This window comes from Emydura macquarii, unplaced genomic scaffold (genome assembly GCF_026122565.2).
Source record: "Emydura macquarii macquarii isolate MOO-44397 ecotype Brisbane River unplaced genomic scaffold, CSIRO-AGI_Emac_v2 contig_1451, whole genome shotgun sequence".
NCBI classification, from domain to species: domain Eukaryota; kingdom Metazoa; phylum Chordata; order Testudines; family Chelidae; genus Emydura; species Emydura macquarii.
The window spans coordinates 25169414-25292281 of NW_027131588.1; the positions used below are offsets into that span (position 1 = coordinate 25169414).

Here is a 122868-nt window from a genome sequence, read left to right on the forward strand (position 1 = left end):
CAATGTGGTTTCGGACCATTTCGAGGTACCACCAGCATGACTTTTGTTGCACGATAGATCCAAGAGAAGTGTCGAGAACAACACCAGCTATGGTTTATGGCATTTGTTGAGCTAACTAAGGACTTTGGTTCCATCAGTTGTGAAGCTATATGGAAGGTGCTGTCTAGGTTTGGTTGTCCATGGAAGTTCATTCATGTTCTCAGGCTACTTCATGATGGAATGACCTCCCCTGTCCTCTGTCCTTGAATCCAAAGTGTGTTCGCTGCAGGTATGTGGCCCACCCCCATTCTTCTGCAACCTGACCAGGAAACACCTTGCCTGCACTGGCTGTTTAAGTCTGTGTCTAAGAGACAGTGCATTAGGCCATGGTCAACACTGTCAAAATCAGAAATCCTAGTAACACTTACAGGGGGTTCCTCTTCCCCTGAAAGTCTCAACCTTCTTACCCGTGTCCAGTAATAGCCCTTCATTGAATCGTCAGCTGCAGCAGATCCAGGCGTTGGAGCACGGTATCCTTCTGCTCCTATGCAAGCACTGCTCAGCCTGGAGAAGAAATCTGCCTGCCATGACCATCTTTGCCAGAGCCAGTCGGAAATATCATTATATTTAAAAGCCTATTAAAGCCTTACATGCGTGAGGCGCCCCAGTGCTACTGAAATCAATAGACTACCCATGTGAGTAAGGGTTCAGTGCCTTTAAGCTCACAAAACGCCCCAGTCGATGTCAAGGAGAGTAAACTCGCTTAAAGTTAGGCATGTGTTTAGGTACCTTGCTTAACTGGGACCTAAAAGAAAAGTAAAGCCAAAATTTTCATTGCACTAAACGCTGATGGCTGAGGAGTCCCTACCACTCTGCATCACAAATCTATCCACTTCAGAGTCCAACTCTTGCTAGAAAGCCCAACACGGACAGCGTGCAGGCTTTGAAAACTCATCTGACATGTAGCACTGGTCCACCTTGGGGGTAGGCAACTCTCTGAGACTCCCCCTGGTGCTTTTTTAAATGTCCATGGGACTAGTACAAGCAATGTCTAGCTGTTCCCCATCTGTATGGCTTTGGGTTGAAGCATTCCTAAAGATATTATTGATTGATTTGGATTTTTGTGAACCACAGTAAAGCAGCAGCCCCTCCAGTGCTCTGGGTACCCTTGATGAGCTGAAATACGCTAATAAACAGGCTCCCCAGTTATTCCTGCTCGAATCAAATAGCCAAGCGACACATACTGGATGTCTGCACCAAGGTGTCTCTGCCAAGCACCCAGCTCCTCGTGGAAAAAGGAGCCCAGCTGAGCACCCGGAAGGCTGCTAAACTTGGGCAGTTACGAACCTGGGAAGGAATCAAGTTCCAACATCCCAAAGCCCCAACTAAAAATATCCTGCCGGCTACCGTCTCTCATATATACCATAGCACCTCAGCTGTGTGTCATGTGGGGAGAGCCCAATCCTGCCAGGTGCTGAGCCCTCTCAGTGGCCATTTAAGTCAATAGGAGTGGGAGATGCTCAGCAACTCACAGGATCCTAGCTAGGTTGGTCCCAGGACATGTAGGACTTTATAAATAAAAACTGACCTCCTGAGAGAGTACATGCATCCCAGTTAGCAAATGCCAGCGCAGGTGCCCTGGGGAGAGCCCTGAAACCAGAGTGGCTATTAGAATGTGCCTGGAATCCAGGAGCCTGTCCATGCCGTGCTGCCTCTTGGTTTCATTGCTGTCTTTGCTGACTGAGATCTGAGCTCGCCTTTGCTGTCCTCTGTCTTGTAACCTGCTGTCTCTGTGATGTAACAGGCCAGATTGTCAGAGGGGTTCCCAGGGGGTGAAGGGGGATCTGGGAATGGAATTACAGGGATTTTTTTGTTTTTCCCCCCAAAGAGGCAGTATACATCCCAATAGATACCCATGTCTGGAAAGTAAAGGCTTTCAGAGGCACCTTTGTGCGAAATGCTGGGCCGGATCCTCAGCTGGGTAAGCTGGCATAGCTCCCTTGAGTTCAAGAGGGTGACACTGATTTACACCAGCTGAGAATCTGGCCCATCTTTCTCAGGAACTAGGAAACGCTTGTCACAGGTGTCATGAAGCCAAGTGGGGAAAAACAGCAACAGCTGTTCAGAGTAGAGAGAAGTGAGTAGGAAGGGAACAGCTTAAACGTGTAATCACTTCCTCCCATCAGTGCCAACAATAAGTAAATCATAGCGATATGCACCAAAGTACTAGGGACCTGACCTGGCTCCCTGCGTCACACCGAACACGAGAGCCCTGTGGAACATCAGCCACCCACGGGGCAAAGGGGACAATCGCCCAGGGCCCGGCCATTTTAAAAGGGCCCGGGCCATGGGTGGCGGGTGAAGCTTCCCCTCGGGGAGCCTAGATCCCCATGCCACCCCTCCCATCTGTGACTCCCCCACACTCCACCCCCAGCCCCACCCCCGCCCCGATCGGCCCCCTTCCTCGACTGGTCTCCCTGCCGCCACGTCCCTCCTCTCCGCTGAGCCCCCCGTCACTCGCTGTGTCCCTCCCTCCTCCCCGCTGAGCCCCCCCCCCCGCCGTGTCCCTCCCTCCTACCTGCTGAGCCCCCCCTTCCACCCTGCGGTCACTCGCCACCTGGGGGAAGGGGTGTGTGGAAGAGAGGAGGGGGCGACGGGGAGGGGCGGGGGGGTGGAAGGAAGCCGTGGCAAGCAGGCCATGCAGGGAAGGGGGCCGGGCCTGGGGCGAGGGGATGGAATGAGGGCAGGGGTGCAGGCCTGGACTCTCAGTGACACTAAGGCCGTTTGCTATGTGCTGGCGGTCCAAAAGGAGCATTGCAATGAGTGGCTACGCAGTGTCAAGGAGCTTTAGCAAACATGAGATTCAGCCCCTGGTATCTGCAAGAACTGGACTGTCCGAGCGCTATCCGGACGGGCACTTCCTGGATGCATGGCCGCGCACGGAAGGACCTCAGCGTGACTGCTCTGCTCACCACAGAGGGATGGCTGGCTTTTCTCTTTCCAATGAGTCTCTCTTCCCTCTTGCTCCATGGAAAAACCGATCGAACCAACGGGACATTGACGAAGGCCCAGATCCTGCAAACACATCCCAAGGGGCTCTGTAAAGGGGCAAGGATGCAGCTCGGCCAGTCTGATTACATGTTTGGGGCCTGATTACACACAAACGGCTGCTGAAGGCATGAAGTAAAGCTGCTGAAATTTAAAAAAAGAAAAGAGGATTTTCCCTCTAATCTGTTCCTGCGCTATCGACTGGTTAGTCCTAGGAACAATTTCTGGAACAGAAGGCTGTGCCCCTTTAAACACCAGCAGCAGAATTTTGTTTTTCTTCCAGACTGGAACACGTACAGTTAGTTACAACTGCTAACAAAATCTGTGATCACGCACCAATTAACCTGAAGACTTCCTGCTCATTTAAATGCACAACAGGAAGCGGTGTCTGTGCTGTATTCCACTCAGGGGTGGACATTTATTAGCATTTCTTACTAGAGGTCAACAGATTTAGACTGACACCAGGACCCCGGGGACTTGTGTGCAGCACGCACAAGCTAGGTACTGAGCGGAATGGCTGACCTTCGGCGAGGTGACACTCTGGAGGATTTCCAGAAAACTCCCGTCAGTCACTTGCTGCCGCCTGATGAAAGGTGGAGCTCATAGGAGCTGTGTGTTAGGAGCTATTATTACTGACAGCTCCTGGGAGCAGCCTTAAGAGCAGTCATTACAATTAAACGAGCCCAGCAAGCCTGGCTGTTCCTCTTTAGACCGCTGCAGATGCCTTGATTGGCCCTCTGTGACTCAGCATTCTGCTAAGCTGTTCCTTTCCCTGGCAGATGTTTTTAGGGTCTCCCTATGGAGCAAACCCTGAGAGCTGCTGAGTACTGAAGTGATGGGGCTGCAATTGCTCTGTACATCTCAGGATTCAGCCTCACGTACTGTCGCTGCATAAATAATGACAGATGAAAAACGTCCCCCTTCCTCCTTTCCACTCCTCTGTCCCCTTCCCCCCTTTGTGGTGCGACGTCCGAAGCCAGAGACTATGGGCCTCATCTACAGCCCGTTGAAATCAATGGGAAGACCCCACTGGATGCTGGTAGGCCGAGAATCTTTCTCTGGGGCCTGCAAACCCTATACCCAGGAACATGCACGTAGCCCAGTGTGGGTCGCTGGCCCCCTCTAGCGGCTAGACTGTGTTAGAGATTTGAGCCCCCTGCGGCCGTCAAGCCAACCACGGCTGGATCTTCGCATCCCGCAGCAGACTCGCGCTTTCAGACCCAGAGTCTCCCTCGACAGCCTCTCCAGAGGTGTCATTTCAAGCTGTGGGGACTCGAGCTGCTGTGGATATCAGAGTCACAGAAGGAGGTTCCACAGCCAGGGAGTACGTGTAATCCACATTGACTCCGTATCAATTTCTGTCCTCGAGGTTATCCAGGAGTATTTCTGAAAGATAAAGCTGGGGGTGGGACAGCTGCCATCGTGGCCAGGGGACAGAACCCACCCGTGAAATGATCTGGAGAAAACCTGGTCAGAGGAAACTCCTGGTGGTTTCCTCTCTGCATGTTTGGGTGTTTGGGATCCGTGTGAAGCCTGACTGAGCAGAGCTATGCTGCAGCTGTGTGGAAGAACAGCAGCTGGAGGAGCTGTGGCGTTTCCCTGATGTCCAATAACCCGCGAGGCTGTTCTGAGTTGGCTGCCACTGGAATTGAAAGCCGTTGCTGGATGGAGGTGAGGCCTTCAGGGAAGAGGATCCAGATCTAGTGTATCTGGTGACTTCAACCAACTGAGCCTGGTCTGCAGTGCTCCAGCCTCAGCGGCCCCTGCCAGCCTGCTCTGCCCCGCCTGCTCCAGCTGCAGCCCTGATTCTAACTAGAGCAGGGAATGCCTGTGTGTTCCCAGCAGCCCTCAGTGGAATACCCGCAGCACAAGAGGTGGGGTGAGGCGGGCGGAGCAGCGCCTGCTTCACTCCTTGCAGCCCCGGTGCCAGGGAGGCGGGGAGTGCGGCGGGAGCTCAGCACACTCTGGCTATTCTTAAGGGCTGAAACCGCCTGGCTGCTGGCAGCTCATGTGGCTACCAAGAAATCCTCCCCAAACAGCCGTTTCAGGGACAGGCTAACCAGTGGTACGGCTTGGCTACCAATACCTTCAGTGCCAGGCCTCAGGAAGAGTTCCGCATCAGCTCGACAGGTTGGCTCTCTCACCAGCAGAAGTTAGCCCAATAAAAGGTGTTACCTCGCTTCACCACCTTCATTAGCAATAACTGTACTGCTGCGTTAAAACCCCTGAATCTGCCTGGATGCCTTGCAGATTAAAAACATCCACTTTCCCTCTGCCCCCTTGTAGGTGGTATGAACAGCGTCTTCCTTACAGGCTGTTCAGTAAAGTGTCCTGTACCTTTTACAATTCTTTGCACTCGACATTGGGTTAAGTTCTTGGGCTCAGATTCTCTTTTGGGGTTTTTTTTTTAAAAGCAGTTCATCCTGTTCTTAAAGTTTCAAAAGGAATAATGGGGCTTGCAGGGAGACCTCTATGAGAGAGAGATCTGCGTATGTGCATGTGGAGAGAGAACCGTCTACTAGCACATACAAATATGTCAGCATTGTTCACAAGTTCAATAAAGGTCTTGCTAGGCCATGCATGTAGCTTCCTGTCTCTAGCTCTTAACATGCTGCTGTGTTGCCAACTCTTATGATTTCATTGCAAGTCTCACAATATTTCGTGTTTTCAGCCAGTCCCCAGCTCCTGGAGCCCCGTGATCCTGTGAGAATCTTCGTTCTTGTTTTTAAAAAGGCAAAGGAAGTTTCTAGCCCTTGCCTTTGCAGAGGAAAAGCTTGGAAACATAGCCCCCAAAGGCTCAAGTACCAGAAGGTGAATAAAATGAACCTCGCATTTCTTATTTCTGAAAATCTCATTGTTTTTCAGGCAGGCTCATGATTTTGGGGGACCTGCCTTGTGACACTCAGAGAAGGCGACACAAGTGGCATCAGAATCAAAAGAATTTGTCCTGCTTTAATTTTTCCGTGCAGCTGGCCAGAGGCATTCGGCAGCGGCTGCTTGCAACACTCCACTTCCTTCTGCAGTCAGTTTAACGGCGGCCACTTGCGCCCCAGCGCCCGGTCTGATGCTCATCACCTGAAGAGGGATGACTCGGCACAGCCATTTTTGAAGCCATGGCTTAGATTTCAAAAGCCTCTTTGAGCCCCGGCAGTATTCAAAGGTACGTTTGAAAAACTAGAACAAAAGCTTTCCATGCTTCAGAAATGGCTTCAAGGGATTTTTGGTTCAGAGGAGTGACAGCCACAATAAAGGCAACTGCAAAATCCCTGCCATCCTACCCCAGGGAGAGTGCACTTTTCATGGGATATCGCTGCTGCTGAGGCTGACCAAAAGCAAAGGAGTATATTTATTTGCAGTGGATGGACCAATCTCTTTCTGTGTGCAACATCTGGAAATGATCAACATCAGAATTCTGTCTGATTGCTGGATAGCTAACAAATCCAAGTTGAAACATCTGTGTGTCAGACATGCATTGCTGCTGATCCATCTACAAAACACATCATATGCCAGTTGATTGTCTAGGTTGTGTTGTGTGGGATATCCAGTAGTAAAAGAGAAATTCCTTAGCACAGTTACGGAGGGAAGTTTTCCCCCCTCCTCCTCCTTGGCTCTCCTTTTATTTCTCTTCACATTTCTGCTGCTTGTTTGTCTTACATGCTATTGTGCTGAACATGGATAAGAGAATAAGGACCTGATTTTCACAAAGGCATACAGTTGTGCGGGGGGGAATTTCACATGCCCAATTTGTGTGTGCAATTACTGTGATTGGGACTGCAAATTGAATAGTTGGTGAAATGACACCAGGAATGGATTTGGCCCATCGGCAGGAATATTGTAAAATATAAGAGACTAAGGATCTGTCTGCATTCGAGCTGGGAGGTGTGATTCCTAGTTCAGGTAGATGTACCCACGCTAGCTCTGCGGTTTCCCTCACATTATATTTCATTTGAAGGTGAAATAGCATGGTATTAAGCACAGCTGAGAGACTATAATCATTTATTAAAAGCACATCATTGTAAAATAGCATCATGGGATTCAATATTCATTGTAGTTCCTTGATTCTTGCTCACATTTGCTCTGCTTTCAGATGGAAGGTTGTTTTCCCCCCTATCTACAGTGTTGCTAACTCTCATAATTTTATTGCAAATCTTGAGATTCTTTAAATTCTTTAAAGCCCAGGTTCCTGGAGTCACATGAATAAGAAAAATCACAGCTTTCATCTTTAAAAAAAGTAAGTTTCTAGCTCTCCTGACTGTGGATATAACTATAAATAATAATCCACATGCACCCCAAAGGTTCAAAAGACAGAAGGTAGACCAAAAGAACTCAATGTGGGTTTTTTTAATTTTCTGATTTTTCACTTTTTTTAAGCCAATCTCATGAATTGGGGGCGCCTGACTCATGATTTTGAACACCTGGAATGGGCAATCCTGTAACTGCCAGTGTTGCAAATTCAGCCTGGACTCTGAGTTGGGCTCAGTTCTGTCTAGCTGGCATTTCGCCACCAGTCAGAAGGATTCTGCCATTAGAACTTGGTTAACGGGTCTGTTGATGATATGCGAGCTCCCTCTCTGAGCTGATTGCATTTGCACTGCTATGGGGAGTAGTAGAAATGTGGTTTTTGTCAGTGCGAGAGGCAGATGTGACTCAGAACACACACAGAGAGCAGGTGGGCTGAATAAGCAGGTGAAATTTTGCATAGTCACTTTTCTGACCATAACTACTGTTGCTGGCTATGGCTTGCTCAGAATCTTGCTGAGCTGATCATGTGGTACACCCACTCTTCTCAGTACCTGGAATTCAAAGGGGGGCTTTCTGGCAGTGAAGAGTACATCTACTACTAGGAGTCCTCCGTTTCCAAGAGAGTGAGAGGAAACAGTGGGGAATAAAGGGCCAATGGACGGCTGGGGCCATGTTAGAGAGTGAATGGAATCCCTGTTCAGAATATAACAACGAACCCCCCTCCTCTTGAAGAACATAAGAACGGCCATGCTGGGTCAGACCAATGATCCATCCGGCCCATTATCCTGTCTTCCGACAGTGGCCAATGCCAGGTGCTTCAGAGGGAATGACCAGAACAGGAAACCATCCATCCCCTGTCATCCACTCCCAGCTTCTAGCAAACAGAGGCTAGGGAGACTTCAGAAAATGGTTTTGCTTCCCTGCCCATCCTGGCTAATAGCCACTGAGGGACCTAAACTAATCCTCCATGAATGTATGTAGTTCTTTTTTCAACCCTGTTCTAGTCTCGTCCTTCACAAGATCCTCTGGCAAAGATTCCTCAGTTTGATTGTGCGTTGTGTGAAGAAATACTTCCTTGTGTTTGTTTTAAACCTGCTGCCTAGTAATTTCATTGGGTGACCCCTAGTTCTTGTGTTATGAGAAGTAGTAAATAACACGTCCTGATTTACTTTCTCCATGCCAGTCATGATTTTATAGACCTGAAAAGTGCCAGTCTTATTAATCTCTTCTCATATGGAAACTGTTCCATGCCCCTAATAATTTTTGTTGCCCTTTTCTGTACCTTTTCCAATTCTAATGTATCTTTTTTGAGCTGGGGTGACCAGATCTGCACACGGTATTCAAGATATGGGCGTACCATGGATTTCTATAGAGGCAATATGATATTTCCTGTCTTATCTATCCCTTTCCTAATGATTCCCAACATTCGGTTAGCTTTTTTGACTGTTGCTGCACATCGAGTGGATGTTTTCAGAGAACTAGCCACAATGACTCCAAGATCTTTCTTGAGTGGTAACAGCTAATTTAGACCCCATCATTTTATGCATATAGTTTGGATTATGTTTTCCAATGTGCATGGCTTTGCATTTATCAATGCTGAATTTCATCTGCCATTTTGTTGCCCAGTCACCCAGTTTTGTGAGATCCTTTTGTAACTCTTCTCATTCTGCTTTGGACTTAACTATCTTGAGTAGTTTTGTATCATCTGCAAATTTTGCCACCTCCCTGTTTACCCCTTTTTCCAGATCATTTATGAGCATGTTGAATGGTACTTTACCACTGTTTCCCTTTGTGAATCCATCCGATGGCTTGCTGACATAAAAATGGAGGAATCCAATGTAAGTCCTGGTTTCTGTGAGAATCAAAATCGTTTTGTGGACCCTCCTCTAAGGCACACAGCCTCATCTTTGGCATGAGCAGAGCAGTCGCTCAGCACCGAGGCAGACTGGTACGTTTTCTGTAGGTGCTGTCTTGTGAGATCAGTATCACTTGCAGTTAAGAAGACTTTAATCTCAAAGGATTGTGGCTTCCTAAAAGAAGATAGTAAATGGGCTCCTATTTATTATATTATAGAGGCTGGAAAAAGATTTGTTTTTTCAGATAAATAATAATAATAGTAGTAAAAACTGAAGCGAGAAGCGGGGAAATCAAAGTACAGGAGAAGCAGGACTGATTCTTAACAGGGTGCTTCTTAAAGGATTCCCATGTGTCAGCCCTAACTTTGGGCCAATTCCATGATAAGATTAGCAAATCTGTAGAACCCCATAAAGGCAAGAGTAGAAGTGAAGATGTCCTTTCTCTGTGGTACTATTATAATACCTAGCTCTGATAGTATTTTCATTCATAGATCTCAAAGCACTTTACAAATGACACCCATTTTTACAGATGGGAAACTGAGGCACAGAGCTAAAGTACCTTGCCCAGGGTCACCTAGGAGGCCAGTGGCAGATTTGGGATTAGAACCAAGGTTTCCTAAATCCCAGGTCTGTAGTCTGTCTACTAACCCACACAGCCTCATAATAAGCATGCACTGAAGGTTGTTTCAGTGACCTTTGCAGAACAAGGAGGTAATTTGAGCGTTTTCTGACAAGGAAGCATGCCCCCAAAACATCTTCCTTTATTTTGTTTTACTTCCTCCCCCCTTCCTGCAGAGTTTGGTTGCTGTGTGTAGGAAGGTGCAGTGGCCTTCCTCCGAGCCGGGGCCCGAAGAAGGGCTACAACCGCGGGGTTGGACAGAAAAAGGGCCGGCCGCCCAGTCTGCCTGGCAACCAGGAGGCCGGCTAGGGATAGGTCCTGCCGGCCGACCAGTCCAGCACCAGAGAGGCGGAGCCTCGGCCAAGGCTGAGACTATAAGAAGCAGGCCACACAGCTCAGAGAGAAGCTGCCGCCAGAGGCAGATGTGCGGCATCACTGGCTACAGCCAAGGCCTGGGCCGGGCCGGGCCGCTGCCGCGAGTGAGCAAGCGAGCGTGCGTGCACGCACCCCCTGGGGTGAGGACCCCGGGAGCAGCCCCAGTGACCACCCACTAAGGGTTGGATAGGGCCCCCGGACACCCTAGACTGGCCAAGGCCTACAGGCCCCCAAGATTGGGCCGAGCCCGTAGGCCCTAGTGACTGGACAGAGCCCCCTGAGCCGGAGGGCTGGGAGATTCCCCCCAAGGCCGGGCCTGACCTGGAGGAGCTGCCGGAGGCTGAGCCAGCCCCCGAGACGGGACAGGACCTGGAGTTGCTGCCAGAGGCCGAGCCAGCCCCTGAGCCCTGGGACCTGGAGGAGCTGCCCCTCGCAGAGGAGCTTGTCGCCGGTGGACGCTGCGGGACTGGCGAGCCTGCCGCGGGTGGTCTACCCCAGCGACACTGAGGATCCCACAGACACAGGTACCTGGAGATACGGGGAGGAAGTAGCCCAGGGGTAGCCATGGCCGTGGCTGAGACGGGGATGGTTGGTCTCTGTGCAGCGGAGTGAAAACGCTGCCTGCTGCTCAGTGACTGTAGCACGAGAAGGCGACGGGCAGCGTTGCTACTGCGGCAGCGTGGTGGTTGTGGGCAGCCAGCTGTACCCGAGTTACAGCTTTCCAGCAGTGATGCAGGCAGGGCGTTGCAGTGTGGCTGCTCGCGGCAGGCAGTGCTAGTGGTGCTGTTTGGAGGCGCATGTGTCACGTGAGTGTCATTTCAGAAAGGCCCAGTGACTAGCTGGGCCATGCTCTCACCGCAGCAATAGCCCTGCTGCTCAGTGCCCACGTCTGAGCGGCCGGGCTGGCCTAGTCCCGGTGTGCATCACTGCATCACTGTGTCCTTCCTGAGGCTGTGCTCCCTGGGGGCAGTGGTGGGGGCACGGTGGTGCTGCAGTAACCTGAGAGGCTCCACCATTCTTTCCCAGTGTCTGTTCTTCTGGGCACACGAGGGGAATTGGGGGAAGGCTCTGGAGGACGAGCAGCCCTTGCGTGGTGTGACGCTGCAGAGTGACGACCAGCCTGAGTGGGAAGCAGCCCTGAGCTCCGGTAGGAGGTTTTGTGTGTGGAGGGGAGCGGGCTTTGCGCTGACACCCAGTTAAGAGCTGAGAGAACTCTGCAGTGAGGCATAGCCCCAGAGCCACGACGGGGCATGTTAAAAGCACTCCTTGCTCCAGGCCACAGGTGCGCGGCAGGGCCCAGGCCAACCCCCACGGGATAGGGAGGGAGTGCCCCCCCACTCTGCTCTGGCCCTGTCCCACCAGCCGTGGCTCTGGTCTCAGCTCCGCGCCCTGCTCCTGGCTGCCGGCCCCACTCCCGGCCTTGGCCCCCGGCTCCCAGCCACTATCTCCAACTCGACCCCTGGCCACCACGGCCCCGCCCCCAGCCGCAGCCCTTGGCCTCGAGGGTGCTCCCACTCCCAGCCCCAGCTGTGAGGGAAGGGGCACAGACAAGGGTAAGAGGGTGCAAACTAAAAAGCTTGGGGACCACTCAGCTAGCCCATCACAGATGTGCTGACTGTGCAAAGGTACTGGCCGTGTTTGCACTGGGTTTCAGATATGCACAGCCCAGGCGGAGCTGGACTATTGCTAGGGAAGCTGCTCTGTCATCGCAGAAAGACTTTACAAGCTACAGTTTTCTTAGACTACGGCTACACTGACGGCAGCAAAGTCGCCGCTGTCAGATTGATCTCTCTGGATCAACTGAGCGGTCAGGGCAGACCCGCTCAGTCGATCCAGAAATCAACGTACTAAGACCACCTTTGCAAGTGGCGCAGCGCTGCGTCGGCGGGAACGCGGTTCCCGTCGGCGCAGTGCAGTGAGGACGGCACGCAGAAGAGGAGCAGAGGAGTTGATGGGAGTTACGCAAGTTTTTTGCGTTGCTTGCATAACTCCCGTCGACTGCCGCCAAATCTCGGAGGTAAGTGTAGACAGGGCCTTAAATTCCTATGGGAAGAGCTACAAGAAAACAGAAAACATACACAAGGCTGTGCCTGCCATGAGACCAATGCACAGCGTGTTGTGAAAAGCAAGGGGAGCTGCTGCTGCCATTAGATGTAGCTACAGGCAGTAGGCTATCTCCTTGCGGGAGAAATAGGTTGCAAAAGTTGCAATAAATTCAGCAGGCAAAATAGCCTTAACATGGGCAGACTATTGAATGAAGTACTGGAACTATTTTATGGGAAGTAAAGTAGAGCTGTTTGAGTCAAGCCAGATTGATATAAGTCAATGCTTTACTAAATATTTTCCTTTTTGACTTAAGCTAAACCAAAATAACCCATTTTCAAATTGAAATAATAGTTGCACTGTTTTATCGGAATCCACAACTTTACTTGAACTGGTGTGAGACAAGATTTCATTGTGGAATTGATCAGGCAGTAATTTAGCAATGTCCACTTTACACGGATAAGATGTATTGGCTGTGTACTGAACTTTAATATGAGGTCACTGATGAGGACTCCTGGATATTTATTTCTATTATATCTAATTAGAGTTTTCTTTAACTTTATAACACTACCACGATTATTACAGGAATGGCTGGGTATTAAAGATATGGAGAAAATGTTTTTGGGTAAAATACTAAGTTGCTAAATACATTTTCCTGTCCCCATTTCCAACTCCTGTGCTGCAACATTTTGTTCCTCCTAAGCTTTCTTTGGGGAAGGCACCTTGTCTGTCTTTGTGTTTGTAAGCCAAAAAGCAGATTGGGATCCCAGTCCTGAAATCTTGGCTCTATCATAATAAATAGTTAATAATAGCAATGGCTTGTTCTGATGAACCGCGCCATCCTCTTTGGTTTTAATGTTTGAGATATACATCTGTTTATAGATGGATAGGGTAAAATTATCAAAAGCACCTGAGTCCCATTTTCAAAAGTGAACTAGGCACCAGAAGCCCAAGTTTTGTTGGAAGTCTGTGGGACTTAGGCTCTTATGTCACTTGTGAAGAGGTTACCCGTAATGGTGTAATGGAATTGCAGACGTGGTGGATTCTCTGGGGGTTAGAGCAGAGGACTGGGAATCTGGAGTTCTGGGTGTACTCCTGGCTCTGCCATGGTGAGGTATTGCAGTTCACAACCATTCCTTGCTTCAGCTTTTCCCTCTCTGCAAAATACTACCCACCTCCTAGGGTTCTGGAAGGATCGATTGATCGATGTTTGCAAAGTGCTTTGAGATCATTGGACCAAAGGGACTGTTTCAGGATGTGGAGGCGCTGTCTGATCACTGGCAAATGAGGGTCATTTCATAAAATCATAGGGTGAGAAGGGCCCGCAAGGGTCATCTAGTCTAACTCCCTGCCAAGATTCAGGATTTGTTGTGTCTAAACCATCCCAGACAGGTGGCTATCCAGCCTTCTTTTGAAAACCTCCAGTGAAGGAGCTTCCACAACCTCCCAAGGCCATCTGTTCCTAACTGTAAGCGCAGTGGGACAAGGGAAGTGTTTCCTGAGATTTAATCTAAACCTGCTATGCTGTAGTTTGAACCCATTGCCCCTTGTCCTGCCCTCTGGGGCAAGAGAGAACAACTTTTCTCCATATTTTTTATGGCAGTCTTTCAAATATTTGAAAACCGCTATCATGTCCCTCCTTAATCCTATTTTTTCCAAAATAAACACACCCAGTTCCTTCAGCCTTTACTCATGTGGCTTGCATTCCACCCCTCTGATCATCTTTCTTCAGTCCTTCCCTCCCTTTGCATAGGTTCTCAGGGGAGGATCATGAGGCAGGGGTGGAGAATGCAGGCCAGCCAGGCTCCGCAGGAGGAATAAGAGCAGTTGGTTGGGACAGAGAAGGGATAGGGTGCGTTAGAGCCAGGAGGACGTCACGCTTTATGGCAGAACATCACAACGTATAATTGCACTGAATTGGAACTGCAGGAGGAATTTCAGGAGGCAGGCTGGAATTACCATGAACGCCTGCCCTTCAGGACAGGTTCCGTGCTGACTGCAATGACCACAAGTGACTGTGCGCTGTTACTATCTAAGCCAAACACCCACTACAAAATAAAAGAAAGCAAGAGATGTGTATTTGCACTGGTCCAGGCTCTTTAGGAAAAAATCCACAATTACCTCAACTTTATGGAGGTATTTGATTTGTAATTTCTGGGGAGTCACTTCCATGCCCGTGCGGAAGTGAAATATCCTCCTCGCGTTTTGGGTTACAGCCGTTCAGCCGGCAGGCCGTTTTTAGAACTGGCAGGAAACTTGTTCGGTGCCAGCAGAGGAAGAATGTGTCCCCGCTAAGATGAGCCATGCCACTGTCTCCAATACAGACACGTTAGCTGACTGTGATGAGTGAGCTGGAAGTTTTTCTTCTAGCTGGTTTAACACAGACTAGAATCATCACCATTAAATTAACCCTTATGTTTCTTGTGTTACCATCCCAGAGATGAGGGTTATATCATCCTCAGTTCCCTCTAAGTCAACATCTTCCATATTGTGATCCCCAGGATACAGCAGAAAAATGTTCTGGGGACACAGGTTGCTTCACCCTGACTCCACATCTAGCCATAAAGAAAGGGAAATTTGTCCTGATCCCCTCAGACCTTTTTGTGATCCCCAGGCTGAGAACCCAGGCTTTAGGGCATTTAGTGATGTGTCTTCAAAGTGGTCGTGTTAGATTTAAATTTTCTACTGTGGCTGAGATTCAAGTAGCAAGCACCAGGTAGAGGGGAAAGTAAGAGATGTACAAGCTCATGTATATAAACTACTTATTTACAGGCCTAAAAACAGTTGTAAAAGTATGACTAAAATATGGTTCAATAGAAATGTTTTTTCTTGGCTTAACTAAATACAGGAAAAATAAAAATGGCAAAAATCTTCATAATCCCGGACAAACGCTTATTTCCTGAACTAGAATCTTATGAGATATTCTTACCTCGGTCCCTTCTAGACAGAATCGATTCGTTTTGGAGCTAAGACGCACAGCCTTTGAGTGCAATTCACTCGAAGTGAGGGCAGGCAGCTCTTCCACTGCACCCTTCTGTTCAGCCCTTAATCCCTGGTCTGGGCAACCCGGCTCCACCCAGAGCAGATTTCAGCCCTCGAGGGAGAATCCCAATCCAAGGCTGCATTCCGTGCCTGCAGAGTTGCCATGATGAGGCTGTGCTATCAACCAGACATCTGAGTGCCGCTGCCAGCATTAACCTTCACCCGTCCTGCCACCCTGCAGGTGCAGCCGAATTGGGCCGGGACTGGTAGAACTTCCCAGCGATTCTAAGTGCAGGTAATAAGCACTGAGCTGTGACACGTGACTCAGATGATGATACCCCATGGTCAGGCAATGCTGAATCCCCATGACAAGCGCTGTCAGCATCATGTCCCGGACAACGTACAACACCCTCCACAGCTTCACTGGGGTGGAAGCATTTCTCAGCCCACCAGCAAACAGGACGTCACTAGAAAGTCCTCTGTCTCACTAAGGACTCTGCAGAGGAAACTTGCGCTGGGCTCTCGGCCGTTGTCATGGGGCAATATCTAGGACTCATCGATCGTGGGCCACTTTTCCATGGCAAATAAAGGCAGCCTCTCAGAGGAGTTCTGAGCATTCATTCCCTACTGCAGCCAATGGAAGTTGCAGCGGCTCAGGACCACTCAGGTAACATGTCCGAACAGACGAGTCCCCCATAAACAAAAAGGTTCCTCTGCCCTGCAGGAGCTTCTCTTCCACCCACCCTCCGGTAGTTGCATTGACTTCAGTGGCATTAGTCACGGGCCCCCAGCTGATGTCAATGGCCAAACTCCCCGTGGCAGCGCTTGGTGAAGAGCTGTTGCCTTTGCTGGCTGGGAAGCAGCCTGCATGCATGTGGGAGCTGTGTAAGTAGTCGTTACTACTACTCGTAATGTTAATGAAAGAGCCACTTTCGCAACACGCCTCCATTTTCAGGGGCTGATAATATTGCAGAATAATCCCCTTTTGGTCCGTAATTTCTCCAGCATGTTCTCAGCCTAAAAGTGAGTGGGTCTGGGAAACGTGGTAAAATTCTACTGGGTCCTTTTAAAGCATGGGTTTTTATCCCAGGAGTTAAACCGGTCCAGAGTATTTCCCTTGGGTAACGCAAACCCGTAGTTTGAAACCTCGCAGCGTTCCTGCGTAGCGAAGGCTTTCAGTAGGTCTGAATAAGCGAGGTGTACAAGTGGCATTTGGTGATGGTTCCCTGGTTATCGTCACAACGCAGAAGCTGGATGGAACTGCCAGTGCTGGAGAGTTGGTCATTTGGGAGCAGACAAGGAAAAGGCAGATAAGCTTGCTGATAAATAGAGCAATGCGAGTGTGAATTGGGTGCCAGATCACCCACATTTACACGCTTGAAGAACAATCACAGGACGGCTCCTTGGGGAATAAATGGCTCCCCAAGAATGTCTCACTAAATCCTTTTGCAGCAGTTCAGCATTAATTACCCAGGGCTCTGGCTGGTTCAGCTTCCTTCTGTTTTGTTCTTTTTCTCATAGTTCTTGTTGTGAACCACAGAGTATCCAACTAAGCCGCAGAGTGGGGTGGGATTGATTTCAGTGGCACTGCTGCCCTGCTTAAAGCTAAGGATGTGCTTAAATTCTTTGCTGGATCGGAGCCTAAAATGACCCTGGATACTTTTCCATCCCTGGGATCTTGTTTATTTTAAAGCTATCACTGATGATATAATAACTAGGTTCATGTCATCAACTCATGCTGCTTAGCAACGCCACTGCATTCTAGATCCATGAGCCCCAGGAGCATTGGGGAGACCCGGTCTAAAGTCCATTCCTGCGATACGTTTTGGAGTTGGATGATCTGATCCTTAGCCTGTTGATGTCAATAGCAACGCTTTTATTGACTTTTCATCAGGCCTGAATGAAATGCCAGGAACAAAGGAAAACGATGAGTCTCAGTGGTGCATGCACTGCAGCTGTTGATCAGCTCAGTAAGAAAGTTTTGCAGTAACAGTCAAATGCCCCTCAGGCTTCTGAACTGTTGCGCTTGACATCAGTGACGACCTATTTTTTCTGTTTTATTTTCTGTAAAATTACATGTAGTAATCTGATTTTTAAAAAAACCCGAACTTCAGCATTTGAAATGCAGGAGCTGTTATGCCAAAGTGGATTTGTATAGTTTCTCTGAACAAGTGGAAAGTAAATTATTGGTCAATTTTATCCTGATGACAAACTGAAAAATTTCCACCCGTTTTCAAGAGTCTTTGGTGGAGAGAAAAAAAAAATCCCCTGTGTGACTGAAAGCAAAGCAGGTGCTGATTGAGTCCAAAGGAACATTTTAAAGAAAATCAGAGTCGATGCTGAAAATACAGGATTAGAATGGAAGCTTTTCTGTACTGTTGTTGCCACCAGTATGCTGTAGTAAAAAGCCTCTATCATGGCACATGCAGACTATTGAAAGGCTCAAACCCAAATCCAAATACCTTGAACCTTTGGAAAGCTCAGATCCTGATCCCAGCCTGGATGGAAACTGCGCAGCAGGCTCCTTTCTGCCTTCAGTGGGACAACTCACAGCGCATCAAGATAAGCACGTGCGTGAATCTTCGCAGGAGCTGGGCATTAGATGGTACAGTCATTTTGTTCTATGTGTACAGCACCTAGCACAATGGGGCCCAATCCCTGTGTGGGACCCCTAGATGCTTCGACAATACAAACAGATAATAATGGAATGGGCTGCACCAAAATTCCAGATTTGCATTGTCCCCAGTCTTTGTTTGGATCCAGATCTAAATCCGGCCTGAAACTTGCCGCGCAGGCCTGCCTCTAGCTGAAAGTGGTCGATATCCCTGTTTTAAAGGAAATCAGATGGGATACTCTGTGCCTGCAATGCAATCAAATAGGGAACCCCAGGAATTTAAAAACCACAGGGAAGGTCACCTGTTAATTCAGATATAAAATAGGGGGATTGGAATGAGTTCTGACATTCAAAGTGGTTTTGAATGTACTGGGGGGGGGGGGGGGGGGGAGGGGGAGAGAAGCTCCTTTACTAATCCTGTGGGTCCTGTGATGACTCAGTAGTGGGTGAAAGCCTGAAATCAGTAGCAAAATTACCATTGACGTTGCTGGATCCAGGACTTCACCCAGTGTATTCGAAGATGCTGCCCGTGCTGTAATAATGTACACAGGGGAGGGGTCAAGTGTAACTTGTTTGTATTTACCATTCACCGAAAGGAGACGTTGCTGGGATTACATCTGTACCATTTAATTACAATACACATACAAATGATACCATTGTGTGTTCAAGATCTTGGGCCAAGTCCTGAGCTCCTTGCTCAGTTTTTCCTACAGTTGGTCAAAAAAATAGAAAAACTTCATGCAAACGTTGTTAACAACAAACTCATTCCTTCTCTATCGACATTCTGAATTTCAAACCTGTCCTCACTGTATGGTTGGTCAAAAAATCAGGATTAATTTTTTGGTGAAATTTACTAAAATTTGTCTTGCTTTTCTCACTGAAAAATTGAAATTTAGGAAAATTTCCTGCTGCTTTAGTTTTTTCCCATCAATTCTTTCTCAGGCAAACACTCCTGGAATTTCTTAGAGGTCTTCAGGAATTTGCCTGAGTGAAAACTGAGTAAGGAACTCAGAATCTGGCCTATTGTGATTACATTATTTGTAATTACTCACCATGTTGTTTCCTTCTTGGGCTACTGCCATCTAGGAGACAGGAAAATCCTTGGCTTTCCACTCTGAGTTTCCTACACATTCTTCCAGTGTGGCAGAGAGTTCAGGGAGGAAGTGCAGAGAAGAGGGTGTGCAGACATCCCTCCCGTTGCAGAAAGGGTATTCATCTTCCAAAACCAGTGGATCCTCAGAGCTCTTCACAGAAGATAATAATGTAACTATCCTCTGTGAATAGTGTACTGGACTGGGACGTGGGAGACCTCCATTCTATACCCATAGACCTGCTGGGTGACCTTGGGCAAATCATTTTGCCTCAGTTTCCTCATCTGTACAATGGGGATAATGATACCACACTCCTTTGTAAAGTTATTTGAGATCTACAGATGAAAAGTGAAGAACTCACTATTTATTATTCATAAAATAATACATTAGTAACAAAGCTAAGCCTTTGGGATGGTTGTTTTTGACAGTGCCCCTTTAATTAATTAATTAATTGATTTTTTAATATCAAAATTAATAGCTAAATATTTCACTCCATTTTTATCAGTCTTGGCATTTCAATTGTTTCTTGCTCTCATTTTGTAAACAATTGTTGTTTAATTAAATCCCTTTTGTATTTTCAAAATGGGGGGGGAGGGTGTAAAACTTTAACTCTTTGCGGCCTGAACTTCCAAATGCTCCTGTCTTTTTTTGTTATTTCTAGAGAGCCAGGGGTTAATGCAATTCAGTGCTCCCTGTTCTGGTCATGTACTCGCTCTTCATGTCCTTTCAGTGCCTAAGAGATTTATTTTTGTTTAGCTTTCCTTCTCCATTCAAATTGAGATTACTATTATTAAGATGTGTTTAGAGTACAGCATTCCACTCTTTCCTCTTTATTTTGAGCTTCTGGCTGACTACGCGTGATAATTACATGTAACCACTTCACTTTGTAATATATTCCCCATATTTCCCTTCCAGCTGACCGAACACTTTCATACAGTAACATACTACAAAGTTCACTAACCCTTTTTATCTGGAGGCATAATTGAGGCTGTGTGTTTCTGAGTCTCTGAAGTCCACATCAATCCTTCTAAGCAAACTTCCTTTCAAATGCAGATAGAGTGGAGTACTTTTTCTCAACCCAATGAGAACAGCTCTTTTGCCTCTTTTAATACCTGTTTTATGATATCTGTTTCATGATTTTCATAGAAAAATCAGCAAATTTAGCTGTCCATGCCATGCAAACAGCACTGGGAATCTAGTTATGCTTGATTTTGACTGTCATAATTTAGCCTGTGGCACCTGATAACTGTGATTTGAATATAATGTCTAGGAACCAGCGCAGATCTTCTTTGCCACAGCTCTCCATGTCAGTGCACTCAGGGTTTGTGTATGTGAGAGGGGTTTTTAACATGACTTAATTGATAGCCAAATAACGCAAGTTAGCCAAGATGTTTGTACATGATAGACCGGGTACCTCATGAATGTCTATTCCAGGACACACACATTTGTGATTTCCAGACTACCTCGAGTTACCTGACCATCAGTCAGTTCAAGTTAAAAACACTAGTGTAGACATAGTCTCAGTTTGCAGTAAGGGGGAAGTTAAGGCCCCAATTCAGGAAGTATTTAAGCACGTGCTTAAGTCCTAGTGAAGTCATGGAAGTAGCTATACAGGGGCAAAAAGAATAAACAAACCCTGTATAGACAGGACCTTAGTAACTCTGGTTTTCCCTCTGTTTCCTTTGAAGACAGTAAACTCTGGCTTTTAATTGAAATGCTCCACAGTTGTACAGTTTGAAAGTCTCTTTCAAACATTTCCTTGTCCACCTCTTGTCCTATTTTCCATCAGGCAATTCGCCTCAGATCAGTTGCTTTAGAATGTACATCCGTTCAGATGATGTGGCAAGTGGCATTTTGATCTGCTTTGTCTGTGCTCCAGTGAGTCGCACGTGCTCCAGTAAGTACTGCTGGTTATTTTATCTTGCCACAGTAGAGCCACAATTGACTGAAAATGTCTCCCGTGGAAGAAGCTAGCTAACCAATTTGGTAGGAAGAATGTACCATACAAGACACAATCTTGCAATGTGTGGGTTGGCATGTGAACTTCATGTTGCTCCCACACTCAGTCATGTAAGATCAATGTTTTTCAATTACCCTGTTTCAGTCCAGCCGCAGACTAAGGCAGATATCACTGTGTTAGTCACACTCTGTTCACATTTTTAAGTTTATCTGCACAACAGTAAGAGTACTTCACGGGTCCCTGAGATCTCCCGGACACAGTATAAGAAGCCGGTCCCTGGTATAAGAAAGGTTGAGAAACACTGATATTGTAGATGATCAGATGCAGAACTGGCTTACTGGACACTTGACTTTCCACCCATCCTCTATGAGGGCATTGTGAATGACGACACTTCCATGGTAGATGAGTGTTGTCACAGTGATTAGCACCTGGCAGCTAATGCCGATGATCAGGCTGAAAACACTGTTTACTTAGCAGTGATTGGTTTACAGCCACAGTATTTGAAACCTTAATTGCCTAACCCAAGATTTTCTGAGCAATTTACAAAATGCGATGTCACATCTCTGGTTCTTCTTCATGTGTCTATGAATGCACAGTCATCTTCCAAAGAGGAGTTCTCTAAAACTAAGATCTGTTGAAGAGATTACTTTACATATTGCATGTAAATTACATCCCTAATCAAAACCAAGAGCTCTTTGCCAGAAGAACCTTGATTTTTTAAAAAAAATGATTAGCATGATCTATTGAAAGCGTAATACGCATTTTATATATTGCCTACACACACCGTTATTTTTACCACGTGCAGACTTCCACAAAGCTCAGAAGGCATTTACAACTGAAAAAGCTAATACATGTGTCACTTGAGGACTGGATTGGGCAAGCTTGTGGCAGCTTGTTGAGCTGATACTTTTTTTTTTTTTGAGGCCTCCTCCTTGTACTCCAAGCGCTAAGCATTCATTACAAAAATAAAGGATGAAATCCTAGCCACGTTGAAGTCAGTGGGAGTTTTGCCTGTGAGTTCAGCTGGGGCCAGGATTTCACCCCAAATCTCTGTCTCTTACTGTTGTGCAGATAAAAATGTGAGCAGAGTGTGACTAATACAGTGATATCGGCCAGACTGAAACAATGAGCCTGATTCTCCATTGCTCTGCGCACCTTATAGTCATATTGATCAAGGGGAAGTGGGTTTAAAATGCTGCCAAATCAGCATGGCAGTAGTTTATACCCACTCTTGAATTGTGGCAGGCACAGGACAACACAGAGTAAGGCCCGGTAGCAATGAGAGAAGTGTGGCTGCCCCTATTCATCACAAGGGGGTGTTAACTTTAAAGCCTAATAATAACTTCAAATGTCAAAACGTTAACTCATTACTGATCAATGCATGCAAAAATGAAGTGAGAGATTATGAAGATATATGGAGGTCTGTGTCATCTGCTAAGAATGGCACTGCATTTTAATGTCTCGGTGGGTGGAGTTCAGTTTGTGGAAGCAGCTCTGGGGAGTGCCAAACTTTTCCCCTCAATATGACCCCTCTCATTTCATGTCAGCTTACTTATTCCTGCAAGAGACTTCACTTTCTTTTGCTTTTCTGGTCTCTAATGAAACAAGAAAAAACAACCATCACTTCTAACCTACAATAATTTCACATACTAAGGCAGGGTGTGAAGTGAGCAGGTGTTGAAACTTTAAATATATTTATCTTGTATAAGAATGATAGCAGCTCCATTAGCACAGTATAATTAGCAAAAAGTGCCTATTATTAAGCTTGTTGAGGGCTATGAAACTTGGCCATTTTAATTCACAGCTGGCTGGAGCCTAGCACACAGGCTGTTGGCTTTAGTGCACCATTTTTACCTGGAGATTACTAACAATGTAACAGTCTGAGATTTTAAACACTTTGGATCGGTGTCATTAGAGCAAACAGGGTTGATCATTGACAACTCAAACATTACAATAGGTTCTTCCATGTAAAGTTTTTTGTAAGGATCACATTATTCATCTGAAGATTGTTGGCATGTCAGGGCCAATGGAACAGGGTATCCCTGCATAGTGTTTCTAAATCACAGAATGATGACAAGGGCTGGTTTCATACCACAATAATCTGGAGTCTGTAGGACAAGGGTGAGTTCAATGTAATGGTTCGCTTTATTCTGTATTCCATGCCAAAATTGGTTGAGTGGAGAAAAGACAATGGAAGAATCATAGTTCCATTTATATGGAAACCGCTTCAGACAATCTGCAAACTCAATATTATGTCAGTGAATGAGGGGCTTCAGTTTGTCCTTGACTCCTACCAGCAACAATGAACATAATTGTATATTGAATCTCTTAACATTCCCGGAGGAACAAATTGATAAGAAGGATTACAGCTGAGAAAGTATCCTACTTTTTAAAGGAAAAAGCTGGAAGTACACTTCAGTTTAAAAACTCTCACATTAGAAAACAGGCCATTCTATGTTGAATTTAAAATAAAATCCCACCACCCTGTGAACGGAGGGAAATTCTGAGTCACCTCATGCCACCCCTAACTGAATCTCCAGTCCAGTGACAGGAACGGCCCGTGGCGGATAAGTTGGCAGTAATAATACCTAGTGCGTTTCATTAGTAGATCTCAAAGCACTTTACAAAGGAGGTCAGTATCATTAGCTCCATTTTATAGATGGGGAAACTGAAGCCAAGGGAGGCGAAGTGAGGTGCCCGAGGTCACCCAGTAGGCCAGCAGCAGAGCCAGGAGTAAAAACAAGGTCTGTTGAGTCACAGTCCCGTGCACTAACTATGCCAGGTTGCACCCTTTTTAGGTGGTCCTTGTATCTGGAAGTTGGCTGGTACCTATATTGGTATATCAGCCGTGGCATGGTCTGTAGATGTGGTAAATTGCAAAACACCATTTGCATATTCATACTCCCCAAAGCAGGGGAAGCACATTTCGCACCATGGGTAGCTGTGGGCCTCAGCACTGTGAGCTGACGGCTGGGGTTTTAAGATGCCGGCCTGTACCCCCACAACATTGGGTGGGTGTTCACCTGCGGGTGGTAACCCGCACACGGCTAGTGTCAGCATCTCGTGCGTTGCACCCTACAGGTGGGTGTGGTGAATAGCTCCGCCTGTGCTGGGCAATGAAGTGTGCTGTTAACCGGTCCTTGGTCTACCCCGCACACGTGTCAGCGGCTGGCGTGTCTCGGTCCCAGCCCTGCAGGGACAGACCCGGCCGCAGAAGTGTTAGGTGCTGTGTTCTGCAGCCGGCAGCACCGGCCGGTTTAACCCGAACCCAGCCCGGCTTGTCTCTGCTGGCAGCGCTGGTCTCAGTCCCACACCCCCGCCCCGCCCCGCCCGACGGACTGGCGGAAAGGGCCGCGCTGCGCGGGTCGCAGACGGGCTGAGCCGGGTCCCGGCTGTAGAAGCCCTTCACTCGCCCGGCCGCCCGCTGCTCGCTCCGCGCCGGCCCCGGCCCCGGCCCCGGCCGCAGACCCAGCCCGGGGCGCGGCGGGGGAGGGACTCGCGGGGTCCCGGCAGCTGGGGCCGGGCGGGGCCGGGGCGGGGCCGGGCGAAGTTTAGGGTCAGGCTCCGCCGGCGCGTGGCCAATCGCGCCTCCTCGCTGCGGCCGGCAGAAGAGCCTGGCTCGGCCGGTCCCCGCTCCGCACCGAGCCCGTCCCGCTCCGCTCCGCTCCGCTCCGTCCCCCGGCATGGCGCGCCGGGCCGGGGCCGCGGGCAGGGCCGGGGGGCAGCGGGCGGGCGGCGGCGGCTGGGCGGCGGGGTGACTCGCGCCGTCTCTCGCCCAGCCCTGGCCGGGGCTGCGGGTCCCGCCGGGCTCGGAGCCGCGATGGTGCCGCTGGCCGGGGCGTGCCTGGTGCAGGGCTGCCTCCTGCTGCTGGCCGGGGCCGGGGCCGGGGCCGCCCAGAGCCGGGACCGGGAGCGGGACCCCGCCGGCTGCGAGCTGCGCAGGAAGGTGAGGCGGGGCCGGGGCGGGGGGTCCGCGGGGAGCCGGGCGGGAGGCTGCCGGGTGCCGCCCCTCCCTCTGCCCGCCGGGCACAGCGCCCCGCTGCGAACCCGGATCCCCGCCGCCCTGCGGCGTCTGCAAAGCAACTTCCCCCCGGCCCGGCCCGGCCCGGCCCGGCCGGCGGGAGCAGCGTCCGGGAGAAGCGTCCGGGGGCCGGGCGGGGCGGGGGGTGCGGAGCGGTGCGGGGCTGAGCGCGGGGCGAACCCGCTGCCGCTCGGCGCGCAGGCTGCTGCCGCCTCGGCCGGGTCACTTCTGCGGCGCTGATCGCTCGGCTCGGCCCGTGCACGCTGCCCGGGGAGCCGGCGGGCCCGGGGCAGGCGGGCGGTGTCACTCCGAGCCAGGTCTGAACGGCTGGCGCCTGGCCGCTCTGCTCCGCCGGGAGCCGCACCCAACCGAGCGACACACGCTGCTCCGGCGCCGTTTGCTGGCGGGGCCTTCGGGGCTGAACTGCCCGGCGCGATCCAGGTTCCCATCGGTTCTCGGACGGGAGGGAAAGGTGCAGAAGAGGGGGTGGTTGTTCCTGTGCTCCCCTGTCCGTCCGTCCCCATCGCTCGGGCCCGGCATGCCGAGGGACCGCAGGCTGCCCTCAGCCCAACTCCTGCTGTGCGGGCTGCCCGGCCTGTGTCGCTCAAACCACTTTCTCACAAGGAGCCCGCGGCAGGTTTTTCTTGGCGCTCGGAGCAGCTCTGGCCGAGCCGCCCCCGGTGCCGAGGAGGGCGGATCCCAGCGCAGAAGGTGACAGGCCCCTGCCAGCCCTGTGCAGGCCGAGCGATGGCAATTGGCAGAGCGCCCTTTTCGGTTTAAGGGAGGATGGCCTCAGCCTGTGGGCCTGTGTTCTGCTGCCGCCCTGCTCTGACGGGTGCAGGGGACAGGGGCAGGACAGCCTGGCACTGCCGTAGTGTGCGGCGTGTTCACGGAGCTGCACAGACATCCACTGACCCACCCACACCATGCCCCGCGGGGCAGGCAGCTGTGGCATGTTGTGCCCATCCTACGGATGGAGAGACTGAGAGACTACAGTCACTTGCTCAAAGCCACCGAGCGGCCCAAACTTCTGCCAGGGTGTGCGCCCCCTGCGTGCAGTGCCTGATGTGTGTGCAAATCGGGGACGTGCCCCTAGGAATGGGCGTGCACAAATCCCCAACTTCAAACCCACAGCACTGTCCGCACACCCAAGTCAGGCACAGAAAAGGGTGAGTGCAGGTTTCCAAGGGCGGACAGCGATCTCCTGGAGAGATGGGGCTGACCTGTCCCAGGCTGCGCCTGAGCCCGGGGAAGTCGACGGGGAGTTGTTAGCTGAGCTACGCTGGTCCCAGGATGTTAGCGAGACAAGGGAATATCTTTGATTGGACCAACTTCTGTTGGTGAGGGAGACCTGCTGCCAAGCTCCCCAGAGCTGCTCTTCACCTCTGGAGTTTAGTGTCCTACAGGGTGAGAACGGGGCTCCAGGGCAGCTTAGCTCCAAGCCAGGGCGTAGGTTGGGGGAGGGGGATGTTGCTGCCCCAAACTGCAAGTCTTGGGCAGGTGTGGAATTCCCCCTCCCTCCTCCCGGCATGGCCTGACTGGGGTTGCCCACCCCCAATGCAGAGCTCAAACTGCGCCCGTGCTGCAAGCCACACCTGAGCCTGAATCTACTGTCACAGTTTGCTTTGCCGGTAGAAAAGAACGTCTCAGAGTCGTGGCTTTCACCGAGTCTCGGCAGTTCTGCCACAGCAGTCCATGACTTTGACGTGCTGTTTGCCGGAATTGCTACCTGGTTGTGTTTCTGTGACTCTTTATTTGGATAGATTTCTGGCCTGTCGCTCAACCCCCAACCTGGACACCCAGGCTCAGTCCCAAGGAGAACAATTCCTCTTAATGAGCTAGCGGCGTAAACGTAAATGTCTCTTGTTACGGACCTGGTTTTCAGGCCATCGCTCCATGGTTGAATTTGACAGTCTGAATGGGATCCTTCGCTGTGGTGTTCGCTGACCCAGGCTGAGCATGGTTACGAAGCAAGTGTAAATGAGGACAAAACATGCTAAACACAAGTTAAGACCAAGATTTTCAGAAGCAACTAGTGATTTTTGGGAGCCTCAGTTTTTGGGTGCCCAACTTGAAACACTTCAAAGGGGCCAGATTTTCAGGAAGTTCTGGGTACCCCCCTTCCGGAAACCAGATGCTTATCAGGTGCCTCAAGTTAAGCATCCAAAAATCGAGGCACCCAAAATCACTTGTCGCTTTCGGAAACCTTCGTCAGTCTTTCTCTAGTTAGTTAGGTGCTGCAGTGTGTCAGAATCAGCTCCTGGCTCAGAGGCACCTGGCCTGTTCTCATGGACCGGAGGAGACACTCAGCGTGGCTTGCCCCTGTCTACTTGCACTCCTTGTGTTTAGCTCTGGGCTAGCTAACGGGATTTCAGCCAGCCATGATCAGACCTAGCAAGTTTCATGGTGCAGAGCAGACCTTAAAGGCGCTAGGCTCCATCAGAGTGCAGGGAGGTGACCAATCCACAATTGGCTCATCTTTGCACACAGCACACCCTTGGTTTCACACTGATGTAGGGATCCTGTGGGAGGGTTTAGCAGCTGACTGGGGGGAGGAGAGGGGTCAGTTTGGAGACCCTTGTCATCAGGGAGCCACGTGAAGGTTTGGCAGCTGGGACAACCAGGGATACCTTTTTATTGCGCTATCCACTTGTGACCTTCTCTCCCACAACCAGCTTCCCACTTCCCTGCAGAAACAACTGCCTGCAGCCCCCTTTCTCATCCTGGCTCCTGCAGCCTCCTACTGAACTGTCCCTACACCAGGCAGCAGTGGAGTCTGGGACTTGCCCACTTGGATTCAGTCAGGAATCGGGGCTTTGGAGCACCATAGACTCAACTGTGTATCACGCTTAGTTCATCAGAGGTGCCTGAGTGGGCCTAGCACAGATGGCCTTCAACTCCAGCCAGCCACTCTATTACTGGAGCCAGAACGTGAACCAGATTTCAGTGTAATCAGTGGCGGCACCCTCATAAAAATGGGCCATGTCTGGAGACCAGGTGCCAGACCAGGCTCATCTCCCTTCAGAGTGTGGGGCAGAGAAGCCATGGGCTTGTGTGAATTTGTAGCAAGACTTTAAAGAACAAAAAAGTTTTGGGGCATCTGTAAATTTTTGGCAGAAAAAAATAGTATTTCTGGAAAATTGCAAACTTCCCGTTGAAAACACCAACATGTTTTCCTCAGCAGTGGTTGCAACCAGACTTTTACCCTTTGTCAGGAAAACCTGAGGTGAAATGTGTTAATGATGAATCATTATCTCCTGATTACTATGCCATTAAAATGTGAGACTGCCTGGAGTTTTCCATATTGGCAGTCTGCTTCCTCAGGTCGTTAGGAGAGTGGGAGAAATGACACTATTTAATGATAGATTTTATTTTCAGGTTGTATAAATAGGAGTAGCCCTTACTTTCAAGGGGGTGTTGGGTATAAGGGAAACAAACTCTTGAAATGCTACATGAACACTTCTAACTCATCTCTTTTTAAACAACAGTCACCATTCTGCATGCAGTGGATAAAGCTCTTTTAAATACCAGTTCCTCAAATTAAGGGATGTGCTTTTTCTTCCCTCCCTAAATTGCTTTTACACCTTTCCTCCTCCTCTGTGATCTCAGACCTTCCGTCCTGATGCAAGTGTGTGTATTCAGTGTCTTGAAAGAGAAAAGTTGCTATTTTAAGGCACTGGCAAACAATAATTCTTCAGAGAGCATTCTTGTCAAAGCTCCATATTATGGCTAAAGCTGCAGCCAATAATTCTCCCCAAATCCTGAATTTTTGGCACAGTAGAAAACATTCTATGTTTCCCTGCAGGGAAAAAAGCTTTTAAAAGAATTAATTTGCAAGGGAGTCTTTTGTGAACATTTAGGATTTTCCCCATTCATGAACTAACTCTTTTGATCTGGTAGTGTATTTTGCTAAATGTTGATGCATATTTATGTGTTTAATGCCAGCACCCAGGGATTAGCAGTTGTAACTGTTTACTAGTGTATGGAGTATTGTTCATGATAAACGGGCCAATTAATCTAAATGGCTAACTTTTCCTCATTATATTTGCTTCAACAGAGCATACACAGTTTGTCCTTTGACGTTATCTCACCCGTCTGCTGTAAATTCTGGCTTTTAGTTTGAAAACTGAGTTTTATTTTTCATCTCTGGTGAAAAAGGTACTGAATTTGGATTCTTTTAAAGGTTGTATGCAGTGCACTACTTATCCCCAGGCAAACTCCATTAAACTAGATTTAGGGTATTAAGTATGTGTCAGTAATTTAAAGGGGAAAAATGAAGAGAATGTTACTAATAATGTATTTACCATTTGCATATAGGTGCATGGGGGCATTTCATGCACTGTATAAAAACATAGGCCCCGATCTCCAAAAGAAGTTAGGTGCCTAAATAGCTTTGAGGCTCAGGGCCACAGTCCCTGCTTTGAATAAGCTAAGTAGAAGGTGACAAGATGGGACCCCAAAACAGATAAGCAGACAAAGGGGATAGATTAGAAGAAGTGCAAAAAGCACATGCAGAGTAAGATTTCAGGGCTGCTTGAAGGATGTATTCCTAGTTTTGTATTACTTTAAACAAAAAGAGAGGGAAAGAATATGGTAGTAAATTCAAAGAGGCAGGGTGGACTGAGATGCAGGTGATCTGGGTTCTATTTCTGGCTGTGAATTATTACAGAAATAGCTAGAGTTCCCAAATGAGACTGGAGCCACTGTGTGTTCCCCGAGTAAGAGACATTCCCTACCCTGAAGAATTGACAGTCTAAATACACGAGACAGACACAGGGTGGGAAGGTGATGTGACTTGCCAAAGGTCACACAGCACGTCAGAACCCAACTGTGACTAGAATCCAGGACTCGTGATTCCCAGTCCAGCTCTGTACCCACTGCACCACATTGCATGAAGAGTCCTTTCCTCCTTGATTGTCTAGATTCCTGCTCATTTGTCACTAGCTTTCTAGTTACCAGGGCCCCGTGCTATCCCACTGGAGATCTTTGTTTCTTCACCTTGCTTAGTCGTATTACTTATTTTCTGTCTCTTTGAAGTGTTTTACTGCAGCCAATACAAGGCTTCAACGGTTTTGAAATAACTGTTGGGGAGGAAAATTACAGTATCCCTGATGGATGTGTTACAATACAACACTTGGCGCGGCTGTCATATAAAGCTTCCTGTTTGGCAGGTTTTATCTCTAATCTGCTAACAGATCTGTGTCAGCTTATGAAACCATATATGTCAACTGGCAACTGAAGTAGCAGGTGTATATTTGAGGGCTGTTACGGTCCCGTGAGTGCTGCTTGTGTCCTCCTGGTAAAGCAAGCCGTCACTTGCAACAAAACCTTTTGCTGTTGGTTTAAAATAACGCGAATCTCAGGGTTGGTTTCTATTTCATGATTTCTTAAAAGCAAATCCATGAAAAAGCTGATGGAAATACCCCTTAGCAAGAGCATCTGGCACCTCTGCTCCGTTAAAACCAATAAAAGGGAGTCAAGGTGCACACAAAACGGTCAAAGTCTCTACTGGACGCTGGATTGCAGACCAGGAGACCTGGATGCTGTTCCTAGATGTGCTAGTGACTCTGACTTGGTCTTAGGCGAGTCACTTTGCCTCTCCATTTCCCTCAAACTCTTTTAAGCTCTTCAAGGCAGAAACCATCTCCTCCTGTGTGTTTGTACAGTGCCTCTCACAATGGAACTGTGATCTCTGGCTATCGTATTTGTCTGGCCCTCATCACTGTAGTATCCGAGCACCTCACAATCTTTAAAGTAGTATCCACAACAACCTTGTGAGGCCGGGAGATGCTGTTATCCCCATTTTATTGATGGAAGCTGAGGCCCATGGGGATTAAGAGACTTGTACAGGGGCATGCAGGCAGCCTGTAGCAGAGCAGGGAATTTAACCTAAGTCTCCCAAGTCCTAAGAGAGCGTCCTGAACACAGGCCCATCCTTCCTCTCCTCCTCCTGGTATCTAGGCGCTGTCCTAATACAAATGATCAAGTGACTGGTGCCTAAAATTGCGGGTGGTGTGAGCCCTCTCTGAATCCTGAGAGTCTGGTTTTCCTCTTACGCTGGTGTAAATCAGGACTCAGCCATTGAAATTCGTAGCGTTACACGGCCCCTTTGCATTCCTCTGGCAGTGTAAAAGGGCCTTCACATATAGAGTGTGCGGCCCACTGTCCGGCCCCTTTCTACTGTTGGACCAGTGTAAAATGGCCTCGGTGTAAAGGGAAATCGGACCCAGTGACTTTGTGCTAAATGTTCTCCTTGAAATGAGGTGAGAGCGCGTGGCTGCCAGTTGTTACACAGCGCCACGAGGGTGAGCAGGCTTCACCACCCTTCCTGTGTTATCTCCCAGCCACTTCGCTCTGGGCTGAGCTGCTCCCAGTTTACGGGGCAGGGGAAAGCGGCTGCCTTGCTTTTATCTCTAAGCTACGTGAGAAAACACCCAACTATAGAAGAGGTGCACAGGGGCAAGTTGGGATCAGCACGTGGTGACACTCCCCGGATGGGGTTTTCAAAGGCGCTCGGCCTGGCTGTGGTCTCACCAGAGTCCAGCCAGTAGAACTAGGCCAGTGCAAAAGCTTTGAAAGTCTCACCCGCAATTGGCATCTGAGTTACTTCGGTGGCTTTCTGTCCCTGAGTCTCTGAGCACCTCACATGCTGTGATGTATTTATTCCCCCAACATCCTGGCAAGGCAGGGCAGGCTGAGATCCCCACTGTACAGATGGGGAGCTGAGGTGCATGGGGACTAAGTGACCTGCCCAAGGTCACACAGGAAGCCTGTGGCAGAGCAGGGAACTGAGCTCAGGTCTCCCCATCCTAGGCTAGTGCTTTAACCACTAGTTCCTCCTTCCTCTCCATGCATCTCATTCTCTGTGTGCTGAGCAGAGCGCTGACACAGCGAAGGAACTGGCCTTACTTTGAAAACATACTAGATCCCCTCTAGCCTGAGGCCTATAACAAAGCTATGGATTTGGGAGGAAGAGATGGAGGAAGAAACATGAGGGAGCTCCAGAGGCAGCCCCTTTGGTTAACTGCCCATCCTCCCCTGAGCACGTTTGCTGGGGAAATGGGCATAACAGCACCTGCTTTCCTGGGAGAGTGGGGATGGAAAATGCTCTGAACACCTGCCCTGTCTTCTGGCTGGAGATCTGACTTCATCCAACAATGTCTACAGCTCTGCCTTGGCCAACAGCACTGCTTGTGTTCAAGCACCGGGCTCCCGTCAGAGCGGACTCTGCGGTGCAGCACAGCGGGTGAGCTTTCCCGTCAGAGCTGCTGCCTTCCAAAGAGACGGTAAATTGAGGCCCATTCTGCCATCTGATGCCTCTTGGTGTGGGAATGAAAGATCTCGTAACGGTTTTCAGAGAGAAGTGAGGAGGCCCCAGGTGCCCTCATTAGTAATAATTGTTGCTGCTGTTAGTGCACAGAAATGTCTGTAATAATATCCAAGTGCTCTTTATGCACAGAGATCTCATGTAAGGCTGGGTGAGAGCCGTTGCTGAGTGCATAACTGGGCTGGCTTCTCCAGCACCGTACACGGTCCTTGCAGATCTCACGCTCTTTGGTAGGTCCTGTTGTTCACTCTGTCTGTATAGATCCTAGCACTGTAGGGCCCTGATCCAGTTGGTCTGTAGATGTACTGCAATAATAATGTACTTTCAATATCTAACTGATTGCTTTATAAAGCGGCCACTGGGTTTCTCAGAGTGAGTAAGTATTATGGCAATTATTGTGCCAGTGGGTTTGTTTATGGTCCTGGCTGAACCTCACCGACACCCTTTGTGTTCCAGCCAGACACAGGTCTGTTCTCTTCATGTCGGCTTTCGCCTTCCAGCAGCTTTTGTTTGGTAAATCAGTTGCGCCAATGACATTTTAAGCTAGCCAGGGGCATCTCTTTCCCTACGATTCCTTTTAGCCTGGGCTCGTCACGTGCCCTGCCTGTCACATACAAGATCAGACCTGTTTAAAGGAAAGGATGCCCTTTCAACCCCCTTCACGCCTGTGGCTGCTTTCCTGTCTTTTTGTTGGCTTGCAGCTAGTAAGTGACACCACTTGCCACTCCTCCTCTCTGGCTTCCATTTATCTCCATTTGTTTTCTTGCCACATTAACGTCTCCCTATTAACTAATACATGGTTTAATCACCTCTAAAATTAAAAGGCTGGGGAATGAAAGGATCTTACACTTTCTAAAGGGACGTCATCACTTTGAAAATCACACTGATTTTAATGAGAGTGGCTGGGTGTTCTGCACTTTTGAAGATCAGGCCATTTATTTAATGCCTAAATGTAGGCACCCATTTAAAAAAAATAATCTTGGCCTTGAAATTGAGGCCAGCGCTGAATGCCGGCTAAAGTCAGGGCAAGTGCAGAAGTGTTTTGATCAATTGGGCTTTGCTTCATGTCTCTTTTATTAGTTATTACTTTACATATTTCTGTCCCTTCCCTTTGTCAAACCTCTCCCACCTCTGTTAAAGCTCTCTCTCCAGCCTTCCCCCTCTACTTTCTCTGCTTGCTTTTTCCTCTTTCATGCTCCTCTCCTCTTTCTTTTCTGTATTCACTTCTTCATGTTCTTTTCATGTCCCTGTCATGTCCTCCTCCTTCCCCGTCTAGCATCTCATGGTCTGTTATGTTTTCCTAGCCTCTTCCTTCAGGCCAGCAGGACCCCTTTGCTCTTGTTTAGCTTCCTGCAGGATGAGGGAGTAGAGGACCGAGAACTCCATTAGAGGAATTCCAACATGCTAGAAAATGCTTTTTCAGCAACAGAGCGCGGTTTTTGTGGAATGTGTGTCAGTAACATATTCCAATTGTGCCTTGTCTAACGCAGCTAGGGCATGGCACGATCTTACTGAGATGTGCTAGCCACAAAGCAACTGTGCGATGTGTCTTTCAGTTCTTCAGCATGTGTGTCATTTTCCCTCAGAACACTGCAATCCTTCCTTGATTTGGAGACCTGCAGCCTTGGTGACAGTAAAGTGGACTTGCTGGAGTTTTCAGCTGTGGAGTGCTGTGATCTGTGGCTGTGTTTGATGTAGAACGCTCTCAGAAAACATTGTCTGGGATGATCCACTGTGGAATTAGCTTTCAGATTAACCCTTCTGGCCCTCGGTTTCCACTAGTAACGTATAGGCAATGTGTTTCCAATAAACTCTCTAAAGGAGCCTGTTCTGCATTTACCAGTCAGAGCAGGCATCAAAGCTCAACATACTCTCACACTTCAATCTAGCCCCAGCTCTGGGGCTATCTTTTGGCTGAAAACTGACCATATGTTTGAGCTGAGTGTGTCTGGATGCCCCTCCTGGAGCCAGACATTCGATAGCCAGATCTTCCGGCAGTGCAGGGATGGGGCGGAGATGCCAGATGTTTTGTGCTTCCTTGCTTGTGCACAGACAGTCAGGAGCTCTGCCTGCAGATTGCCTCTTAGGGCAGCACTGAACCCATTGCAGACTCTGATGGTAGATTACACAGTTCATCCGCTGGTGTGAAGTGGCCCAGCTCCATTGACTGAAGTCACTGAAGATCTGGCCCTGTGTATATTAACTGTCCTGCCATGGGCCATTCAAAGGCCTGATGCAACATTGCCCTCTAGAATTCTTTGAGCTGTTATGATCAGTTCTAAGGGAACTCTTTAAATCATTCTCTATTAAAACAAACACCGCGAAGTCTGAGAACCAGACACTGAAATTTAATCCGCCACAGAGCAGGGTTGTTTTTGGAACTAGCTGTACGGTTTGTTGCAACTAAGGTAGCTACGCTGTATGTTCCTTACCCAGCATGTCCGTGTGCCGGTTATTTGTCATGTTACTTGTTTACTCGGAATCTCTCCAAGGATGTGAAGTTTTTCAGGGGCAGTCCTTCTCCAAACATATTTGCATCACTAAGAGCTGTGTCAAGGCAGTTTCCTTGATGAAAGTTTTCTGTCTCCATGCATGTGTTTCCATTTTCCTGTAGGGCCCGAGAAACAATCCATGGATGCTAAAACATGGGCTTGGACTGGTGGAGAGATGGAAGGGTGGAGGTGATGGTGGGATAGTGGCAGCAAATCTATTTCACCAAAACAATAGCAGCATTTGACACACTCCATGGCTGGGGTGCAAATGCCTTCAAGGGAGGCTGTCTAAGTCACACTCCGCTCCTTCACGGGTATCTTCGCGTAGAGATGTCATCAAGGGCAGGGCTGAAGTCTCTTTCACTTGGGTTTTTCTGTGAGATGGAAAGGCCAGAACCTCTGTGTTTTTATTATTAAAAAATAATGAAAATGGGGTTTTAGTGTTAAAAAAACACAACAAAAAACCCAAGTAAGACAGAGGGCATTTTACTACCAAAGGAGTCTCACAAGCTGAAAAAACAACCACACTCCCGAAAGCTTAGCAGGGCCCCCTTTGATGATCACCGTGCCTAGCTCTGATTAGCAGTAGGTCTCAAAGCACTTTGCGAAGGAGCTCAGTTTCATTATCCCCATTTAACAGACAGGGAAACTGAGGCATGGAGCGGTGAAGTGACCCCCCCCACACCCAGCTGGCCAGTGGCAGAGCCAGGAATAGAACCCAAGTACCCGCCCAGTGCCCTATCCACTTGGTAGCACTGCCTTCCTTTAAAAAGAAGGGCTGTTCCTGCGGGCACAGAGAGTAACTCCACCAGCCAGCTATGGCGTGGGGTCCTCCCTTGTATCTGGGGTGCCGACTTGCCTGCCTCAAGGAGACCCTGTGAAAACAGTGTAACTATGGACAGCTGGGTTTCCCAGCAGACTCCTGCTCATACATCACTTGCCATGGGTATTTCTCTCCTCTCCCCTCTGTGTGGTTTGCTCCCCCTGCCTCGCCCCTCCAGCCTGGTGCCATTTGTTTACTCTGCTGTGTTTCTCTCCTCTTCAGCAGAGGGAGCTGAACTCCTTCCTGTGGACTATAAAAAGAGACCCTCCATCTTACTTTTTTGGCACCATCCATGTCCCGTATACCCGGGTCTGGGATTTCATCCCGGAGAACTCCAAGAAGGCCTTCCAGCACAGCCACATCATTTACTTTGAGCTGGACCTCACGGACCCCTACACCATCTCCGCTCTCACCAGCTGCCAGCTGCTGCCGCAGGGCGAGAACCTCCAGGACGTGCTGCCCCGAGACATCTACCGCCGGCTCAAGCGCCACCTGGAGTACGTCAAGCTCATGATGCCTTCTTGGATGACGCCGGACCAGCGGGGCAAAGGGCTGTACGCTGACTACCTCTTCAACGCCATCGCTGGGAACTGGGAGCGGAAGAGACCCGTGTGGGTGATGCTGATGGTGAACTCTCTGACCGAGGTGGACGTTAAGTCGCGCGGCGTGCCTGTCCTGGATCTCTACCTGGCCCAGGAAGCCGAGCGCCTGAGGAAGCAGACTGGGGCTGTAGAGAAAGTGGAGGAGCAGTGCCATCCGCTGAATGGGCTGAATTTTTCCCAGGTAAGAGGAAAACGGGTTTGACGTGGCGTGACCAAGTCTGAGTAACAGTGAGTCTGTCTAACAAGAACCGATGTTTGAATTCAGGGACTCTGACCTGGAGAACCTCTGAATGCAGATCTGGGGGGATGCACCCTCGATGGGGGCCATTGTAAAGGGGAGGGAGTGGGCATTAAGGAGTGCACTTACTGTGATACGCCTTGCCTTCTCTCCACGAGGTTCATGTGCAGGACACACCCTGTCCCTTCCCTGTACATTTCAGGGAGCCTAGTACCGATGTGGGTGACCCTCAGTCCTGTCCCTGCTTGGAGCATGGAGGGGAGGGCTCCTGGCAACTCTTCCCCCCTCCCCCCTTTTCCCTGTCCAGGGCTTGGCACAGTCAGGCTCCAAATCTCCTGATGCATATACCCCATAGACACCCACTATTGACCCCTTCCGGGCTGAGAATTAATTGGCCGGGTAGTTTAACTTCTAAGTAATTTTTAATTCCCGAAAGGACTTTGCCTCTGGCCCCGGAGATGGGGACTTTTGTCAGTCTGATTGCATCCTTTGCCTTTCCTGCATGCACTGTGCCGATCAAGATGACCTGCGGTGGGGAAAAATCAGTTTGTGCCCTTGCTTTGCTTCTTTATGGTGAATAAAGAAGGCTAAAAAGTTTGGGAGTGAAATGTTGGCCCTAGTGAAGTGAATGAGAGTTCTGCCATCAACTTCAGTGGGGCCAGGATTTCACCATGAGTATATTTACCCTCCAAAGACAGTATGTTTTTGCTTGTTTTTTGTTTGTTCCTTTTAGTCTCAAATATCAAAAACACGAAGTCTTTCCTGTTTTGTGGGAGGTTTTTTTAGAGGGTTTAGACATGTCGATTGGAAACTCGCTCAGAACAGAGGTGCCAAGTCTCCTGATTGTATCATGCTCTCAAGATTTCTTAAAGCCCCAGCTGCTAGAATCAAGTGATTACATGAGAACCTGTTTTCATTAGAAAAATTCAAGTATATTTCTAGCCTCGCGGCTGCAGAGAAAAGCTTGAAAATGTGACCTGAATGAGCCCTAGAGACTTAGACACCAGAAGGCAAGGGAAAAGAAGCCCAAATGTATTATTATTATTTTAAATCTCATGTTTTTTAAGCCAGTCTCTTGATAGATATATATATATATATATATATATATATTTTTTTTTTTTGGAGGGGTCTGATTTTTGGATCCTTGGGTTTAGCGATACTGTAAATCTTTAATACAAGAGCTTTGTTCTGCCTGTTTGTTCAGGGAGCTATGTTAATTATGTGTTAATTACAAATCTTGGTTTTAACAGGCTGACTAGAAATCACTCCTCCTCTCATTTGACTACTAGTGGTAGATATGCCTAATGGCCTGTGATGTAGTTCTGAGAATTCTTTCCTGGGTGTCTGGCTGGTGAGTTTTGCCCACATGCTCAGGGTTTAGCTGATCGCCATATTTGGGGTGGGGAAGGAATTTTCCCCCAGGGCAGATTGGCGGAGGCCCTGGGGGTTTTTCACCTTCCTCTGCAGCATGGGGCACAGGTCATTTGCTGGTGGATTCTCTGTACCTTGAAGTCTTTAAACCATGATTTGAGGCCTTCAGAAATGCAGTCCTAGGTTAGGGTCTATTACAGGAGTGGGTGGGCGAGGTTCTGTGACCTGTATTGTGCAGGAGGTCAGACTAGATCATAGTTTCTCAACCTGTGGTACGTGTACCCCTGGGGGTATGTGAGACACAGGCAGGAGGTACCCAGGAAAAAATAGAGTGAAGGGGAGGCAGGCGGCAGCTGTTGACTTCTGGGGAATGCAGGCAGCAGCAGCCCGCTTCCCACCCGGTTCCAGCTCCCAGCTGGGAGGGGGGCGGCAGCTGCCACAGTCCCGGGAAGCCAAGCTGCAGCCGCCCGCTTCCCACCCTGTCCCAGCTCCCAGCTGGGAGGCAGGCAGCAGCCCCCAGCTTCTGGGGAAGGCAGGTGACAGCTCCCAGCTGAGAGGCAGGCAGTGGCCTCCAGCTCTTGGGGGAGGCGGGCGGCAGCTGCACACTTCCTGCCAGGTCCCAGCTCCCAGGTGGGAGCCGCTGGCAGCCTCCTGCATCTTGTGAGCTGGGTTTGCAGCTGGGTGACAGCCACCTGTGCCCCGGCTTGAGACGGGCAGCAACCGCCTGCCCACATCCCTGGGTCCAGCCGGCGTGGAAGCCTCCTCTGCCCCAGCTCGGATTGGGGGGGCAGTCGCCCACCTCCCGGGCTGGCAGCCAGGCAGCAGCCGCCTGCAGCTTGCCCAGGTGGCAGCTCCTCTCCCTGGATCAAAGCCCAGTGCCCAGAAAACGTGTCAATGTCACTGCTGTAGCTGAGCAGTGACATTGCCAACTCTGACAGCCCCAGATTTCACCAGGTACCCTCTTTGTCCTGTCTGTCTCTCTCTCCCTCTCTCTCACCCCTTCCTCCTCTCAAATCTATGGCAAAAAATCTGGCGCGGCGTTTTATATTCCCCAGCATCAGCATGCCGCTCAAAGCCTCTTCGCTTCGGCCAACATCACCTCTAGCCCAGGTACACACTTGAGCTGTGCACCCCGGTGTAAAGGTGGTAACCCTCCCACACTAGATCTGACATCTGTCCTATCACGGCCTTGTATACTCAGCCCTTCCTCCAACACAGGGCTCACGTTAGTCTGTAAATATAAAATCCCCTGGAAAATGGAGTGTTGGGTCCTTATTCCAATTTTCAGAGGTTAGAGGGTACTTGCTGCTTAAAAGGTTGAGAAACACTGGACTCGATGACCATATTGGTTCCTGCTAATGAATTACACGTTCCTAGTAGCTGGGTCCTCTGCTCTTCAGATTCACAGAAGTTGCAGATGAACTTCCCTTAGGTACTGGCTTGATATTGGAATGGAATGTCTGGAGTTCTTCTCTTTTGAGACCTCTATCTTTGACATTGCACCACCGTCATTGGCTGCAAAGAGAGAACCTTGGGCAGGTATTCTCTGGCATCTTCCGGGGTGCAAAGAAATCACTTCCCATTCACTCTCCGAGAGGTTTTGCTCTTTGGCTGGGGCTGTTCTTCTAACTTCCTCCTGGTTGTTGTTTATATGGCTCTGTCCTACTGCACTGGCCAAAGGTTTCTGATCTTTACTAACTTGGGCTGCCTTCCCTGCTTTGACATGATCCCTGTTCAGCGTGAACACACTCTGTATGATGCTTTTAACCATGCTGCATTTTTCTATGGCTTTTTAAATTCCCTTTGCTTGTCCTCAGCTCTGTGTAAGGTCTGTGAGTGTGGAAAGGCTGGGACTGTCTCCACCCTTGGTCTGTCTCTTTGTTTTGTTTTCCTGCCTTCACCTTTCATACTCTTTCAAACCTCATTTGTTAAAAGTTCCCCCTTCGTGGTGCTTCGTGTCTCTCTTAGTGCAATCCCCTATAAGGGTGCAAACGGCATCATTGCAGAATCAGGGCCTGCATGCGGTTGAGACGTGACTCTAGTTAGTGGTGCGCAGGCTGAACTTGAAGTTCATAGCTGGTCCCACGGACTCGAATGGCATGACTTGCCCTCACGGGGATGTAAATACCTGTGTAAATGTTTGCTGGACTGAGAGCCCAACCTGCTCCCGTTGAAATCATGGAGAGATTTGCCATTGGCTCCAGCTGTAGCAGCATCACGCCCATTGTCCTGACCCTCAAAACCGACTGTATCACGCCAGGAGTTTAAAACTGAAGGCACGATATGCCTGCTGAGGGGGGCTGAACTCCAAGCCATGTCACTGGGAACTGGGAGTGCTTCCCTTCTCTCAGGGGCAGACCCTTAGGGAAGGAGAGCCTGACTTCTGCCCTGCAGGCTGAGCAATCATCCTTGGTTTGAGAGATTTTCTCCAAACCGTGTCCCTGTGGCCAGAACTTTCCAAAGAGCCCAGCTCCCACCTCGGCCCCACGAGGAGTGGTCAGAAGCACTCGGCATGTTTGATGCTTTGATTTCCTTTGGAAATCTGGCCATAGAAATCCCAATGCCAGCAGCTGGGGGCTGCAGCACACTTGACAGCCTGGCCTTTTGTAACTTTCAACCAGTTTACTGTACATTTGGTTAATGAAGTAATTTGCAGATGGGGAAATAGAGGAAGGATTTATGGGAGCATTCACTTTCCATAAACTGATTCATGTTTCTCACACTCGCCAGTGAAATGCGTAATTTGCTGCAGACACTCGAGCACAGAAGAGTTCTTACCAGTTTTTTTTGCTAAGCATTCCTTCCCATCTCATCCTCCTCCCGACACGCCGGGTGGTCCTTTTAAATCTTCTAGTCTGTTTTACTTTGTAAAAAAACTATTGTTAGGCGCAATCCACGTCTGTGGAAGAAGGGGGATAGACCAGTGGAAGTAGTGCCCCGTTTTCTGCTGAGGAAATGCTTTTTGTAATTTCTCAATACAGACAGAAAAATTGGAGAAATGACTTGGATCCAGACCGTTCAACTTTGAGGTGTCAATGAGTGATTGGGCTTCAGATTTTTTGTTTTGTATCCATCCAAAATCTATAATGCCAAGTGAGAAGAAAATGCTTTTTATCCACTAATTCCAAAGTGGTTTTTTATTAATAAAATGTTTGCCTTTAATTTCCAAGGTGGCAAGTTTAAATCTTGTGTCAGTTCCACTGTACAAGACCACAATGCAAAATTACATTTGGAGATAGCCGTTCAAACGAAGGATCTTTCAGAAGGATTGATCTAGGAGCCATGCATGGCCTGAAGCGAAGGAAGGAATAGTTTAGCTTAGATGTGAAGGGAATGGTCTTGACATTAAGAGAAGTTGGCTGGTGGAACAGTCTACCAAGGCTGCTGATAGAGGCCCCGTCACTGTGGAGACCTCAGAACAGGTTAAGCAGGGCGCTCTTTGGAATGGGATGTTGTCGTGAGTAGCTGTAGTGCTCTGCACCTAGGGTGTGGCTTTGAGGTGCATGCATTTTAACGATTCCCCTGGAGTTGATTGGAACGTCAGGAAGGAGGGCTTCTCTGCACACAAACTGGAACTGACGTAACTGAACTGGTTTAATTTACACCTGTAGTTATTTCAGGGCATGTCTTTGACACAGATTCTGTTACTTTGATTCCAGTTGGCTTGTAGATAAGCCTGTAGCCTGTGTGTCTAGACGCAGCAGACAGGGCATTATCTGAGTCTCAGCAGGGAAATGGTTAAGTGTTTGCATTTACCTTGCCATACTTAGACTTCAATTAAGACTTTATTAACTAACTTTGGGAGTTTGCACCTCTGTCTCAGTGTAAGAGGAATGCAGTCACTGATTTGCAGTCTCTGCATTTAGAAGGGCTAGACGCTTCGTTTGTTTTAAATGAGAGCTTAGATTCTGTGGCAAGACTTTAAAATGACCAACTCTGCATATTTTACTCCTGTGCAAATTTGAGCTGTCCACATCTACAGCTGCAGTGAGATCCTGCCGGGATGACATCTGGACTTGTTCAGTTAAGAAACTAGTTTTTGATGAAGTGTATTTCCTGATTAAAGTTAATAATTAACTTGGCATAGCAAACAATCGCATAGTGGAAGCAGAGTCGTCATAACATGTGAGACAGTGATTGTTTCTATCTCTCTCCATCTAGCTCCTACATTCCCCCAGAGCACCCATCGCTGTGTCAGCTGACCAACTCCCAACAATACTGTGTGAGCAGATCAAGATAGGTTTTTCTCTTCTTCCCAGTCATCAGGGCTGGCTTTGCTTTAGGGGTTTTGTTAGTGGAGGCACCACAGGAATGTCCAGTCAGAGACGACATGGTTATGCATGTTGCTCCGGAGGAACTGACTCTGGGGTTGTTCTGATCTCTTCTGGCAATGAGTTCCAGGCTGATGGGCCAGCCGGTGGGAAAGCTCTGTCTGCTTCCTTGACGAGCCTGGCCTCGGGATTGATGGTACCTTTGTTCCAGGGAATGTAGAGAGCACCAGGCTGGTGGGAGCTGGGCCATGATGGTGCAAGGTGACATGGTCCCTGGGTAATTCAGGCCTGTTCCACAGAGGGTGAGGGCTAAAACCTCAAATGTCACCTGTTCATTAAAGAGGAGCAGAGCATAGAGGCAAAGTGCTTTTGGCAGCCTGCAGCACTGGGCAGTAGGCGTGTCCTGAACCAAGCTCAGGGCTTTTTAAGATCAGTGCGCTCGTACCTAGGTGCAGTAACCAGTCCTGGAGGTCATGATAGCACGGCTCCCTCTGCTGTGACTGAATCCTACCGACAGAGCCTCCCACGGATGGGGACTAGCAGCCGTGTTTGAGGTGTGGCTGTTGAATGCAGCCTTGGTGCGGGACAAATGGACTGCCCTAAGAACCGGGCAGAGGGTGGCGTTCTATATACAGTGAGCGCTTTACAGCGCTTTCCTCTCAGCATCCCCTCCCCCTTCCCAGCATGCAGCCTCAGCCAGGTGCGGATCTCCGCCAAGCCCTCCCAGAGCCGGGAGGCGGTGCTGTTTGTGTTCTGTGATGTGACCTAGACCCGGGGATTGTCTGCGTGCTGCTGAGATTTTATTTCATGCTGGTGCATAGCCAGGTGCACCCCGCTCCATGCCCTGATCTGCCGCCGGGTGCAGGAGTTGCTGGTCCTGGGCCGTTGTGTGCAGAGCAAGCCGCCTTGGAGTCCAGCCCGAGGTACCACCTGTCGGATCACGTGTGGGTTGGTGGGGGAGGGGGCAGGGCCCACGGCTTGATCATGGCTGCTGGTATTGAGAGGTTTGGGGATCCTTTTGGAATCCATGTCAGCGGAGGCCGTTAGTTCTGTGCCCGTGGGGGCAGGAGGAAGGTGGGTTGTGACTGACCACCCTGCTCCACTGTTCGGAGTGGAAACGGCCTTTCCCAGCAGTGCAGTGTCCGTTGGATCCGTGGCTTCCACTAACCTCACCCCTGCCTGTCGCAAGGACCTCGCGGTACAGCCACCTTCCCTTCTGGAGCCTCCCTACGCACTCCGTGTCAGCACCAGAGGGTGTCGTGAGGGTGGCATATGGGCCTTTCTTCCCCCTGAGATGTGATAGTGCTCCCAGCTCCCGCTAGCTCCGGGAATCCGCGTGGGCTCCAGATGCCCGTGGCAGCATCGCCCTGGCTCGCAGATGATTTTCAATAGAATTTTAAGCATTGTGCCCCTGTGTGCTGCCTCTGAGTGTGTCACCTCTGCCCTCTCTCCTGGCTCTTGCACTCAGACGTGATGTGCTTAGTGGGAAAGCAGTTGGCTGCTCTGGGGCTTCCCTTAATTCAGCTCAGAGCTGGGTTAACTCTGGTGCCACTTTCAAAAGAATAACTTTTGAGTGGCAGACAAAATGCTGCAAGCAAAAGTCTGCAGCTGACACACAGGCCACATAAAACTAGGACTATAAACACTGAGACATCAGGTAGCTTTCTGACTCAGTTTACCCACTGGGTAAATGAGTGGAGCTTAAACTCGAAAGAGGAGCCTGTCAGTTGATCTAAGCCTGTGCTAGACAATATCCCAATTAGAGCTCTCCGAAGCCCCCCTCTCTTTGCGTGAGGCTTAGCGCTATCTTTGCTGAGCGTACAAAGGTCAAATGTGAACAGACAAGTATTTGGGAGCAGCTTTCCCCAGCTGACAATGCAATTTGAAACCAGCGAGAGGTTGGCGGAGGCAATCCACGCCACTTAAATCCAGTCCCCTCAACCAAAGCCAAGGGTATAACGATGTTTAGGTTTGAGATTTATTGTAATCACAATCCTGTCATATAACCCTGTTAGGGCAGATTTATGTAGCCGGCCTTGTACATTTTCTCACAATCTGGTTACACCGTTCTAATAGGATTATCAAGATTGCTACATTTGGCCACAACTTGAATGAATTCTTGGCTGAAAATGTACTGCCACAGGGTTGGCTTATGTAGGGCATCTGCTAAAGGCATTAAGGGAACATTTTGTGTATTTCTCTGTTGTGTATTTTGTGTATTTCTCTGTTAACCTGGGCTGGTTTTTCTGAGAGTTCCCCATGTCTGTTTTCCACAGAATCTGCACTTTCTGTGCACTCACTGTTACAAGGCTGATTTTCATCCTGTTTAATCCTCATATATGTCACTTACACTTCTTTCTTCAAAGGCCATAAAAGAATGAATGAGAAAAATGTTAGCACATCTTTGCATGCCATAAGATCTGTAGAAGTTTAAACCTGCTGCTGCCCCAACTGCAGAAATTTTACATCAAATCAGACTGATTTTGTTAATTTTTTTTTTTTTAATTTCCCACCATCAAGTTTTCTCACCTTAACCCGTCCTGGGCACAACCACGCACCATTCTGTTCTTGCCGAGATGATTGCTGTCCTTGTCAGCTGGGGTGAGCTTTCATAACTCAGGGAGTTAGTGGATTAGCAGGATCATTCAGAATTGCTGTAGAGACCGAGAACCTGTGGGTGGTGGTGGTTCATGGTGGGAGCAATGTATCATTATTCCCCGTTGAGGACAGCCCAGAGTTCTTCAAAGTCCATGCATTGCTTTGTAGCTGGCCCATGCACCTGCTGGAATGAGGAGTCCAGTGTTCTGCACTGCGAGATCTTCTAAACTCCTTTTAAGCGGACACGTTTCAAAGCCTGGTTGGTTCAGCATGTGATACAAATCTTGGGGGGCTGGTTAGCGTGTGCTCAAGGGAATGCAACACCTGGTGTCAGTTCTGTTCCACGCTCTTCCCCTGCGCCCCACACGTGTCTTTCTGCAAGTTTGGTCTAGGCATCAAGGAATCAGTCCCATCTGGACTTTGTGAGGACTGATGGTATTTTACTGGTTTCCCTTGTTGCTTACGTGAGCAGCTCTATGAATTAACAGGACAACACTAAATGCAGCACGTTGGTGAAACCCTTTTTACGGATGTCAGGGCCCAATCCTGCATCTTTAATTCAGGCAAAACTACCGCTGACTTGAGGGGTATCTGGCCTTAGGTTCTCAAGCTACGTCTTCACTGCGGAGTGAACTGAGGGTCTAACCTGTGTGTTGCCTTTCACCTCCTTCCCACACGATCTCCCACGATTCACAGGGAAAGAATCCGCTAGGATGGGATGTGCCCCCAGCAGTCCTAGCAACACACACAGGGAGCCCAGCGCCAGTGGGGACAGTCATGTGGGCAGGGCTTTGCAGGACTCACGGCTAGGCTAGGCTAGAGCTGGGTGCCAATCACTCGAGTTTTCCCTGCAGTGAAAACATGCCCTTAGTTCAGGATTTGGGAGGCTCACGGTGGGTACTAAGCACCCTGAACTCACGTGTAACGGCACTGTTACCTTGTTCTGGTCCAAGCACGTTCCAGGAGGAGTTTGCCCACCGGTGCATTTCTGCTAACAGCAGAGCTCCCCGCAGACACAAATAAAACCTGAGTCAGGTGTTCAGGGCTAGTTTCACAGAGGAAAATATAGTGTGTGTGGGGGGGAAGGGGCACTCTTAGATCATGTTTTTACTACACAGTTAACCCGGGTGATTGGCACTGGGTCTGAGCACCTAGGTTCACCTACCTCGGGGGCAAGCATCCCCACAGCAAAGCCCTACGCACCTTACTGTGTCCTCACTGTTCCTCGGCTCACCTGTGTGTGTCTGCGGGCATAGCTCATGGCTCTGTGTGCTGAGATGCACCAGAATTCTTTCCTAGTCAATTGCAGGAGAACTTGCCTGTGCTTCCGGGGGAATTGTGGGAGATTGTTGCCAAGTCTCTCTCTCGAAAACTCAGTTGTCATTAAGGCCAGTCCAGCTTGACAATAAGAGCTAAAATTTCCAGGCTGGATTATTCGGTCTGCACTGAATCCTGGCCAACTGGATAAAACCAGGATCTTGAGCTCATTCCTGTGATGACAAAACAGCTTTCAAAATGCCAGTCCAGCATTGCGTGCTTCTATTAATGTGTGGTTGGGTAGGGAAGTTTCCTCCAGGTTGTGGATGCAGGGTGAATCAGTCCCAGCTCAGCAGCCATGCAGCGTGGCCGGCTAAGGCAGGTTTTAACACTGATAAGGTTTCAGAGCCATTTGGATTCTTAAAGGATGCTTTGAACACGAGGGGGTCCCTTTCAGTTTGGATTGGTGAAGACATGCCATCTGAAGAGTAGCCTGTCGTTTGTGACAGCTGAAGTGTGATGTTTTCATAACTTCCAGTCATTATGGGTTCCTTGAGAAAGGCACGGCTTTCTCTTCCCTGCTCTTGGTCACAGAACATGAGCACCCACAGCAGCTCCTCAGACTTCGGATACTGGCCATGCCACTTCGGACACAGTCTGGCATGTTGGGATGCTGTGGTGGGCAGGAGGCCGGTCGCTCTAGTGCCGCTTTGGAGCTCGGGGATGGTTCTAGTCGTGCTGGTTAAAAAGGGGTTCATGAACACTCCGGTCAGAAAGCGAACTGAACTGGTGGCTAGAGATGTCTCTGGGCGTACCCAGCCTGCACCTTCCTTACGAGATACTCGTCTCTGTCACAGGAGTACCTGACTCACAATAGCCTTTGAAACGAAACATACCCAGTGTGAAATAAGGAAGGTTCTCACCTGAGACATCCCAGTGTTCTTTGCTTTAGAAAGTCCAGCTTGCTTCTGCCCGTCAGTCATTCAGACCCAACTGAGCACCAGGATTGTAGTTGTCTGCTTGATTGTATTGACTATGCTGCTATAAAACACACATGCTGGATGGTCTCTTATGAGGATGTTGGACCGGATTCATGACCCATCTGTGCGCTTCGGCTGTGCAAACAGGCCATAAAGCTGGCTTAACGGTCTACCCAGGAGTCCCCCATAATAAGGGGTTTCACCAAGTGGCATAGAGCCACTGTAATGACTCCACAGCATCTCCTCCCAGAGCCCTGTGTAGTGATTGATCGGGAAAAGGGTGTAGAAACAGTGCTGCTCTGCTCTGCTCTGCTCTGGCAGTCCTTGGCTCTAGAACGGCCCGGGCCTCTTGGGGGCGTGGGCAGCTAGGCAGACTTTAGAGCAGTCTCCAAGCTGCTCTAGTTAGCTGGGGACCTGCTGCAAGATTGGGACTTGGAGCCGCCTTTGTAGCTGCCACCCTCTCAGCTGCAGCTGAAGGAGTACGCTGTTGGCTTGGTGGTTATCTGAGGAGAGGTGTCTAAGACCAGCCTGGCATGCATGCAGTCTGGAGAAGAGGTCTCTCACTGAGCCCTGAAGTGCAGCTTCTGATGCACATCGGGAGGAGGCAGCGCGTGGCCTAATGCCGCACTAATGCCCCTGGAATAGTGACGGTTACAAGTATATGGACATTTAGGCCCTGATGGAAAGAAATCACCTAGCAATTCTCGCTCTTAGATTCCCTTGCGCATGCCTGTACAGCCGGCCCTTCTTGTTAGCTTTCCAAATGTGCCCCAATTCACTGGCTGGCCAGCTGAATCCAGATCGGTCTGTTTGGTACTGGCCTTGATAATAGCCGTGGAGTCATGCAGGGATCAGACTGGCTTTGTTTCCAAGTCTCAAGGGTTGGGCCCAAAAGAGACCATGTTTGTCACTGGGAAATCGCTCTCTAATCTCTCTCAAAGAGCCAGTGGCACCACATGTTGATAAACCTTCAACATATCTGACTCTAAAATGTGGCTGAGCGGGTTGGGAGGTAAACGTATCACGTTAGGAAGGAGCTGTTCAGTAATCTCTGTTGTCATGTTTTGTACTCGAGAACAGACCTGGTATTCCAGTAGCATCCAGTCAGGTCAGAGCCCTGTGGGGCTGTACAAATCCAGAGTCACTGTCCTGAAGAGTTTCCCCACTGATTTGCCCTTTGAATTCTGCACAAGTTGCAGTTCCTCTGGAATCAGGGGAATTCTGCTTATTTACACTACAATTCCAGGTTTGTCACTCTGCTCTCTCAATCGCTCTGTTCCATTTACTGTCAGATTAGTTGTCCCGAACTCTACTGCCTCCAGTTTAACAATATCTTTCTCTTGTATTGATCAGCTGCTCCTGACAAAAGGCAGACTTCAGGTGTATCTCTGTTCAGCCCAGTGAAATGGAGGCAGGCTTCCTCTTTCCCCCCCGTTTCAGGCTGTGGACACTGGCTCACATGCAGCAAGCTGCCTTCGCAGCAAGGGCTAGACACTGAATTGCTAGGTCAGATCAAATCAGTGTAGCCCATTGCTTTCAAAGGAACAATGCCAATGGACACCAGCTGGGGACCAGGGTCTTTGTTTTTAAACGCGAGGCTGCATGCTGCAGGAGCTGAATTTGCGTTGCAGGCTGGACAACTGTTTCAAGTGGGCCAGAACGAGCCCTGAAAGGACAGTTGCTTAACACCACTGGTTTATAGTGATGAGAGATGTCTTGACGCTACAGTTCTGTCTGCCAGATGATAAGCTGGGGCAGCAAGTGTTCCACTGATGTGTCTACAACTGAGTTGCTCCTTTGTGATTAAATGTATAAAGGGCAAAGCCTTGGCTCTCTAGCATTTAACAATTCTACATTCACTTGTCTCAGTTTTTTAGTTGTAAAACTAACATGGTCTAGTGCAGTGTTATGCGCATGCTGACATACCAGCTGAAATGTCATTGTGCACTTACTCCATCCTATTTACAGCAACGGGGTCTGGGTGGGGGGAGAAGGCAAGTAGCGCTGGTCCCAATTCCATGGCTATGATCCTAATCTTCCCCCCGTGTCCAACAACTCCTAGGCCTGTGCTCCTTTCTAGATTCTTAAAGCACCCGATGGAGTATGACATGGTTGACATTTCAGTGTCCCTTCATGCCGCACAGGAGTCTTGCAAATCGTCTCCTGACATTTACATATGTCAGCAAGATGCTGGAGTGATTCCAAATAAAGCCCAGCACACTTAAATAGAAATTTAACCATAAATAGATGTTTTATGGAAATGATCCAGATTCTAAACCCTTGCTGATCAAGTAGACCCATTCAGATCATTCAGCTATGAGCCACTTATTCCGCCCTACACTCCCACTGTGTTGTACTAAGTTGGAAAGGGTGTATCTCAAGTAGCAAGTGTGTTAAAGGTACGTTGTCATCTTGTTTCAATCTAAAATATATTTCCCATTAAAGGTGAGCTGCGAATATCGCCAATATAAAAAATACTGGGCGCTTGCCCTTTTTGGATTAAGCACAAGGGGGCAGAATTAGAGCTGAGTTTTCAGGGTAACTGCATGCCCTGCTTGATTTAATGGTGCATTGATGCTAGTTCTTTGGCATGGAATATGTAGACACATTTATTTACAACACCGCCTGTCCTTACAAAACCAGTCTGGGGTTCCTGGGAAATAGGGCCAAGCAAGCACTTTAGTTTCTCCACAATTTATTTTAAAACCCAAAGGCAAATATCAACAAGCAAACGTGTAGGACCACTAAGGCACAAGCTCTTAGCCTTCTGCTTCATGTGAATGTCCGTCCTAGTGCCAGGATGCATCCAGTTCATGCTACAGCTCCAAAAACCTTTGAAGAGCAGCAGGCATAGAGCCAGGATTCAGCCAGCGTATGTCAGAGCTTAACTGTGGTGTCAGCCAAAATAACATGCAAAGCATGAGGGGAAAGACAAAGAGCTGAATGAGAGCTGTTCCTCTGTCCATAAGGCAGTCTGCACTAAATAGCCAATGGGCAGCCATTTCAACTGGCCGTAGCGATGAGATTTTTAAGAAGGAGAAATAGGGAACAAATCCCTGTCACCGCGAGGAGTCACAGTTAGGAAGAGATTTAAAGTGCAAAATTGCATCCCCATTCCTTCAAAACGCCGCACACTGAGCCCATCTTCCACAGCTGCAGAGACGGCAGTCCAGGGGAGAGCTAGGATGGGGTGGCGGGGTCCCAGAGCCTGGGGTGCAGCCCAAGCCTGAATGTCTACACCACGGTTTTACAGTCCCGCAGCCCGAGCCCCTTGAACAGACACAGGCCAGCTGCGGGAGTTTAATTGCAGTGTAGACGTAGTCTAAGAGAGTGCTCCTGCCTCCGGCAGGGATAATCTGCAGTGTCGGGGGGAGGCCGAGAATGGGGCATGAGCAGGTCAGAACACAGGCTTATTATGTTGCCAGGTTAATATAAATCAATCCCATCCACAACTGCAAGGGTCTGGAGTCCTAGTTCCCTGCCCATCAGACCTTTCTGTGGGATTTGTAGAGAAGACAGAATCCATCCCAGTTCTCATTTCCACCCTAGATGACAGTAGCAAACCCTCCCTTCTCATCCCTATCTTTAAAGACTTTCTTTGCAGCGTCACCAGCCCTGTTGTTTTCCTGTAACATCTCACCAGTTCCAAGGGGAGTCCCAACGTCACCGAGTTGTGACAGCATTTGCTGGGAAGTTAGGATCACCAAGTCTGTGCCACAGGTTTCATTTAACACTAACCAGACATCAGAATGCCTGCTGCTGTGTTCACAGTTACTTCACTGGTGCTTGTCTGCTCAAATTCTGCTTTATGTTCTATTCCTGCTGCCCCTTAATCCTCATCCGACTCTTGAGGCCAGCCAATTCATCATCTAGGATCTGGCCACAGATCTGGGTAATGGAAACCTGGCGACTCATCATCATTTCAATCTTCCCCTTAAGTGCTGTGAGCATTATGCAGTGGTTTGAACATCCTATACGTAACTTGGTCAGTTTCCAAATTGCATTTGCCCCAGATAATAGTTCCTCCTTCGTCTCATCGGCCCCAGTCTCTGGAGCACAGTAACTGGAGATTTGCCAGCAGATAACACCTTCCTTATCTTTGCAAGCCAACATTCCAGCAGGAGATTTTTATTGACAGGCTCGGATAGCTGAGCTCAGGATTATAGTTAAAGCTGTTGGAAATACCCCGTCCTGAAAGCAATGCTGTTTTAACGGGGATGGTGAATTGCACTTTCTTCAGACTGATTTGTACATAAAAAGCAGTCCCATACCTTCTTTGCTATAGTTTCCAATGAGAGTGGCAGGGGAAAATAAGGTACCTTCCTGTTGCCAAGCTACTGACAGGAATAAAACTGGTTAAAGACCTTCTGAGTCTCAGATGGCTGTCTCTGAAGCCAGCACATTTATCTGTTTCAGCTAACTCCAAGCAGCTCCTCTTATTTTCAGTAGTAGAATTGTGATGGGGAAGGGATCCATCCTGGCAGAAGGACTGTACAGGCTTTTCTTGGGGAGGACCACTCAAGCGGGCTTCAGAGCCATTCTCTACCTGCTGCAGGGGAAAGGGGGCATTGTAAATGGGTTGGAGCAGGGAAACAGGATTTGGGAGGTGGAAAGACAAATTCCACAGGGACATAAGCAGGAGAGTGTGAGATAAAGTGGAGGTGGGTGAGCTGCTTCCATCCACATACTCTGTTGCTTTTCCGGTCACGCCCCCTTGAGTCAAGCTGTTAAAAACTTGGTGTTTTCTTAATGCCTATTTAACTTCAATGACTAATTCACATTTTGAATGGAGGAAGTCTTTGTTAAAGATTAATCACCATCAGCTAAGGTTTTGGCACTAAACATCCTAGAGATTTCCCAAAGGCCTTCAAGTGAAGATAGGGACAGAGCCAAGTTGACATTCTTAATACATTTAAGAGAGAAGCAGGCAGTTCAAATAAATCAGAACAGTAAAAATGATGTAAGCCCTAATTTTTATTTATTTATTTTTAACAAATTATTGGTAGGCTACTTTGAAATAAACATCCTCTTGATCTCACCTCACTTCTCACGGAAGGTTTAATAGCCAAGTATTGCAGGGAGGTCTCTGGTGACTAGGATTTCATCACTTCCATACAATACACTGCAGTACTTTACTAGAATGTCAGGTATCATAGGGAATATTTCTAAAGAAAGAGAGAGTGCATCACAAGATGTACTTTATCTATTTTATGTTTTACTAGTCCATGTACTTGGCAAATTGCCAAATATCTTAAGGTCTATAAACCATCGTTATGTACAGGGCAGTGCCATGGATAACTGCCCTGTATGGCTCCCTTTTTATCCTGGCTTTCTCTGTACCGCACATAGTAACAACAGCTGTAACTACAGCTCATGGCAGAGTGAGTAGATATTTGTAGGGTCAGAATGACAATACTTGTACATGTGCTACTCAGACACGTCCGAACTCTGCAGGCATCTAACGTGCATTAGCTACCCCGCTCTCAAATCCTGGTGGAGACAAGCTCCCTGTAGTTTTTATCTGAGGTAGCTAAGTGGGTTCAATACAATACACTTGCCTGTGGTTCACCTCGCCTAGCTTCCCTCAGTAAAACTCAACATTTTTTAGCAAGGAAGACAAAGCCTAGGGTTTTACAGGCAGATCACGAACATGCGATAGTTCTTATCTTGCTGTAGTGTAAACTCTTCCACCTCACACACACCTTTTTAGCAGTGAACACAAAGCCTAAGTAAAGCAATTTTAAGCCACAATGTGCACACTAAGTGCTATAAAAATAAGGTCTCACTCAGTCCGGCAAACGTGTGAATCTACATGGCATTGTATATCCTTACACGCATCTCTCCTATAGTTCAGCAGTATTAGGATTAACCGTAAATGAGCAGTATTTAAAATGAAACCACCTGGCTTTGAAGTAAAACCCTTAGTTTTACAGGACCACTGTCCACTTAAACATCACTGCTCTGCGTGTGTTTTTACTGCACGTCCTGCGAATGGTTACACATATTGTCAGTGTGAGTCATTCCTCTGACTTCAGAGGGACTACTGACTTGTGTGAAATTAAGCAGTGCATAATTGTCTAGGGGATCCCAGGATCCGGAGTCTAAGAACACTGTGTACCGAGGGTGGTCGGAGAACTTGCTTCTCTTTCTCAGCTTGTTTATCTTATGTATAGTCAGCTCCCATTTTCTTTGCCCTGCACCTTATGCAGCCATTTACATGTGTGTAAAGCACTGGCCTCCTGCTTTATGAGCGTTAAACGTACACGTTGCACTAGTGGGGCTGACTGACTTGATATAGAAAGTCTAGGGCAAGGGTGAATTGAGCCTGTAATCAGTTTCCTCTGGTCCTGTGGGTCTTTCATGGGCGAGGAAAATATGCTGCTAAAACAACATGTTGGCATGGGGATCCAGGGTAGGTGGGCGGGCGGGCAAGTGCAGGACCTGAGAATCATGGGTAACCTCTTTCCTAATGGCCTGGGTTTCAAGTTGATTGTCTTCATTTAAAGTGATCTCGACTCCTTGTCCTGTGTGTCAGTTCGTTAGCTGTTCTGAGGCTGAGTACGCTCCGAAAGCCATGTGCCTGGCACAGCATTGCCAACCCGAAGTGCTCAAAGTATGAGTCTGGCCCCAACGATCACGAGACTGTAAACGATCTCATGATCTTTAAGCCAAACATTGGCTGCTTTTTATTTGCCGTCTGGATTTTGGTCCTTTCAGGTTCATGTTTTCAAGCATTTATCTGCAGTCATGAAGGCTAGAAACTTATTTTTAAGATGAAAGCTGGGATGCTGCTGCAGTCACGTGATGCCGGAGCTGGGGTTTAGGGCTTTACACAGCAAACGCTGGGAGAGTTGGCAACCTGGCAGGCATACGCAGTGCAGCACATGAAATTCTTTTGTTCCAATTTGGAGGAAAGGGGGCAAATCTTGAAATCAAAGCGTCCTTACATTGATGCAAAACGATGAGTAACAAATACGTCTGTGCAGCCTGCTGTGCCTAGTGGTTCTCTCCTCCTAATACGTTCAGAAGAATGGCAGCTTCGATGTTGTTGTAAACGTCCCTGGTTTTGGCTGCACTTTACAGCTAAGGCGCATGTTTGACAAATTCCCCCCAATGGTCCCAGCATACAGAATGCACATCTTCCCTTCAAAAGCTGAGCAAGAGACTCAAGTGGCTGCCCGTTTTCCAGAGATGAGTTTAAGCTGAGAGGAAGGAGAGCTCAGTTATTCAAAATGTGTATTCTAGTTGCTAGAACAAAAAGTTGCTTTGTTTCTTCTGAAGTTGCTCTCTTTTCCTTTTCACCCCTTTGAGATGATTCCCACTGGCTAAAAACGAAAGGAAATTGAACCCCCGGTCTCTCATCAAGTGTCTTCAAAGCAGCGCGTTGGAGACAAGGTCAAGAATGGATGCAATTCTAGGCAGCTAACAGAACGGGAGCGGTGGTGGTTCACTTGTGAGCTTTGGTTTCAAGCAAGCTGGGACAGACATTTAGCTACTTTGTGCCTCAGTTCCCCATCTGTAGAATGGGGCTATTAGCAGGACCCTACCTCACAGGAGGGTTTTGAAGAAAACTACATGAATGATTATGCGGTGCTCAGCTAGCACGGTGATGGGCACCAGATAAGCACTTTATCTAGATAGACCAGGAATTCTGCTATGCCCCTGACCTTTTGAGTACACGTCACCTTCTCTGGAGAATAGACAGGCCCTCAGCGTGAATTGCCGCTCCAGCGCTGCTAGTCAGCGTGAGCTGTGCTGGATGTGGTGCTGCTCTCCAAGCCTTTGTAATGTTTTAGTAGTCATGAATGCAGGTCGGTATTTTTGTTACCTGTGCTCCATCCTGTGCTTTGCTACCACTTCTTTCTCAGCTTTTTAATACCACAGTTATTGCTGCTGTGGCTTCATCATGGCTTGTCTTCTGTATGACGGGCCAGAGAGCTCACCCTGGCGAGAAGAACTCACCCTGGATCAGGACCTTACTTCCCTAGCACTGCCGCAGCTTTCAGGGCGGTGAAGAGAGGGTACACCAGGCCATCTAGTGCTGCCGAGTAGGCAGGGCAAAGGGAGTGGCCCCAAGTACAGGGAGAGAGAGAGAAAGAAAAGGAGCATTGCAAATTCTTGAAGCCCCGTCTGCAAGTTTTCTGGAGCCAGCCCGGCCAGCCCATGTGACCTAGCCCCAGCCAGTCGTGACTCTGGTAAGAGGTGGTGAGGTGAGGACCATGATCTTGACTCATTCGATGGTGCCCCAAGTGGAAGCTTCCATTTGCTGGCCAGGAGCTAACTGGGTTTGTGGTCTGTCAGCAGGAGAAGAATTAGCAGTAGGGTTGTTTGAGTGAAGCGAAGTGTGTGCTACCTGCCTGCCTGAGCGTGCATCCCTAGGGGTTAAGTTCTCCCGGGTGTGAGTCCAGTGAACTCCTGGCCTTTTCTCAGATGCTGAAGTTTAGGGTGGAAAGTAATTTAAAAATGTCTTATTTCTCAGGCTGAGGCAACCTTGATTTTCAAATGGGAAAAGAAAAAATAAATGTAAGGGATAATAACAGAGATGTTGGCGTTTCTTAATAAAGGTGATTGGGATTCCATCTCATCCAAGTCACTATTAAATAACTAAGTTGTTCAAACTCTTCTCCGTGAATACCTCGCTTCTCTAAATCTTAATAAAGAAATAATCTAGAAGAAAAGAAAATGTCAGAATGAGTGTGCTTATTTACTGCAAAATTTCAAAAAAGAAAAGAAGAGACAGAAAGGTTGCCTTAAATTTTCAGTATTGGGTGATGTTCTTTTTTCTTCTCTCTTTTTTTTTCTTATTGTTCAGTGAAGATGGGTTTTGTTAGTTCATGTTGGTGTATTTTTAGAAATGCTTTCCTTTGGATTGACAGTGCCTGGAGTACTTCCAAGACCTGGCTTTAGAAATAAAAGGACAATAATAATTTATTCATTTTTCTTCTCCAAATACATAAATCCTGATTCTCCAACAGGAGTTTGGTTGCTGCATTTGACTGAGGTTCTCTCATCTAACGCTCTGTTAGTTCAGAGCATAAATCTGCAGCAGAATGGCTGTCTCCAGGCATCTTGGAATAAATGCTGATGTTCAGAGGGCTTTTTTTATTATTTAATTTTCCGTTTCTCTGTGAAAAGGTGCAAGGCTAACAGCTACAGTGTATGAAACTGTTCTGGAAGTTGGGGAAGTGATTGGCATTTTGTCTCCAGCAGGCTGATTCTAAACAGATGAGCAGGAAAAGTGTCTGTTTACATCAGTTTAGGAAAGGAGAGATGTCCAAACATCAGCTGATTTACTGGTGAATGCTCCTGAGTGGCCTGATGCTGATGTCCTTAAGCTGGTCATTGCCTGTGGTTAAATGGGAGTGGGACTAAGTCAAGGTAACTTTTATTTCCAGGCAAGGCTAGTGCTGGATGTGTTTGTACTAACTAATGAGCAGAGCCTCTAACGGCTGCGCGGAGGCGGAAGTGCCTGCAGGTGCCCTGGCAGAGCAAAGGAGAAGTGACAGCCACTTCACAGCGTCTGCCGAACACCAGCGTGGGTAGCCGCTTGCAGCTGCCAAGGCTCAGTTCCAACATTTCAAAATTCACTCAAGGCCCTTTTTGTGCCTGTTTAAACTTTCCCAGATGGTTTGTAGGCTTCTCGCAGAACTGGGCTGCAGCGTCCTTTCCTGCCATTCTGGGTGCTTGTGGCACACTGCTGCTCTGGATGCAGATATACACTGGCTGGTAGGGACTTTCAAAAGTACGCAGGGATTTAGGAGCACAAATCCCAGGGCCATTAATGCTCCTAAATCCCCCTGCCACTTCTGAAAATCTTCTCACGATGGTTCTATCTGGGCTATAGACCAATGACCTCTCTACTTCACTAACAGTAGTGTTTACGATTTTGTTGCTTTTGAATCCAACAGCTAACAGGAAAATGCTGTGCCTGACTCCTGTTGCAGTCAATGTGCTCATGGTGTGACAGTGGTGTTACGCCTGTCACGGCAGTAGAAGCTGTATGTGACTGGTTTTACCTGCTACGTCAGTACAGTCCAACACATCTGTTCAGGCGTACGACTGTGTACAGGGGGAGGAATGTCTCAGTGTTTTTCTGAGTTGTCATACTATTTAAAACCACACATAAGCACATGAATGAACGATTTCAGAGGAATTGTTAGCTACACAAAGTACAGACGCAAGTGCCTTCTTGTGCTCTGAAGTACGAGATTGTCAGTGGGGCATGTTAATGAAAGTGAGGGAATACTGGACACACCTTGATACACGTGAGTATTTTCCAACTCTCCTGTCTTTGGTGGGTACGTGAAAGCACGGCGTTTGCAAAATCAAAATCAGGTGTGGCTTGTACTGTTGGCCCCTGGATTGTGTGTTCCTATCCAGAGAGCCCTGAGCGGATATAGAATTTGTATCCGCATCTGATCCCTGATTTGCAAACCTGGTCTGTGGCTATAAAGCAGATAGCCGCATATTTGCAGAGCTTTAGATATAAAATTTGGATCTGTATCCATCTGCGATATGCAAATATGGTCCGTGGATATCCGCAATCGTGAAGGGTATGCAGGCTTGCACGTATATTCCATACAGAGGCATATCCTCTCCCAGCCATGCCTTGCGAGGGTCAGGGTGAGAGCTGCATGGGAAATGGTTTTCCCATCCTGAGAAATTTTGAGATTTAAAAAAAAAAAAAAAAAATCCCTTCCTGAATGGGACAAAAAATTGAAATCTTGCAAATTTTTCTAAACAGCCTGAAAAAAATTTCATAATGCGTTAATCAAAATGATTCAACACTAATTTTTTTTTACTATAAATTAGTTTAAATTTCTGAACAAAATGTCATTTCAACCTGAAAAAAAGAACGTTTTCATTTCCCATTTTGTCAATTTTGAAACTTTTCAAAATGTTTTTGAAACTGGAAGTTTCTTGACAGCAACTTTTTACTGAAAATAGTTTGTTTTCACAGATTTTCTGACCAAAAACATGCCCCCAAAGCACTGCATCAACCAATTCCCCACCTGCTCGTGTGTCAATGTTATCTCAGTTTTTAGGGCAGTCGGTTTGGGTGCTGCACACATCAAAGTTCCTTTCTATGAAGGAGAACTGCGAAGCAGTGCTGAACACTGAGCTAAGCACGTAATTCGGGACTGAAAGGTTTCCCGCAACCAGGTTCGGGGGTGAGGGGGTCAGCTCAGAAATAAGCTTCACCTAAACTTTAAAATAATCTTCTTTTTCCGTTGTCAAGTTTTTGTTTTGTATTTCTTCTTTTGCTGGAAATGTTTATATTGCAGTACCGTGAAGAGCTTCCAATGCAGTCTGGGACCCATTGCGCTGGAGACTGTAGTCGCATGATCTGTACCCTGTGGACTTTCCCTTGACTAGGAGACGTGGCTGAGTCTTGGTCAGGGTTAGGTAGCGTATGTTAGCTTAGCCCAACCTAGTGTAGCTGTTGGGAACTGCTTGTAGCTTGATCTAGATGGTCGAGTTGTAGTCAAGACATGGCCATGGACTGTACAGATGCCCATCCTGCAAACATGCATGTGCATAGATATAAGCACCCATCTAGTCCTGTTTTTCTCAGTGACGCTACTCAGGTGCTTACAGTTAACCACATGCATAGGTGCTGAAACTGGGGGTGGTGCAGCACCCCCTGGCTTGAAGTGATTTCCATCATGTATGGGCTTTACGGTTTGGTTCATTGGCTCTCCGCACCCCCACTACACACATTGTGCCAGCACCCCTGACCAAATGCATAAGTGCTTGCAGGATTGGGGCCTAAGAATGCGTAAAGTCTGTGACATCACAAATACCAGGATGTGCAATGAGCCCGCTGGCGTTTGTGGTGCTGCGTTCTGGGATCCCGCCTAGCAGTTACGTAGTGGACAGTAGTCATCCACTGATCTCAAAGTGGGGGAAGTGTTGTCATCTCTGTTTAACAGAGGTGGAAATTGAGCCACAGGGATGTTGAGAGACTTGCCTGGTATCACTTCGCAGGTCAGCAGCAGACTCAGGACTAGAGCCCAGATCTCTAGAACCTTAGTCCACTGCTCTGTCTGCGCGAGGCGGAACCCAGAGAGCGCGCAGGTGCAGAACATGAGGTTCCTGATTTAGATTCCTAATTCCTAGATTTAGACTAACTGGAGGCAGCTACCTCTGAAAATTCTGGCCACAGTTTGTAGAGAGCTGGTTAAACTTATTTCTGCACTGTCTGCTGACCCCAGCCTGAATGTGGGATAGGAGGATTCAGACCAGAAATCTGTGCCCAACTGTTCTCAACTTTGTTTTGCAGTTCACCTTTTAAACCTTCTCCGTGGCATTGCCAGGAGAGTAACTCCAGCTGTCTCAGTCATGTCCAATAATAAGGATTAGTTTTCTGTAATCTTCCTAAAAACCTGTGCAATAGTTTGAAAGGCTTCAAATTCCCAGTGCCTGGAGCATCTGACCTCCTCCCCCTGCACCTTTGATCAGTGAGTTGGTTAACGTTATGAAACCCACCTGTTGTACTTCTTAGCATGTTTCCCTTAAGGACCTACATAACCAGTCAGAATCCCACTAGCTCCTCTGAAAGATGCTTCCCCATTATGAACTGCTCTGTAAGTCAAGACCGGACAAGAAGAAACAAGGTTTAATTTTTCTTTCTTGTTGACTGAAGGGACATTGTGAGATGTTTTGGAAGCGAATCTGAGTATTGTTCTGCAGTGTTTGGTATTCATAGAAGTATTGTGGCACAGACCTCTCTGTCAGATCTCTCTGCTTATCCTTCTCTCTCTGCTTTCCTTTCCCAGCTCCTCAGAACTTCTGTGATTCTTGGAAAAATAAGACATGCTGATGTCGCTCCATCTGTGGCCTAACAAAACACACACGTGCAGCAAGTTTATATGCCCACGGCCTGTTCACAGTATTTAAAATCTATCAGAATTTAACCCTGACCCTTGTTTTCACTCCACTGTCTTTTTTCCATTCTGGCTGGTGGGGAGTTTTGTTTAGCACACTCTGACAGACCCAAAAGACGTCCTCGTATTCCATCATCCTCCCTTTTTTTTCTCATTTTGGAAACCGATTTTAAATCAGCAGATCATTATCCTGGCCATTATGGAATCCCTGCTGGTATTTCATGGCCTGACTTAGTTATTAGTGGGCCTGCCATGCTTTCTCAAGGTCTGTCTGCTGTATTACATAGATAAAAGTCCTGTGCACACAAACACTTATGTCGGTGTAACTTATGTCATCCAGGCGGGTGGAATAGTCACCCCTGAGCGACATAAGTTTTGCTGACGTAGGCGGTAGAGTAGACATAGCCTTATTTCTTTTTACCTGAATGAATGGCAAGAGTTCATCTGTTTTTTCTGCCCAGAGCTCTTCCATGTTAACTAACACTCTATGTTCTTGTTTGCCTTCTCATCCAGGAAAGGTTGTCTTTTCCCCACCTCGTTGCACACCACCTCTGAAGATACATTGTGACTTGTTTCCTCTGTTCTTCTCTTTCAGTAGGATCAAAGTCCCGATTCTTTACAATCATCCGTGTTTTTTCTTCTCTCTCTCAGTAACTGGCTAAGACCATCTCTTTCTTCTTTCCCATTCTACCTCCTGTTCTTCTTATCTGCTCCCTTCTCTATAATAGGAGCATTTGGTGTGTTGTAGCACTTTAGATATGTTATTCGTTGTGTCTCTGCTGCACTTTTCAAGAAGTTGTGCATTTCCAAGCATGCTGTGGGCGGCTGCATTATGCTAGCATTTCTCAGGAACTGTCCTGCTAGTGCAATTTCTTCTGTCCTTGTGCTTGCATAGGCAGAGCTTGGGGTTTTTTAAACCTGCTCACGGCAAGACTTATCAACATGACACTAAAAAAATGACAATTCTCAGCAGCCTGCACCAGGAATCACAACATTGAAGCCACCAAAAGTGTTAGCAACCGTGGGAATTCTCTGGGAAAGAAGCCAGGCTTTTCAGTGGAGCCAAGTTCTGCACTGGTTCAGCTGCACCATTGCTAAGAGCCGTTGTCAACATTGGGTGAATTTCTTAGTGTGGTTGAGGCTTGATAGGCAGATGAACACACCAGCTATTCCTTGCTAGTGAACCATGCCATTGCCCGGGTTCTGAAATACAGTTTGACTTATCTATGATGTACTTTAGCATGAAAACAAGGGATCTGGAAAAGTAGAGACAGACATGCCGTCTGGGGATAACATAGGCAAGCTGAAAGACGGAGGAGGAAGAGAGAGGTGTCTGAGTTCTGGGAAAGCTGCTTCCTTGTGGGGGTTTATAGGCCAGATCCTCACCTGGTATACGTTGGTGTAGTTCCACCGGTTTCAGCTAGCCCTTACGCCTAGTGAGCGTGGCCTGCCAGGTGCATGCTCCGAAAGCATTTCTGCTGTTGGAATGAGTGAGCTGCCCTGTATATGCATGAATGGGCTGCAGTTCCCGCTCCTCAAAGCTGCAAACGGAGGTGCTCTTTGCAATAGTTTCATCACATAATGGGAGACCGCTGAAGAATGACAATTTTTAAAGTGCTCATATACAAATGCTAGAAGTCTAAATACTAAGATGGATGAACTTGAGTGCCTCGTATTAAATGAGGATATTTATCATCTTGGTGGAATGAGGATAATCAATGGGACACAGTAATATCAGGGTACAAAATATATCAGAAGGACAGAATAGGTCGTACTGGTCGGGGAGTTGCGCTGTATGTTAAAGAACGCATGGAGTCAAATGAAGTAAAAATCTTAAATGACCCAAACTGTGCCATAGCATCTCTATGGATAGTAATTCCATGCTTGAATAATAAGAATATAGTGGTAGGGATATACTACCAACCACCTGACCAGGATCGTGATAGTGAATGTGAAATGCTCAGGGAGATGAGAGAAGCTAAAGAAATAAAAAGCTCAATAATAATGGGGGATTTCAACTATCCCCATATCACTGGTACTTGTCACCTCAGGATGGGATGCAGAGGTAAAGTTTCTTGATACCTAAACTGATTGCTTCTTGGAGCAGCTAGTCCTGGAACCCACATGAGGAGAGGCAATTCTTGGTTTAGTCTTAAGTGGAGCACAGGCTCTGGTCCAAGAGGTGAATATAGCAGAACAGCTTGAGAATAGTGACCAGAACATAATAAAATAACATAATATTTCAGGGGCACCAAAGCAGGCTACCACGGTAGCATTTAATTTCAGAAAGGGGAACGACACGCAAATGAGGAAGTTAGTTAAACAGAAATTAAAAGGTCTTTTTAAAGACACCATAATAGATGCTCAATTTAAATGTATATCCCAAATTAAAAAACATAGCAAGAGGACCAAAAAAGTGCCACCGTGGCTAAACAACAAAGTAAAAGAAGCTGTTAGAGGCAAAAAGGCATCCTTTAAAATGTGGAAGTTAAATCCTACTGGGAAAAATAGAAAGAAGCATAAACTCTGGCAAGTGAAAAGTAAAAATATAATCAGGAAAGCCAAAAAGGAACTTGAAGAACAGCTAGTCAAAGACTTAAAAAGTAACAGCCAAAAATGTAAGTACATCTTAAGCTAAAGGAGCACTCAAGGAAGATAAGGCTGTTGTGGAGAAACTAAATAAATTCTTTGCATCTGTCTTCACAGCTGAGGATGTGAGGGAGATCCCCATACCTGAGCCATTCCTTTTAGGTGACAAATCTGAGGAACTGTCCCAGACTGAGGTGTCATTAGAGGAGGTTTTGGAACAAACTGATAAACGGAACAGTAATAAGTCACCAGGACCAGATGGTATTCACCCAAGAATTCTGAAGGAACTCAAATGTGAAAATGCAGAACTGCTAAGTGTGGTATGTAACCTATCATTTAAATCAGCTTCTGTACCAGATAACTGGAGGGTTGCTAATGTGATACTAATCCTTTAGAGTTCCTGCATTCAAGCTTTTCTCTGCAACCAAGGGGGCTAGCAAGTTGCTAAGGAGCTGGGGCTGTAAGAAACACACAAAATACCACAAGACTCTCAGTAGAATGGCAAGAGTTGGCGATGCTTCACTTTCAAGCTTTTCTTCACAAAGCTGTGGACTAGAATGAAAGCCGAGATTCTGGTGTCATCACAGGATTCTGGGACTCTAACCATGGACATATTGTTCCTGTCCCTTATTTCGGCCCTGAGCACTAAACACCTTTAAACAAGGCATCACTCCTGCCCCACCTGTGGTAGGATGCAGCTCCCACAACAGTTGGTGACTTTCATAACAAACTGCGGCGCTGTGTGATAAATGGCACTTACCATGAGCCTCTGATCACCTTGTCTGTCCAGCTCTCGATGACAGGCCAGCAGCTTTAAATAGCCACCATTTCAACATCAACCTGCAACAAAAATGTTTCCTTCTTTTACTTCAGACCCAACTGTGGAATTTTCCAGCAAACTCTTCCCAGGATGGGTTCTACTCAGTCCATGATCCCAGAAAGGATTTTCAGAGGCAGCTCAGAGATCTAGCCACACGACTCCCCTTGACCTTTATTGGCGTCCTTTGGCAAAATAGCCTCGTCTGCTTGGAAAATCACAACCCCAGGGCAGGGCTAGGAACAGGGTCTTGGTACCATAGGAAAAGCTAGATCCTCAACTTTCCAAGTGAGCACACAGTGCTTGCCTCGCTTCCCCAGGTTATTGGCTCTTAAAGACAGGGCGTTTTTAGGAGGGTTAAATTAATTAATTATATCTTTCGCTCTCTCCCTTGGAGTCCTGCAAAAAACCTTTGGTAACTAGGAAATATGTCTACAGTGGGGGCATGCCCCAGCTGTCCTATGCGTTGTTGCTCAAATCCCCCAACCCTCCAATCGGGCACACTGAACCTGAGCCTGCATGCTCAGTTGAGGATATGTGCTACAGCATGTGTTGAGCTGACCTGCCCACTTAGAAGTGTGGAGGCGGCAAAAGCATGGGCTCCTGACCTTGTGTTTCCATAGTCTTCTAGTGCCGTTTCCACAGTTCCCTGTGTCTGTATCTTCCAAGCCTTCTGGACGTGGAATGTATGAAACAGGTGCTTGGTTCCACAGTAATGGGCAGTGGTATAACACCCTCGACTCTCGAGGGGTGGTTGTTGGTTATTTGTATTGTGGAGATAGCTAGAACGCACCCAACGTCAAGAACCCAGTGTGGTAGGCAGCTTACGAAGAGAAGTAATAGAGTGCAGTTGTCCCAACCCAATGTCAATAAACCCTTTATACCACACTCTGCCATCCTGTATTCCAGAGATGGAGTCTAAGATTTCACATGTGAATAAAGCCACGAAAAAGAAGTGTTTCTCCATACAATGAGGTACAGAGCTGTGGTTATCCTTTATGGAGGTTCTGATTAGATCAGGCACTGCACAATCACACTGTAAACTGTTCAGGAAAGGATCATCTCTTGCAATCTTTATACTTCTCCCCAATGCTTTTCCCAGTTAAGAAAAGGAAAATCTAGCCTGAGCATCCGGAGAAAGATGCTCCTAGTGAGATGTGTTAGTGACCAGAACAGTTTCCCAAACGAGGAGGTTCAGGAACGATTGCATGAGACTTTTAAAACCTAGAAAACATATGGTAAGGACTGGAGTAGTCCTCTGCTTATGGGGTGATGGAATAGCTGCCTAGTGAGTCATTCGTAACTGACTTGGTCAGAGTCCCATGTGTGGACCAAGTGCAAGCCCTAGTTCATCCAGGAGCGAGGTGCAGAACATCTCATGATGGTAATACCTCAGATTGCCTTTGCTCTTTTCTTAGCAGGAGAAATAAGTTATTTTAGTTCAATGCAGAATAGTTTTTGGATGAAGGTGAAGTGTTGAAAATACAGGGGTCTGTTTGACTCTAGGCAGAGCAGAGGTGAAATATTTGTCATAAAAATATACCCATCGCCACCCTAGAACAGGACGTATAGATTTGCAGTTTATACTTTATCTGCTAAACTACATAGTCTCATTACTATCCAGTGACAAAACACATGTTAAAAGTCTAATTCAGAAAGGGACATGTGCCTAGATTTGAGAGAGACAGGTGGGTGAGGTCATATCTTTTACTGGACCAACTTCTGTTGGTGAGAGACATAGCCACCATGTCTCTCTAATATCCTGGGACCGACACAGCTACAAAACGACCTAGATTTAAGGTATTCTAATGGGGTTACTAACGTGCTCCTGGCCTGAATGCAATAGAAACACAGTTTATATTGTACTTCTGTATTTCCTTTTTACTCCTTGTGCAGCGCTCCAAGAAGCCTTTGTTGGAGGGAGAGCATGTAATGGTTATTATCATAGCCTATGAAGAATTAAAAAGACGATGTAAAGGATACAAAGTTCTAACGCATTGGATTTTAATAATTCATGCAAAGACCTGATGCAATCAAAATGTCATGCAAATCAGACAGTTTAATGTATGTTTATTGTTCATCCCTCTATTTTCCTATAATATAGCTATAGACTTTTTGTATGTGGTGTTACTGCAAGTTGGTTTGCAATGGGAGAGCACAATCAAATTCTGAGACAGTCTTCTCCAATCATCATAGGTGCTGGAACCAGAGGTGCTGGGGGCCTGACGCACCCTCTGGTTTGAAGTGGTTTCCATTATATACAGGATTTACAGTTTGGTTTAATGGCACTCAGCTCCCCCACTACAAAAATTGTTCCAGCACCACTGCCAATCATCCCAGGGCACAGATACCATGGTGAGGGGCTGTGATAAACAACTCAGTAGGTAGATTCTTTGCTCATCTCATTAGTGATGATGAATGTCAAATTCTTAATCTGTGCAATGGTTAAAAGGAAAGGGTCGCATTCTTAGCAGGTGTAAATTGTCAGAGCTGCATTTGGAGCGGTGACCGTTTACACCAGCTGGGGATTTTTTCCTCAGTTGTCTGAGTTTCAGGCTGTTCTTGGGATGGCCCAATGGGAGCAGAGTTAAGGTGCTCTTCAGTGGCCTTAACAGTGTGCATGTTTGAATACTGGGAAGAGTGAAGGGGTTGCGTGAAGTTGAACCTTCAGCTGGAATTTCTTGGTGTGCCCAAAACGGATGTTTTCTCTGAAGGTTTTTTTTGCTGCAGTAGGTGATAGATTTCTGTCAAAGATACTTGATTTCAATTAAGAAATTTTGGAAATGAAGAGTACGTTGGGCAAGACTCCAGGGAAGGTGGTAAGATGAAGTGAAAGATCATAGAGTGATATTGTAATGAGGCAAGAGAAAGGGACATTCCATTGCAACAGAGAACTCTGATGAAGAGAAATAGCACTGACACACAAAGGAAGATGAGGTCTAGGTTTTGGTGCAGATTTTTGAAAGTACAAATGGCAGTTCAATGCCTTTTATTGGAATTCAGTGGGAGCTAGGTATCTAACTGCTGCCATGTGTGCCTTTGAAAATCTTCCTTGTCTGTGTTGGAAAAGTTCACTGGTTTAACCAAAATGATCTAAAAATTGATAGGTAAACCACTGCAAACCCTTACTGTAAATGCACTTTAGCTAAATCAACATAAGCAAGAATTAAACTACTTTAAGTACATTGCATTAAGGATTTCCACTGGTTTAAATATCTTGCTATTTATTTAAATAGTTAAACCCAGAGCATGTCTAATATAGGCAAGTCCGTAGAGGTGAATGGGGTGGGAGGGTGGGTCGGTGGGACAATGGAAGTAATCAAATATTTGGTTTTTCATAGCAACAGAATCTTGTAGAAATCTTTGCAAGGCGTGTTTTTATTTGTGAAATACATCAAAGTCTTTGGAAAGATCAGTAATATATCTAAAGCATAGTGACACCTTTTTGTAAAGAGACAGGAGAAAAGCATTATAACTACATCGGGGAGGGACAACCCATGGCAAGAATAGCACTCAAAGGGGACCAAATTTCTCTGGATGATGGGAAGGCTGAAGCAAACCGCTTTTTAATAAAGAGCGCGAGTGTGAACCATCAGGAAGTGGTTAGAGCTGATGTTGGTTAGCCAGGGAAAGTTATTGACGTGGAGAAGGTAAAAGAATACCTGGTAAAACTAAATATTTCTAAATCAGCAGGACCAGATGACACACGTCCAAGACTTCTAAAGGAACTAGCACAGGATACAGCGGAACTGCTAGCCAACTTTTTTGAAAATTCACGGAAAACAGGTGAGACCCCAGAGGGCTGGCGAAAAGCAAACATAGTAACAGTCTTTAACAGGATGAAAAGGACCGTTTAGGAAGTGACTGACTGGTTAGCTTGACTTCAGTAGAATGATACAACGTTGTTAAAAGGAAGAAAGGATCCAATTTGTAAGCACTTATATAGAGAGCTGGGTGAAATTTTTCAGCCAAAACTTCCTTTGGCACAAAATGCAAATTTGGTAACATTTGCCAAATTGTTCTGGTTTTTAAAAAACCAAACCCTAAATAAAAGGATCTGAAAAATCGAAATGTTTTTTGTTTCAACATTTTTTAAACAAAACATTTTACTTTTTTTGGTTCAGAATGACTTTTTGTTTCAAAATTTCCTTTAATTTTATTTTTTTTCATAACAATAAACATGTTTAAAATAGTCAAAATCAAAATATTACAGTTTTGTCAAAATGAAACGTTTAGTTCCACCTAATACAATTTTTCCAATATTTCAATTTGCTGAAAATTTCAAAAACATTCATTTTCAGTTTGACCTGAAACATTTCCCCCTCCACCCTCATTTTTTGGGAATTGCCAGCAAACCATAAAATCTGTCATTCACAGTTCTACTTAGGAAGATCATCATGTTGTTGCACCAGGAAATAAATATAGTTAAGTGAGATGCAAGCAGTGAGAGTTCATTTAAAAAAAAAATTGTGCCAAAACACTTTTGATAGCCTGTATGTACGAAATTCAGCATCAGTGGGCAAAGTGAATGTAGTGAATTTAATCCCTTGACCTTCAGTAAGACTTTCAATACATTCTTGCCTGGAAAAAGAATAGAGACGTTAAGGGAATGTTTAAAAGGTGTTCTGGAAAAATACCAATGAAGTCTGGATCTCCCCAGCACTCAAGCTAAGAAAGGTATTCATCAATGTCTGAATTTATCTTATTTTCCTTATGTCATGATGAGCCTTGGCTATGCCAGGATAGCGAAGGTACAACCCCTGTAGTGTGGATGTAGTTACATTGGTACAAAGGTGTCTTGTATAGTTTATGGCTATGCTGGAATAAGGCACCTTTATTCTGGTATAAATGAGTCGACGTTAGGGTTTATACCAGTAGAGTTGTTTTGGTAAAAATAACACCCCGAACTGGAATAGTTATCCCGGTACAAAAACTGTGGTAGACCAGGTCTTAGTGTTTGTAAAGCACTTTGACATCATCCGATGAACATGCTAAATAAGGGCATATGATTATCAGTGTGGAAGCTGGCTGCTCACAGTGGAGCTAGCCATGATGAAAGGACAGAAGCAAAGTGTGCTTTTCAGGTGGTCTGGCGTGTGCTAAGTGCCCCCCTTCTCCTGGTTGTTGGAGGTTACGCAGAACATACTGTAGTGATACAATTCTGGAACTTGGCACTTTACCTTTGCAAGTCACTTTTAATGGGAATTACCCAATGACGTTACAGAACCATTGGCAACTGTTGCGGAAGAATCTCGGTGAGTCTGGGAGGGTTCAAAAGACTGAAGATAGAAAGCAAAAGTACTAGCAATTATTGTGCCGCTACAAATCAGACACACTGGGTGGTCTGGCAAGATGATTTCCTCTGCCCCTCCCCCATTTTAAATTCAGCAACTGGGGAGTGTTGGGGGCCAGTGCTGTGGCTCTGCGTTGAGCAGCTCCAGCTGAGCTAAGGCGACATTTTCAGTGTTGAAGTTATTTGAGTGGCGGGCACTGTGATAGAGTTGAATAAACCGGCAGCAAGCGGGTGTAAAGCTAAAATGCAGTGATTTGGACTTGTCTGGAAACTGGGTTTTGGTTCAGAGTGCGACTCCGTGAGGCCTGTCCCTATAGAGTCTAGAACCACAGACCGACTAGGTGAGGTGATGCCATTTATTCATTGGGACATCTCTGTCAAGAAATAAGGGACGGTGACTCATGAATCACTGTAATTGAATGAACCTGAACTGCAATTGAAGTTTGATGGACACTCTGAACCCTACCCACAAAAGCACATATGGGGTCTGAAAAGGAATGAAGAAAGACAAAAACACCTCTGATGTTTGAGTGAAATTCTGGAAAGTCAAGCACCTACATGGACACTAGCCACTCAGGTCTTCCATGATCGGAAGGGGGAGTTAACAGCATGGTAGCTTTCTTGGAGACATGGATCCCAGAAATGCTGGGAACTGAAGCAGAGGAGATCCAATTATGCCTGAACTTGTGCTTTCGATTTCAAGGAAAGACCACACTCAAAATGACAACTGAAACACGGAGACAATGTGGGCGAGCTAATATTCTTTATTGGAGCAATGTCTGTTTAGTGAGAGAGGCAAGCTTTTAAGCCACACAGCTCTACTTCAGGTCTGGGAAAGAGGGCCCAAGCATAATCTTTTTGGGCCCAGTACAAACTTGTAACACGGGCCCCCTCCACACACATACCACAATCCCTCATCCCAAAGATACGACGTCATGTGCCGTGAAAAAAGTTTGAATTCTGAAATTGCTGTTACATATTCTACATTGGTGAAAAATGCCCCCCACCCCCCCTTTGCTATTTTTCTTTCTATAAATATCCTCAGGCATGATCTACAATTTAGCCTCAATTTTTTCCTTGTGGTAATGGGGGTTGCAGCCTGGGCTGGACCCTCCAGGGCCTCTGGGCCCTGGTAAAGTGTACCCTTTTTCCGCCCCTTGTGGGGACCCTGCTGGGAAAGGTACTCTGAGCGTCACAGCTAAATGCAGAGTGAAACAGATTGTTTAGCATAACTAGTGAGCACATATTTTAACAGGCCACTGTACCTTGAAGGTCCCTTAGAATATGTGTTAACTGCTTATGCTAAACAATCTGTTCTACCTTGCATTTAGCTGTGATGCTCAGCGTACATTTCCCAGATCTGAAGAAGAGCTCTGGCTGGCTGGAAAACTTGTCTCTCTCACCAACAGAAGTTGGTCCAATAAAAAATATTACCTCAGCCATCTTGTCTCTCTAATATTCTGGGACCGACATGGCACAATGACACTACATGCAACTGAAGCACGATGAGCTGTGGAATCTTTTGAATCTCTAGAAGTGATTGCCCTCTTTCTCAGTAAGTGCAAGATTGAGCACTCTTTATGAAGAAACTCTTTTTCTGACCTGGCACCTAGCGCTGAAAACAAGTGCTAAACCAGCCTCCTTTGAAAATTCCACCTCTTTTAAATGCTTAGATACCTGCAAAGCTCAGGTAGAGTTATAACGGAAAGGATTATGTTTTCTGGTAGCCGAAGTCTGCCCATGTTTTCTGGTAGCCGAAGTCTGCTGGGTAGCATCAAGAAGCAAGTCTCTGGGGTGCTGGCTGGGGCATTAGTAAGAAACCCTTTAATTCCTCGTGCATTGGCTGGTAGTTTTCTAATTCACCACTTGATTGGAAAGGAAAGAGGTCAGCTGTCACTGGGTCACCCTACAGACAGAGCTAAATATTTTCCACTAATTTTTGGTTGAAGTTCATTTTGAATTATATTTGCATCTTTTCCTATTTGCTTTCCAGCAGTAGCCTAGCAAATGAGTTGCCAGATATCCCTGCTAGTACAACAGCACATTTTAGATGAATATTGCAGAATTGTGATGGGGAATGAGTTAAAAGTTTGTAATTATGAGTTCTCCCAGCAGAAACCTCGTTCTGTGCTTTACACGCAGCCTAGCTATCTGTAATGCGCTATCTGACCTACATGTCAATCAAAACCAGTCTAGTCCTGCATACGCTCAGCAAATGGCTTGTGATGGGCAGCGGGGCAAGAATTCATCACATCAATTGTTTGTTGAGTCATTTTGAATAAAGAACAAACCTGAAAAATCAGAATCAGTTTATATTTCTGGATAGCTTGTTCACTGAAAAAGGCAGAACTACTTGTTCGCTGTGAATTATTTGCCAAGACCTAGAGGGAAATACTGGTCCTACTGAATGGGTGAGGTCAGGATTTCAGCCCTAGTCCTCAAGTGCTTGGGTTGCTGTACGCAAGCTCAGGGTGCTGATATTGCAGTTTGTTCCATGTGGGTCACCCCTGCCCTGTTGAGGTTACAGGATCAGGGCTTTGGTTGATATGCAGGAATTTGAGGTGAGATTTTCAAAACCATGTCAGGGAATTTGGATGCTCAGTCTGCATTAATTCCAAATCTGTTAGTCAGCTTTGAAAACTTGAGCCTTGGGGTTTACATAGACTTTTTGAAAGGCTGTACTTGAGGAAGTGACTTCGCCCCTCATTTATCTTCACAAACAGATACACTGTCATATTGATCCTCACAAATGGATGCACTATCAGATGGCAGCATTCAGAGATGTGCATTTGTCCCTCCTCATCCCTGAAAGGTGGTAAAAAATAATACTCAGTAGCCTGAGTGAAAACTGCCCTTGGGGTGTTTGGTTTTGTACTTGCATTGGCATGAAGTTTAATTGTAAGTGGTACAGTGCCTGGGATGCTGCTGCTATTAGCGGCTAGTGGAGTGGCTGACGGGTGTCTTTGAGTGAGAGGTTTTAGGGTGAACACACACATGTACTCCTAGATCACTTGCTCCATGTCATTATTTTTTTGAGTTTGTGTGGCTGTAGTTGAAAAACTCATCAAGAAAGATTATAGCATTTCTCTGTCTTCACTGAGGTTCCCTACACTTCCCATGTGAACAGGAACAAAGTTGAAGCCAGGCATGAAATACAAGATTCATCCTATAGAAATGCAAGTTAATGATCAAGAGAAAAGTAATCTCAACACACAGTTATTAAGTGAGGAAAAAGCGACTTGGAACACAGGGATGGTTTGAAAGACTTTGGAAACAACAAATCCGATATGAAATTCCAATATGATCTGATGACCAAACACACACACAATATGATTATGTGCCGCAGAGTGAGACATACTAGTACCTAGGTTTTGATACAGTGGCTGTCTGTTACCATGAGGAAGCATGGTGCCATGATCCTGATCGGTGCTGCAGTAATATAAATAATAGACCTTATAAACAAGGAGAGGATGGTTCCTTTTCATGTATCACTACTATGAGATCACATCTTTGTGGGCACCTGTTACAGTTCCAGTCACCACTAGGGCACCTCCTCTTGGTCGCTTTGGGGATTAGTTCTTTCCAGGTCTGACACCTCTTTCCGCCATTTGTTGCATGCTCTGCCATCTCACTGTCACTCTCTGAGCCCCTGAGTGCTCTCTCTTTCATTGCTTGGCTGCTCCTTCTTAGCGGCTTGGCCCTCTGTCCAGGTCACTGTGTGTTTTCCCCTACCCGAGGTTATCAAAGTCTTTCCATTGAAAAACTGTTTCCAACAGTTTTCTCATTCACTTCCAGTTCCCCAGTGCCACTTCCCCAGTGGCTGGCAGGGGAATCCGGGCCTACCCTCTATTCCAGGTTCCAGCTCAGCAGCCGACATCTGTACTGTCTTAAACCTTGCTGCCATTTCCCTAAGCCTTTTCCTACACCCTCTGCCTCCTAGATTTCCTTCCTTCCTTCTCTAATGTCCAGAGAGTGGCTGCAGACTCTCTCACTGCAGCCCCTTTCTGTTGCCAGTTTCCTGGCTTTATCCTAGCCCTGCTTGTTCCTTCTCGTCAGGCTCCATCATCATTCAGGGGCCATGTTATTCCCTGAGATGTGGTCTATCCAGTTAATTGGCCCTTTCCCAGCCTCATTAGCCTCTTCTAGGCTCATTTAGGGTGAACACCCCATCACAGCACCTCATTAGAGAAAGGTGATAGCCAACTTACGGGAATTGGGCAAGAGCATCAAATTTGATCAAGGGACTTCAGATGTTATAGCAGAAGATGGAAACAACTAAATTCTGTAGGGAGGCCATATCATGCGTAAATGAAGATCAAAGTGAAATGCTGACCCTGCATTTGAATGGTGTAAACATGCAGAGAGGGAGAGGCTGTTCAGGGTGATCCTTTGGGGGAAAGGGATGAGACTCAGCAAATGTCGAGAAACATTCCATAATAGTGAGGTCTGTCAGAACTGGAATAGTTTCCCAAAGAAGTGGTAGTAACTGAAGTCATTGCTTGAGTCACTTAAAACAAAACTAGGATAAAGCACTTGAGACTATGCCACAAGCAAGGATCAAGGTTTGTTTCTTGGTTTTTTTGCTTATTGTATTTTGCATTATTATTTTATTATGTATTGTGGATATTGGGGTAGCACTCAAAATGTATTAGGTGCTTTTGAAACAGATCGGGAATGACAGTTCCTGCCCCAGAGGGCTTACAATTTAGAGTCAAAAACAGGTGAAGAGAGGGTGGAGGATGGGATACAACATACAAACAAATTGGTTAGTGAGGACTGATAAACGGATGGTTCATTTCCACTTTTTCTTACTAAACCCAATACCTACCCACCACTGCTTTGGTATTTATTTGTTGCTGTCATCCACTGCTGAGCAGTAGCAGATTTCATGGCCTGGCATTCTGTCTCTCTGTTGGAAGAGAAATCAGTGATTCACAGGTTGGGTATTTTCTTAATGTAACTTGTTTGTTTACACTACATACACCAGTCCTGGAACACAGGTGGTCACAAACAGCATGCAGGCAAACCCCTTTACCAGAAATCTCAGGGTGCTGTTCCCAGGAAGCTGCTCTGCACCAAGAATGGGCTTTAGTTAGAGAGATTAAGGCAGAGAGCAAAGTCTCTTGGTGCTTGTAACAGATCCCTCTAAAAGAAGCTGCATCACAACTGTGCGAACAATGCAGCATTTTTCAAAGCCTGTACAGTGCCTGCACAGTAAGTGGTGGTGATGATGATGAAGATGACAATCACTCGTGAACGAGTAAGATTGTCTTCCAGGGATCTCAGTAGTGGGTCCACAAATGGCTGCACAGTCCAATCCTAGACCCACAGGTCTTATCACAATAAGGACAGGTATTTCCAGGAGGGATTGGCACAGTGTCACTGTGTTGAATGTTCTGATGTTCTTTCCGCCTGTTCCTTTTCTTTTTCTACCTGTCGACGAGCTGTTTCAAAGTGTTGAGATCCCTCCAACAGAGCCTTCCTCCATTTTGGATGGTCCTGAGCGAGGGTCTCCCAAGTATTGATGTCAATGCTGTACCTCTTCATGTTTGCCTTCAAGGTGTCCATTAAGGTTCATACATTCCAAGTTCCGAAAATCAACTTTGTTCCTTTGTGACGGTGTAGAGGTGATCCCATTGGACATGGTTATCCAGTCAGGAGTTGATCGAGGCAGACTATGTTTAGGGCACCTTTTCTAGCCCCCTTCCCATGTCGGGTGAGCAGAGTGGATCCTAAATAGGACTGCTCAGTCATGAGTGCAGCTACCGAACTATTCTTACTGCCTCTGTCCTCGAGCAAGGGGACTGAAAACAAACACCCACCACCTACTTGTCGGTCCATGACCAGGAACTTCCAGATCTCACAATCCTGTCCCCGTTGCCAATTGCCATGGGACTTTCCTGTTGTGCAGAGAAGATGTTAATTCCCATATGGAAGATGCCTGTGCATGACTTTTTAGCGTGGAGATGTTATCGCACACCAACAAACACACGGTCCTTGATAGATGGGGGATCTGAGTCCAATGGCATGGAATCCAAGATGATTGGAGACCCTTAATCTGCTGCAGCCTTCATCCGCCTTCATAGCCATTAGAAAGGGAGTTCCACTTTTCTTCCGCCTTGTCTGTCATGGAGGTCTTCTGGATCACTCTTAGTTGGAACCTTCCCTTCGACCTTGCCACCATGGGTGACCCTGCAAGGAGCATGAAGCTCCAGACGGCCTTGCTCTCAGGATCATTGGAACATGCAAGCCTCTCCACGACTACAAGGTGATGATCCCTGGAGTGGCTGCTGGCTGCCACATTTGCTGAGGTGATTCAGATGTGCATATTCAATTATTCTGAATTTCATGTGGCTAGAAATACTCATAGTTTTACTGTTTGCCAGAATGTCCCCCTCCCCCATCCCTTTGAACCTATAGATCTTTATTGTTGTCCATTTTGAAAGACAGTACTACTAGACACTTGTTTCAAGGCTGTAGATTCAGGATGGTCTCAATTCCTCTTGGAGTCTTTGAGCCAGCCTTCTTCTAACTCCTTCAGACCTCGATGGCTTATTTACTGTAATTATTTTACTGTACAAACTGTTTTTCAGTATTTAGCAATGGAAGGAAAATTCCAAGGGCCTGGTGAAAAGAGCATTGATGGTTAGGAGAGCAGACGAAAGGGGATGCTCTGGTTTGGGTTTTCAGTGTATTAAAGCTTGATCCCTTCCAGCCCTGAATTTAGTACTGAAGATGATGAATTCAAAACTTCCATACTTTGAGTGAGTGAAACAACTTACCTGCTCTGTGGAGTTTCTTACAGATGGGTCAAAGCTAGTAGTCATGGTTACAAACCCTGGGTAGCCTCACTGATTAGACAGAGAATAAACCCTTTAAAAAGCAACACTGAAAAAAATCTCATCAGCTAAGATTTTAAACAATGGGAGCCTAAAGTTTAAGCTTCTTTGTCCAATTATTAGGCACCTAAATAAGATTCCTGACTTCCAAAAATGCTGAGTACCAAGCAGTTCTCGTTGATTTCAGTGGGGGCTGCTGAGTTTTTAGGGCCTCTGAAAACCAGGCCATTTTGTTAGGTACCGCTTTAGGCGGTTGTGTTTTGAAAATTTTGTCCCCTCTTCTGCCTTCGGAGGGCCTTGAAGAACTGAAAATCCATAGCATGTGACTGACTGAACCTAACGAGGAATCTTCTCAAGGCAAAGACCATCTCATCAGTTCCTGTTTGAAGAGTTTGCCTTCGCAATCACCACCTCTAACAAAAACTCTCCCTGTTGCCAATGACCTTTGAAGAGACCTCATTATACCACCTTCCAATTGGGAGCCAGAAGCCAATCTTAAAGGTGCTCCAAATTGCTTTGACATAAATAGTGACTGAAAGTCTTTGTTCTGTCTGGAACAGCAGTCCGAATCCTGAAACCTAATTGTTCTGTTGAGTGGAAAAACATTTTATCATTGTTGAGCATTTTGAAGGAACATGTTGTCCAAGGTGGCAAGGGTACAGGAGTATTCTAAGTATTCTGTGGCATGGTTACCAGAAGGGATATGATCATTGTTTGGGTTCGTTTGATCCCATTGTTAGCCTAGATTATTTAATCTGTTCACTTTATAGTCTTGGTTTGCTCACTCTTGTGCAAATTATGCAAGTCATGTAAATCTGCTCTGCCGTTGAAGAAACAGAATGGTGCTCAGTGTCTCTGGTAGCCAGCAAAGAATTTTGCTAGATTTTTCTACTTTAACACAATATCCTGCTTCTAGCTACATGGGAGCTGGTGAGAATTGTTTCTGGATGGTCATATTCTGAAATGCTAGTTTAAAAGCTTTGAGATTTATTGCAAGAGAGACAGCTGCTCAAACATGTGACCTTGATCTTCAAAACCAAAACCAAGCGAGGCTGTGTTCTCCAGCACTGAGTGTTTCATTCCCAGCTGTACCAAGGTAATGTGCAGAGAGCTACAAGAAGCAGGAACACAAGCTGAGAGATGTCCTATCCAGGAGGGGTGGGTAATGGGACACTTTATTTTCATCAGCATCCACAAGGGATTCTGATTGGGCAACCAGAAAAAAGTACATGCCAGCTTCTAGTTGTCAACAACGGGTGTACATTCTACACTGACTGCGTGTTATGAGGATGTGTGAATTTTTTAATGTTATCTTCTAAACTCTGGGGATTAGATGGGGCTCTGGATATATTGGCAACTCATTTATTGCAGTGGAGGATGCTCTGACAGCTGTGGGTGTTGGTTGCCAAAACATTTCAATTCTAAAAGGATGCTCCTGTATTGGATCCACTGCTCTGGACGGAAGTCAGAACTCAGGGCAGTTTCTGTTCCGTCCGGCAGAGCTCATTTAATGCCATGAGGGGGAAATCTCATGAAAAAATCTAGTGCCTTTAAAAATTGGTTTCTTCTAATCTGGGGCCATAAATACTAAAATGCTTTTTTATTTATTTATTTGTCTTACTTAGTGCCTAGGAGACCCAGTCATGGACCAGGGTCCCATTGTGCCAGGTGCTGTACAGACACAGAACAAAAAGAGAGTCCCTGCCCCAGAGAGCTTACAATCCAGGCCATGTCATTACTGCAGGGCCTCACTACAGAGCAGAGCTAGGGTTGTTTGAGTGACCTTAACTGAGTATTTCTTACATAAGTGTTTTTGGGTTTCTTTTAAGTTTAACTTGGAATTTCCTGGGTTTGTAATCCTTTGTTTTAGGGTAAAGATACCATCGCTGTGTTGTTCTTTACCCTTAAATTGCTGAATGATATGCAGTATCCACCATAATACCTTCACCATGGATTATTTTGTTTATTAATTCTGTAGAGGTTTGGCTTAGCATGGGATTTTTCTATTTTGCTGAGAGTCAGGGCAAGAGGAACTGTGAAATGGGAATAAGCTATCCCAGCAGTAATGCTGGCATGGAGGTTGTTTCCTCAGTTTCGTTGTTTTAGTGTTGTCCCTTGAGTTGTGGAAGCATTCACCTGGAGAAAGGTGTTGTCAGAAAAGCTTTCAGGGTTCGTGCGTGCACACGTGTGTAAATAATCATCGGTGGTGAAAATAATGAAACTTCTAGTTACAGCTGCCTGATTAAGGCTCTGATTTCAGTTGCTTAGAATGCATGGGCATCCTTAACTCTGGTACTTACTAACTTCTGAGCAATCGGCTTTGCAACCTTCATGTCCTGTTAATGTGGTTTGTAGAGATGTATTGAGAGAGAGAGAGAGAGATTCATTGAGAGAACAACTAAATCATATCATTTCTTTTCTCGATCCGTTACGTTGTAAGCTTAAAGCTTGTAAAGCACTTTAGGATACTGGGACAAAAGACTAAATGAATGCAAGATGACAGTATTATTATTACAAGTATTATTACATGAGGTGTTGTACTTCTGTCATTAGTGTGTGAACAAACCCTCTGATGCAGTGTAATCACTTCCATCCCTCTGCTTCAGCGTAATGTGGGGTCTAAGAATTACTCTGCTGTAAAGTCTTTAGGGCAGGAATTGTCAGTTACGCAGTGCTACCGCAATATACATCTTTAATGACAATGAATAGCTACCTACCAGCTAGCTTCGGTTCCATTGTGGAATTTGGTCCCCATATGTACCAATGCAGGCTAGTGCTCAGAGCCAAGGACTGCGACCTGAATTCCATTACCAGCTCTGCCAGCGACACGCTGTCCGAGCTGGGGCAAGCTGCATGACTATGTGCCTTAATTTACCCTGCTGTAAAATGCTCACTGATGGACAGATGGTCTCTGATCTTACCTGGTGCCTGGCTCCATTTCTCGAGAATAAAAAATAACCAAAAAGAGACCTAATCCCCCCCTCTCCCCCGGGTTGCCGATGCAGCTGCGCTACCTGAGATGGGTTTCTGTATGATTTCAGGACACGTACTGCTTCTTTAGCATAGTCTCTCTTGTGGCATGGACAGGCCCTTAAGGTGTAGGCACGCACTCTCTCTTTTAACAACTTTGGTTCTAACCCTGAAAACACAAGTTGGGTAAGGGAAAGTGTTGCTTTTCTCTCAGCGCTTCTCTTTGTTGTCAGGGTGGGAATGGGATGTGTTCCTTCTGGTGTGATATCCCACATGGTATATCAGGTGCAATGTAAGGCCAGGGAATTGTTTGGAAGAGGATGGTTAATATCAGACTTATACTCAGACCCCCTGCAGAGTCTGGTTGCTCTCTAACTGAAACTCTTACACAGACTACTGCTGTCTCCCGGCTTGAGTGGGTTTTGTAGGGTTACTCGCTGTAGCAGGAAAGTTCAGGTTCCAGGCTTTGAGAAGGGCACTCCCAGCCATTTGCTTCAATGGGAGCTGAGTTGCAGATACAGAAAATCTAAGAAGCGCATTGCATCTAAGCGAGGAGTCCTGCTTTCTTCTCAGCACTCAGTTTGAACCATTACCATGACAAAGAAGGATTATTGACTTTCATAGCCACGGTGCCTTTGATTCGAGACTCGCTTTGATTCGGGGCGGTAGTGCTTACTTGCACAGAGGGAACAGTCCCCTTCAGGTGAAGAGGGAGAAGAGAAATGAGTTCTTAAGGAGGAGGAGAGAAAGGAGCACAGGCATCAGTTGAGTGGGTGACGGTAACCAATGCAGTGAGTTGCTGAGAGAGGACACCAAAGCAGCTGTGATTCCTTAAGATAGTTAAAAGCAAATTGTCTGGCTAAGCTGGCCTGTAGCATGGAAGATGCTCCCCCAAACTATAATTCAAGGGGTTGAATGGCCCTCAAAACTGAGAGCTGAGAAAAAACCCCAGAAGATGAGGCAAATGATCGAACAGATGTGAGCGCTTTTGTTGCTAAGACTTGGAGGCTAGCGGGGTGGCGATAGGCTAATTTGAGTCGCATAATGCCAGGTTCCTTTCATATGCAGAGCAGCGCTTTGATCCGGGCTGGATGAAAGTGCTGAAAAGTGGAGAGGATGGCAGGGGGTCTTTTGTCTTTGACAAAAAAGGCATCTGCCGGGCTCTAACCCCTTTTCCCCACCCCCTTAGCCTAGCAGGCTGTTCCAACAATGCCCGCAAAGGGGACAAGTGTCTCCTGACAGCTGAAGAAATCTCAGAGAGGAGAATGAGACTTGCAGCAATATATATACCAGAGAGCTTAATCGATTTTTTCCACAGTACAAAAAGAGGGAGGGTGGGGGGAAGAGGAGAGAGAGAAAGATCTCCGTGGAAAGAAGAGGTGGGAGGGGGTGAAAACCTTTCTAATAAACTTGTTACTTTTGTTCTCCCAATACATCTTTTCAGGAGATGCTTTGATGCTGGTGTGAATGCACTTAATGGAGTGGAGGGTGGGTGGGGAGGGAAGGAATATTTCTGAAAGGAGGACAAACTTGGAGTGATCTCCTGTGGATCTCAATGCCAGGAAGATTTCTGAGTTAATGTCATACAGTGTGACGCAGTTGGCACTCGGAGAATAGAAATCTACCTTATGTACCATTTGTTTGCAAAAGCAAGCTTCACACCAACACCTAGCTTCATTTGAACACTTCTCAACCATGCAGAATGAAGTGAAAAGGTCTCTTGCAATTTACTGTTGCCAATTTCTGCCTGACTTTCCCGTTTGCTGTTCTCTGCTCCCTTTTCTAACAGTGCACAGTAATTCAGTTTCCTACTTGCTGCAAGAGGATTTTAACTTTGTGCCAACATCAAATTCAAAGACTGTGGATCAGCTGGGGGCCTGATTCCAATTGCTTACTTCTCTTACACCTGTGTAACTCAGTAGGCTACTCCTGGTTTAGTATGCCTGGTAAGTGAGATGAGAATCAGACCCTGAACTCTAATTACTACAGGCATACCACGTCTGCACTTTGTAACGGGACTAACGTGTTCTCTTAGCAGTAACACAAGATAAGATTGATCAATTCTGAACCAACTTGGTCGCACAAATGAAGCACCGTGAGCACATGAGCTCAGGAATTCTCCTTGCTCTGAAATCTCTGGCCTATCAATCATTTACTGTTTACTGAAGATAAACTTTTCAACAGGGGCACCGTTTGAAGCAGCAGCTAGGACTGCAAACAGCTGAAATGACACTGTTGGCTACAATAATTGTGTGGGAAAGATTCTAGATACTGTTCCTAAATGCAGGAGTGTCTTTACAAAGGCACACATGCTACTCCAACATAGAGAACCCTAGCTTCCTTCTGCAATGCATGCTGTGCGCTCGCTGAGTTATAATCGTGTGCACGTCTTTGATAAATATGCCGTGTTCTGCCTCCAATGAATGCCATCACGCAGGTTTAACAGCCTGATGCTGTGACTATTTTTAGCAATAGCATCATCTGCCCTGCAGCTGCACGAATGCTGGGGACATGAATTACTGTAGGAAACTGAGGCTCTGTTGATTCCTACGCATTTGGCATATCTCGACTTTGCCAGTTCCCAGTACTGTGGACTTGATCTTGCAAGGTGCTGAGTTCCTTCAGCTTCCCCTGCTGACACCAAAGGGTTGCGGAAGGTACAGTTGGGTGCTATGCAAGCAGGAGAGCACATCCTAAATAATCTGCAGGTGTTGGCTCAGAAGTGGGTCTTGATGTCTACCTGCAATACTGAGCAGAGTTGTAGGTTAGACGGCTGGGAACCGAAATGGGGATGTTGCTTCCTCTGGAAAATGAAAATGGGGAAGGAACTGTTTACAGTCCCTGAATCCAAACGAAAGCAGCCAGTTGAGGTCTGTGTTCCCTGCTGCGGGGTTGGTTTCCAGTATTCTGTAAAGCTGTGCTTGCCTGAGTGCCTTTCTCAAAAAGAGCAGAGCATGAGATACCTAATAATTCCCATTAAGATTAAATAGGAATTGGATTCCTAAATCCAAAATCCCTTAGGCAGCTTTGAAAAACCTGAGTCCCTTGGGTGGCTTTGAAAACCTTATCCTGAGCTTTAGCTGTTCTTCCAGCTGAAATATCTGATTAGAACAGAAAGAAGAGCTTTATCTCTGCTGCAGCCGTGTTACCTACTCGCTGCCATTCTGAATGTCTCTGCGTATCCAGTAGACCCTCGCTGGTCATCACATTGCTGTGGTGGACAGCTCTCATCTTTCAGCAAAGACGAGTCAGCCAAGGGCTGTGATGAGTCTTTATATCAGTAAGACTTTGTGAAGTATGTCTCAGTGTCCCGTAATAGGTTTGCAAAGATTAAATCCTTTATTTTGACATCTGTAGTTTAGTTGTAAGCTGCATCTTTATGGCACAATGTCCTCGCTTTTGTTGTGGTTGTGTGTTTGTGATCTCCCTAATTCACCAAATTTAATAAGGCCTCCTCGTGGAAACGCAGCTTGTACCAACGAAGTGCTTTTGCTAGTATAGCTTATACTAGGGCTCTGAAAACAATAAGCCACTTCTTTTGCTGGTAAAATCAAATCTATACTAGGGCTTTTGCCGGTATAAAAATGTTGTCAGAAAATCACATCCCTAACTGACATTTCTATACCAGCCAAAGTTTAAAGTGTAGAGCTGGCTTTTGTCTCAATAGGCCCCATCTAGTCATTAGCATCAATCAGGGCTTGTCTATACAGGAAATTAAACCCAGTGAACTAAAAGTGTGAATTTAAAGGGCCTTAGTTAAAGCTCCTGAAATCCCTGTGTGGACACACTCATTCAGAAGTGTCCTTAGGCAACTTCAGATTACTTCAGTTCCAAAGTGAATTAAGCTAAAGGAAACCAGAGGCCACTTCACTTCTGAACGAGAGCATCCACAGAGGGGTTTAACTAAGGGTACGTGGACATTACAGCTAGGGGTGTGAATGGCAGCTCGTGTAGACGTACCCAGGGCAGTTGTAGTCTAGCTAACCTGCTAAAAATAGAAGTGAGGATGCCCCAGTGACAACAGGTGGATACAGTAGACAAGGGAGTAAAGGAAATAATGAAACAACACTGGCCAGGCTGATCAGCAGGGGTCAGAACAACAGTACGGTGACAGCTCTCAGAGTGATGTTAGTTCACCACTTGCACATCCTGAATGTTTCATGATATTAACAATATTCATAGTTATCCTAATATATCCTAATCCCATGTATTATGATGGATCTGGGATTTTGGTACATTTATTTCATTTGGAAAAATTAATAAAAATGCTAAACACCCAATATTAATATATTGGTTTGGTTTCATGTTGTTGAAAAGCACCAGTGGCTCTAGATGCTTTTTCAGCACTTGAAATAAACAAGAAGCAAGAATAAATTCCAGCTTCCACACAGCAAAGGGCACAAAGCCATCCAGGCTGGGATAATGACCCTCCCTATCTAGCCAGGCATATCCTTCAACCCATCTTCTCCCCAAACGGCCGGGGGAGAGAGGACGAGCTTCGCAGAGCATGCGGGAGGCTAGCAAATCACACTTCAAGGGGAGGAGTTCCAGAGCTGATCTGTCCTCATAGGAAAAGGCCCCTCCCTTTTAACCAGGGGCCTGTTAGCTCGAGCCCCTCTGCTAATAGCAGCTGCCCTGGTACCACATGCAGGAGGGGAGGGAAGGGAAGGGAAGGGAAGGAAAGGGTGTTACAGGGGCATCGTAGGTTCTGGGGATGCTGGGCTTTTGGGGATTAGCTGACTCACTCTGATGTTAGCTTGGGTCATTCCTGCTGGCTACAGCAGAGGAATGTAAAGGTTGGAGTGTCTCTGAGGTAGAGGGAATTAGGACTGTGATAAAGAGGTCTTCTAGAGGGAACCTGGGGGAACAGCTGAGCTTGGGAGAAAGCTAAGGCTGAAGACGACCCTTTCTTGTTTATATTAAGATGAAAGGCAAACCTCAGAGTCATTTCTTATCCAGTGTGTATGTACTGTGTTCAGAGCAGCTAACACTGCCCTGCTTAGACAGAGGATCTGTCAAGTAACATGGTGCCAAATCATTTAGGGCATCTCCAGGTCCAACCCAACATTTTCAGCTCCATCAGGCAGCCAATGCAGACTGTAGCTAGGCACAGATGTTATGGCTGTCTAAGGCCCTAATTCGGGAAAACATCCCTATTAAGCTCTTAAACATGTGTTTCAATCCCATCAAAGTCAATGAACAGGGTTGGGCTCAAGACATATTCTCCAGTGCCTTCCCGAATTGGGATCTCAGGGAAGCAGTGCTCGGTGCAGAATACTTCTTTCTATTTCCACGTTGGAATGGCCCCACATGAAGCCTGAAGCAGAGAGGGTGTGCTACAGAGGTCTAGTCTTGAGGTGGTAAAGGCCTGGGTAACTCCAGCAAGGTCTGCATCCAAAAGAAACAGTAATGCTCTTCTCAGCTGATAGAAAACAAAGCTCTTGGCCTCAGCTGCTATCTGAACAGCCAAGGATCTAGCAAGACCCCCCCCCCCCCCCAAGTTGTGTAGCTGGGTAACGAACAGTCCCTCCGTCTGCAGTGCTGGTTCCATCTTCCCCAACCCTTCCGCTTGCGGCCCGCTGCTCTGTCTCCCCTGGGTTACACCTCAGTCGGCTAGCCCTTACCCTGGCCCCAGTCTCATTCGGATACTGAGTCACTCCCCCACAGCCTGCATCTCCTTTCTTAATCCCAAAAGCCTCCTGGGGTGGCAGGACAGACCCATGGAATACCATCCACTTCAGGAGACAGGGTTATCAAGTATTTATATGATCTCTGCTTGAAAAATGGTGAAGATCACCGCGCCACTGACCCACAACAAACATGGCTGCTTCTGCTTCTGATGTCTCCCCTTGCCCCAGGTATTCAATATCATGTATGTTTGAAAGACGTGAGAGGAGGGGCAAAGACTTCCTCAGGGAGCAGCAGAAGAAGGTGAGGTTAGGAGGTGGTTACTGGGGGAGGGGAAGCTCAATTTGAGGCAGCCATCTTTGTTGTGGGCATATGGGGGGAGGGGCTGTGAGGGCCGTCGCCAGTCAGAATACATGGTTTCATAATTGCTGAGCAGAGTCGAAGGGAAGGAGAGCGTGTTCCAGAATATTAGTAATAACTTGACCAAGAAACTGAGCATTAATCAGATCCTGTGCAAAAACTCTGAAGCCTTTGGCTTCTGAATTGATTTCTCTGCCTTTGGATTTATTCTGCCCTCCGAGGAGAGCGGACACCCTCCAATGATCAAGTCAGAGGTGCTGGAAGTTGTGCTGCAGCGTGGATACTTGGCTGTTAGAGCTGTGCGGAGGCGTGGGTGAGACTTGCCAGGCGGCTTGTAAAAACGGTTGGGTTTGTGGGATTAGTGAGTCGGAAGGAGCCAAGTTCCATCGCTAGCTAATAAATCTCCCTCCCCACCCCCCCCACTCCCAACATACCCACTCACCAGACGGGGGGGAGGGGAACAGCTCCACAGCGGGCTGGGTTGGTAACGTGTGCGGCGTGGGCGTAGCGTTGAAGATTCTTGTTCGTATTTATCGTCTCAACCAGTGAGTTAAAAGGAACTGTGTCTTTTCCTCCCTCCTCCCTCCCTCAGGTGATCTTTGCTTTGAATCAGACTCTCTTGCAGCAGGAGAGCCTCCGAGCAGGCAGTCTCCAGACCCCCTATACGACAGAGGACCTTATCGAGCATTACAACTGTGGGGACCTCAACTCCATCATCTTCAGCCATGACACTTCTCAAGTGAGTCTTGCCACTGCAGCCCCTTCTACTTCGCACCTGTCCCGGACGGCCTGAGAATTCCCTGGGTTTGCCCTTCTGTCAGGCTGGGGCCTTCCACGGACCGAGCTGCTTCCCCTCCCAGAAGGTCCGAGGATTGTTACCAATTAGTGGAAGCACCTATGTTTGGTAGAACCTGCAGGGGGTTGTTGCCAATGATTGTGTCAGGCTAGAGCCGATCTGGGTTTTGGGAGGTGTTCGGTGCCTCCCTTCGTTTGAGCCTTTCCTTTCTCGCCCCATGAGGAGGTGCAAAGCTTTGCTCAGGAGCCCAGCCCAGCCCAGCGTGCTAGCCAGTGTAACTGTGACAGGGCACAGCCGCAACACTCCTGCCCCCAGCAAGCAAGGGGTTAACTCTGGCTTCTCTCGCACTGGCGCCCCGAGGAGGGTCTGTATACTGAAAAGGATGTGCTGGTGTAACTGTGCCTCCTCCCGTCCCGTGGAGAGGCAGGGTACACTAGCAACAACTGCTTTTCCCAGTATAACGTAAACCATTTCCCCAAAGGGAATCAGCTGCCCTGGCCAAGGGTGACCTTTCTGCTGGCGGTGTTGGCCAGAGCTGTGATTGCTTTCACCCTCCTAACTGACATAGCTATGCCGGCAAAACCGTCCGGTGCAGACAGCCTGCAGAGGGTTTGACTGCCCTGCAGCTGGCGTGCGCCTCCCAGCCCAGGGAGACAGACTCGCACAAGTGCGGCTGGAGCTAGCTTGGCGTATCTGTCAGGGCCTTGTGGCGCGGGCAGAGACTTGGTCTAGCCGCCTGAGCTCAGGCCCAGAGGGTTGGGTGGATGCCACAGCCTGAGCTGCAGCGTCCACACTGCTAGTTTTAGCGCACTAGCTTGAGCCGGGCCAGTGCCAGTCTTTCTCCCTGGGCGTGGAGGTGCACGCCCAGCTGCAGTGTAGACACAACCAGAGAGCTAGCAGGGCAGGCCAGAGGCCCGTGGGGAAGCTGGATTCCACGCCTGGATTCTGGGGTCTGGGTAAACCTCCCAGGCTGGGCTGGTTTACAGTAACGGGTGGTTTGTTTTATGCTGCACAGCTTTGTCCTGCTGCATGGCCCGGCATTCTGTGAGCTCCCCCCCGCCACGGGCTGCCATTCGTTCTCTGTGAGCACTTTGCTCCCTTCAGCCCAGAACCTCCGGATCGGATTGTCCTCTCACTGCGGCAGCGTAACCGGTGCATAGAGCGGAGAGTCAGGCCATGCGGGTTCTGTGAGTTCAGTCTTATCATCCCCACGAGGCAGCAAGAGATTAATGGCCTGCATTTCCCAGGGGCTGAGCACGTCCATCTGCCATTGATTTGATTCGCACTGGTGGGCCCTCAGCACCTGGGAGAATGAGGCGCTGTGTGACTGCCCAGATGCCACAGCAGGTCACTGGCAGAGGGCCAGCTCCTGTGTGTGATAACACTGCTACAGAGCCGGAGACAGCTCATTAGAATTACAGCTGGTTTACACTGGGCCAGGCGCTGACCCCGGTTATGCCAGTCAGGAACAGGACCCAGGTCCTCTCAGTCCCAGTCTGCTCCTCTAACCACTAGCTCACACTGTCTTTCCTCAGATATGCCCTTTGCAGATGTGGGCAAAGATTGCCAACTGGCTGGCTTGAGTGGCTCCTCTTCCTCTCCGTCCATAACATCACAAGGGCCCTATATTCTGGCTTATTGCTTGTAGGCAGTGGAGGCTTTCCTGGCCTTCCCTTTCAGACAGACATGATGTTTGAGAGTTTAACTTTAGCACCAAAGCTTTGAGAGGCCCTTTTTATTTTGTAAAGGCCCCTTTGGCACTAGGCTATATTAGGGAAGAGTCCGTTTAATCCCAGTAGAGAGCAGGTGCAGGGTTTTTTGTGCCGATGGTGACGTGTCTGTGAGCCCGGCTTTGTCACCTATGTAACATTGAACAAATCACAAGCATTTTAATGCCTGTATTTCCCCCACCTTGGCTATGGGGACGGCAGTCACCCCTCCTCGCAGTGGTGGTGTATGGTTTGCCTACTTAATGTTTGCAGGCACTTTGAGCTCCTTGGATTGTTTGCGCTCCTATAGCACGTGCAGTTCTTGTAGGTATTCCTACTGCTGTTTTGTTAGCGGCGGAGCCCAGTCTCGGGACGGTGCACGCATGGCATTTAATACTGCTTGCGCTTTGGTAGCCAAGTTATTCTGCGGAGCCTTCTGGCAGGCAAAGAAGTGTCTCAGAGGAGATGTTGAAAGCACCTCAGCACCATGGGGAGGGATTATTTAGGAGGGCAGAAGATTGTATATGGCCTGGTCTATGTACAGTTTTTGTATTGGTATAACTCTTCCGTTAGTTGTGTAGTTCTGGCGCATGCAGGATTGCACTAACTGGCACGGGTGCAGTTGTACCCCTATAAAAATGCTTTACACCAATAGAGCTGTTCCCCTTTTCAAAGACGAATAGCTTGATTAGTGTAATGTGTATGTGTGTGTATAACCGCATGCACATTAAGGGGACTGAGTTCACACAGTACATGTTTGTAACGCAGACCAGGCCTAAGTAGGAGAACTGGGATGAAACAAAGAAAGGTCCGTGTTAAGTTGAGTATCAGAAAAACGTAAGAAGCCGCGTAGAGTCACTTGTGGGAACAGTTCCCCAAGCAACGCGATGGAAGCCCCAGTGCTCTGATACTATAAACCACAAAAGTGCACCATGGGGAATAATTTGGCCTTGTCAGGGGGATGGACAGATAACCTCAGATTTGCAGACATTAGATCTCTGATTACAACTGTGTGAGGTTCTGCCTAGCGACTTATGTATGTCAATGAAAATGTAGGTATCCGCCTAGTGAGTGAGAACTCGGGGGTGCGAGAGGTTCTCTGCTGATCTGACGTTTCCCTCTGTGGCAGAGCATGTTACGTGGGTTGCACTGCGGAGCTGGAAATACTGTCATGTTAAGTCCAGTTTGCTACTCTCCGGCACTGAGTTGTACGTGCGTGTCACTGTCTCGTTGTTGTTGTGTACTCCTCACCACAGCCTCTGGCTGCATTTACAATGGCAACTGAGTGAATTGTGGGCAGTGATCATCAGAAATAACGCCTAGCTCTTCTACAGGGTTTTTCATCCACAGAGCTCAAAGCGCTTTACAAAGGAGGTGAGCATCATCATCCCCATTTCACAGGTGATCACACAGATTATACGTTATTATTGTATTACATCACTACAGATCATAGACGATTGACCTTGCTTCTGTCCCCAGGAGAGACTTGCCCGGCTGATAACATGCCATGTCTTTGAGGGACAAGTTGCCCTTCACCTACACCTGAGGCCTTTTTCTCCACCACATGAAGGTGGCCTTCAGAGAGAGGTTATATGTGAGCTAGGTCAAATGGTGACCTCCCTGCTACCCTCCTTGCCTCAGTCTGTTGAAACAGGAATTCTCAGCTGGCTGGACCTGACCCAGGAAGTGCTCACACCCCATTGGTGGAGAAACAAACAAACCCTGTCAAACTCGATGGGCTGGCTCCAGGACCCAGTGGGAGTCAACAAGGGGAGGAAACGAGCAAGACACTCCTCATCTTCCTCCTGCAGCTTCTCATCCCACCTCACTCTTACAGCACTTGCCTGTCCCCCAGTGAATCTGAGAGGGTTTGGTTTTTGATCTCTTTCCTCTGAAGCATCAGAGATGGCCGCAGCTGGAGATGAGACCCTGGGCAGGATGGGCCGGGGCTCTGAGGTGGCGCAGAGCTTTCTCTCTCTCAGGTGCTTGGCTGGTGGGTTCTTGCTCACAAGCTCAGGGTCGAACTAGTTGCCACATGTGAGGTCGGGAAGGAATGTCCCCCCAGGTCAGAGTGGCAATGACCTGGGGGGTTTCACCTTCCTCTGCAGTGTGTGGGTGCGCTTGCCAGGATTATCTGGGTGTATCTCACTGAATCATTTCCCTTTCCCTGCAGGGGCCTCGGGCCTCCTATTCTCTGCCTGTGGCACATCATAAGCTAGTCTCCTGTGGGCTGTCATACTTTGGTTGTTGGGTTAGTGTGAGGTGCTGGATAGTGCTGGTGACCTGTGCTCTGTGGGAGTCAGACTGGAACCCGAGTGGGCCTTTCTGACACAGATATTCAGGTGGCTGCAGGGCCACTTCCCTTGCTGCTGTTCTGCAGTTGAGTACTGTGCAAAGGCGAGGGGAGACACTCCAGTTACAACTTGGGCGGGAGGTGTTTGCCGTGACTCCAATCCCACAGTTCTTTCTGTTGACAAAGGATTGTGGGATTGGGTGGATTGTAGCAGGTAATGACAGGTGGATTTTGGGTGACTGGCATGTGTGTGGTGGGGGGAGGGAGGTGGAGAATGAGTCTTTAAAGGATGCTGTAATGACATCAGAACTGGGGACAAGACTGTAAATGATGCGTGTGGAGCTGGTCGAAAACCAGGAACTTTATTTATGAAAAAACTGTCCTTTTGTGGAAAAAAAAATTGACATTTTTTGACCCACTCTAGTTGCATAGTTGTTGTTCTCCCCCCAGCCAGAGAGGCTTTCGGGACTGCAGGAAAATGTCTCATGTGACACTGTCCCTATGATCTCAGTCTTGCAATATGGTGGGTTTTAAGAAAAGGTATGACGCCAAAGATAGCCAGAGACAATTAGGGATTTCCGTTAGCCACACAAGCAGGATTCAGGAGCTGCAGTCTGACAAACCCAGAATGTTTGTTTTCTTTGTATCAAGCTAAAACAAATTCAGTTGTGCAGGTTTTAAAATCATATACTTGGAGAAATGGAGCATTATTAAAAAGTCATTGAGAGGAGTTTTTGTCCTGCTGTACATGCTTTGTGTGTGTGGGGGGGGAGGGCCGGCCGGGGGGAATGCTGTGCTCCTCAACGGAGTCTGAATATTTTATCTTGACCATTTTAATCTTCTTTGCGTACACCAGTGGAATAAAGTCATTTCCCACAAAGATTTTTCTTTTTTTGCCTAGGTCCCAAATTTCATTAATGCCACCCTACCACCCCATGAGCGCATTACTGCCCAAGAGATAGACAGCTATTTCCGCCAAGAGCTTATCTACAAGCGGAATGAGAGGATGGGAAAGAGGGTGAAGGACCTGCTGGAGGAGTACCCGGACAAGAGTTTCTTCTTTGCATTTGGAGCCGGTATGTGCTAGAGGAGTTCTTGAATTTGATTACTTTCTTCCTGCATTTTTATAAACTCTGATCTCAGACCCCAGACTCTGTTATGAATCCCCCATGCAGAACTCACTGCAGGATCAGACCCTTAAAGGCATAACAAACTTTCTTAGCTGATTCTTCAGATGCAGGCAATTATTCAAATGAAAGATAAATGTGAACTCTTTGAAGCTCACCCTGTAGGTAGGGAGGGTTCTTGAAGGTGCATGCCTAGTTTACTGCCTCATGCTAGCTGAATTCTGACAAGTTTGTTGGCTGATGGGTGTTAGTGCCAATATTACGTATTTGTATTACAAGACACTTCCAATGAGACTGGGACCCCATTGTGCTCTGTGATGTACATGTGCATAAGGGAGTGTCTTTGCCAGGGTGGATTGATTCACATCAATTTTAATTGTGCTTTACATTTGTACATTTGAGTTATTTTCCTAAGGAAGGGTTGAGTCTCACTGGTTGATAACCATTAAAACATGTTGATTTACAACTAAATAGAGCCCTTCCACTAAACCTGATACCTCTTTTTGCTAACCAGGAGGATACAGTATATCCATATACATTTATTTTAAGCAGTTATGTGGTTAAACTTACATGTATTCAGATTTTTACATCTTTATCATAGAAAATGGTGAATAATACATTTCTTATTTACTAGTTGATTAATTTTCTACTTATGATTTGTGTCAAGCTCCACTGGGATAGAAATTGATCTTCAACTAAAAGTGCACAAAACCAGCATGTTCAATGTTTTTAATTACTTGAATAAAACTCTCTTCAATATGCTGGATACTAGATTCTATATACGTTTATCAAAACACGTTTTGCATTTAAAACTAACTGATTTATTAAACAAAGCATTATCTGTAGGTAGTGTATTGAAGTGACTGTTTCTGGTCACCACATCCTTCAAGGTTTTAGAACTAGTAAACCGTACTTTCACACCTAGTTATTATTCATAGATTGGAAGAGGAAAACAAGCATTCCTGCTTTTTCAGCTCCCAGTTGGTTTCTTAAGTTTGAAAGAACTGGTCATTGAACTGAACTATCTGAATAAACTGAAAGGAGGAAAATAATCTCTCTGCACTTGCAGAGGAAGTTGCTGCTGTCAAAACCAGCTCAGTGGTTTGACTTTCTTTAACACTTGGCAGCAAACATGTTTTGAGATGTTGTTTTTTGCATTTAATTGAAATGATGTGATTAGGTTATAAAAGTGTAGGCCTTAGCATAGGTTGTCCATTTCAAATGTAGTTTTAAATGTTTAAATTAAATACAGATTTATGTTTTAAAAATAAACAGTCTGATTTAAATAAAAATATTAGATCTTTTTCCCAACACACTCTTGATTTTCATACATCCTGGTCCTTGCGCAGAAGAGCTGACAGTCTAAATAGACAAGCCAGACAGAATGAGGTGGGGTGGGGAAGAGAAGCACAGGAAGGGGAAGTGACTTGCCCAAAGTCACATAAGAATAGAGCTGAGGACAGAGCCCAGGTTTCCTGATTCCCAGTCCAGTGCCCTTCCCACTTCCCCATTAAATTTGTCTGTAAACTTGAATGGCCACTGAAAAGGGAACTGCAGCTAAACCATGCTCAAGGAGAGCAGCACCCTGCCAGCCATGAGATGCACATGACAGATTCATCTGATCAGTGGGTGTTGCTTCAGCAAGGGTGGAAGGTCTAGATAAGGAAAGGAAAATATTTATCTAAATGCAGTAAAAGCCTTTGCATTTACACTAGGGAGAAATCCCTACACATGCAGCAGGTAGCTCTGGTTACAGGCTATCAGCTTAGCATAACAAGGACCTCTCACATTACCTCTCACAGGGAGATAATGAAAGGTAGCTGATAGTATCTGTTCAGGCATGCATAAAGATTGTATACATACCATCCTTCTGCACCAATACACTGCTGCATATACAGCTCTCCAGCAGGGGAAAAACTAATCAGACACAGGGTCATTCAGTGCATAACACAAGTTCAGACTTTGGCTGCACTCATCCTCACCAGTACAAATCAGCTGCCAACACCACTCTCTGAACTCCTGTCCTATCAAAGCAGCGTGTGAATCTCTGATGGGTTCATACTGACAATCACAGTCCATAAAGAGGAAACAAATGCCTGCCATAGAAGAAGGCACATTATTCCTCCTCATGAGAAGAGCTAGTACTAGCCACGTAGCGCTCCAGTAATTGGGTCATAACTGAACACTGAATGGCCAACATTCAAATACAAACGAGTTCACATGGATGCAACTGTCAGCGTGAAACTAGCCTGTCTCAGAAGCACTGTCCTCTAAGAGTAATGACCTCCCATCAGCAGCACACACAATGAAACGGGCAGGAATAAACCAGACATTTAAAGCTACCCATTCCTGAGTTTTCTTCCCGATCTTCCATGTTGTTCCTTTATTTTTTCTCTCTCAAGACTTGTCTAAGCAGCCACTTACATGCAGCATGCCAGGGGGTGAATCTATAGCATGCATTTGCATACAGGTCTTTGAAATGGGGTATGGCAAGGTGCACTGCAGAACTTTTCGTGCGTGGTAGTAGGGTCCAGATGGCCAGTTTGCGTGTGGCAAGCTGATGTGCTGTAGATTCATGTCACGCCCTGGCTTGTCATGCAGTAACTCACTGTGTAGACAAGCCCTCAATTTATATGTTACTGTTGTCTTCTCATACAATCTTCTCTGGCTTGCTCAGTTCTCTCTCTCTTCCCTGCTGTCACCTGCCTCCCGCTCACTGCCCTTGGATTCCGAAAAACCATTCCGAGACATTTCTGCTCTTCGCTTCATCCTACCATCTCCTTTCTCCTCCTCAACATTCCCTCATTCTCTCTCATGCTCAGTTGCTGCTCTCCTTCCCCCATCCCCCCACCGCACTCTCTGTTCTCAAATCCCCCTTCTCCCCCACCCAGGTGGGAAGAGCTCTTACAGTTCTGCCAGGAGGCCATGCTGTGGAAGTACCCAGCAATGCTCCAAGACACAGCAAAGTCAGCGTCGATTTTTGTAATTGCCCTGTCCACTAGTTTAGTGCTGGGCCCATCCAGTTGCCTTATGCGGTATGGTGTCTACAGGAGGTTTCTTTGGATCACAGCAAGCTGGGGAAGGTGATTGCACTGGGTTGCAGTTCAGTGTTTGCGATAGTTTTGTGCATTACTTGAATATTTTCCTCCATGCTTGTATTTGAGTACTTGGAGATGTGCTTGGCACCTAATAGACCAAGGCAAGGCCCAGAGACTGAACAAAAGAGCATACACGAGTCAGGGCCATAAGTAGATACAGGAGTGGGAGCACAGAAAGGGAGATAAAGAGCTGCTTGACAATAACGGCACCAAATCCTCAGCTGCAGAAAATAAGTGTAGTTACACCAGCGGAGAATCTGGCCCACAGTGGACAGAATGGCTCCAGCAGCACATTTCCATTTCAGAACAGAACGAGGGTGCAGGCCCGCCTGGGTGCATGCTCATGGTGCTAGTTCATGCTGAAGCTCTTGCCGTAATGTCTACTACTCTAGTTACCTGTGCAGGTTATGCCTACCTGTGTTATAGTCACTTTCACTTGCAGTGTGGACATAACTCCAGAGGGCAAAGTTAAGGGAAATTGGGTGGGGTGCTAGTGAGGGGCGATCTGGGTCCTTTTAATTGCTCATTTCCTGAGATTTAAAACACTGGTTTTTAGAAAGCTGTAAAAATGTTGGCAGGAAAGCATGACGTTTTTTGGGTTTAACTGTCCGCCAGTGAAGAACACTTTCAACTCCTCCTCCTCTTCCAACAAAGCTTTAGTTGGGGAATGCATAGGGTGTGATAAACCCCCCTCTTTTTACTTACCTTTTCTTTGCATTTGTGTTTTATCAACCCAGAAAAAACAGATAGACCCTGTGGCTTTCAGTGGATTCAAATGTGGTTTAAGACTTTATTTTATTACAGAAGTTCATGCAAAAAGCTAGCACTAGTGCAGTGTTGCAGGTGAGACTAAAACACTCGGAAGACAGGAAATGCAGAGTTAATGGGAGAAGCTCAGCTTTAGTTCTTCTCCCTGTACTATGCCTTACAATATAATCTCAGCTGGTATGATCAATGTATGTTGACCTTTTAATTGCATAGGCCTCGGTTTGGGGGATCAAGATGGAGAGCCTGGACCCTTGCACTGCTTCATTGACTTCAGTGGATCGTGCACAGGTCAGCGTTAGCCAATTTCAACACAAAATCCTGGCTGTAGATTCCAATTGCTCACGGTATGCCGCACGTAGTGAGCTAAGGGAAAGTGGAGTCCATGTTCATGCATGGCTTATTTTGTAGCTTTCGTTGAGAGTCTGAGAAACAAACACTTGTCCTGTATGTTTTAAGTGAGACGTTTTCACGCGCAACTCCAGTTTTGTTCCAGTTTTGTTCAAAAGTGGCTTAATTTTTTAACACAAACATAAATGTAAAAACAAAATAAAAAATCCAAACAACCAAGCTAGCTGAACAGATTTTTTCCCAAAAGCTTTTCCTGTTGCCAAAACAGGAATTAGAAGGGATTTTGGGAGCATTTTGGGAGCTATTAATGAGCTCTGCCCATCAGTCCATGCCATTTGCACAGCTGAGGGATTTCACTGGGGCAGGCTGTGAAAGTCGGTGCTCACCTGTGTGAGTAAAAGGTGGGAAAGGTCACAGCTTGCCCCATTGTGGATAGTACTGTTGACCTCAGCGAGAGCCCGGACTGACCTACAGGGTTTGTCCCAATGAATTTTTTAAACCCTGGGACAATTCCTTTTTGTCTCTGAGATGTTTCTTTTCTGTTCCTACTGTAAAAAAAACAGGGCTGTATCATTCTGAAGCTATTAATGCAGACTGAATGTTGGCGAACTGTCACTAAGTCTACGAAAAGAAGGGCTATAATCAAAATTTCTATTACCAAAAAAAAAAAAAACCCCCAGCCAATTACTAATTGAAATAATGGAGCTGTTTACTTTGTATGACCCAGGTTTGTGACACGTGGAACCTCCAAGGAATGCTGTTTTCTTTCCCTAAGTTTTTGTTTTGTTTTTATTTTTGCAGACCACACACAAAGGGGAATTGGTCTGAACAGCCTGATTAGCCAATGTCTGAATTAACAATTCAGCAAGTTGTTAAGAGACGTAAAATCTCAGAAACACCAGGTTTTACTGACTTTCCTGCTGAATCAAGCATCTTAGTGACCGAATATGCTCTAAATTAAAATTAATTCACAGACCATTTGCATTTGGTCCAGTACCGTCTAAGAAATGTGTACTGAAAAGAGCAGCCATGAGCAGAAAGAGGGTTTGTAGGTTATCATGGAAGACGGATTGTCACTGACTAAATGCACACCTGGTAAAAAGATGCTAGGCTGTAATAGGAGAGGGACTTGGACAGAAAGAGAGAAGACATGCTGCAGGTTAAGGCTCAGATCCAGTGCCTCCTGGTGTCAGTGGAAAGACTCCCACTGGGGGCTTTAAATATGGCCGTTAGGCACTTGTCAGACCCCATTTGTGCGAAAGACTCTGCACCATATCATGGGAATTTTAGATTGTCAGCTCTGTGGGGCCGGGACTGCCATATCCTGTACCTTTGTCCGGCACCCTAGCACAATGGGGTCCCAGCCTGACTGACTTCTAGGCATGACTGTAACAGGAAGGTCAATTCGCATCAGGTCTTATGATTGATTTTATTGTTGTGAAAAAGTTGCCATTTAGGGCAAGAAGCCAGAAGAATCTAAAGTAGGAGGGAAATTCATAACTGTAACGGGATTTACCGCCTGTGGGAAAGATGAGATTGAAGACGTGAGCTAGCAGAAATCTTTGTAAAACAAAAGAACTAATTCAAGGCCAGGATACATTTGTCGTACTTGCACGGAGGTTTTAAAAAACCCTAAGGAACGTATGGTAGGATTTTCAAAGTTACCGAGGCAAGTTTGGAGCCTGATTCCCTTTGATGATCAATTGGAGTTAGTGGGGTAATTTGCTCAAGCGCTTTTGGAATTCCCGCCCACAAACTAAAAAATCAGAGTTGGAACTCCAGCAGTAAATAGGGAATTTAACCAGGAATTTAAGCAGTAAATAGGAAATTTATGCAAAGGGCACAAAACGTAGGCAGTAAGTAACTGGAAAAGCCAACAGATGCAGAGTATAAAAAATTTCAAGAAACACATTTGGTCCTGAAAGAGAAGAGCGATTTGAAACAAGGCAAACAAGGAGCAGGAAAATGAGATCAGGATAAACCGGATTAAGTCAATTTAGCCTCTCACTGTGCAGGAAGGGCCCGATTCCCCACCGTGGTACTCTGCTTCTGGGATGCAGGATCATTTTGAGCTCCAAGAGTGGAATAAAAGGGCTGAGTCCCTGAAGGTGTGTGAAGATGTGTAACGTGAGTGTGGCAAACCCAACTCAGCAGTTTTCTCTCTGTTTACTCAATAGCTTCTTGGAGGCTATGGCTAGGGTAAGATTATCATAATGACAGTCCCCAGTGGGGATTTAGTCTGTGGAAACAGGAACCACATGCAAAGCCCCAGGAGTCATAGGGAGGGCACTCAGCTTGGAGCCTATGACAAATTTACACAGTTGAAGTTATGAGTGTGCAAAAATACCCCTTCCAAAGCATCCGTGGAATCGTCAAGGCAAGGTAAGTGGGAAGAGCAGCTCTCCATGGTGTCTGGCGAGAGTTCCCACTTTGGTAGCAGTGGTGGGAGATGGTTTTTCAAAAAGGCTAGTGTAGACAAGTCCCCAAAGGCCTTTCTCTGGAAATCTCCCACCATTGGGCTGTCACCAGCGCAGCTCCCTCCAGTGATAGCAACCAGGAGAACACGAGTGCAAAACAGGGCATAGACGTTTTACCACCGTGTTGCCTAATGCTGCCGTTCTCGCTGTCATGGTGAGAAAAACCTCAGCAGCCAGCTTACGCTAATATCTCCATCCCTGATCATGCTGCTGTAGCCACAGCTGGAAGACTTCCAGCAAAACGCTGTGCAGCCTGGAGAGGCACGCTGCCAGAATGGAAAGGTTTTCTTTAGTTTAAAAATATGGCCCCTTTGGAGATCTCACTGATGTTTTCCTTTGTACACTAAACTCTGGGCCTGATCATACAATATTTATTCAGAAAAAGCTTCCTTCAAGCCCTGACTTATTTAGTTGTCAGGCATTCAACTTTTAAGACGTGTTTTGAAATAAGTGACCCACACGTTTGCCAAGGGATCTAAATCTATCCACAGAGACTGCTGGGTAGAAAGGCAGCTTGATATGATTTACTTAAAATAACGACTATGTTTTGGATTAGGGGAGTTGCAGCTTTATTAAATCAATTTTGGAAATAATATGTAACGGCCTCCTCTGTGTCGTACAAGGCCTTAAGCGCAACAATTCCAAGAGAGATTCAGAGTCAAATAAATGAACCACAGTCCAAGTAAATACAGAAAGGCTGCCAAACCTGCCCATCTGAATGCCAGCAATCTCCTATATGCATTAGTTGTTCTATGGGAAAAAATGTAAAAGAAGCAAAATGTCAATTTTTTTACCCTGCTAGTAGCAAAGGCAGGCCACACATTTGGGGTTTTCTTTAACTCTTTCAGAGAAGCAAGCAGGTAGCGATGTCAGAGTATAAAGAATACATGTGTTTATTCACCAAGGGTTTTATTATTTTGCAAAAAAAAAGAATCCATGTAATGTTTTAGATGCTTTTGATACGCTGTTAAAATTACACCCGATAAACAGATCTGTGAGTTACCCTGAGATCAAATCAAATAGCCCTGCAACAACGTAAGTGTAACAAAAAGTAATTAACCTCCCCAGCAGAGTCCAGCACCACTGTTGCTCAGTCCTACTCAGTCGAGCTGGAGATTGATCTGGAAGGCACTCACTCGGCAAGGAGGGCACCTCCCTTTGGGATTCGCCTTGGTGATGAGTGATGATGAAGAAATGCAATATGGTGGCAGAAAAGGCCAAGCGACCTTTGTCTGCATGTGCAGAAGCATCACAAGGTGGAAAAGGAAGGCTTTATAGGTAGCTCTAATATCTGATCTAAAGAGTCTTTCTATTGACCCTGGCTTTCCTGTCTCCAGTAGGTGGAAGCAACTCTTCCAGCTGGCTATGCCAGATTTGTATTTTTCCTATGATGAATTCTTCCCAGTTCTTTCCTTTCTGGCAGGATTAGATTGTTTTGAGTATGGTGCTTCCTGGCAGCTTTTGAAAATCTGGATATTTCATTTAGGTGCCTAACTGGGAGCTGTTGGGTGCTGAGCCCTCTTGGAAATCTGGCCCGGAAAGTATTATATTAAAGCAGCAAAAAGACTGAACTGTAAAACTTGATTTTGATCATTGGAAAAAGAAGCATTTTTATACGAATTTCTGGAAATGCCATATTTCAGTAAATGGACTGAATAAAAGAAAATGTTTTAAAAATAACTTCAGAGCGATTCTGAGAATTTCTCATCCAGGAATAGAGGTTGATAAACAACTTTGACAAGGGTCCACAACTCCTGCTACAAAGGCATTAACTGAAGAAGCAACTGAAAACTTGTCCATAAGGAAGTGAGCCAATGGAGAAGTGACAAACACTAATACCTGAGTCTATCCAGACCTTGAAATTGTGTTCTATATTTTCAGTAAATGAGGTGAGAAGGAAAGTAGCTCCTACAAACTGGGGTCCGATCACTACACAGTTTTTATACTGGAATGGCTAGTTCAGTTAGGATTTTGCTTTTTTGTTTACTGGAATAGTTACACCACTACAAATCCAGCATAGGTGCAGTTATGCTGATATAAAGCAGATTATTTTCCTTCCTGTACAGGAATAGTATATAAAGTACCTTTATACTGATATAGCTGGTATATTAGGTAGGGACAGGTATAGTTAAAGCGGTACAACTTGTGTGTGTGTGGAGAAGGCCTGAAATAACTTAGAGAAAGGATCTTCCTCCTCAGGAAAGGGGCCAGTAGCTTCAAAATGACACGAGAAACTTGCAGCAAGAGAAGAAGTTTCAGCGTAAAGCTCCAGAGCCAGGACACAACCCTTCAGCTCCAGCCTGGCTCTGCAAAGGTTGCTGCCCACAGCGAGTCACAGCACAGCACAGCACTGCGGCAGGCTAGGTTAACTCTGTCACTGTCGTTGATTTTGGTTGGCTGGTGAAATTTTACGGTAACTTAATGCTCATTAACAGCTTCTGATATTTAAACACTGACTAGTTGGATAACACAGTCTGGAAAAGAGAGGTAGGTTTTAACTTTAATTTAAGATTATTAGTTTTCAAGAATTCGCCTGTCTTAAACCACAGCTCAAAGAAAGCTGATGGGTTAAAAGGCATGAATACTCTTCGAGTGGTTTCTTTAACTGAATTAAAGCTCTTCTTCAGTGTCTGAATTTCAATGGATTTAGCCAGATCCTCTTTCTATTCAAAAACCTGGTTTAGTTTAAAGGAAGATGAATCCTATTCCTTTTTCCAAACTTCCCCTTGCCATCAATGTATTGTTTGGATTATCTTTCTGGGATGTAGGTTAATTGCACGTGACCCACTTACTAAGTTTGGGAATAATTAATTTTGGGTTCAGTTCACCCTAGAGAGCAGACTACAGGAAGTGGTTCTCACACTTATAGGAGTTGTAACTTCTGTTGGAAGGGTGCCTCAAGAAAGGTGCAGCAGAAGAAACTGTAATGGAGCTAATGGCTTTATTGCCAGTTTTTGCTTCTTTTCTTTGTAGAATAAATTATGCGTGGTTAATAACTTAGTGCTGATTTATAGCCATCCTTGAAGGCACAATAAAAGACTCCATTGATGGACTCACACATCCTTGAATTTGTATCACGGGAGCAATAATTCAATTTTCCCAATCTTTGTTTCTCCAGGCTATAATTTTAGTAACTTGGGGTTAAATTGCTTTGTGCACTACAACTCATACACAAAAATACCCGTACAAGGTCACATGTGTGGAAACAGAGGGATCTGTGGCCCTATGCAATCCCATGCACTAAGATTCCTTGCATTGAAGCAGTGACACATCTGGCCAATATTGGAGGCAAGCTGGACGAGAGCTAGTCCTCCCTCCATTGGGTCCTTCGCTGAACCCCTCTTCCATCGCAGCCTAAATCTCAGTCATGTGGCAATGTTTGCTTCAGTCTATTCCTCTTCTGAGGCTGATTCCTCTATCTCCACCAACTGGATAGCAAGATTCCATCTCTGGAATTCAGCAAACTCTGGGTAGAATGGTTGTGGATGCCAAGAGAAATGGGAAATCTTTTCCAAGTGTGCACTGGACGCTACCCAAGTTAAGCTCAGTAAAAGACATATGAAACGTATTACATCAGGGCTTGTTTCTGCTGTAGGCTTCCTCTGTTATGACTTGTCCAGCTTTGTAGATATAGAATAGGAGGGTGAACCTACATGGGTCACTCTCGCCTACAACGAGGCTGGACTAGCGCGTGAGTGTTCAGCATAACGCTCCCAAAGGATAAGCTGTTTTATGGCCAGTCCTTTTTCAAGGACACTCCTACAACCCTTTCCCCTGGTGCAGGTTATCTTACTTCATCCAGTTCAGCTCCTTTTAGGGAAAGACAGAGATTGGCATTGACAGAGGAACCTCCGCTTTCGGAAGTCCCTCTGCATGAAGGCACGCTGGTCTACAATGACGACTCTTCCTGGGGAGAAGCTTCTAGGCCTCGCCTCAGTGTACATCTTCTCAGCATTGGGTCCTAGGAACTGCATCTGGAGATTACTCCCTTTCAGTTTGCCGGGAGAGACCATGCTTAGGTCCATTTTTATTTCTTCTTCTCCAATGCACCCCACTCTGCAGGAAAGTCCTTTGGGAAAACATGACCCCCATGGTAGAGATCAGTCTAGAAGTTCAGGTTCCACCTCATGAAGTGACCTCAAGGGAATACAATGCTGCATTTTGTACTGTGCAAATCATCCAACAGGATATGCCTGATTCTGGATTTAAAAAATGCAAACTCTCTGCTACGAGTGCCAAGCCCTGTGCTTTGTGAGCTGGGTGAACAATCTGCAGAACTAACCTGTATAATGCCTTCCTACGTCTCCTGATCGACCTGGTCTGTGTGGAATTTTTCCTTGTGTTTGTATTGCTTTGGGTTAGCCCTGGCAGTTCAGGACCCTTGCTCACACATTCACCAAGATGGCGGTCGGTACCACAGCTGTTGGGAGGAAAGGACTCTTCACCCATCCATACCTTGATTGATTTGGTGGGTGATGAAACTCTAAAGAGAGACAAGCAGAGGGTGAGTTGCTGTTCTTTGTTGATCCAAGAGCTATCCTTCATACTCACGGGACATAGTCTACGAGGTGGAAAGTAGATAAAGGAGGGCCAGGCTTGATGCTCAAGTTAGCAACCATATATATCCACTGGTTTCTTATTCTGGTCCTATTTGTAAGTTATGGAGAAGTTATGGGGATGTGAGGGAAAAGTGCTGAGATATTTCTGCTAAAGAAACACACACAAAATTACTCAGACTACAAGTTTTGGTTTCTTTTTTACATGGACTGTAAAAGAAAGGGTTGATCCAATAATGGATCTGTTAGCATCAGATAGCGTATTTTGTTGAAATCCTGAGAGGGGCATCATTTACAGAATGCATTCTTGCAACATATCACAATGAAGAGAGAAATTCTGGAACACCAGTGACACCACTGCCATCTGGCATTTCCTCATTCACTTGGGTAGAATTTTACAAAAGTCCAAATTCACAATGGTTTAATTTGGGTTCAAAAGTCTCTGCTGAAATGGATATTCCTGACTTAATTATAAAAATTAGCACACCTTTGTGTGTGTTCATGGCAGTAAAGGCTGCAGACCAGAGAAACTGAGCGTGTTGAGCAGGATTGTGTCACTTAGAAAAAAAAAACGACCCAACCAAAAACCCCTTGACCTGTAGGATCACATAATGCAGAATCTTTGAGAGGGATGCTAGGAAGACTTGAAATCCAGGGCCCAATACTTTGACTGGTTTGTACGCACATGTTCGTCAGGCAGCTTTCTTATTTGAGCATATTGCCCATCACGATCCCTGCCCTCCACATCCTTTCAGTACAGATGAAAGACCGGGTTTTATTTACTCTCCAGTAGCGAGTATGGCTGAGCTGGTGCACACAACAGCTCCTCAGTTCCCTTTTGAGTCTGAACACAGAAGAATAGAGATTCATGGCTCCCCACCCCCTGCCAGAGTAAATTGACCTCTCAAATGCATCACTTCACCTAGTGGTATGGGGATAATGGAGAGCTGTGCACAGAAAGAAAGGAGGAGGCTTTCTGATGGGACAAGGGCCTGGGGCTTTTCTTTTGGGGGCATTCAAGTGTGTTAGGCCAAAATAGAAACCAGGTGAAAGAGGTCTGCTCACTGTCACGCTTCTGTGGAGTCCTTCTCTCATCCAGCAGGACCTCGGGAGGGGGAATTCCATCTCTTGTTGTTGGTTAGTTGCTTTGTGAGTAGATGGGTCTGTTATATATAACCAGGGCTCTTACTCTGGAGGGGACCTGGACTGTATATATCCCCAGAACAGAAACGAAGTATTAACTAATGGCAACTTCACCCACCTCTAAAACGGGGACAGGCTCGCTATCCGGAATATCCATGAGCTCCTGTGGCTGTGGCCCACCTCACTCTCCTCCCTTCTTCCTTTCTATTGTTTGCTGCTTTTGTACACGACGGCACATCTAGAATGAACTTGAGAGCTCCTCGGGGCACAGACCTTCTTTTCTCTTCGTAGTGAAGTGTGTCTAACGTGCTTTTGGACTTTATTGTTGCCTCAATAAACAGTATGACAACATTCCATGTGCATGTTACATGTACAGCTGGGTGCCGGTGCTGGTGATTTCTGGTTGTGGTAACTATTGTGACATGCCGGGCACATCACATGTCTGTGCGGGTTTGTGAGCATAGCTATGTTTTCACATATATATTTTTTGTTCTATTTTTCTTTTGCCAAGATTTGTTAGCATGCGATTTCTCTCTGATGTTAGTGCCTGGTCCATTTGCTCACTGATGTCCAGGCAGACTCCCAGTGACTTCAGTGCACTTTGGGTCAGGTCCTTTGACATCTTCTTAAAGGAAAACTGCAATGCAATGTAAAAAATGTTCTTATCACTCCATCAAATTACAAAGAAGAAAAGGGACCCGATTCAGGAAATCACTTAAGCAGTGTGCTTGGCTTCGGTGGTACTTAAGCACGTGCTTTCCTGAATGGCAGCCTAAATCACTATTATTATTTTTTGTAATTGTCACAAACAAACAATTAAAAATACAAAAAGGAAAATGACTTACAGCTTGTGTCTGTTGCCTAGCACTGCGTATTTCACCGGCTATCCAATAACAGTATGCAATTATGCAACTTTACAACTTGTCAAAGGTGCTAGACCAGACAATACAAAATCAGACAGTATTACACAGACCTAACATGTTAGGGTGAGGGTAACAATACCAGAAAGACGTACACAAATAGGCAAAAGAGGGAAAGAGGGGACTGGGTTGGAGGGTGGGATAAGGGAGGGAAAAAGCAGAGGGGGCCAGTTTGAATGGAAGTCTGGCATTATTTGAGCTATCTTAGCATTCTTTATCCAGAAATATCATGAAACTTATCATGTAACAGATTTCTTCGAATTCACACAATTGCCCTCTATGTGGATAAGCTGATCTTTCTTTATCTGCTAACTCAGACAGGTCTGAATAAGCCTGGGCATAAACCTACTCCTCCATTTTTGTAAAATCACATGCTTGGAAATCAAAAGTCTTTATGGTGGACTGAATCCCAGCATAGTACGTATGTAACCTACTACGTAGTAGGTACATACATACAAAATGGGAATCGACTGCCCAGGAAGGAGTACTGTGGAAGAGGATCTGGGGATCATAGTGGATCACAGGCTAAATATGAGTAAAAATGTAACACTATTGCAAAAAAAGCACACATCATTCTCGGATGTATTAGCAGGGGTGTTGTAAGCAAGCACGAGAAGTAATTCTTTCGCTCCATTCCACAGTGATTAGGCCTCAACTGGTGTATTGTGTCCAGTTCTGGGTGCCACATTTCAGCAAAGATGTGGACAAATTGGAGAAAGTCCAGAGAAGAGCAACAAAAATAATTAAAGGTTTAGAAAACATGACCTGTGAGGGAAGATTGAAAAAATTAGGTTTGCTTAGTCTGGAGAAGAGAAGACTGAGAGGGGACATGATAACAGATTTCAAGTACATAAAAAGTTGTTACAAGGAGGAGGGAGAAAAATTGTTCTCTTTAACCTCTGCAAATAGGATAAGAAGCAATGAGCTTAAACTGCAGGAAGGGCGGTTGAGGTTGGACGTTAGGAAAAACTTCCTAATAGTCAGGGTAGTTAAGCACTGGCATAAATTGCCTAAGAAGGTTGTGGAATCTCCGTCACTGGAGATTTTTAAGAGCGGGATAGACAAACACCTGTCAGGGATGGTCTAGATAATGCTTAGTCCTGCCATAAGTGCAGGGGACTGGACTAGATGACCTCTCGAGGTCCCTTCCAGTCCTATGATTCTATGATATAATTTTCAGATAAGGATTGGTTGTTGCCAAGCCTTATTTTCACTCATGTCCAACTCTTTCCACAGCTGCCTGACCGTTGGAGGGTTCCATAATATGTGCATCGGGGTTCCTTTTTCTTTATGGCAGTGCCAACAAACCTAAATCACTGTTAGGAAAAAAGACTAATTAAAAAACAGACAGGGAGTAGCCATTTTGACAGTGTGAGACAGGAAATACAGCTCATTATTGAACCGGAGCTTTTTAACCCCTACAGTTAGTGCTACTGTTTTGAAAATATAGATTGCTGATAATGAAATAAAAGTTAAGAACCTTGGTATGGCTTTTGCGCTCTCCGTTTCGGTGGGAAGTCGTGTGTCCGACATAACACACCACAAATACGGAGTCTTGTTTTATGTCAGATGAACACTTTGCTCAGGTTGTGACCTTCCAACAGCAACTCATGCTGTAACGATCCTAGGACTAGGACTAGCTAGCAGGGCTGCGGCAGGGCAGCTTGCAACTTGGTCAGAACACATCTTTGTATTTGTTCACTCATTAGTTAGGCCCACCTTGCCAGCAAATGCCAACTGAGCTGGCAGTTTGATTTTTTAAAGTCCTTTTGGTGACATCTCTTCAGACCTCAGACTGTTGAGTATCTGAGCTCAGACCACATCACCCTTTACAGACATCACCATTCTCTTGAGCTGGGAGGTAATCTACTCTAGTGAGCCTGGGCTGTGGTGCTCCTTGACATCTAGTTCAGTACCCATACCCATTTTGGGAAATACACCATAAACCCTTTTTTTTCCACATGTAATTTTTACTCTGACCCTCTTGGTTGGCTTTATCCTTGTGCATTTAGAAGGGTGTTTTTGACTGACAGACACTTTTCTAACTGCTTGTAACAATTTTAACACCAAGTGCTTCTGCAGGAGGAAGAGAGCTCTCTCCAAATTATGGTTTTATTCTAATTGTATTTAATAGCAGGTTGGTAAATGATAGAACAGGATAGAAAGTCTGTGCTGCACTTCCTGTGTCTCAGTCTACTTCCCAGAATCTCTGTCTGATGAGGTATCAAAACAAACCTGAAATGACAATCAGTCTGTATGCAGGGAGAAAAGTCCTTTAGGGTTTTCTTATTACATTCTGGTCAGATTTTATTATAATAGACTGTCATAATTAATTCATTATGATGTCAGCACACAGGCAAAGCCGCATGCTCATCTGGCTGACAATGGAATGGATTTATAAATCATTGACAGAATTATGTCAAAGCCAGCTAAATTCTCTGCAAAGTTTAGTGGATTTTACTGAAGTTAGAGGTAAATATATGTCTGTAATTGCTTATTTTGGGGGAAGTGAGAGATTGAATTTTAGCTGGGCTAGTGCAGTGTCTGACCTTCGTCCAGAGCTATTTTTAATTAACCACAGTTGAATGACTCTTCATTTAATAATGATAGCAAAAGGTCAGTGACAATGATTGCCACCATATTTAGGGCCTTTCTGTCTGTACAGCACTTTGGAATCTTTGGATGATTTCCCAGTTGTGGGCCTGATTCTGACTTTGGTTGTGTGCATTGAAGTAAATGCTGTTGCTCCAGATGGAAAGCAGGGTAACTTTTATATGTCTGAATGACTTCATCCGTTATGAGGTCAGAAGGCAGTAGCTGTTTAACAAGGTGCAGGAACACTTCAGAACAGTTCAGGCTAGGAAGTGAAGGATACTTTATCCAACTGAATCTACAGGAGAAATGTAAGGAGGACAGAATCATTTGTTTACCAAAGTGACCTAGTCGTGGTTCGCTGTGCTAATGTGATTAGCACCGTGGAACTTCAGAGTGACCCAGCGAGAACGTTCGGGCACAGGCCAGATCGCCAGTATTGACACTTCGCCAATAGTTACATGAATTATGTACTTTTTCAAGACCTCATAGAAGAGAAATGAAAATCTCTTGTTCTGACAGATCTTGTGCTCCTGGAAGTGCTGCTATGGTGGAATATCGAGGAGCTTTTTTCTTGTGGCGGGGTGAGGACGGTTATTGCTATTTTTGTTTGCTTTGCTCCCAAGTTTCTGATTATTTTTTTCTTAACTGCAGGTCATTTCATGGGCAACCACACCGTGATTGACGTTTTGAGGCGAGAAGGGTATGAGGTAGAACACACTCCTGCTGGACAGCCCATCAACAAGTAATATATGCACATTTTTATCAGCGTTGATAAGCGGTAGATGATCATAGAGATACTGTGGAAATAGCTAGACATCATTACACACAGACTGCTCTTCTTCACTATTTCCCAGTAGAATTCCTTTGTTCGGTTTATCTTCTCTGAGCTAATCTGGAAATGCGGTTTGCATGACACTTGCCAAGTTGCTTTTTAGCATTGACTTGGACATGTTTTCCTATAGCTTTTCAAGCCTGGAGTTAGCAGGTAGTTACGATGGCGAGTTAAACCTGACATGTTTGGGTGGACAAGCCGGCTTCTTGTAGTGCTGCACAAAAGTGCAGGGCTGCTGGTTTTCCTTTGTGTTATAGTCCCTTCTTCCGCATCCCCGCCCCAGCTTGGCACATCTTCCCCCATTGCCTCTTCTCCTGGGACCCGTCTCCCATTCCTTCCCTCTCTTGTGTATTTAACCAAGCTCGCCCTTTGTCTCTTTTCCCCTTGTACACAAGTGCAGTCTCACCTACCGCCACATCCCCGTACACTCTCTAAAGCACTTGCGTCTGCTTTCTGTTTTCTCTGCCTTGATGCCTTCTGCAGTGCTCTCCTTGTCCTTTCCAGTCTGACTTCCAGCCTCTCCACTCTGGCGCTGGCCTCACCAGCATCCTCCCTGACCCGCTTTGTGCTAAGCTCTATTCTTGTTCCCAAGCTGTCTGCTGCCTCCGATACCATTGATCGCTCTCTTCTCCTCCATGTTTTCCTTCCTTTTTGGCTAGGGCACCTGGCTATTCTGAGTCTCCTGCTGAACATTCTTTCTTCATCCCCACTGGTGGCTCCTCATCCCGCCTTCCCTCCTGCCTATGGATATCCTTCAAGGTTTTCTCCACAGCTCGCCTTGGTCTCCCTCTGTGCTCTCTCTCTAGGTAGTCTCCCATGGTTCCAATTACCAGAGAACTGCTACATCTCCCCCTCAGTCTAGCCTTGCATCTCCCACTGTCTCCGCCATCTTCTCCTGGACTTCCTACCACCGTCTCGGACTCAGAATTTCTACAACTGCACCTCTGATCTCCCTGCTCTGCCCCTTTCTCTGTCATCATGGATCATGTCAGTACTTTTGCTGCTTGGCTTGCCACTTTGGCGCCATCTTCTATTCCTCTCTCTCCCCTGCTCCACATAGAGCTGCTCACTAAATCCCGTGTTCTGGCCTAGTATCTAAAATAAGCCCTTTACCTTGTATTCTCACTGCTAGAGCCTTTGTCCACAACTCGGTCATCTTTCACCTTGATTACTGTAATATTTCTCTTTAAATCTCCTCCCCCCACCACAGACCTTTTTCTTGGTTATTGTACTAGTTCCTTCTCTGAGCACCACACTTACCAGACCTCTTTCTCAAACACCTCGACTAAAGGGGCTCTTTGGAGCTGGGACCATCTTTTGGTTGCTTCTTTCTACAGCACCCAGCGTAACAGGGTCCTGGTCCATGGCTGGAACTAGGCATGACAGTAATAGAGCTAATAATAATGGAGCCACCGCCTTTTCCTCTTGCACTGACCACATCACCTTCCTCCTTGAATCCTTTCACTGGTTTTGACTGTTACCACATGGGGTGTAAGCTCCTTGTCAGTCTACATTTTAACCCAGGCTTCTCACGTGGTGCTGAGCATGCTTTGTCATGGTCTACGCTTGCTCAGCACGGGTTCAGCCAGACACAGCAGTGTTCTATTCTGTTCTCTCTAGCTTCTTGTACTGCACTCATTGCTGTAGTATCTGAGCACCACTGGGTACTTCCCTGTGTAGGCAAGCCCTCTAGGCTCATCCATAATAGCCAATCATCATCTAACACTTGAATTACTTTTTTTTTTCTTCAAAGAAAAAATACGTGGTTTAAAAATGTTGCACAGGAGGATAAAAAGCCTGGGTAAATGAGGTGTCTGTCTGAAGAAAGCCTTTAGACCAATCATTCTTTACAACTACCGTAGCAACTCCTTACGCTCCAGAGAAAGAGCGCTCATGCCTTCCTAAATCCCACTTAACATGTCCTCGAGATGCGAATAAAAACAAAGCCTAAAGAAAAGTCACGGAGCGAAATCTTGGCCACACTGAAATCAATGGCAAAATTCCCCTTGCCTTCAATGGGGCCAGGATTTCACACATAGTATTTTATACACCAAAGGAGGTAGGGGTGGGTGTCAAAGACACAGGCCCCTAGTTCCCACTGACTGTCAGGGAAAGTTCAGTGCCTAATTAACGGCCATTTGTGCCGTTGAAAACTACCCCCTAAAATCAGAACTTGCAGCTTTTTATTGTGTTCAGTGTGACAGCTGGGAATGAAGCGCTTGTAGGGGCTGTGGCTGAAACCTGCTGAATGGAGAAGGTGATCAGGGAGACAGACGAATTCTTTATTCAGAGAAAAAAATGTAGATAAATTGCTTTGTTAAAATGTTGGGAATAGTCATCTGGGTTCGTTTGAAAGCAGGGTTAAGATGGGAAATGAGTGTAGAACTGCTTAAAAAAAACACAAAGGAAAACCCCTCTAAGGATGATTTTGAGGCTCATGATAGGATATCTTAAAGAGCTGGTAATGAGATACAGAAGCTTTCACCTCTTAGTCGCTGGCTTGAACCTGCTTAGACTCTCAGACTTTAAGGTCAAAAGGAACCATCATGATTTCCTGCCCATGGCAGGCCACAGCACCTCACCCACCCATTCCTGTAATGGACCCATAACCTCTGGCTGAGTTACTGAAATCCTCAAATCATGATTTGAAGACTTCAAGTTTCAGAGAATTCACCATTTACACAAGTTTCAACCAGTGACCCATGCCACACACTGCAGAGGAAGATGAAAAACCCCCAGGGTCTTTGACAATCTGACCCAAGGGAAAAATACCTTTCCAACCCCAAATATGGTGATCGGTTAGACCCTGAGCATGTGCGCAAGACCCACCAGCCAGACACCTGGGAAAGAATTCTCTGCAGTAACTCAGAGCCCTGCCCAGCTCGTGTCCATCACCGGCCGTTGGGGATATTTGCTGCTAGCAGTCGCAGATCGGCCACATGCCATTGTAGGCTGCCTCATCATAATGTCCCCTCCATAAAATTACCAAGCTCCATCTTCAAGCCAGCTAGGTTTTTTGCCCCCACTATTCCCCATGGAAGGCTATGCCAGAACTTCACTCCTCTGATCGTTTGAAACCTTTGCCTAATTTCAATCCTAAACTTCTTGATGGCCAGTTTATATCCCTTTATTCCAGTATCCACATTGGCGCTGAACTTAAATAACTCCCTGGTATTTTTCCCTCTGATGTATTTATACAGAGCAATCATATCTCCCCTCAGCCTTCTTTTGGTTAGGCTAAACAAGACAAGCTCTTTGAGTCTCCTTTCATAAGGCAGGTTTTCCATTCTGCGGATCATCCCAGTAGCCCTTCTCTGCAACTGCTCCAGTTTGAATTCATCTTTCTTAAACATGGGAGACCAGAACTGCACACAGTATTCCAGATGAGGTCTGACCAGCTCCTTGTATAATGGTACTAACACCTCCCAGTCTCTACTGGAAATACCTCACCTGATGCATCCTAGATTGCATTAGCCTTTTTCACAGCCACATCACATTGGCAGTTCATAGTCATCCTGTGATCAACCAATACATCCAAGTCTTTCTCCTCCTCCGTCCCCTCCAACTGATACTTCCCCATCTTACAGCAAAAATTATTGTTGTTAGTCCCTAAATGCATGACCTTGCACTTTCCACTATTACATTTCATCCCATTTCTATTACTCCAGTTTTCAAAGTTGTCCAGATCTTCTTGTGTGATATTCTGGTCCTCCTCAATATTGGCCAGACCTCCCAACTTTGTGTCATTCACAAATTTAATTTGCACACTCCCACTTTTTGTGCCAAGATCAGTAATAAAAATGTTAAATAAGATTGGTCCCAAGACCAATCTCTGAGGAACTCCACTAGTAACCTCCCTCCAGCCTGACAGTTCACCTTTCAGTATGACCTGTTGTCGTCGCCCCTTTAACCAGTTCCTTATCCACCTTTCGATTCTCATATTAATCCCCAACTTCTCCAATTTAACTAATAACTGCCCATGTGGAACTGTATCAAATGCCTTACTGAAATCCAGGTAGATTAAATCTACTGCATTTCCTTTGTCTAAATAATCTGTTATTTTAGGTTGGTCTGGCATGATCTACCTTTTGTAAAACCATGTTGTATTTAATCCCAATTACCGTTAATCTCTATATCCTTAACTACTTTCTCTTTCAAAATTTGTTCCAAGACCTTGCATACAATTGAGGTCAAACTAACAGGCCTGTAGGTTGGTAAATGGTCAAAAGTCATTCACGTATGATGGCAATCTATAACATATGATCTCAGCCCAGCCCCAGTGGACATGTAAGCACATTCCCATGCCCAATGTCATAGGATGCAGTCTCACTATAAAAGCCACGCCCTGAATGAACATAGGGAGTGAAATACCCTTTCAGCCTTATGTACTATTCCTCTAGGTCAGGGGAGACTTATGGGGAAGCTTGCCCAGCCACTGTCTGTGCTGTACTTGTCCCATCAGTATCTAGGCATCTCAGTCCGAAACTGTTCATTGGCCCTAAAGTCACTTGAAACATGATTTTAAAATGAGACGATGAACATAAGAGACGAGGGGAAGGACAGCAAATGGCTAAAGTGACCCTTAACAGCAGAACAGAAAGGAAGCCAGTCTGCACGATAGGGAACAGAGCCGAATGAGTGAAGGGTTGTCATTTGAGGAAAAGCAGCGAGGTGAGAGGATAAATAGATCTGCACTTGTGTGATGGCAGCGAATCCTCAGCTTTCCTCTTAGGACAACCTGAAGTCCCCTTTGAGCCACCGTCGTTGTGCAAAGGGAACATATAGGGACCAAAGCCCTGACTCGTGTGCGCACTCTCCCTGTCTCCCTGCGTATGCGCGTTCCCTTTGGATGGAGGCCAGGAGGGGGCAAACAGGAGACCTAGTGAGTTGAGCTCACAGCAGCGGGAGGAACCGACATAGCCAGCTGCAGCAAGTGTTTCTGCTCTTTGAGAGGGGCACTAGATAGGGACTAGGGTGCTGGGAGGGCAGGAGCTGAAGCCCGGAGGGTGAGGCAGGGCTCCAGAGAGACTGTGCATCAGCCCCACAGCAGAGAGCACCGAGGACAATTCTACATCGTGCCCGGAATTTAATTAAGCTCCCGGTGCCTCTATTTTGGGCTTTTAAAAGTTATTCCTGATTTTAGGCTGAACATGTATTTAATGAAATGTTCATCCTACAATCACAGCCATGATGAGAGAGCCTCTTGCTCCCCTCTGTGGCTGCTGTGCTCCAGGAGAGTCTGCAGGTGTTCTGCCAGGGCAACCTGGCTGCAGGCCAGAGGGAGGCACCCTGTCTCTGTGCCTCTGACTATCCCTGGGTCCCTCTGTGTCTGGGACCTGCTGCCATTCAAAGGCTCTCCTACTGATTCACGGCAGAAAGCATCAGATGACCCGAGATCGGCACCTTTCGTAACTGGGTGTGTGCACCGAGCGTAAAACAGCTGCCCTGAGCTATTTCCTACACTCACCAAAGGACCGGCTTCCTAAATCGCACTCTGATCAGTGTTTATGGCAGTGCCCACGATATGCGAGGTGCTTTCTAAACCCTCACAAAGGGGCTGTCCTTGTTCACAGTTTCAGGACAGATGGGGTGACAGGTTGGGAGAAGGAGAACTATTAACGGGGGTTTTGCACAGGTCGACTCAGGTTGCGGTAGGCACACAGCAGGCGTGGGTCTTTCAGAGGGAATTAAATGTGGAGGCGCTCAGCAAAGTTGTACCATGCCCAGAGCGCCACAGAGGTACTGCTGCAAGAAGCTGAGACAAGAGAGTGGAGGGAGCCAGGGCACCGTGATGTTTGAAAAGGGAAGAATCGCTCAGATTCTATTTGCACTCCAAACCCAGCCCTGCGTTAAATGTCTCTGTCAGAGATCTTGCCATATGGTCATTCTTCAGAATGCCTTCCCCTCCAGGGGAACATTCCCGTTTATTGCCACTCCCTCTGTCCTCTCAGTTGTCATGGCTCAGTGTCCAATTCTCAGTTTTCTTTGGGAAACAATTGCAAATTGACTCCTAATTTCGTTCTTCCCTTCCAAGATGGACTCGCATTCCATTCCACGTCCTCTCGCCTTTGATCTGTTTGCTTGGAACGTGCTTTAAATTCCATTACAGAGTTCAGGTTCAGTGACCGGACTAGTCTGGAAACTCCAAACTCTCACTGAAACCAGCCCATCTCCTCTCTTGGGAGCCTGACTGCCGGTGCAGCAGAAGGGAAACACTCACTGTTCTCCCAGAGCATGGCCAGCTGATGAAAAGAACATTTTTTTGCTCACTCTTTCCCTTTTATATTTAAGAACGTAAGAAGGCCCATCCTGGGTCAGACCAAAGATCCATCTAGCCCAACTTCCTGTCTTCTGACAGTGACCAGTGCCAGCTGTTTCAGAAGGAATGACCAGAACAGAACAACTAGTGAGTGAGCCATCCCCTGTCAGCAGTCAGTAACAGCTAACTTAGACCCCATCCTTTTGTATGTGTAGCTGGGATTGTTCTCCAGTGTGCTTTACTTCTGGGTGAATCAGTGGGATCTGCTGCCACCAAGCTGACCTGACACACACCCTATTACTATAGTATCTGAACATCTCACAGGCTTCTGTGCGTTTACCATCATCACACCCCTGCGGGGTAGGGCAGGACTGTTACCCCTTTTCACAGATGGGGAACTGAGCAAAGAGACACTAAGTGACTTGCCCAAGGTCACACAGGAAGTCTGTGGAAGAGCAGGGAATTGCACTCTGGTCTCCTAGCTCTCAAGATAGTGCCCGAACCACTGGACCATCGTTCCTAACTGTGTACTTCAGAATTTGTGTTTACATGCCCCAGTGGAAAGTGCAGCACCTCCATTAAGGTGAATTAACACTATAACAAAGATCCTATCAGAAGCTGTATCAAAATCTCAGTTAAAAGTCCCATTATAGACCATCTCAAATGCATTCTCTGCTTCGATTTGTCCCATCTGTGAAGGCCTACATGGCTGCAGGGATTGCTAATGACATATAGAGCCTTTCATTGCTAGGTTGCTGGTTTAAATTTGCAGATGTGTAACAGTGATAACTGGTAATTCACCAGTGGAACAGCTTATCAAGGGATATGGTAAATGCTCCATCCTTTGGAGTCTTTAAACCTTGGCCAGATCTACACTGCAGGCCTGTATTGGTATAACTATATTGCTTGAGAGTGTGAAAAATCCACCCCTTGAGCGACGTAGTTTTACCGACCTAACTTCCTGTGTAGACAGTGCTATGCTGACTGGAGAGCTTGTGCGGTCGACATAGCTACCAGCTCTTGGGAGGTAGATTAACTATGCCGACGGGAGAGAGAGGAGCATCTTCCCCTAGTGCTACAGCAGTACCCATGCAGCATGTTAAGTGTAGACCTGCCCCAAGACTGGCTGCCTTTCTAACAGATATGGTCTAGTTCCACTTCAAGCTGGGCCAGATGCAGAATAACAGAGTGAAACTCTCTGATCTGTGCTATGGAGGAGCTCAGACTAGATGAACATCAACGTCCCTTCTGGCTTTAAAATCTATTCTTTTTTGGCCGGATTCTAAAAAATGGTGAGTGTCTTCCAGTCTGACTTCAACAGGCACTCCGCGTCTCTCAGCAGCAGTGTTTTGGTAATGTAGTCAGCCAAGTATATGATGTTGTTCTTGAATGATTGTTTCCTCCTGGGCTCAGCCTGTGCATTGCGTGGTTTGAGACAATCTTTCGTGAGGCCCTTTGAACTGAAGAGACTCCGCTTGAACAGAGGTGTGACTTGGGGGGAAAATGGGGGGTGGGTAAATGATAAGATCTAAACCAGCAGAATTTCCAGGGGAAAATACTTGCTGATGTAGGGGATCAGAAAGCTGCATGACATCTCAGATACCATGGGGCTGTACCGAGACCCCATTCAAGGGCGTTCCAAACATTCTGGTTTTCTTTTCCCAGTGGGAAGAATCAAAAAACCTTCTCGTCGTCATCACCAGCATACACCCCCTATGTGATCGCCCAGGAGCTGCACCGCCCTGCACATCCTCAAAAAGAGGAAGAAGAGCTTCTTCCTCACCTGCTGCTGCCTGAGAGCATCGACCTGCTGGAGAAAGTGGACAGAAAATACAAAAAAAAGAAGAAGAAGCAACAGAAGAAGCAAAGGCTCCGCCAGTTTAACGACCTCTGGGTTCGCATTGAGGAAAGGTAACAACCGGCTAGGGAGGGAGGGCGCTCTGCTACATTGAGATTGGCTGTTTATTGAGGCTGAGTAACATACCACCAACTCTGTGTTTTAAACTCTGTTCACTTCCTCTGGTGCAAATCCAAAGAGCAGAATTCAGCCTCTTATCTCCTGCAATTCTGATTTATGCATGTAGATATCAATAATAATAGAAAGACACTATCCAAGACTCTAGGTGCCCTAACACACCATTAAGGATGCAATTGGTTCTGTCTGCAAAATTGGTTTAATATCAAAGATAAGGTAGGGGTTGGGGGAGAGGAGACTAAGGCCTTGTCTACACGACAGAGTTTTATCAACATAAGTCAGCTTTTGTGGACAAAACCATGGAGGTAAACACACGACAGTGCTCCTCCCGCTGACAGAACTCTCCTGCGTAACTTTTGTCGACTTAACTCTGTAGTGTAGACGTAGCCTAAGTGTCATTCCAAAAATTCCCAGGCCTTTAAAGGGGGAGGGGCGGATGCCTGTGTACTTGGCTGCAAGGCAGCAGAGTTCAAACTGCAGACCAGAGCGGGCAGGATGGGCATTGTGGGACATAACAAAGCGCGGTGTCCACAGCCATTTAACTTTGTCCTCAAAAGCTCTATGCCTCTCCTCAAAGTGGTTTTAGTTTGTTGGCAAAGCCGGCGAGTTAAATCAGCGGGAGGAGCCTTGTAGGGTGTACACCTCCACTGTTTTGTTGAGGAAACTGTGTAGTGTAGACAAGGCCTAAGGTGGTTTTTCCCAACCAAGAGAGCTGACTTGCCTAGGACAGATGTAACCACAAGAACCATAGCAGCCTTTTGAACTGTGTGTCATTCCTCAAGCACCTTCCTTCTGCCGCTAACCCCCTGCAGAATGTGCATCTATAGGTTTACCATATTTCCTTTCCATCTGATAAAATACAGGCCTGATTCTCCATCACCTTGTGCCAGCATCTACATCTGTGAAATCTGCTCATTCAGAGTGGTAGCATTTCACTCCCAAGTTGCGCAGTTTAAATGACTACCAAAGGTACAAATTTTAAACAAATTTCTCAATTCAATTCAGTTGGACTCCCTGAATCATTATTTTTCATCAGCCGCAAGGTAGTGAATACTTCAGAGTACCTGTACCACTGTGATACGTTACATCAACATATCATTGCTTTTCCATCACTCTGAATGATATATTACGTGGACAGGTGGGAAGAAAGATGCAGCGGCTGTTCTTGTTTGAGTTTAAATGCAGAGATGATCATCATAGTATTTATTAAATATGGTTGTAGAGGTTGATATAATTTTAGTTTACTTCAGTTAATAAAGTTGATGTTAGTTATAGTGGGAGGTGGTTGTTATTGCTATACTTGGTATTAGCTCGACCTCTGGCAGACCATTCTAAAAGATAACCGAGAGCCTTTACCAGGTTAGGCCCTGATCCTTCAACGCTCACACACGTTTAACTTTACCTGTGTGATTATTCCCATTGAAGTCAGTGGGACTATGCATGTGCCTAAAGCCTACCCGTGTGTTTGCAGGATCAGAGTCTTAGCTGGGTCATTTTTAGGAGGAGGGGTAGGTCAGAAGGGAGGACGTGTCAGCTGAGCATAAACGGGGGTAAGGACTGTTTCCTGAATTTCCACGTCAGGACGGCTCTACTCGGAGCCCCAGGGAGCACAAAGCTGATAAAGTTCTGTTGGTGGCCACTGTCCGCAAACCCCTCCTGACCCCAGGTGTATGTGCCTTTAGGACCTGGCGAGTGGCAGAGACCAGATTTCTTTTTTGCTCCTCTGCAGTTTTCTTTCCACTCATGAAATTCATCACTTGAACCAGAAACAAAGTCTGATTTCAGTAGTGACCCTAGAAGCAGAGTGAATAAATGGCTAGAGAAGAGCCTGCAAACAGCTTCTGTGTGGGGGGAACAAGCAGAGTGGTGATTATTTCTTTCTGGCAGTCTGCCCGGTGCCTTCCACTCAGGAAGAGCTGTGGGAAGCCAGTGAGTATGCAGCATGATTATCACTTAACTGCAGTGCCGTCACCGCTCGTCATGGCCGATTCTTTCCATTGCAGGGATCTCTGCCCTGTTTGAGTGTGTCGCACAGCAGCACTAACTTTACAGCCCAGATATCCTCCTTATCTCTGTGTGATGGACAGTTCATGACATTGTTACCTTGTATAAAGAAAAAGAAAAAGGAGGCAAGGAAGCAAACACACACACACACACCCCTGTGAATGCTTCTGTTGTGCTAACTACCCCACCTAGTGGTGCTGTTTAAGATGTCACTGATGAAATTCAGCCATTCACCCAAGCCTCTCAGACATAAATACTCAGTCCGTATCTGAAGTCACAGCCCTTATTCATACATATCCATCCCCGTCAGTGGCCAGTGATAGGTAAATCTGTCAGCTTTGTTATGCTTGGGTCTCAGCCATTCATAACTTAACTCCTGTGAGCACATCAATGTGAAAGGCCTAACTCAAGTGATTTCATACAGTCTTGTAGCGAGCTCGGCTGAATTGCTATGGTCTGTGCTCCTGTACATATCTGCTGTCAGTCCTGTTGCTTTGTTGTACTGCCAGCTGGCTTCCGTCCAGTTACTGCAGGAGCCTCTTGCGGGGCCGTATGGCTGTGGAGTGGTAAGTGTTTTTAAAAAGGATACTAATTGCCTTCAAATTCCCCAAGCATTTTTGCTTAATGCACTTGGCCAAAATAAAGCAGGAATAGCGCAGAGCAGCTGGAGAGCGCGGGTGCAAGTGAAATGAATATGCTGGTACAAATTGGCAGGTGCGCTTGCTCTAATTTTGCTGGAATTTATCTTCGTTTCCACCTACCAATACTGGGCGAGGATTTGAGCCATGGCTATGGCTGTCCATAGCCTTGGTTAAATCTGGCTCCCCCAGCCTGTTATCCAAAGAGAGCGGTGCTCACAACTCACACTCTTGTTTGCGACCGGCTTTTCATGTGGACCTCTGCTTTGGGAAGCATTTCTACTAGATGCCTGGCTTTCCCTCCCGCCTACTGTCTCCTGTATAGCTATGTGCTTTCTCCATCTGCCACTGGTGCCCTTTCACACGGAGCATCATTTATACGGAGGCTGCAGAGCGGCTCGGTTCATGCTAACATACACACAAACTGGGGGAGGGCTGGGGAGAACCTGGGCGGGTTCAGGCTCAGCTGTTGAAAGCAGATGCATCAATCCTATAAATGGGTGCTGCGTGTGTTGCAAGAGCACTGCTTGGAAGAGTCTCCTCTGCTGCAATGGTAGGTTTGTTTATCTCCTAAGGCTGGCTGCAGGGGATCGGGAATGGTGGAAATACCTCCCTACGCCCCTGGGAGTGACTGTCCCTTCTGTGGGGGAAGGGGAGTCTAATCAGGTAGTTCCCAGCTTGGGGACAGAGTAACAGCTCCACCACACTGAACACCCCCATCTGCCAGGGAATCTCTCCCACCAAGTCCCTCTATTGAAGCTCAGCTGGTGAGGGACCTTTGGGAATCGTGGTGTGAGATGGGGATGAGACACAGTCCATGACGTTCCCCTCTCCTGTGGCAGCTCTCCTGATAGGAACATTATCTGGCTCTGTACCTTGTCCTCCTCAGAGAGGAAGGCTGGGGCAGGTGTGCAGAGACCTGCCATAAGCAGCACAAGTCGTCAAGGATCCTGCTGTTGGTGGGCTAGCGGATCAGGGTGGAGAGAGTGAAGGGTTCCTTTTCCTTGTGGATCCATGGGGCCGCGAGGCCAGACTCACGGCCTCCTTCAGGAACCCACAAGATCTGCAGACAACTCCACAAGTTGGCCCCGGGCCCTCCTATGGGCATTGCTGGACTCTGGACATTGCATGGACCTTGCTGTGATGAGCTGACTCTTGGTTCGTGGTGATCATTGACCCTTGTGACTAATTTGCTGACCAAGATTCTTCTCTGTTTGCCTTGCAGTACCACTGACCCGCCGCCCCGGATTCGCATCATTAATGGCTACATTACAGTAGAGCCACAGCCCCGGGGACACGGGCGATCCAGTGACCTCCAAGCAGAAACCAGCCGGGCACAGGTGCCCGTTCTCTCTCTCTTCATCTGGGTGTTGACGCTGGCGTGGCAGACGTTAACCATGCGGCAGTGAAACTTGGGGGAAACCTGCAGGGTCTGTGGCTAAAAAACTTGTGGGGAAAAAACAGAAGACAAGACTCTCCAGGCGGATGCTTTTTCTTTGGAATATCTTCAGACTCCTCCTTTTCCTGAGTCTGGACCATTAACGCTATTAACTGGCTTGACATGCCCAATACAGGAGAAGATATTTTTAATGAAAGCCATTATTTATTCTTCTCTTGCAGAAGAATTATTTCAAGGTATCCCATAATGCTCTTGGGAGATGTACAATGTTGCTGTAACATAGCTGTTGCTTAGCTGTAGGAACCCAACTAAATATATTTCTTTGCCTTCACTGCCTCGCCTGATGCAATAAGCTTTAAACGCTACTCACTGATCGGTTGCTTTGGCTAGAAGAGAATGTTTTGGCCACATCAGCACAGCTGAGAGGAAGAGGTCCGTGTTCGATGTCTGTGTTGGTATCTCTCACTTTGGTTTTTCACCATTTTGGGCCCCAAATGATACATTTAGGGTTAGGGTAAAATGTTCAAAACATCTAAGTGGGTGGGGAGTTTTAAGTCCCATTGAAAGCTGTACCTTAATCAAGACTGGCCTTCTCTATAGAAAGAAACTCTTCATGTCTAAGGTGCTGAAGGAATCCGGGCCCATTGGTGCTTAGCAATGTGTCTGAGCGGAGAGATGATAAGCCAAAATCACATTGACTCAAATCCCGCCACTGACTGGGCTTTTCTGTAGTGCAGCCCCAATTCTCCTGCCATTCATCGCAGTGTTACTCAGGCCTGGTCTACACCTAAAATGGAGATGGACCTATCCATGGCACTCAGGGCTGTGAAGAAGTCACGCTACTGAGGGGCATCGTTAAGTCAAACTAAGCCCAGTGTAGACACTGCTAGGTCAACACCTCTCGAAGGTCTAGCCAACCTGACAATTGCACCTTCCAGCTCCTATGTAGCTGGTACCATGCACTGAGATGGTGTGAAGCAGATCCAAAGGATTCCCGCCATCTCAGAAGGTCTTCTTGCTGTGAGACCGAGCAAGCATTTCACTAGCCACTGGCAGCTGGTTGGGGACATGAGCTGAACTGCCTAGACTAGCCGTTTTCTTTCAACGGAAGCCCCAGCTTCCCCTTTCCTCCTTTCTGGTGTGACCTCTTCACCGTCATCCCTGCACAAAACAGGCAGTGCCAGCATTTCTCCCTATGTCCCAGGGAATCGTTCCTGTGCCTCTGCCACTGTTCAGAGCTGTTCCTCAGCAAGCTAATGAGTGAAAAGGCCAGGGTCATTTCCCTCCTGCTGGGTCACGGTGGAAGCTGGGGTTTGAACCCCCATTGCTACGCAGCTAATAATTCCTAATGGTCGCTGGCCTGTCGGGAATCAGCATAGCTGAAGCATTAATCCTGTCAGAGCTACATTCAGCCTTGTTCGTTTAATACTTGCTTTGGGGTCAATGCCCGAGTCCACCCAAGGGCCGAATACAGCCCTTATTGGTTTATTTAGCCATATTATTTGTTCATCTGTGTAAATTGCAGCAAGACACAATCTCACGGAAATATAATTGCTTTCATTCAGTATGTGTGCAGGCTGCGTACACTCTGTTGATGTCCATGGATGAGATCCTTGAGTCCAACGGAGCTGTCTCACCTTTGCTCCCGGATTCCAGGGCTAGCAAGGGTTAGCCATGGCACAAGTTCAAACAACCTCAGGGGCCATCCCAGCAGCTCTGGGTAGTCAAAGCTGCTCAGGGAGTGTAGCTATTTGTTGGCCATTTCACTAAGTGCCACTGGGGTTCGTGCCCACTTGGCAAGACCTTTGGAAGATTGTAGTGTAGCCGGCAGTAACAGAAATGTTCCCAGTATGCACATAACGGACTTGAGATGTGCCTTGGGGACTGCTCTCCACCTCTCTGTCCAAAGAATTGGGATAGCTTCAGTTGTCTTGGCTCATTGTCCTGAGGTGCCGTCTGGATTGGGGTGGGGGAATCTTCTTGGTTCTGGAGTCTCATCTAAGGCCTTCCTTACCATGTTGGCCAGACTCCCTTGGAGCTGTCTCCAGAGCTAAGTATAGGGTTTATGGGGTACACCTATATCTTGGCCCCTTTCCTTTCACTCTTGCTTCCTTGTGCGCTTGCTGCATCTGGGCTTAATTCCCCCCACCCTTAAATGTTGTTTTATTTTTGTACAGTGTCCCAGAGACATCCTACATAAAACCTGGTCTCTTTGAAATCAATATGGCTATTGTCATTGACCTCAATGGAGCCAGGTTTTCACCCGCTCTTGGGGAGGTTAGTACTTTCAAAGTAATAAATGGAAGAAATAGAAATTAAGGCTCATTCATTTGATAATTCGTTGGTTAGGCAATATAATTCTATCTGAATTAGACTATAGCCTCATGGAAGCAGGGGCCTGTCTCTTTGTTTTATGCTGTTGAGTGGCATGGGCTTAAAAAATGACGACACACAAGGTCAATATTCAGTTTGTACAGCACTGTTCTAATGCCCAGGATAGTTGTGTAGCTTGAATAATGAAAAATTACATGATTGTGAATGTCATATTTAAAAACTTAAGATTTGTACAAAAACCTGGAAAATGTCAGCCAACCCTTGCCCCTCCCCCCAGTTTGAGAATGGCTTAATAATAATGTCCTCTACTGCCCCAAATGACCCATGTAGACTTCGCCATTTTCACATCCTTATGAAGTAGGCATACATTCATGGACCTCACTTATCTGAACCTGGTGCATCTTCCAGTAAGTCGCCTTTTGTTATTTCATGCGTTTTCTCTCTGCTGCCTGTGGCTTTTCAAGCATTACATCTTACTTTGTTTTCTCATTTGATTTCCAGTTCTGTTAACTATTGGGATTTCTTCTGGAGCTTTGCAGGAGGCATCACACATCACAATGCTCTTTTTCACACATTAATGTTGCACTCTTATCTCACACTGCTTCTCTGTAAGCTATGAATACCCCCAGAGTAAAAGGGGGATTTGTTATTAGTTTACTTTCAGCCCCTCTCAGAGCATAATCCTCAAGATAAAATTGCAGAAAGGAGCAAAAAATTGCATGTTCTTCAAACTGGTTCTCAAAAGCTTATGTGCAAAACCATGCCAATGTTAATGCTAACAATGTGAGCCGGCATAATGCATGCTGCCCTCTGCCTACCTCTCTGTTCTCCAACACCCCCCCTCTATGATCTCACATGTTTTGATTCTCTTAAAGGAGCAGTAGCACAAAAGAACAAACAGAAACGAAGCCAAGTGGTTTCTCAAAGTTTTGGGTTTTGGTTTTTTTTGAAGTTTTATTAAGAGTTTATTTTTACATTAATAATGCAAAATTGGACTTCTTCAGAAGATCAGTCAAAAGCGTGCAAGGCCCACAACAAGTGAAAGATAAATAGAGATGAAGAAACATAAGCTTTTGTTTCCTTTATTCTTTGTGCTTTGCTTGATAGAACTTGTTCCTTTTGTACTGTTGGCGATGGAACTCCATAGGAGAGTATAGCACTTCTGAATTGAAGAAGAGAGCCAAGACATTCAAAGTGCTAAATTTCACTTCAAACGCTGGGTTAGTCTTATGACTGGTCCCATTTTCTTCCCTGTAGAGTTTAAGCTGCAATTACGCCACAAGCAAGGTACACATGCTGGTAGAGTTCACTGGGTTATTATAGGTTCTTTTGATCAGCTATTTAAAATACTGTGACATGGAGTGTGTAGAAATCACATTGAAAGCTCCCATTTAGACAGCGATGGAATGCACTTTAGAAGTTAAA

At 46.6% G+C, this 122868-nt stretch overlaps 1 protein-coding gene across 5 annotated transcripts; it reads left to right on the top strand.

The window, feature by feature from the left end:
• The first annotated feature begins 24411 nt into the window (after positions 1-24411).
• On the top strand, positions 24412-119441 carry TRABD2A (TraB domain containing 2A). 5 transcript variants are annotated; one of them, XM_067553412.1, is made up of 8 exons: positions 24412-24755; positions 35695-36255; positions 84765-84911; positions 89872-90046; positions 94177-94251; positions 106654-106744; positions 114759-115004; positions 118936-119441. In XM_067553412.1, the coding sequence occupies exons 1-8, from the start codon at positions 24630-24632 to the stop codon at positions 119117-119119; spliced, it is 1605 nt and encodes a 534-aa protein (XP_067409513.1). In that variant the 5' UTR covers positions 24412-24629; the 3' UTR covers positions 119120-119441. The 5 variants fall into 5 exon arrangements, with proteins under 5 accessions (XP_067409513.1, XP_067409515.1, XP_067409514.1 ...); XM_067553414.1 differs by lacking the exon at positions 118936-119441 and adding an exon at positions 115932-116486; XM_067553413.1 differs by lacking the exon at positions 94177-94251.
• The last annotated feature ends 3427 nt before the right edge of the window (positions 119442-122868 follow it).

What these genes read in the sequence shown, in the direction of transcription:
- TRABD2A (XM_067553412.1), top strand. Translation starts at nt 24,630, where the DNA reads ATGGTGCCGCTGGCCGGGGCGTGCCTGGTGCAGGGCTGCCTCCTGCTG. An exon ending in CTTCTTTGCATTTGGAGCCG is followed by an intron (nt 90,047 to 94,176) that starts GTATGTGCTAGA and finishes TTAATTGCATAG; the next exon opens with GCCTCGGTTTGGGGGATCAA. An exon ending in TGGGTTCGCATTGAGGAAAG is followed by an intron (nt 115,005 to 118,935) that starts GTAACAACCGGC and finishes TTTGCCTTGCAG; the next exon opens with TACCACTGACCCGCCGCCCC.